Below are 127,823 nucleotides of genomic sequence, written 5' to 3'. Positions count from 1 at the left end.
CCGAGGCCCCGCCTCCTCGGGGTCCCGGCCCGCGCCTCCCGCCACGGTCGGATCGCCGCCGAAACAAACACCGACACAAAAGCCAGGCCTCTGCCGGCGTGGCGTGCACCCAGCCCGGACACCCACTGGATGATTCAAGCAGTGCTTTATCGGATGCCCGGAAAGGCGGCCGTCCGGAGCTCTCAGCGCGAGGACCAGGAGAAATCCCCATCCCGCTGGCTGGAGGTGCGAGGGCAGAGAAAATGAATGCAGAAGAGGCACAACAAAGGATCTGGCCGCCAGCGCCGAAAGAGGAAAAAAAAAAAAAAAAAAGCGAGGACCCAGGAAATGGCAACGGCGCATCTCAAGTCAGCCTTCCTGAAATCCAATAGGTAACAAAGACCAAGCCCAGCGCTTCTGAGATGAGAACAAATACAAGGATTGTATTTTAAACACTCTAAGTGTGTAAGGTCGATTGTATCTCTATACCTCTTGATTCTCAACTTTCCCTTAATTTGGAAAGGAAAAAAAAAAAAAAAGCATTCCTGCCAGCAAGGTTCCTATAGACAAACACTCTCAGAGATTCACTCCCTTTCCAGTTACTCGTTTCATTGAGTTAAACATTCAGCGCATGTTTCTCACATTTCATACTTTTTAAAACAGCAGCTCTCCTAGGAGGCTGCTGCTGAAATGGCCTCTCAATCTTCTCCCTGCTTCATTCATACCTGACAATCTTTGCTTCTCTTGAAAACTTGGCTGAACAAAGTCAGTCCTCGTCTATTACTTGCTCTAGGCAGTCTTATCTTTCTTGAAACGATGGAAAACAATAAGGGCTGGGGGTTTCCTTTAACAGCATCCACAAGCGATAATTACATTAGGCACAAATAGAAGATTTGCTACAAGAGTGAACCACTTTCCTTAAGCAGGTTGGCAGAGTTTGCCCTGGGCTCAGCATCAGTTGCAGGGTGGAATGTAGAAATGACCTAATTTGCAGGAGCACAGGAGTTTGCAGGCTTGATGACACAGGGGTTTTTCTTGTTTGCCTCTTCTAATTTCTCCTTTCTGGCCCAGAAGTCCAAAAGTATGTAACAATTTCTTTCTTTTTTCCCCCTATATACCTCTTCTTAAAGTTCCAATAATGTGGTTCCTTGACTGTTCTACCAGACCTTAGCTCTTCTTCAATGTGTTGCTTTCCTCTTTGCGTTGGGGGCTGATAGCCTATTAGAACAGAAAGCAAAAATTAATGTGCTGGGTGCTCATTGTTGGGGCTCAGTAGGAAGTAAGACAATCATGCTTCCTGCGTAGAAGCTGCTTATCCTTCTCAAGTTTGGTAAGACCTTGTATACGCTCATTGCTACAATAAGCAAAACTAGTAGAATTCAAAGAAAGTAGTATTCGTGAATAGATTTCTCCCTCATAGTATCAGCAATACGTGACAGATTGCCCAAAAGAGATATTGCTCTAAAAGTTTTTCATGCCAAGAATGGCTTCTAGCACTTGATAAATATTACAGTGTTAGGGCTGAACAACTCATCTTACGTCTGCTTTACAAGTAGGAAAGAGGCAAAGTATAGACAAAGGGGCCTACAAGTCAAATGTTTCCCCTAAAAACTTTCTCCCAAAGCCCATCCAATGACCTCCACTTGTGAGAACTGAGTCACGTGTCTACTCCTAACTGCAAGGAAGGCTGGGAAAGTGGTTATTTTACTCTAGGAACATTGATTGCCACTCTAAACAAAAATCAAGGATATGGTGTGAGACAGAGATTGGGTAGAAAACTGTTTCATTCAATTTCCTGAGTTTCATTTTTCTCTTCTGTAAAATGACTGATTTTGAACTAAATAGTGATCTAACTCTGCCTGCTCTTAATGTTAAGACCTCTAGGATCCCTTTGCCATCTGGCAACACTAACTTTTTCTTTGCCCTGAAAAGTTGCTATTATAAAAGGTCTGTCCACCTGATCACTTGCTACTAGAAAATATTCCAAGCAAAATATCCTTATCAGTTGCCTGGATTTCTAGCCAAGACCGCAATGGGAGGTGGGGATAAGGGCCTTAGTATCAGCTGCTGCAGTCGCAGGGAGTAGAACTGTCTGAGTCCAAATCATTGCCCAGAAGTTAGAATCTGGGCTGGGTCCTGAGCATTAATTAAATGCTTGGTGGCATGTATCCCTCTTTATGGTTGTCAGTATGTGAAGAGCACTATGGAGCAATAAAGACCTTTCAAAGATGACATGCATAGGAAATGAAGACCACTTTAAAATTTCCCCTGAAATTGTGTGGACTTCAAAGACACAGGGTCAGACAGACAGTCAACGGGTACCAAACAAAAGTTGCTCTATTATTTCTCTTCTAAGAACAAAATAAACTTAATCTCATACAGATTAATGTCAAATTTCATTCCCCAAAGGAACCAAAATTAAGAAAAAAGTTAATTCGTATTTCTTTAAAAATCATGAAATTAACATGACAGATGCTGCTTCACAGGGAATTTGCCCATCTGAGAGAAAGATGTTTAATAAAAGGATTATGTGATGTATAAATTTTTCACAGTGAGAAGGACAGTGACATTAAAGAGTTGCATGCTGGGAGAAATCTGCTATTTTCCAACTTCCATCTAATGGAGAGCTCTATTGCCATGCCAATTATTGTAACCTGATCCACAGCTTTTGATTTCATTTTCATCCACAACACTCTATTTTCTCCATCTAATGGTAATCAACATAACACATAGTAGTTTTAACGAGTAACACTGACAAAATACACTGTTTGAGCTTCTTTTTAAACTGTGAACACAGATAAATAATTGCATTTGTGAAGGTTTAGAAGTTGAAATCTATAATGATTAATGTTTGGCAGTTTAATTTAACAATTAAAGACTAGACTAAGGAACCTAAAAAGATCTTGGTTTTAATAAACCCTCCTACTTACTTCAACAGTTTTTGTTTCAAAAGTGCAAACATAAAATGCAGTTTTCTAACACAAATGCATCCTAAAGCATCTGTACCCAGAATGATCATTAAAAAATCAGTTTTTTTAAACTACTTTATTGAGGCATGATTTACATACCATAAAACCCAACAATTTTAAGTGTGGTTTAGTGATTTTCATCAATTTATGGAGTTGTGCAACCATCTCATAATCCAGTTTTAAAACATTGGAATATCTCTCCATTTATTGAGATTTTTCTTTAATCTTTTAGCTGTGCTCTATAGCATTTAGTGGTCAGATGTATTGCACTTCTTTTGTTAAATGTATTGCTAAGTATTTTATTATTGTGAATGAAATTGATTTCTTAATTTCATTTTTGAGTTTTCATTGCTTGTATATAGAAATACAACTAATAATTGCATAATGAGATGTATTTTACAGTGTTACAAAATTTATTTTATTGCAGTAGATTTTATTTGTAGATTCCTTATCATATTATAGATGTACCTCAACTTTTGATGGGGTTACATCCTGAGAAATTCATTGTAAGTTGAAAATATCATAAGTTGAAGATGCATATAATACTACAATGTAGAGTATGGGTTGTTTACCCTCATGATCAGGTGGCTGATGGGGGGCTGTGGCTCACTGCCACTGCCCGTCATTATACTACACATCATTAGCCCAGAAAAAGATCAAAATTCAAAGTCCAGTTTCTATTGAAAGCTTTCACACCATCGTAACTTGAATAATCGTAAGTTGGGGACCCTCTATACCTGTAACTAAAGAAAGTTTTAATTTTTCCTTTGCAATTTATATGCCTTTAATTTATTTTTCTTGCCTTATTGCTCTGGTTAGAACCTCCAGTACAACATTGAATAAAAGTGACAGAAATGGACATTTTTGCCTTATTCCCAATAATAGGTGAGAAACATTGTCTTTGATCATTAAGTATTGGTTTAATACAGTCCATAAACTTTGATATGCTGTGTTTTTGTTTTTATTCACTTAGAAATATTTTTAAATTTCACCTGGTGATTTTTCCTTTGATACACGGGTTATTTAGAAATATGTTGTTTAATTTCTAAGTTATTCCAAATTTCTAAATATTTTAGGTTTTCATTTTTCTTTGTTTTGATTTCTAATACAATGCTATTTTGAACAAGACCATCCTTTGAATGATTTCAATGTTTTTAAAATAATTTTGAGGCTTTTTTATGGTCTAACACGGGAGTCAGCAAACTTTTTCTTACCAAGTAAGATAGTAAACATCTTACACTTGCAGCCATACACTCTTTTTGACTACACAACTCTGCTCTTATGGGATGAAAGCAACCATCAACAATGGGTAATCAAACGGGTGAGACTATGTTCCAATAAACATTTATTTACAGAAACAACAACTAAATAAGCATGTAAAAAGATGCTCAACATCATTAGTCATTAGGGAAATGAAAATCAAAACCACAATTGGTATCAGTTCACATCTATTAGAATGGCTATACTTAAAAAACAAAACAAAAAATAAATGTTGGTGACAATGTGGAGAAATTGGAACCCTTGTACATGGGTGGTGGGAATATAAAATTGTGCAGCCACTTGTAGGAAACAGGTTAGTGATCCTTTAAAAGTTAAACATAAAATTACCATATGACTCAGCAATTCCATTTCTAGGTATAGACCCAAAAAAGCTTAAAATAGGGAAGCAAACAGATATTTGTACATGAATGTTCACTGCTGAGTTTTTCACAATAACCGAAAGATAGAAACTCAACAACTGTTGATCAACAGATGAATGAATAAACAAAATGTAGTATATACATATAATGGAATATTATTAGGTATAAAATGGAATGAACTTCTGATATGTTACAATATGTGCATGGACCTTGTAAACATTAAGTTAAGTGAAATAAGCCTGACACAAAAGAATAAATATTATATGACTTTACTTATATGAAATAACTAAAATAGGCAAATTTGTAGGGACAGAAAGTAGATTCAAGGGATAGGAGGGAATGGGGAATAAGGAGTTATTGTTTAATGGGTACAGAGTTTATGTTGGGGCTGATGAAGAAGTTTTGGGTATAGATAATGGTTGCACAACATTATTAATGTAATTAATGCCAGTGAATTGCACACTTAAAAATGGTTTTAAAAAATTAGTTGGCTAGTCCTTGGGCTGTAGTTTACTGACCCTGGCTTAAAATATCATTTATTTGGGGGTAATGTTCCCTGTGCTTAAAAAGAATATGTGTTCTGCTGTTGGGTGCAGTGTTCCATTCCATGAATATCAGTTTAGTAAAGTTGGTTTTCGATGTCTTATGCCTATTCTTCCTCTTTTCTTTCTTTCCTGTCTTCTTTTGTGTTAAATATTTCTTAGTATACCTATTTCATTCTTCTGTTGACTTTTAACAAAATTTTTATTTCTTAATAATTACTCTAGGAATGATATAAATCTTAACTGATCACCATCTACTTTAGATTAATACTGACTTAATTGTGGTAAAAATATAGCAACTTTACAATACCGTTCAGATTCTCCTCCCTCCATTGTCATATATATTACATCTACATGTTATAAACTTAACAATTATAATTATTGCTTTACACAATTTAACAAAAGAGTGCATGTTTTTAAAGAAATTAAGAGAAAAGGAAACGCCAGCCCTAAATCAAACATGAGTCCAAATGGACATAATTGACATTTGTAGAGCACTTCATCTTAGAACATAGACTATACATTCTTTTCTAGTGTACATGGAACATTCTCAAGAATAGACCATATGTTGGGACGTAAAACCAGCCTCAGCAAATTTAAGAAGATTGTAATCAGACCAAGCGTATTCTCTGATCAAAAGGCTCTGAAATTGGATATCAGCTGGAAGAAGAAAGCAGGTAAAACAAACATGTGAAGATTGAACAACATGCTTTTAAAGAATGACTGGGTCAAAGAAGAAATAAGAGGAGAGATCAAAAGATACATATAAACAAATGAGAATGAAAATACATCCTATCAAAATGATTGGGATGCAATGAAAGCAGTAATAAGAGGGAAACTTATATCATCACAGGCCTATCCCCAAAAAACAAGAAAAATCCCAGATAAACAACCTTACGTTATACTCTAAAGAACTAGAAAAAGAACAAATGAAAGCCAAAGTCAGCAGAAGGAAAGAAATAATAAAAATCAGAGCAGACCTAAAATGTAATAGAGAACAAAAAGACAATAGAAAAATTTAATGCAACAAAGAACTGGTTCTTTAAAAAGATTATTAAAATTGACAAATCCTTGGCTAGACTCACTAAGATAAAAAGAGAAAAGACACAAACAAAATTAGAAGTAAAACAGAAGTTACCGCATAGAACACAGAAATACAAAGGATCATACAAGAATACTATGAAGCATTATATGCCACCAAATTCAATAACCTAGAAGAAATGAACAAGTTCTTAGAAACATATACCCTTCCTAGACTGAACCACGAAGAACTGGAAAATCTAAACAGACTGATCATCAATAAGGAAATTGAATTAGTCATCCAAAATCTTCCCTAAAGCAAAAGTCCAAAACCAGATGGTTTCACTAGCGAATTCTACCAAACCTTCAAAGAGGATCTAATACCAATCCTGCTCAAACTCTCCCAAAAAATTGAAGAAGAGGCAATACTTCCTAACTCATTTTACGAGGCCAACAATAACCTGATACCAAAACCTGGTAAGGATAACACACAAAAAAGAAAATTACAGACCAGTATCTCTGATGAATACAGATGCAAAAATCCTAAACAAAATTCTAGCAAATCGAATACAACAATGCATTAACAAGATTATATATCATGATCAAGTGGGGTTCATCCCAGGGGCATAAGGATGGTTCAGCATATGTTAAACAGATCAATATGATACACCACATAAACAAAATAAAAGATAAAAATTATATGATCATATCAATAGATGCAGAAAAAGCTTTTGACAAGATATACAACATACTTAAGATTAAAACACTTAATAAACTGCATATAGAAGGAAAATACCTTAACATAATAAAGGCCACACATGACAAAGCCTCAGCTAATACCATAATTAATGGTGAAAAACTGAAGCCTTTTGCTGTACGTTCAGGAACACGACAGGGCTGTCACCTATCACCTCTGCTTTTCAACATAGTATTGGAAGTCCTAGCCAGAGTAATCAGGCAAGAGAAAGAACTAAAAGGCATCCGAATTGGGAATGAAGAAGTTAAATTGTCACTTTTTGCCAATGACATGATGCTATATATAGAAAAGCCTAAAGACTCCACCAAATAGCTATTAGAAACAATCAACGAATACAGTAAAGTTGCTGGCTACAAAATCAATGTACATAAATCCATTGCATTCCTATATACTAATAATGAAATCTCAGAAAAAGAAATAAGAAAACAATTCTTTTTGCAATTGCAACAAAAAGAATAAAATACCTAGAAATAAACTTAACAAAGGATGTGAAGGACCTATACACTGAAAATATAAAACATTTTTAAAAGAAACTGAAGAAGACACAAAGAAATGGAAAGACATTCCATGTTCATAGTTTGTAAGAATCAACATAGTTAAAATGGCCATATTACCCAAAGCAATATACAGATTTAAGGCAATCCCCATCAAAATCCCAATGGCATTTTTTAAAGAAATAGAACAAAAACCCGTGAGATTTGTTTAGAATCACGAAAGACCTCGAATAGCCACAGCAATCTTAAACAAAAAGATTAAAGCTGGAGGTATCACACTCCCTGACTTCAGCTTGTACTACAGAGCAACAATAATCAAAACAGCATGGTATTGGCAGAAAAACAGACATGCAGACCAACACAATAGAACTGAACACCCAGAAATAAACCCACATAAATGTAGACAGATAATTTTCGACAAAGGAGCCAAAAACAAAAAAGAAAGCGTCTTCAATAAATGGTGCTGGGAAAATTGGAAAGCCCTGTGGAAAAGAATGAAACTAGACTGCTATCTGTTACCATGTACCAAAATTAACTCAACATGGATCAAAGACCTAAACATAAGACCTGAAACAAACTGCATAGAAGAAAGCATAGGTGCTAAACTTACGGACCTTGGGTTCAAAGAGGATTTTATGAATTTGACCTCAAAGGCAAGGGAATTAAAAGCTCAAATAAATGAATGGGACTATATCAAACTAAGAAACTTCTGCACAGCAAAATAAACCTTAAACCATACAAAGAAGCAACCAACTGAACAGGAGAAGATATTTGCAAACAATGCTTCTGATATATCCAAAATATATAAGGAATTCAGACAACTCAGCAACAAAAAGACAAACAGTCCAATTAAAAAATGGGTAGAGGACATGAACAGAAACTTCTTCCAAGAAGACATACAAATGGCCAATAGATATACAAAAAAAAGCTCAAGTTCACTAGCTATTAGGGAAATGCTATTCAAAACCACAATGAAATATCACCTCACACCTGTTAGAATGGCTATCATCAACAAGACAATAACAACAAGTGTTGGAGAGGCTGTGGAGAAAAAGGAACCCTCATAAACTGTTGGTAAGAATGTAGATTGGTGCAGCCACTATGGAAGGCAGTGTGGAGGTTCTTCAAAAAATTAAGAATAGAATTACCATATGACCCAGCAATCCATCTCCCTGGGTATCTACCCCAAAACTCTGAAAACATTTACCTGTAAAGATATATATACTTCAATGTTCATTACAGCATTATTCAGAGTGGCCAAGACATGGAAACAACCAAAGTGTCCTGAGATAGATGATTGGATAAAGAAGAGGTGGTATAAATACACAATGGAATACTACTCTGCCATAAGAAAAGATGAAATACTGCCATTTGCAACAACGTGGATAGACACTGAGATTATTATGTTAAGCAAAATAAGTCAGACAGAAAAAGTCAAGAACCATATGATTTCACTCATATGTGGGATATAAAACTGACAGCAACAAAGGAACAAGACAAACAAATAAAGAAGCAAAAACTCACAGACACAGACAACAGTTTAGTGGTTACCAGAGGGTAAGGGGGAAGGAGGGATAAAGGTATAAAAGGGGTCAAATATATATATATATATATATATATATATATATACACATATATATATACATATGTATATATATGTATATATATATATATAAAAACAGAAAAAATATGCATATTTTTTTACCCACAAGTTTATCATTTCCAGTGCTCATCATTTCTTGCTATCTATAATCATTTCCTTTCATTCTGAAGACTTCCTTTAATGTATCTTGTAAGACAATCTGTTAGCAATAAATTTCTTCAATCTTTCGATTAACTTGTAAATCCAAAACAATTGCAATAAAACTCTCAGGGATTTTCCAGGAACTTGTCAAGTTAATTCTAAAATTAATTCAAAAGAGAAACGCACAAGAATGCCCAAGACAATTTATAAAAGAATAATATTCTAGCAAATACAAAAATGAAGCCATAATTAGAAAAAATGGTATAAAAGTAAAAAAATAGATAAATAGAACAGTAAAAAAATCTAGACAAAAATTCATGATTAGGTTTTACGTGATTTGTATTTATTTTCTAAATAATAAGGTGCCATTTGAAATCAGCAGTGGAAGTTTGGACAAATCAAATGGTGATGAGAAAACCTCTGTATAAAATCTCTGTACAAAAGTTCAAAGAAATGAAACTGGGAAAAAAACATTTGCAACATATACAACAGATAAAGGATACATTTAAGAATACGTAAAGAACCTTCTGTAAATCAAAAGACAAGAAAAAATAACCCATAGACAAACGGGTAAGGAATATGAACAAACTATTTCTAAATGAGGGAAAACAAATGACCAATAAACAAATGACCAATGAAAAGATGTACAACCACAATAGTAATAAGGGAAACAATCAGACACTATCATTCATTCATCAGTTTATTAGCAATTAAAAGAAATTGACAATACAAATTTTGGAAGAGTGTGAGGAAATGTGGTGTACCTTTAAGAACTTTTAATTATGAGTATTGATATAGCTGTTTTGGAGAGCAATTTGGCAGCAGTGATTAAAATGTTAAATGACTCAGCAATTTCACTTTTCAGTATCCAGAGAAGGAGGTGTATATAAATATGTTAATTGCAACACGGTTTACAATGGTAAAAAATTGGAAGAATTTAACTTTCACCAATAAAGGAGTGCTTGAATAATTTATGCTATATCCATATTTTGGACTCTATATAGCATATAAACTATACAGAGGGTGCCAAAAAATGTATACACATTTTAAGAAAGGAAAACTGTATTAAAATTGAATTAATGTATACTGATAACAAAAGATGAATACAAGTCACGTTTGACTTCTACAATTACAAGAGGTGCTCAAAATGGTTATGATCAGGGTCCAGACACTTCTGATTACAGCAAACTACTGCTTGAGCAATGTTGACCAGTGTCCGCTTGTATACATTTTGTTGACACCCCCGGTATATTTATAGTGTTGAGAAAGAGAATAAACACAGAAAGATAGAGAAAATATTTGGAGAAATGGCTAAAAACTTACCAAATTTGATGGAAAACATTAATGTACAGATTCAAGAACTCAACAAGCCTATAGAAAGATAAAGACAGAGGTTCACAACTAGAATCAAGAAAATGGCAGTGTCTTCTCACTGTTCCTCCCATGGCAGAAGGGGTGAGAAAATGATTTAATCACCTCCCAAAGGCCCCACCTTCTAATACCATTACACTGAAAGTTAGGATTACAAATATATGTCATGGGGGTCATGTATTCAAAAATACATGAATTGTTGTGGAGACACAAACATTTAGTCTATAGCGGGTATTGCTAGTAAGTTTGAAGGCGATAGGCTTTGTCTGTTGATCTTGTTTCTGGTCACTTTGTTGGACTCTCTTATTATTTCTAATAGTTTGTTAGTTGATGATCCTGGAATTTTTAAAAAAGATGTTATTATCTGAATATATTTTGGCCATTTTTTTACTCTTCTTTGCCAATATTTACAGATTATTTCATTTGCTGAACTGGATAGCAGAAGTGATAACAGTCATTCTTGCCTTATTTCTGACTTTAATGGAAGCCATCCTAAAATAGTTCACCTTTGTAGCTGAGGAGTTTTGGGAATAAGGATTTAGGCTTAATAATATCCTTTATTGAGGTTCTTTCCATTCCTAATATGCTAAAAAAGAATTTTTACATTAGATACATATGTTGAATTTTGTCATTTCTGAGGCATTTACAGGATTGTATAGTTTCCATTTTTAATCTAGTAATAGAGTGAATTACATTAATATATTTTCCAGTGTTGAAACTCTGGCATAAATCCTGCTTGGTTATGACATATAATTCTGTTAATACATTACTGAATCTGATGTACTAATATATTCTTCAGCATTTTTGCTTTAATGTCAACATTTGTCCCACCTGATCACTTTCTGGTTGCCTAGGGCTCTTCCTGTTCCCTGTAACTGCCCTTTCTGAGTCAGTAGCAAATTTGAAGTCACTGCCATTTTTAAGTTGTACCTTTTCTCTGTTAACATTATTTCATCTGCTCTGTATATTTCAGGATTCCTGATAATAATTTCTGGCTCATCCAGTGTTTCTCTTTCTGTATCGTAAGTACTGCTGTGAATTGAAAAAACAAAAACAGAAAACATCGGTCATTTTGAGAAATTTGGGATGAGAGGGACAGAAGCCTTTGCCTGGGCTCTACCTTGCATCTTGTCCAAAATCCAAGAGTGATGCCATTTTTTGGCTCTAACTAGAATCTGATTATTTCTAGTACTCTCTGATCAGTTTAAATATCACCAGAAAACTAGGCACATCTACCTAATATTTCTTTCTCTTTCAATGTGTTCTTTTATTTAATGCCATAAAATGTTAACTATTAAGAAGAAAGGTAGCACAATAACCAAAGTTGTCTGTAATGGAGATATGTCACAATACACCTTTCCTATAGCTTTTCAATACCCATTTGGGACAAATTCTTAGAATTTCTTCTTGGAATGAACCAGTTTGGTCATGAAGATTTCATCTCCATCGGAACAGAATTTTTTTTTTTTTCCAAGTGAAGTGCTGGTTACCTCAGTTGCATAAGAACAGTGTTTTCTTTTTGAGTCCCTTTTCCTTTTAGGCAAAAAGGACATTGTATCTTCTAACAGTTTCTTTTCTTCAGAAGTTTATCACACACAGTCTTTGGTGTAAAGAGGGTGACTTTGGGATTGCTTTGGGATTGCTTAAGCACACAGAATCATCCTTGTCTTAGAGTTTCCCAGATGGCAAAGTTGGAACTGTGTGCACGTATCCTAAATCCATCCTCAAGCTTGGAGGACAAGTTATTTCTCTAGCAAGCAAGACTTTACCCAGGAAGAAACCTAGGATGGCCAACTCAGGCTATCATAGAAGCCAGCAGCTCCTTAACACACATGGCTGAGCACATGGCCTTTCATGTCTGAATGCCAAATCTATTCACTGAATCCCAATATACCAACAACATTCATTCATTCATTCAGTCATTCATTCGTTCAATATGACTGACCACCTACTATGGGACTGGTAGTGTTCTGGTGGGACAGATTCAGCAGTGAACAAGATAAACGGGATTCTTAAAATATAAATGTCCTTTTACTACCATGCTGTGTTTTGAAAGCTTCAATTTTGTATCAGGCTTTTGATGCTAAGGTAATATGATCTTGGTAGGGAGGGCAGAACCTTTTATTCCTGCAGGGTACACTGTGAAATGATATACCATTTCTTTCCTAGGAAATGAGATATGCAAAGAGATCATCAGTTTGTTTGTCACTAGATATGGTAGAACTATATTAGATAACCAGTTTTTTCTTAACTAAGGTCCTGATCAGTAACACACCCCATACCCTTTCACATTGGGGCATGATTCTTTGGGGAGATGATAGCTTCTAAAGGCAAGGGAAAGTAGGGTTAAGAGAGAAACTCCCTCTGATCAATACAGCTGCAGCATCATGATAAATTATTTAACCACATACTCCGTTTTTAGTTTCTTTGATCTGCTTGTCTCATCATGCCTGGTTGTGTTACTGCCACCAAAGTTTGCTTTTTACGAGGCTGAAGAACCTCCCCTCAGTACTTCAGTCATCATTTTAGGGAAAGGTTCACTTTGTATTATTCTTCCTGCCTCATAGCTAAGCGTCAGTGTGTTTTACCACCCTGAAGGATTTTGAGTGCACTATTGCTTTGAGGTGTTATGAGCCAGTAGTGCTGGTAATGAGATGAATGGGGCGACTCTAAGAGCCATCTTCCTGTTTGCTCCTTATTTATTTTAGAAGGTTGTTTGCTTTGTAAGTGTTGGGGCAGGGAAGATATAGTGAAGAAGGAGGAAGCATAATTTACAGAATCTCGGATTGAGGTTTAAGTATTGCTCTTGGCAGCAGTGAGTAAGAAGAATGGGGTATATTAAGAGGTAGGAATTAGTATTAGATTGGCTGCTGTGTCATTATCAAACAAGGAGATGATTGGCTCTAGCAAAAATGCTTGTGTGTCTATTGTCCTCTTTTGTCACCAAGACATATTTTTAATTCTCCTTCTTGTTGTGTCAGCGTTCCTAAACAAAGGGCACAGCTTACATCTCCATTAATTTGAAATTAAGAATGTTAACACCACCAATAGGCTACTGATTTATTGATTCACCTAAGTATTTGCTAGGGCTCCAGCACTGTTGTTCTATTATAGAGGAGAAGTATTTCCGGGAATAAATTGGCAGAGTAGAAAAAAATGCTAAGAAAGAGATTCTAGAAGCATTATAGTATAAAAATAACATTGACTTTGAGGATCAGGAAGGACAAGCTTTAGGCCAAGAGGCAGGCACATTGTCACCTGTCCTCAAACTACAAACTGGCCAGCCAAGGCAAACAAAGGAGCTATGGCACATGTTTAAAATTTTAAAATCATCTTTTTCTAAATAAGACCAATGGCACAATGGGAAAAGCATGCTGAGAATTTTCTTTATTAACCTATTTGCTGCTTTTTTGTATTTACTCCCTTTCCACAGAACACTCCTTCCAAGTCTTCCTAGTCTTGCTGCTTCCCTTCTCCTCACTGACTCTGCTTTACTTCATTTGCTTCTTATTTGAATCCATAATTGAAATGGAGGGTTCTGTTGTCTTTTGCAATTTGAAGTAACTACACTCTATTTTAAGGACTCAAATCACTTGTGTGGCCCCTTTCTCTCAATGCCCACACATTAGACAGGTCTCCAGTTGGTGTGCGGAAGCTTCTAGGTGCTCTAAAGCTCTTCCACAGTCATTGTTGGCTGTGTATTCTGGCAAAGCAAACGTGAAGAATTCAGTAGTTTGAATGGCTTGTCTAGTGTCAGAAGGCAATCAGAATTCATAGCAAACTGAAATTAAACCACAACACCCCAGCCAGAGCCTTAGGCTCTGACTTAGAACCCATCTCTTTGTTTGCTGTGACACGCACAATTTTGAAATCTATCAGGGGAACTGTCATTATAATCTTTTTCATTGTAGAGGACTCATCTACTGTTATTTTCTTCCTAACACATTTATGGAACACAGGAGCAATATTTATGAATATTTCCTTAGAGAAGCAATATTGGTACATTAATATAAATGAGAAGGATATTTTCTGCAAATTCATCTATTTTTACAGTTTTATCAGCTTGCTGGGGACAGCACTGTATTTCACAAAAGCATTTCACAGTATATTGTTTCCTCTTAAAAGAAAAATTGTTAATATTTGTCTTTTGTAAAACTTCATAATATATGTTTCTATGTATAATGTGCACTTAGTTGAAATATTTGTATCTCATGATTCCAAAGGAGTTTTAAGTTTCTTTTGTCAATATACCTGATGAGGTAAAAAAGAGTTAATAAAAGTGAACCTGAAGGGGGACTGTGCAGGCCTGCATTCCTTTCCCAGGAACCGCCCAGGCTCATCCCCTAGAAATAAATCAAAGGTGTCCAAACACATCTAAAAGGAGGAAATAAGACACAACTGGTATTAACTGGTTCCTCACACATGCGCAAACTGTTAAAACCTGTCCATTACTTGAATTCTAGCCTCATTATAATACAATTAAAATAAAGTGAACATTAAGGCTTGTCGCTCCACCCCCAGGGGTTTTTTCTGTATGTATTCTGGGTAACAGCATGCACAGAAAGAAACTAGTTATATAACCAATATATGTCAATCAAATGACCTATACGTCACATCTTCTGCTGTAAGGAAATTTATCTACCCTTTGCTATGTAGGAAAAAGCTCACCTGAAGTTAGGTGCAATGTCGAGGAGGTGTCTTTCTTCTTGAATAAACTTCTCTGCTCTCTTCATTTTGGGATGAGTCTGTGAATTTCTTCACCTTTTGCAAACGACCAGGGGTTAATTCTAATGACACAACAATACCAAATTTGGTTTACCTGTATGAAAAGAAATACTTTCTATTTATTTAACTATAAAAGTACTCATTGAAGAACAAACTTTAAATAATTTGTTACGTGTTACCCAATTATTTTGTTAACGATGAGACAGAAATGACTTTCATATATAAAGCATCTAACACCTATTAAGCCCACAGGTATTTAGTGAATGAACGAATGAACAGATGAATGATAATATCTACTTTATAACTGGAGAAACTGAGATCAAAAGAAAGGTTTTAATCGAGTACAGTACAACCCAACTAAGAAATTCTCTAAACAGCTAATTCAAATATTCTTTTCCTTTCTTTCTTTAAAAAACAAAAGAAAGCTTTCATATTGGACATTTACTCTTTGAAAGGGAAATCTGAGAGTAATAATGTCTTGCAGAAAGAAAAACCCTTCAGATTAAAATATCAGAATAAAAACAAGGAAGAAAATTATTTCATCTAAATACTTCTTTTACTCTTAATTGTAAGAGTCTAAAATAATCATTTAAATACTATGAAATTATGGAATCTTATCAATTGGAATTCTAAATTTTAGACAAGGGGAAGCTGGAAGTCCAAGTTCTAACTTTTTAAAAAAATTGTATGCACCACCTTGTTTGTATTTTCCAAATGACTATTGCAAGGCAGTAACACAGCCTTACCTTCACCCACCAACAAAAACCACAGTTATTTTCTGAGACACTCTATTCTATGGTGCATGAGTCTAAAATTTATTTTCTTCCTTTTACAGGACCTTCAGAAATGTGCCCAACTTTAAAAGGAAGGAAGGAAGGAAGGGAGGGAGGGAGGGAGGGAGGGAGGGAGGGAGGGAGGGAGGGAGGAAGGAAGGAAGGAAGGAAGGAAGGAAGGAAGGAAGGAAGGAAGGAAGGGAAGGAAGGAGGGGAGAAAAAGCAAAGGAAAATACATTTCCCAGTCTTCTTTGCAGCTAGGGGTGGCCAGTGAGATATCAGTGGAAGTTGTTAGGTAGGGCTTCAGGGAAAGCCTGTTTTCCCTTTCCTTCCTCCTCTTCTAACTGAAACACAATTCTGATGCCTGGCATTCCAATCCCCATCTTGGACTACTGAGGAGAAACTGAAGATATTATAGAAGTCTTGCGCTAAGATGTCTAGAGAAGAAAGAAAGATGAGCCCAAGTCTCTAAGAATGGTGAGGCTGCCATTTTAGCCTTTGACTGCCTACCACCCATCTTTTTCTCAAGAGAAAATTAAACTCGAACATGTTTAAACCACGTTATTTGAGTTTTCTGTTATACAATCAAACCTAGTCCCTCATCTTAGCCACATTATAGCTATTTGACCTTTAGCAATTCATTTAACTCCTCTATCTCAGCTAACTCATCTGTAAAAAATGGGCACAATAACAGTACTGGTTCAGAGAGCTGTTATAAGGATTAAATTAATACACATGAAGAACTTAGAATTGTAACCAGTACAGACTGAGGGCTCAGTGAATCCTTTCTGTTATTATTCACTTGCACCATCTATAATACCTGGAGTATAAATGTGAAAGGGTGTAGGAAGAGGAGAACTCACTGCATTCGTTTCTTGTCACATTCTTCAGAGACAGAGACCTGGGCAAAGAGCTTAACAAAACCTAATAATACTTCTCAATTAAAAGCACCTTACAGATTACCAAGAGCTTTCAAATAGCTGAGTCCCTCGAGTCCTTACCAGAGTTCTAAAATGAGGGTGAATGTTGAAGCTTGTTTGTGTTGGCAGGTCATTAGCTGGCTGGCTCAGTAGCCAGAGTCCAAGTTCACTGTTCTCCCGTGAGGGCCAGCTGGCTTGGTTCAATTTCATGGCCCTAGAGAGCGCAGCGACTTGGCCCTGCATAAATGCCCTCTGAACTTGATTCTAAGTTTAAATTGTGTGGGAAAAGACACGAGGAAATATATAATTCAGCCACCCTCCTGAGAAACGCTAAGCGTCTGCCTTCTCCACCTACCAGCTGCTGCATGTGGGTGGTAACTAAGGATTTTTGTTTGTTTGTTTGTTTTTAAAAAGAGAGGTTTCCTGAATCTCTCCCAGAAATCTGACACTTTTTTTCAGCTAGCTTATTTAGAAGACGTCTGAGCCTTAGGGTTTTAAGTTTAGGATACCTCCCAGATTAGCTCCATTCCAATATAATAATGATGATAATGGCTAATAAGTACTGAGCACTCACTATGAGTCAGGCACTATTGTAAGTGCTTAATCACATCACCCCATTTGATCCCCACAAAGCTCTGTGAGGTAGGTACTATTCTATCCATTTCAGAGGTGGGCACACTGAAGCACAAACAGTGGAGTGACTTGCCCCGTCATCAGGAGAGGCAGTGGCAGAGCCAGGAGAGAGCCAGGCTCTTAGTCACCACCCCGTACATGACTTATAGTCATAAACTCTCCACTTGCTGCCTGTACTCAAGCCTCAGCCACTCCAGAGGGTGGAGAGGGCATCGGTGTGTTTCTCTGACCAGGTGCTTTCAATCTTAGCCATATTTTTATCACTTCTTATTCCACATCCCACTCTTTCATTACTCACAAAGGATTAGAAAATCCCTCAGGCAGTATATTCCACCAGGTCAACTACCAGGATTGTTCTGTCTTCTATGCAGGGGGCTTGTTGCCTTTGCTCGGTCCCTCTGCTCAGCTCATCATGAAAAGCTGATAAGATCTCAACTGATTCTGGGTGGTGAGCACACAATGTGACATACAGATGATGTGTGACAGAACTGTACACCTGAAACCTATGTAACTTTACTAACCATTGTGACCCCCAATAAACTTTAATTAAAAATAAAATAAAATAAAATAAAGCCATAAATGGGGGAAAAACAAAACAAAACTCATGAGGGCCTGTCGTCAGTGGCTCTAAGGCCTCTCCTCCTGGGAAATTCTCTCTAAAGAGTCTATTCCTGCTAGTGAAATCCAATCAGGTAAGAATGACTTAATGTAATACACCAGAATAAAGCCCCATTTCCTTGATACTAACAGGCACTATCAATATAATGTGGGGGGCGGGGAAGTGATAGGAATCGACACAGGATTTTTAAAAAGTAGAAAGGTATAAAAACGTGCTTTACTTCTGTTATCTTCCTCCCCACAACTCATAGCTCCAGTCTAATAATGAGGAAAACATCAAATGAATCCCAATTAAAAAACAGCCTACAATATAACTGGCTAGAGCTCCAAAACTGTCAGAGGCATCCAGAACCAGGAAAGTCTGAGAAACTGTCACAGCCGAAGGAGACATAATGACTGAAGGTTACGTGGTATCCTGGATGGGGTTCTAGAACCGAAAAAGGACACCAGGTCAAACCTAAGGAAATCAGAATATAGTCAGTAACAATGCATTAATATTGGTTAATTAATTTTAGCAAATGTACCATAGTAATGTAAGATGCTAATAATAGGGGAAGGAAACTGGGTGCTAAATATTTGGCAACTCTCTATACTCTCTTTGCAATTTCTCTGTAAATCTAAAACTTCTAAAATAAAAGTTTTATTTAAAAAAACAAACAAACATGGGTGATTAGTAAAGTTGTGTCCTATTTGTGAAATTCTATTGGGCTGGCTCTCAGTTCTAAGAAACAAAAACCAAACAGCCCTTCCTCTCCTCTGAAGATCTGGCTACTTTTCAGACAGGGACACGTCAATTGTTTTTGTTTCTACCAATCCAGGTGGCACATTTTATGATTCCTGTCTCATACAGTAATGAGATGGGGCACAGGGAATGGCTTGCTAAAGGTCACCAGAATGGGGACACAGCTGGGTGGGGAGCCCTGTGTGTTTACCTTTCCCATTGCCATTGCAGGCTGGACAGGAAAACTGGCTTAGACGATTCAATTCCATTCAATTCAACCAATGTTGACAAATATGTATTGTTAATACCTACTATGTATTGTAAGCTCTGGGAATCTGAAACTGAGTAAGGTTCAGTCCCCTGCTTAAGAGCTACCTGACGCAGTTGAGGAGAGACAAATGTATCAATAGGTAATTTTAATACAAGAAGCTAAGTGTCATGGCAGATGTGTAAAGAGCATTGAGGAACCTGGGAGGAAAGACACCTCCAGAGAGGAGGTGGCTATTTAGCTGTAGGAAAAAAAAATCTCAGCCTGAAGCACAGGCGAATACTGTAAGGAAAGAATGTGTTTCTTGGTTCTGTAGGGAGTCCGCTGCATCTGAATTCTTATAGCCTCAAGAGCTCTTCTCAACAGTTCACTGGTGGCAGCAGTGGGACTGCACTAGAGCCCATTTTCTGGCGGGGCATGAATCTCACACTCAGTGGCCTCGTTCTGTATACACGAGTAACAAAATCATGGCCCAGGTAACTTGGCCTACTCCTGTGTCTCTGAGGTATGAAGGGAGAAAGGAGATATATACAGCACTCCTAGGTGAGTGGGACAGTCCTGAATTTTCTGTTTATGCTTTTAGTAACTGATTAGCTAATCAGGACAATGGGGATTAGTGTTATTTTCTTACACCCTTTGATAGTAAGGCTTAGGCATTTCTTCTTTAGGCTGTGAACCAGATCTGGGAGACACTCCCTGGGCCCCTTTCTTTCCTGTCAGAGATGAAAGGAGCTGCATTAACTCTTTAGGCCTCAAGGCCTGAGTATGTGATGCACTGCATAAGCCCATTTTGCAAATGTGATTTTTTCTTTCTTTTCAATCGTCTCTGCGCTAAAGAAGCAATTTCCTAAAACTGGGGGTCCCAAATCAGTGGTCTGTGCTGCCAAGTTTCATTCTCTCTGTTTTGAAATTATTTGTTCCCTTTCCATGTTTTCTGAGGGATGGCAAGCAGCCAACTGTTGGGTCCTCCTGGAGTCTTTGCTGTCACCATCATGGCCCTTTCTCATGTCCTAGGAGTTCCTCCTCTCAAAGACAGGTGCCCACATCATATCCTGCTAGAGTTAACATCCTCCCCATTCATATCCACTTTCCTAAACTCAGAAGAGGAAAGAAATTCTATCTGTTTGGCTTTCTTCAGCACCTGGTATGGTCTCACAGGCTGCAATTCTCCGGGAAATTCACACCAGTAGTTGTTCAGCCGTAAGGGGGAACTTGGTCTTTTATTACACCATCCTTGTATGAGTGTCCCCAGCACAGTGGGATAGCCCCAGCATCCAGATAAGGACAGAAAGAGTGGTGCCTGGAGCACGCCAGCTGAGGATGTGTGTGGAGAAGAAAAAATACAAGAGAATCTGGTTTTTAAAGCGAATGCAGACCAGCTAGGAACTGCATTTTTAGTATCTTTAAGGGAAAGGCAGTGAGTGACCAATATTTAGTCTTACATTTTTGAAAAATAAGCACTGGAGAGTGATTCAGTAGACAGTAGTCATATCAGATGTTTCTCATCTATTACTTATTTTGATATGATTTACTTTCTCTTTGCAATAACTTTATTAGTTAAAATATATTAAATCTTTGAAAGATAGATCATAATTTCACATCTGGCCTAAGGCCTAAGAAATGGGTTTACAAGCTATCCAGTATTTTATGAAACTGCCCACAAATCAGAGGCATACAAACAGAATTATTTTGAAATGATTTATAAATATTATTTACACTATTGTCTTTAGAGGAAATAGTTTTCTGGCAGAAATGGCCAGCAAGAGTCCCCGATTGATTTATCCAATGAGCTTGAATTTCATACCTACCACGTGCTATGTTACCTGCTAGAAATTCAAAGATGAGTGCACTAAAGCTACTGACACCAAGAGCTCACGTCTGCTTGAGAAAATAGACAGTAAACAGATCGTTACTGTCCAATGTGATAAGTACTAGAACAGAGGCACAGCATCAGAATAGGGAGTGACAGGGTGGGAGACAGGCCAGTGTCTTGCTCTGCCTGATTCAGCGAGGCAGGGGAAGCTTGACTTTTCAATTGACAGTTGAAGGATAAGTAAAAGTTCAGGTAAAGGGCATTCTAGGCTGAGAGCCAGCCTATGCAAAGGAAAGACTAGCGAGACCAGAGTGCCTTCAGGTATTAGACTTCACTATGGTTGGGTTGGGAGAGGGAAATGACCACAGATGAGACTGGAGCAGTGGGTTGGGCTTAGCTCTCCACGGGCCTTACACAGCACATCACCTGCAGATCGACACTTCTCAAACTTTAATGTTCGTAAGATTCACTTGGGGAGCTTGTTAAAATATAGATGCTGATTTGATCGGCACAAGTGCAGCTTTTTAACAAGCTCTAGGCAAAGCTGCTGCTGCAATAAAGTGGTCTGCAGGCCTCGCGTAGGTAGCAAATGATGACAAATGTCAGTGCCTGGCATGGATTCGCTGTGTGCGAAGATATGATACCTTCAGCCCTTTGAGAGGAAGGGTGTGGGGTGAGACCTAGGCCAACAGAGCCTCCATAGCAGATTCTACCCGTAAGGTCTCCTGGGTTTACTGCGGGTGCCCTGCAAACCATGTTTTCTACATGTTCTATGTGAAGAAGGCAGGGAAGCAAAGCCGGTACAACCAACCAGGTCTGCACTGTAAGAACCACAATCTGGCTTTCTACTAAGAAGCCGCAATGTTGCAACAAACAGTCCCAGTTACCCAAAGCAGCTGAGGTTGGGGGTTGGCGTGGCCCAGGGTCTCCTCTCCAGCATTAAGCGTTTTGAGAGGAACCTTGGCTCCAGCTCACCTCTGCTGTGGGACTTAGTCTATATTAGCCTGCGGTGGTTTCTGCAGCAGCCCGACGCGATCATGCTCAGAGTTAAAAGATTCTGTTACGTCGGGGCAACTAAGGAGTGGTAGAACTAAAAAATAAGAATATTGTGCTATGATCTTCCAGTTATTATTGTTTAATTATCTGTATGAGTTTATAAGGTTTTTTGGTTAAGTCATTCCTTAGTCCTTTCAAAATATAAAAGATTATTAAGTTAGCCATTTTTCCTAATAACCGTTAATAGATATCTGGAATAGGAAAAAGTCCAGGCTATGTCAAATGAACGAAAATCTGAATTTTTGCTGAGTCAATTGGTCTTTGGGTCACCATTGTATGTAAGTATGTGAGTATGACCATATTCACACATATGTGGTTTTATCTGTAGATCCATTTTGAGAAAAGAAACTGGTCACACTTGTTGCCTCTGCAGAGGACTAAGGAATGGGGGGTTGGTTGTGGGAGACATGCCTTCTTATCAACAGCACCCCTTTCTTTCTGTTTAAAAATTTTCTATATGATCACTTACCATTAAAAAAATAAAAACAATAGAATAGACATTTGTGTCAATGGTTGAAAAGTATGATGATACTTGCAGCACTGGTTTGGGTGGTAACAATCACTTTCTTCCTGAGGCATCTAGTCTTGAAACGCTTCTTGTACTGTGTGTTGAAGAGGAAAAGATGAAAGTCATTAGGTCTGTGTTTAAAGCCAGGTGGCTAAATTACCCAGAATCTGTTAGGAAATAAAAATCTTTGAAATAAAAAATTCCCCATTAAGTCAACATTTTTTTCAGTTGTGTCCTCAGTTGACAATTTCTGCCCTATTTTCAGACAACAGTGAAATATAATAGAAATGAAATGTACTATTACAAAATAAAAAGGAACTGGAGGGGAAGACATTTCTTTTTAACACAGTCCAGCATCTTCACTGATGCCCCTCCCATCAACTTCTCTCTCCCCCCCCAAACACACCATCATAGAACTCTGGGGAAAAGCACATTCCAGATATATGCTATATTGACTATTAACATTTAATGGATAACTTCCATTATGTTATTATATATTTATAAGCAGAGAGGAAGCGTTATTGTGTCTCCCATAAATACTATGAGTATTAAACATTCAACAGTTACCACCCTGTTTGCAATCTCCTATGACTTACATGAAATCTCATTTTAATAAAGTAGAGTGAGCTCTATGAACTCATTTAGACACTAAAGTAATGGTAGTACATGCCTGTTGTAGAAATGAAAGCTGAAGTAATTTGCTTTGGAGCTCTACGTTCTGTAATTTATTTTTCCTCTCTTTCTAGAAGGCAGTACAATGTTGTTTGGGGAAAAAATGAAAGTACTGCTTCCTGAAATTCATTTGTCTACTTACATATTAATAGGCCTCACATTTAGAATTCTTTCCACATATTTAGGTTTCATCTATGAGGGATATAGAGATAAAATAGAAATGTTTTCAACATAAATAACATTGTCAACTTCCACTTCTTAAATGTTCTCAAGAAAAACATCTTTCTTCTCCAGTGTTGAATATAGCCCAGATCAGCTAGGCCTGACATAGAAAATTAAGAGCTGCTGGGCTACTTCCCCAACCCCCTGCTCTCCAAATCCTCCAGCTTCCTATTACTGATGAACCTCCCCGAAAAAGAAAAAACAACAAACAAAAAAACATTTTTGCTAGAAACTTAACTGCTTCCTAAGAACACTGTTCCCAACTACTATTTAAGAGACATAGATTTACCAACTGGAAGTCACCTTAAGATCATGTACAATCCATGTGAGAAAGGGACCTTTTTTGAGTTATTTAATATAGTGATCCCTAAACTGGGCTTCTCATCAGAAATACCCATGGAGCTTAAAACAACAAAAAGATTCCTATCTCTGCAGTAACCTTCTGAATAAAAAGCTTTGGAAGTGAGTGCCACTGTCATCTTTTTAAAGCAAAGCTCTAGAATTTGCCAATCCAAATTCTGAATGTATCTCTAAAATATGAGAAATATTTTTTATATAACACAAACCTTTGTCACAAAATTAAAAATAATTCTTTAATATTTAATTATCTAGTTCATAATGAAACTTCTCTAATTCTCTCAAAAATGTCTTTTAGAACTTAGTTCAAATTAGGACCCAAAGAAAGTCCGTGTGTTAGGTCTCATACATTTCTTTTTAATCTAGAGCAGTCTGCCTTATCCCTCCTGCGCCATGTTTTATGCCACTGATTTGTTGAAGAAACCAGCTTTATCTTTAGGGTGTCTACCTTCTGATATGGCCAACTGCTTCCTTGTGGTGCCATTATACTTGTTCCCATTTCACTTGTTAGACGTAGCAGATTGATTTTTGGCAAGTGTGCCTCATATGGCATTATATATGGAGGTCCGTAATGTCTGTTCCACTTCTAGGGACAGTAGGGTTGATCGGTAGGTTCTGGTGAGCCTTCCCTTTGAAAGTTCTCCAACAACTTATCTCCTAACACCGTGTTTCCCCGAAAATAAGACTGGGTCTTATATTAATTTTTGCTCCGAAAGACACATTAGGACTTATGTTCAGGGGATGTCATCCTGAAAAATCACGCTAGGACTTATTTTCCAGTTAGGTCTTATTTTTGGGGGGGAAAACACGGTCGTTTCAGTATCCACTGATGATTGTTTAAAATCTATCAGTCATGTGCAAAATAGTTCTTTTCTATTCCCATCATTCCTTCTACATTTCCTTCTATGTGAACTGAACACTTTTCTGAAAAAAGGGAACTTCCCTTCATCAACTAGGGTTATCTGTTTACTCTGAAAATGCAGTTTGTTCAGAACAGGCAATATAAATGCTTACCATTTTAGGGAAATGGGTTAATGCTCGAAAAGAATTGTCTGTTTTCCTGTTTAACACCTCCCTGTCCAAACTGAATGCCATCTGAAAGCGGGTCTGGCTACGCACGTCCAGCCTGCAGTCCTCGTGATTCACTCCTGCTTTCCAGCTGAGCCTTACCTCTTCCAGCAGCTACCTACCCAGGTTGGCCGTTCCGTTCCAGCCTCACGCAGCTAATGTTGCCAAGTCCTTTGTGTCTCACATAGTGATTAATTCCATTATTCAACAAATATTATTTGTTGTGCATGCCAATAGTTTTGAGCAGTCCAGTTACTGGTGGAGCCAGAGTGACTAAGGACGAGTATACTTGTTAAGATTAACCTGTAACGCTTATCGGCTCTCTCTAAAGCTAGCTCTTGTAAATGCACAGTAAATAGAGTACAGTGATACACAAATCACCTTCAAGGCAAGTCCTCTAGGCCTCTTTCTTATTGATGGCCACTCCTTAAGCCCCTCCTAAACAGAAATTCTGGATTTGCCACTGAATGTAAACCTTCCTCCACAGTATAGCTCTGTCTTTTAATATGATCAACACAGCTCATCTGTCCTTGGCCACCGAAAGCCTGATCTTCCTACCCCTGAGCTTTCCCAGGTGTGGCACCTTGAACCAGCTGGCATCCTGACAGCACACCACGTCTCACTTTGGTCACCCTACTTCTAGTAAAGCGATGTGGCAGGGACACTAACTTTGAAAACTTTTGGTGTGTTCTTTGCCTTTGTGTCTCCTATTTCCCCAGAGGCAATTATTTACCTTTAGAACATTACAGTGAGGAGGAGGAAGGAATTATGCAACTTTAGAGTTTGCAGTACAGAATCATAAAGCCAGGCTTTGTCACTTAAATTTTTCTAAATTTCACAAACTCCCATTAAGTAGGCAGTGGTGGGGAGAATTCAGGACGTGAAGACATGAAAACCCCTGCCACAAACGAAGGGGGGAGTGTCTCCCAGCCGCGGGAAAGTGTGCAAAGGATGAAAGAGATGGGCAGAGGAGAGGTGTGTGGAATGCCTAGTAGCCAAGTCTGGACAGGCTTGAAGAAACCTAAGAACACAGGGGCTGGTGGCCTGCCAGTACTGCCCTGAGAGCTGGGCAAGAGGGGGCCTTATATTCTAGAGGACCCCATTCCAGTGTTCCCCATCAGACGAGGAGCTTCTGAATCATGCCCATGGCGTTCCCACCTGAACCACCTGCAGGGCCTGCAAGGGCTTCTTCCCCGGCTCCTTTTTGGACTGTGCTACCAGAGTGTGTACAGGGGTACAGGTCCAATGTGTGATGATGGAACAGCTATTTGGGGGAGCAGGAGGTGCTCTCAAGCTTGTCTCAAGCATGAGGGAGCTCCTCGAGGTGTGGGAGGGTGCCTTGAGTGGGAAAAAGAGGACTGGCATTGGGCTGGGAACTGGAAGGAGGCCAAGATTTCTCAATTTGAAGCTGGCCTTTAGGCCTCAGGTTCCTTGGAGGCGCCTGAAAGGGTGTCAGTGGGAGAGGCTGGGCGTGTTGTGATGACTGCCTGACTCAGACTATGTGGAACAGAGGAAACCTGTGGTCTGATAGAGGGTGCAGGTGGGCAGAGAGAGACCAAGTGGGGATGAAAGAACCACCCGTACCCTCCCTCCAAGAAGACAAAGCGGACGTTTATTCTGTGGATAGCCCCAAAGACTGCAGGGAGCCAGGGCTGGCAAGCCAGCAAACCGGGAAGTCTTTCCCCTTTGTCCACTGCTCCAGCCCAGCAGCAGCCACTGCCAAATCACCACCTGGGAGGGAAAATTAATTATGGGTTTGTGCTATTTGCAGTTATTTGGTATGACCTGCTGTTTTTCTCAAACGTCATTATATTTGTCAACCTAGAACAGAACGACGTCCTAGTTTGACTTGTAACTTAAATATTTAGACATATGGCATGTGAGGTGGTCCTCTGACCTGCTCTCCAGGCATAGCCTAGGAGAGGCTGCAATCCCGGGTGAAACCGTTTTAGATTATGTCTACATCCAGGGTGGCTCGGTAGCCCTGAAATAGAAGAGAGGTAGCTTGATGCATGAATCGGGAGACAGTGCTTCGGGTGTAAGCCTCTAGGAATTTCTGCATATGCCAGAGGAGGGAAACAGGGAGGGAGTGTGTGTGTATGTAGTGGGCTAGAGGTGCAGATACGGAGTCACTAAGACCAGGTGAATTGGAAGCAGCCTGGGATTAAAGCAGAGGCCATTGTGCTGAATGTGCAACCAGAGCTGAATGGCAGGCAACCCACCTGGACAGGCTGAGACCAGCAGCAGACACCTCCGTACGCACCAGTCGAGGGACCAGACCAGAGCAGCAACCTGCAACACAGGCTCCACCAATACCCAGACAGTAGGGAGCAGGAGAAAAACAGGTCGTAGGAGCCACTCAGATTGTTAACTGACAAATGTTAAGTGGCCCAGCTCCCAGCCTCCCTACCCCTTGATAACCAAAAATATGGGCAAATGAAGATTGGGTCCATTTGAGAAAATAAATGTTAGATTTTCTTTGCATATCTGAGCACTATGTTTTCGACCCTACTACCACAGATTAATATATTAGCTTTCGGGGAGTGGGAGTCAAGATCGTTATCGTTGAATCATACCGAGCTTACTGCTAACTAAACCCCCCTTTTAAAGTTTAGATTTGCAAATAATTCTGGAGTTCTCACTTGTTTCTCCTGCCCAAGCTGTTTCTAAATCAGTGATTGGTCCTCAACTTTGAGTGTGCATCAAGGCCACTTGGAGGGCTTGTTAAAACAGATGGCTGGTCCCACCCTCAGAGCTTCAGATTCAGGTCTAGGGCCGGCCTGAGAGTTTGCATTTCTAAAAGTTCCCAGCTGATGGTCCTGTCTGCAGACCACACTTGGAAAACTACTGTAAGTCAGTCCTATGTTAATGAAAACATTATTCTGATTTCACTCACAGATATAGACCAATCAGCATTCACACAACACATATAAAGAATAAACTTATACTAAAACTTAGATTTGTTTTCTACATGGGAATATCTTTTCACACAGAATGGAAAAAATTTAAGATTGTTAACATCCAGTGTTGCTGAGGATATGAGGAAACTCATAACCTGTGGCTGAGTTCATGAAAGGCTACACTATTTTGGGATGGTGATTTATTTACCAATATTTTTAAAGTATACATTATTTAATCCAGAAATGTCATTCTAGGAATGCCATAGAAAAATATATCTTTAGTTCACAGCAACATTTGTGAGCTGGAAATAACCTTAATACAAGAAATATTAAAACTATCAGTCATAAAAGTAAAAAAAGGTATTGCCTGAACAATTATAGGTGTATTCTGTAGTTTAACCACTATTTTTCTACAGTACGTACTATGTAGAAAAAATATTCTGTAGCAGAATATAATTGGTGAATATTCTAGTATGGTATTCAATTGCTGAAATTCAAATGGCAACACAAAAACCTGTTAACATTCTATCAAGCTACTTATATATACTTTATCAAATCGATCATTTTCCATCACTCCTTAGAGACTTCCTAAGGCTCTACCAAACACCCTGACTTGCTCATCTAGGATTAAATGAGAGGGAAATTGGCTTTGAGCCTACACTCATAGCTTCTCCAGTGAATTTTAAGACTATTTTCTGATCCCATTAAAAATCCATGTCAAGGTTTAGATTGACAACCTTAGAAAGTACAATCTTAGAAAGCAGTGTGGCAAAAGCTATCATAATTTTATAATGTGCGCACTTTGCCCCAGCAACTCCACATATATAAATGTAGCTTAAAGAATCACATAAGTAAGGCAATGATACATTTTCAAGGATCTTACAGCAATGTTTTTGTAATTGTGAAAAGGCACTGATTATGACACATTTATTCAATACTAATACAATTGTTTAAAGCAAAGTATCGATAGTGAAATGCATTCATAACATTGTTGAATAAAAAAAGTTACAGTACAGAATGTATAGTATCTCATATTCATATGTATACTTACATATGTATATTTGTGTTAAGTACGTATGTGGTATTGGGAGGATGTAAGAATATGTTTTAATGTCTGGTAGGGCTAGTTCCCTATTTTTCTTTTTCAGTTTTCATAGTTATTCTTGTATAGTCTCTCAAATATAAACAAACGTGATAATTTTTATTGTGATAGCATTAAATTTATAAATTAACCTAAAGAGAAAAACATGTTTTGATGTTGAGTCTTATCTAAGAATATGGTATATCTTTTCATTTGTTCAAGACTTTTCTGTCTTTCAAGAGTTTTATTTTTCAAGTTTTCCTTCTACAGGTTTTGGACATGACTTAACATTTACACATAAGGTTCTTTTTTGAAATCATAAAAGAGATCGTCAAATATACCTTCTAACTAGTTTAGTTTAGGTTTGTGTACATATATAGTCTCTTATTCTTCCCAGTAAACGTTTTTATTTAACTATAATTATACACACAGAAAAGTGCCCAAATCATAAGTGTACAGTTTCATATTCATAAAGTGAATGCACCTGTGGAACCAGCACCATAGAAGCCACCTTGTACTCTTCCAGTCCTTGTTGAGCCAGATAGTTGAAAAAGAAGTACATATTATGACTCCATCTCTATGAAGTTCAAAACAGACAAAATTAATTGATGGTGATTTAAGTCATGATAGTGTTTACCTTTAGGGAGGGAGGTAGTGAGTGAAAGGGGATGACAATTTCTGACACCATAGGTAAGTTTTTCCTGTTTCAAACTTCATCAAAATGGAATCAGAGTATGCTCTTTTGCGTCTGGGGAAGGCTAGTGATATTTGCATGTTACTTGTGTGTAATTGCTACTTTACTAAGTTCTTTTAGAGTTTTTCAACAAATTCCTTGGGTTTTCCTGATACAAAAATCATAGCTGCAAACAGTTTTACCACTTCCCTTCCAATTCCTTTCTTTTGTCAAACTTTGTTGCCTAAAACCCCCAACACTGTTAAGTATCAATAGTAGACAGTTGGCCTTGTTCCTGACTCTGGTTGGAACGCCTCTTTTGATACTAAGATGCTGGCTTTCATGTAGAGGTACAATGAATTACTTGCCAATTACTACTTGTTGAGTATGTTTAACATGCATGACTGCTCAATTCTGTCTGGCATCTTTTCTGCCAAGATGGAAATAATCATGATTTTTCACCTTATCTCTTAATAATATGAATAATAGATTATCTAATATTGAAATGTCCTTGCATTCCTATAATAAGCCCAACTTAGTCGTGATTTACTTTTTGAAAGTGCTGTTGGATTGTTTGTTAATATATTGTTAAAATTTTTGCATTATATTCCTAAGTGAGAGTGGTCTATAATTTTCTCTGTTACAATCTTTGTCCGGTTTTGGAAACAATGCTAATATGCTCACATTACAAAATAAATTTTAAAGTCCTTTTTTGGGGGGCACTTTGAGGTTCAAGATTCTTTTTTAGCCTCTGGAATTGTTTAAACAACATTGGGATTATTTAATCTTATAGGTTTCACAGAAGTACCTTAAAACAATCTGGGCCTGATGCTTTTTTGGTAATGTCGTTTGTTTGTTTTTTCTATGGTAATTAGTTTGTTTGGAATTTTCTATCCACTAGGGTAAATTTTGGTAGTTTACATTTTTTCTAAAAAAGTTAGTTTTTTAAAAAATTTATCATATAAAATTATTCAAAGTAGTCTTAGAATTTTGAAAATTTTGCTGTTTTATGGTTATTTCTCCCTTGTCATTTAAATTTTTGTGTATTTTTGCTTTCTCCCTTTTCTTCTTCAGTAGGTTAGCTGGTGGTTTGCATATCTTCTTCTCCTCTCTCCCTCCACTTCCCACCCCCCACCCAATTACTCCCTTCTGCTTTCTTTTGGTTTGCTTTTTCCTCCAGTTTTTAAGATCTGGTAGTTTAATTTTCAGCTTTTCCCGTTTTTATTGATATAGTTTTAAACACTACAACTTTCCTGTCGTAACTGTTTTTTAATATTAGGTTTCCATCACTCTTTCTGGTGTGCTTTCATTGTCTGTGGGGGTGTTGGTCTGCTTATTCTCTTAGAATAACTTTGAATGGGATTTGACTATAATCCTTCTCAGTTTTTGTTAGGGTTGTTTTTTGTAAAATAAATTTTCCTGTACTGTTAGGAGGAAGGGGTGCTCTAGGATGACTTTTCTTAGCACCATGACCCTAAAGCTCCCTTTTCATTTTGACAAATTTAAAAGATGATATATATTTATATATAATGTCCCTGCATATTGATTGGCCTTCCTTCCCAACATTTGTCTGAAATTTCTTTTCTCTTTGTCCTATAGTATCTGTCCTGTCCAATTTGGTTTCTAATTCTAGGAGTTTCTCCTCAGTGCTAGGCTTTGTCTCCTTGAAGAGGTACACACGACAGGGCCTAGACTGCTCTAGCACATCCACCAGACCTTATTTTATTGCTGTAACTCTCACCTACAAATGGGAACCTGTAGAATCCCTCCCAGTTTCAGCTTCTGTTCTCAGATTGTCCCACTGGACTTTCTAGTGAGAAACTGTGGGCAATGGTATAGTTCTGCTATTCTCAAGGTTGTCAAAAACCAAGCTGCCTGCTTTCTACTTCCTCCCATACAGATGCTGAAACTACGTTGGTTAGTGGTTTATCCTCACCTACTTGGATACTGCTCAGTAGGTTTGTGGGGACAATTTGTCATCTCGTTTTGTAGAACAGGGTGGGTGGCTATCCTAGTTACTCTGTATTCTTATGTGGCGATTCAAAACTATACTGCTGCCATCATTTTCCCTGAGTTTACCTCTGTGAGATCTCTATTACATTAATAGAAAGGAGGTTTTAATAACAGTCATTTTATGGTAGTTATGAAATTATAAGTAGGAATTTACTGTGTTTCAGGTACAATGCTAAGTGCTTTATATATATTATCTCATTTAATCCCCAAACAACTTCATGAGTTAGATTCCTCACCCCTCTGCCTCATTTTATAAATAGGGAAGTTAGGGTCCAAGGTCACACTGCTGAGCACACTTAAATATGTCATCTGACTCCCGAGGACCTCCTTACTAAACTGACTCTCAAATATTATTAGGTCCAACAGTTTTCAAACGATGCACCACTGTCAGCAAAACTTCTATTAATATTTGAATTTACATTCAATGTTTATAAATATGTAAAGATCTAATAAAACACATATACTATAGGTCAAATCTAAACACACTGTAGATATAAACAGGTTGAACTGTTGTCTGACTGGTAAACCTTGTTTTCCCTCCAATGCTCGAAACAAAGCTTCTCCTACTATCTTCTAAGAAATACACACTGGGAGTGGGGTCAGAGCACAGGGAACAGTTGAAATTTTGGACTTCATATTTGCCTTCTCATTATATCACCACTGCTAAAAACCAAAGTGTATATGTATGTTATATATATATACACACATATACATGTGAAACAGTACTTATAACTTACTAACAATTTTTCTTGTAAATAACTGTTTAGAAAAAGTTGGGAAATTTCTCCACAATTAAAACTGTCCTGGTATTTTTTTGGTCAATATGCTGCTGTGGAATGTGACCAATCACTGATTCATCAAGTTTCGTAAGAAGGCCTCTCACAAGTCTATCACTTAGAATCATACTGTAACTTATAATCTTATGCTAGTCAATTACACAGAAAGTTAGAAAATATTTCTTAATAGTTTTAGGAAATAATTTTACCTTGGAATTCTCTTTCATTTATGAACAGTTACTGTTATGAACTTTACCTTCCGACTAATGGTGATTTAGAAAAACTAATGTGGACTTTATATACAGTTCTAAAGCCAACACATAGGTGGTATTTTAACTCCTGATGTCCCAGAGATGACTTAGTTTGAAATATGAATGTCTTGCTTTGCCTGGATTTAAACAGAAGCAACTGGAAAAACTCATGGAAGGATAACATCTGTTGTTAAGCTTATTTTTTCCCCACCATCAGAATACTGATTTTATTTCTAATTTAAAAAAAAAAAAAGCTGACTTTGCCTAACTGAAGTTTAAAACTAATCATGCCAATAATACATGAATCATTCCTCCCAGCTTTCCTTTGAGAAGGACCATTATTTAAAGGATTTAAAGGTATTTTTTCTACCAATTTAAGAAAGAAATTAAAATAAAAATTTAAATATTATAATACCTAAACAGTGATACTAATGATTTAATTTTTATACTGATACTTGGAGAACTAATACTTCAACATTTACTATTACCAAGACTTTAACTTACACCCAGCTCCGTTAGTGAAGCACTTTCCTTCTGCATTTCGGTAATAGTTTCATATCTTTGAATGTCATTGAGCAATAGTGACGGATGTGATTTACTGATAAACTGACTACTAGTAATGTTTTTACACTGTCTCCTTTACAATTAGCAAATTTACAGAATGAAGAAAACAAAAGAAAAAGAACAAAAGCAAAACCCCAGTTTTTAACCCTAAATAGTACATTTCCCTCCCACTTACCTGAAAATATAAAAATATAAACGACCATGTATGCAGCTACACCATTAAATTTACTTGAGTGGTCCTGCTTTTTAATTAAATTTTTACTGATTTAATTTGAAAAAAATTAGAAAATTATCAGTTTGAAATTAGAGCAGCTAAAACATGGGGCAAACAAATTTAAAAAAATCCAAATAGCTAAAAAATAACTCGGTTATAAAATTACAATTTATAGTATCACCTAACTCAGAAAAATAAACAAAACCATTAAATGTCTTTCCTCTATATAAGACTGTTTTCTTCCTATAAAGAGAAAAAAGCAACTAATGATCTGGGATTAAAATCAAACAAGACTGTTATTCACCGCAGCAACATCTAAATAAATAAGCTGCACAGCACAAGACCTTCCCATTCACAATCACACACAGTTAAATTACTTTTCCCTCTGTTACATAATAGTCTTCTTAAAACAATCTCCCTTTAGAAAATTATTGTATCGCCCTTTAGCAAGCCTAGTCATTCTTGCTATGAAGTTAATTTCATTTATATAGATCACACAGTATAATTGGCACACACTTTACTTAAGAATAAGACAAAATAAGTCATTCTTCTTTTTAAAAATTATGGGATCATTTGTTTTCAAAGAATAATCCCAGATACTTAATTCATTAAAGCAACTTTACACCATCAGCAGTGCAGCTTTTAAATGATCACCTAGTGTTCGCCCAAAGATTATCAGAGCTATGTGAACTGTAAACTTGTTTTGAAGATTTGTGTCCATTTTATAATATGATACAATGTATAGTTAAGAGATATTTTAAAAAAAAGATAACCTACATACATACAGTTAATTAGCCTCAAAGAACTTCTTAGAAATACAGTATAAACATTTAAGAACCACAACAGAGTCCTCTGTGGTTCAAACTTCAAAGAGTTTCTTGAAACTCAGTACAAAGGTTACTGGCTCAAGACCATATCCCAAAGTGACATCAGCACATGATTTGATTGTAAGACTCTACCTCTTATAAAAAGAGCACACTTGGTTATACATGGCTTTTAACCTTGAGCTACAGTTATGCTACATACAAATCCTTTCCCCACCCTCCCAATTTAAAGTAAGTCATGTGAAGATGTGTACATTCTCTGAACATTGTTTAGAGTCCTTGGTTTTCCAGCTCTGATGAAGATCTCGAAGGCGTTCAGAAGTCCGTGTGCTTACATTCAGGGCAGGATGAACTTTACGAATTCCATTTTCCTCCATTAGTGACAGGCCACAGATCCCAAAGTATGCATGCAAAGCGTCTGAAAACGAGGCATTTTTATCAGAATAGGCATTCTTATTTATACATGCTATGAAATATTTTAGCTACATATCAGCCTATCACTATATTAAAAATAAATTTAGGAACATTTAAAATAGTTTTTGAAATATTTGCCTTTTCAAGTCTCAAACACCAATTTTTAACAAACCAGATGATCAAAATCAGCTGATATTTTATTCAACAAAATAATATGAACAAAGGAGACAGTTGCTAGCTGAAGAGGTGACATTCCCAACATCCTCTGCAATTAAAGGACAAAAAGGAAGAGTAGCAGTAATATAAAAGAATTCTCATGTTAGTGGGGTTTTCCCACTTGCTTACTATAGAATATGGAAACAAGGAGCTTTAACTCTATTATAATAAAAGGAAATTGTTTTCTTAAAAATGAAAATAAAGAAACCTCTGAATCTAACTTGTAGTACCTCTTCCCCCTAAGTTTTAGCTCTGTCAGTTCCTAAATCATATACTATCCTATTATTGTGTTAAATGAAAGGAGCTTAAGCAAAACAATCCATTCTGGAATGCCCTACCATATTTAATTTTCCAATTCAGGGTAATGTCAGTCACTCTAAAAATATCTGACCTGACAATAAAAACAAACTCACAGTTCCATTTGGTTGTAATAATGTGAGCATTCCTCCCATAACAATCTTCTACACTGGCTTCACTACAGTTTCCCATCTTTCGGGGGCAGCAAACCTCTTCCATTAAAGTGGCCACTGAAATCACAGGGCTGTTGCTTGCCTGAGAGCCTTATATGGATTTCTGAAGCGCTCAGAGCTCTGCAGTTATGGAAACACTACAAAAAACAGATTTTGTAGCAGTAAAAATTTTTTTCTATTTTTGAATTGGCCATCATTTATGACCTCAAGAGCTAGCAAAGTGCAAAACATCTTACCATGTACGTCAAGCTCTGTCAAAAGAATTAAAGAAAAAGTTCAACTTACATGAGTATCATTTACTTTTCAAAACAGGAATGACAAATAGTCGTGCTTAATGTTATTTGTGAAAAAGTTATTTCACTAATGGAGTCTCATGTTAATCCCCTTCTTTGTCTTTTCAGAGACTGCTTAGGTTTCAGAATTCTGCCCCATTTTCCTCTAATTTTCAGACCACAAAAAATAAATTTGATTTTCTCTGTACTATTATATTTTCCTTGCAGTTATTCTAAAACTATAAAAGGCACAAAGCAACATTAAATTTTACTGCCTAGACATGAGGAAACTTTACTAGAAAAAATGCAACAGCAAGAGAAATAAAATACATCAAGAATAACATAAGATCTTACACTTTCCAGTTAATGTAAAAATAAAACTTATTTTTTAAAAAGGATTTTTTTAAAAGCCAGTGAACCAGAAGTTAATTGTTTCAAACCCAAATAGTTTTTAAAAATTAAAAAACCCTCATCTGTAGGTGGCAATGTATTCAAACACTTTAGATGTTGAATATATATATATATATATTCTCTTCATAAAAACTTCTTTTCATAAGTGTCTTCTATAAATGTACTAGGTTGGTGCAAAAGTAATTGTGGTTTAAAAGGTTAAAAAAATTGCAAAAACCACAATTGTTTTTGTACCAACCTAATACATACAATCTGTGTCAAATCTGCTACTAGACTTATTAGAACCAAAAATAAGCTAATTTTAAAGATTTGTTTAAATGATTTTTAAAGGATCTAAACAGGTCTTTCCACATAAATTCAACTTATACAAAAACCTTCTATGCTCTGGAGTGTATAGGCTCTGAAGTCATTGTAACATATCTGTAAAAAGGATTACATCCAAGTATTTACACAAATGTTAAAGTTAGCAACTAATCTCACTAGAAAAAAGTTATCAAGAACTTTCTTTTTAAAAAGCTATTGTAAATACTCAAATGTATTTCAGGTATCCAAGGAATTGTCATTTTCCTATTCCTATTATTTGCTAAAATAGTATTATGCACAGAGTGAAAACAATGGCATCGAGACCAAGATAACTGTTATCTTGAGGCACTTTTCTAACATTTATGGCTGTGTTATAGATACCAAAATTTTTTAATTATTTTGCTTTAGAAATTAAAAGCATTGTACATTTTTTCTAAAGAAGCATATTTTGCATGAAAATACAAGTATAGACGTGAGAAAATATCCCTGCTCATTTTATATACAAAAATATGATTTCATGAGCCCCTTGTTTATACTTTGATTCAAGTTCATATTCTGACAGTAGCAGAATATGATAGATGATTTGAATAGGTTCTAGACTAATAATAAAAACCATGATTCTACCGCAATGGTACAAAAACAATCATTCCTTGAATCCAGTTTCATATATTTATATGTAAAACTTTGTCAACTTGCTTATCAAAAATGTCAGTGCTCTGAATCATGTTTAACAAACTCTGAAATTGATTTTTTGGAAGCTATAAATAGATTTTGTTGGAGATGAAAGCATAAGGGGAGGGGAAGGTAGCACAGAGAACGATGCTAGAGGTGAGAGAGGAGCCAAATCGTGAGGTGGCCTTGTGTGTTATGCCAAAGAACTGACTACGAGTGCTGAGAAAAATCTTTGAATGATTTTAATACATTTAATGAAGAGTTTAGAGGTTCTCACCCTTTTTTTTCATTAGAGATCCCCTTTGAGAGTCCAAAAAAAGCTTTGGCCCCTCTCCTCTCATTTAAGGACACGTACATACACACATACAAAGTGTCAATAGGAGGGGGATTAGACTAGACGCAGGGAGACTAGTAAGACTTCTGCAGAATCCTATGCCTGAACTTGGCCAAGTGCCACTAACATTTTGGGGGCTGGGGAGAACATGGAGTTAATGAGTCTACTTGGTAGGCTAGATTTGAGGGGCCTGTAGATGGCACCCATGTAGTTACTGAGCAGGCAGATCTAAGTTGGGGAAATAGCAAAACTACCTATACATTTTGAAGAAAGTACTTATTAATACAAATCTCCCATTATTTCTAAAGAATTCATTTAAAAGTACTTGTGAAATACAAGACTCTTTTGTTCTTCACATGTACCGTATACCACTCTTGAGTTTGGAAAGCATGGAATGTCACATTGTCTGAATCTGCTTGGTTCCTGAGTTTTAGATAGTAAATGGTGAGAGTTCAGATAGCAAAGAATTCATCTAAAAAAATAACCTAAATCTGCAGAAACTCAGAGAACAAAAATCTGGACAGTAAGGGATACCTATATTCAGGATTTGAGATTTTTGATTCAATGACTCCTGAAAAGAGGAAGAACAGGTTCCTTTTTGGATTAAGAGTAATTTATTCTATGTAGCTCAAGTAATAGTGAATAATCCTAAAGACTTTGCATGGACCAAACGATTCTTTAATTTGGACAGGGCTTATTCAGACCATCTGCCTTGCTGCCGCAAATGAAATAAAACACTGCTAAGGGAAACATCTGGGAAAAAATGCAAACTATACCAATACATCTTGATAATCAAACCCTTCCTTTATACCCACAATACCCTAAATTTATCCTAAACAATTTACTTTTTATTTTATTTTTTTAACAATTTACTTTTTAAAAAACATATTATTTAATGTAAGTTTACAACTATGGCTACATTTTCTATCATGTGCCCTTTCTGATAAAGATACCTGTAGGTCTAGTCAAGAAATAAACAAAATAAAAGTTGTTCTGCATTCACACAAAAAATAAATTACCTGGATGACTATCTGGCCACTTGGCAAATCCCCCTACGAGGCGATCTTGTGTTGATAAGATGTAATTTCTATTTTTCTCAAAGTTAGTGTATTGAAAAATTTTCAGAAGCTGAAATGACAAAACAAATATAAATTTACTGACATAAAACTTTCATATCGACCATGGGCTCAATTTTCAGATATCCATCATCATTTAAATGTGCTTGTCTCTAGCTAAAATTCTCAGAGCAACCCTCCGGGGACTTGAGCACTTAAAATTAGTCAACCACATTATTATCTTTTTTATTATCAAATCTACTCTACTTTTTTTGACCCACTCACTGTTTCCTTCTTTGGAACCATACCCAACTAACCTCTGTGCATCACACTTAGCTAGGTTTAAGACACAACTTCCTCAATCTGTTGAACTTATTCAGTCATTTAGAAAAGTACAATTTTATCTACCCATATTTTAACTCTTACGATAAGTTTTTGAGCTATTAGTTATAAACTAATAGTAACTAGAACTCAAAATATTTTAAAAAGAGCAAAAAAAATTATTAACCAGGTGCTAGAGACAGTCTTGTTTGGGAATAGTAAAAAGAATATAGCTCTTTAATTAGAAAAGATAAAAGGTGTGACAAATATGATTTTAGCATAAAATTCGTGTAGCTTAAAGATTTAGGACATGTGTTTGTTATCTAAGATCCCATTAAATAGAAAAAAAATAAAGAGTAAATCAAACTGTGAAGAGAAGCAGGTTGAGCAGTAGGCAATAGTTCAAGAAATTTCTGTAAGACACAAAGCAGATGAAAGGATGTTAATGAGCCATGGAAGATAGCAGTAATTAATGGAAAGGCATTATTCCTCAAAAAGAAAAACAAAACCAATAAAAAAGTTATGGTACAAACAAGAAACAAACTTATTCATTCATTTTTATTTAATTAATAGAATATAAGGAGACTCTTTAGAATCCTGAGACTGGAAACATTTTCCATCAAGTGACACATGGGTCATTACATAAAAGGAAACTATAATCTTAACACTGTACTTGTTTTAGCAATAAACAATATTTACATGCTCATAAGTGATTGTTGGTTTTTAAATTTTAGATCAACCAACAGGCGAAGCATATTTTACTATTGTCACCGAACTTCACATTGTAAAGGTAAACTGACCGAATTAGAATGTAAAGGTAAACTGACCAAATTAGAAGGTAATAAAGGTTTAGAACTAAAACACACACACACACACACACACACAGAGTAACGATTTCCTGGAAAAAAGGTGGCTAAATTTCCATTTTTCAGTTGGGAATCAAAGATAATGTCTAAAGGTGATAAGTCCAGAAATCAGCATATTATTATTCAAAACTATTCACAGAATTAAAGTTTTGAAAAATGTTGAAAAGTGGTTGCCTTTAGAAAGTTGTCAAAGACTACCAAGGGCATATCAGAAAGACTCAAGAGTCAACTTAAAGGGACTCCTACTGGCTGAAGATAGGACAATCTGAGCATTGAAAAGAACAAGATAATGGATTGAAACATGAAATATGTGATACTCAAAGAAAAAAAACAACAACCTAAAATGCAATTTTCTTATTGGGAAACTTTAGAGGATGCTAGGGAACGAACTCACTGTACTGAATGAACATTATTAAGAGAAAGAATTAAGTATTTATCTGCCTTTCTCTGTACCAAATATACCTTAGGGTAAAGTAATTCTTCTTTATAAAAAATCTGAGCTAAGAAATTTAGAAGGAATGATAGAATATCACCATTCTGCAACCCCCAATAACATAATACATCTAAGCAATGATCCTCAATGACTGCTAAAACCTTTCTGTTAAAAAGTGATCAGTGATAGAGCTAACCCTTATCTGTTAAGTTTTGAATTTATATTGTTTCTTCCCATGTACAAAAATACATTTTTTCCTACAATTATTATTATTTTTTTGAGTTGGGGGGGGTTGTAAAGGAAAGCAGAATGTTTTATCATGATTTTGCTTCAGCAACTTTGGGACAAATTAAAAATCCTAAACTGGGGGGGAGGGGGAAGTGATGAGGTTTTTAGACAATGCCAACAAACAATTCAAAAGGAAATTAAGAAAGCAATTCCATTTACAATGGTATTTAAACGAATTAAAACTTCAGGACTAAATATAACCGAGGAAGTGAAAGATTTGTACGCTGAAAACTGCAGAACACTGCTGAAAGAAATTAAAAATCTAAATAAATGGAAAGACATCCCATGCTCATGAATAAGAAGACTTAACATTGTTAAGATACCATGCAAAGTGATCTACAGATTGGAAACAATCTCTATCAAAATTTCAACAGCCTTTTTCATAAGAAATGGGAAAGCCAACTCTCAAATTCATATGCAAGGGGCCCTGAATAGTAATAACAATAACAATATTGGAAAAAAATATAGCTGAAAGATGTAAACTTCCCAATTTTGAAACTTACTACAGTAATTAAAGTAGTATGGTACTGGCATAGGGACGAAATACACGGACCAATGAAATAGAGAGCCCAGAAATAAAGTCTCACATATATGGCCAGGTGATTTTCAACAAGGGTGTCAAGACCATTTAATGGGTAAAAAAACCTAGTCTTTTCAATAAATGGTACTGAGAAAACTGAACATCCACATGGAAAAGAATGAAGCTAGACCCTTACTTTATATTAATACCATATACAAAAATTTATTCAAACTGGATCAAAGACCTAGACTCGAGCAAAAACTGTAAAACCGTCGGAAGAAAACACTGAGGTACATCTTCACGACACTGGACTTGGCAATGATTTTATGGATATGACAACCAAAAGTACAGGTTAACGAAAGAAAAAATAGTACATTAGACTTGATCAAAATTAAAAACTAAAATGCATCAAAGGATATTATCAATAGACTGACAAAGCAATCATGAAATGGGAGAAAATATCTGCAAATCATATATCTTGATAAGGGATCAATATCTAGAATACATGAAGAACCTGTACAACCCAACAAGAAAACAAACAACCTTGAACAGACATTTCTCCAGAGAAGATATACAGATGTTCTATAAGCACATCAAAAGATGCTTGATATCACTAATCATTAGGGAAATGCAAAGCAAAATCACAATGAGACACGACTTCACACCCATTAGGATGATTAGTGTGTGTGTGTGTGTGTGTGTGTGTATGTGTGTGAAAAATAAGTGTTTTTATTTTTGAGGACATAGAGAAACTGGAGCCCTTATACATTGTTAGTGGGAATGTAAAATGATACAGGTGCTGTGGAAAAGTTTGGTGGTACCTCAAAAAGTTAAACATTGAACAACCATATGATCCAGCAATTCCATTCTGAGGTAAATATCCAGAAGAAATGAAAGCAAGGATTTGAACAGATACTTGTACATCAATGTTCACAGTCAGCTTTTTTTAAAAATTATTTTTCAATTACAATTGACATACAATATTATATTAGTTTCAGATATACAACACAGTGATTAGACATTTATATACCTTATGAAGTGGTCACCCTGATGTCTAATACCCATCTGATACCATACGTAGTTACTATATTATTGACTATATAGTCACCTTATTCACAACAGCCAAAAGGTGAAAACGATCCAAGTACCCATCAACAGATAAATGGATAAACAAAATGTGGTATATACATACACAGAATATTACTCAGCCATAAAAAAGAATGAAATTTGGTACATGCTACAACATTGATGGACTTTGAGAACATTATGCTAAGTGAAATAAGCCAGATACAAAAGGACACATATAATTCCACTTATATGACACACCAAAAATAGGCAAATTCATAGAGACACAAAGTAGAGCACAGGTTATCAGGGGCTAGAAGGAAGAAAGAATGGGGAGTTATTCTTTAATGAGTGCAGACAGAGTTTATGTTGAGAGTGATGAAAAACTTTTGGGTATAGATAGTGGTTAACAGTTACATAACATTGTGAATATAATTAATGCCACTGAATTGTACACTTTAAACAGTTAAACTGATAAATATTACATTACATATATTTTACCACCATAAAAAAAAGAAAATAAAAAGCTGATGTCTTTATAATGGATTAAATCAGGAGCCCTTTGGTCAAAAGGAGAGACAACCAGAGATTGTGCTTTTGAAGTGATGCAATAGGAAATATACATCACCACTGACTGGCTATTTCATAATAAGGAATTATGGTTGATTTTTTTACATGTGATAATGATACACTTCTGTTTTTTAAAGTGTATCTGGGATTTGCCTTAAAATAACACAGTGACAGGGAGCGAGTGGATAGGAGTATGGATGAAGGAACGCTAGACTGGGATGAAAACTGTTGAGACTGGTTGATGGAGATATAGGGTTTCATTATACAAGGTAAAACAATTAAGTTTGTGAACTTGTTGCAATGATATTGCTAACCTTTTCTGATAGCAGAGGGATTATTCATTACGAATTTGTACCAACTGGACAAACAGTTAACCAAGTTTACTATTTGGAAGTGCTGACAAGGCTGCGTGAAAAAGTTAGACGACCTGAACTTTACGCCAACAATTCATGGCTCCTGTATCACGACAATGCACCAGCTCACACGGCACTGTCTGTGAGGGAGTTTTTAGCCAGTAAACAAATAGCTGTATTGGAACACCCTCCCTACTCACCTAATCTAGCCCCCAATGACTTCTTTCTTTACCCGAAGATAAAGGAAATATTGAAAGGAAGACATTTTGATGATATTCAGGATATTGAGGGTAATACAACGACAGCTCTGATGGCCATTCCAGAAAGAGTTCCATAATTGCTTTGAAGGGTGGACTAGGCGCTGGTGTCGGTGCATAGCTTCCCAAGGGGAGTACTTCGAAGGTGACTGAAGTGATATTCAGTAATGAGGCATGTAGCACTTTTTCTAGGATGAGTTCGTGAACTTAGTTGTACGACCTCGTATACTAGTCCCTTTACTTTGAATGTTTGAAATTTTCCATAATTAAAAAATTTAAAATGGTACAAGAAAAGGGGGGAGGTTCTTTCCTATATTTTAAATCATTCTGTTTTCTGATTTTATTTCAACCAATGTATGAGTTTTGTTTAAGAGAAAAAAATTAGGTATAAGATTAATATAGACTTCTGTTAGATTCCAGAATATCAGAACTAAGTGATACTTTTTAAAGGTTAAAAGGCAATTTTAAGAAAAAGAAAACTTGTAATATTTAGTGGCAACCTTATGGAATTAGGTATATCAAAAGGTAGTAGATTGTGAAAAATGTATGACTATATCCATATATTTCAGGTTTACACAAATAAATTATAAATAGAAAATATTAAATGATTTTTAAAGGAATGACCCATAGTTTATCTTTTAAGATTAATATTTTCCATAAAAATACTGGTATGTTCAGACAGAGCGCTGCTCTAGATCGCCTACTGGTCAGTTTCAGTGGCAAGATTTTTATGACCTCATAGCTATTTTCTCATCTAGGTTCTGGGACACTTGAGTTTTACAAAAATGGACATTTTCAAGTAATACAACAGATAACTGAATTCTATGGAAAAACCATATAGGGACTAGCTTTGCCAGAGCTACAGGAAAAACTTAGTAGCCTAAACCTAACAAAATTGAATGAATATTACAAAGACCAAACCCTTTAAACGGTTTATATTAACAGAGAGTGCAGGTATCTCATTTTTATTATTTATCTTACCTTTAGAGTTGCTCCCACCCAAAAAGAATAACAGGTGTCTACAGGCTTATTTGGTCTTCCATGATAACCATTTTGTTGCCTCATTATACACCACCTCTTTATCCTGTTCAATTCTTTTTCTGAAAAAACTTCTTCTAGTTTACCCATGAGGCACAGTGATGCAATGCCACAAAAAGTTGATCCTCCTGTTAATCAAAACAAGCAATACTTTATAAACTTCAAATCACATGCCTAGGAAAATAATATAAAATGGTTGGAGGAAAAAATATGGTACAATAATTCTGCAACAATGAATTAAAAGTAATTTAAATTTAAAAGACAATTATAATTTTTAAATAGCCACCAAGCACTAAAGTCTTCAACATTAATTTGATGAAACAAACAAATAAAAAAACATAAACTAATTTAAAGCTGTAAGAAACATTTTACTAATGAAAATAAGTAAGGCTTGGGGAGAATAAGGAACTTGTTCAAAAATTATATGGTTAATAGCAGAGTTGAAACTACTAAACTACTAAAATGTTGGACTACTATTCCCTGTCTAGGACTCTACCAGCTGAGTCTGATTTTAATTCCCTTACAAACAGTATACTGTTTATGAATTGAGGTTCCAATGCCGGAAGCCACAGACTAATTTTCACATATAACATAAATAAGCAAGAAGCTGGTATGCAGATTATGATACCTAGTCAGCTTAAGAAATTTAAGGAAGAAAAGTTTGAAGGGGGACAGAGTTTGGGTGGGGAAGAAGAAAACTAGCTGGAAGTAGATGCACAGTATCTATACTCACTAAGGTAGACTGAATAATGCCACCCAAGGACATCCAGGTCCTAATCCCTGGAATATGTGCATGTTACCCTATATGGCAAAAGGGACTGCAAATGTGATTAAATTAAGGATCTTGAGATGAGGAGATTATCTCCGATCATCTAAGTGGCCCCTATGTGTAACCATAAGTGTCCTTATAAAAGGCGGGCAGAGGGAGATTAAACTACAGAAAGAGGAGGCAATGTGACTACAGAAGTAGAGTGGAGTGATGTGGCAACATGTCAAGGAATGTTGGCAGCCACCAGAAGCTGAAAGGGATAAAAACGCAGAATCTCCCCCAGAGACTCCAGAAGGAACCAGTCCTGTCGACATCTTCATCTGAGCCCTATAAGATGCAGTTCAGACTTCTGGCCTCCAAAACTGTAAGATAATAAATTTGTGCTGTTTTATACTCCCAAGTTTGCAATATAATGTTACAGTAGCCATAGGAAAACAATATGCTCACAAAGGTAATTACTTTTCTCAGGAAATGAAAACTAGTATTTTTCCATAAAAAAAGAAACAACACTTTCCATTGGCACTCTTTATTGTTAACTCCAAACAATTTGAAAATATTTGTATTTCCAATTTATTGAAATCAATCACTTAGTGATTTTTACTAATTTCAACTATTTAAATGGATAGTTCCTAATATTCCTCATATGTAATTTTCCTTTTGGTGTTACAAATCTTGGATGTATTCTTTGGAAAAGGAAAAGGGAGCATTCACTGTAGAAAATTCGAGGTAGGTATCACATCCTAAAAACTATCATTAAGAACTATTCAATTTTTAGAATTTTTCCCAATTAGTTGGGAGATCCATGTTAATCATGAGTGAATTAAAACAGAGTAAAAAAATTATAATAACTTTTCGGAATAATTTCTATTAAGCAACTATCAACCTTATTTCCTCCTTAATATCAATCTATTTACTCTTTAATAACACAGTACTTTCAATTTCTTTTTCATGATAATCTGGTAATGACTTCAGGTATTATAACACCATTAAATATAAAGCCTCTAATATGTTACCTTTAAAACTAACTGCTGAAAAGTAAATGAGGCATTTCATTGTAACTCGCCAAATTACTTGTTAGGATTTTTTAAAGCAAACAGGCATAATTCAAAGTAAAAATGCTCTTTGCCCAAATCACCAGATTCTAAAAATAATATGTGAAGTTTGGACTCTGAGTAGTCAAAAGCAGTTACTACAAAGTTTGTGCTTTAAGCTAAAATTCATTCACCAACATTTACCCCTACGAGTTTCTTGTTTTACATAGTATTCTAAAAAACTAGTTCCAAAAACCTGTATTAAGAGCAGTATGTTAGAAGAGTGTTAGTGGCAGATATAAAAACAGCAAGAAAAGATAGGTAACATCTTGACAATCAGTAAATTAAGAAATACTATAAAACAGCAGGAAAAAGAACTCAAATAAAATATCCTTTGGGGGCTAAATAGGATTAGGTCAACGATTCCTACAAGCTTCAAAAAACTTCAAGAATATTACATCATTATATTAAAGTACAATACAAAAATTGCTTCTCATAGTAATGATCTGAATTCATTGAGAAAAGGTTAAATTGTATTCATTATACCCTCGTTGAAGAAGGTATGACAATAACCTTTCCTATCAAAGGTATGTAAAAGTAAAAATATGAAGGCACATACAAATAAGAGAGATATTTCCATCTGAAATTGCTAAAAGTTTGCCACCTAAAGTGATATGTTACAGTGATATGAATAATTAATGTATACAGAATATTTCAGTCATCAAACAGCACATTAGGGAGAAACCATAGAGGTTCTCTCTCCCCACTTCTTCCACGTGCAGGCTAAAGGAGGTGTTCTTGACTAGTTCTGTATGCTATGACTGACATATTTTACAGTTATTAACTTATTGCTCCCATAAGGTTCTACAGCTCAAATTTAAGCATTTTCTTAGTATTAATTTGTACATACCAAATTATCTGAAAGAATCTATGTTCTCTGAATTGTATTTAAGATGGCCAACAAACATAGCTATAGATAAAGTAGAAAGCTAAATAATGAGGTACATAAATAAGTACACCATTTTACAGCTGAACATCACATTAAAAAACGTAAAGTGAGGTAAATTTAAAGAAGTTGAATGCTTAGAGAAAATGCTTAGACCAAAGAGATTTTGCTATTTCTCTTCTGGATTAAAGATGACAGCTATTTTATAAGAATCGTGAGTCAAATTAATTTATCTGAACTTTCATGTTACGCATTCTGAGAGAAAAAATAGTTTTAATCCTAGCAAAGCAGGAAAATCCAATTCTTCCAAAACATAACTGTACTGTCATAAGAGAATCACTACAATAAACAGAATCATCACATGACCATGACCTGGAATGGTACAATGTGCCTGCTTAGTTTTCAAGACAAATGGGCTCCAGGTTATGCAGTAGTTAGAGAAGAGCAGATGAATTAAAAAGAAAACAACAACAACAATATATTAAATAACATTTGGCTGCAAAATGAGGAAGAAAAGCACATGAAGATTATTATCAAACTGTAGAAGTATACACTGCAACTTCCGCCTTCTAAGCTTTGGGATGCACAGAGGGATACAGGATAACCAATGCGTCCAATACTTACTGAACAAATACAATGTACAAGGGCACATGGAGTTGACATGAATAAGACATAATCAGCTTACAATCTAGCAGAGAAGATAAGATAAACTGAGATAAGTACCATGAAAATGGAATGAACCAAGTAATACGGGAATAAAGAAAAGGAAAAAATTACTCAGGGCTAGAGGACAAAAGATGATGAAAGAAAATGTGACACTGGAACCAGGCATAGAAAGATGGGTAAAACTCTGAAGGTTAAGAAAAGGGAAACAAGGAAAAGCAGGTGGAGGGGAAGCATTTCAGGCAAAGAAAAAAGAATACGAGCAAAATCCATAGGTGAAAAGGCATGTAAGAACACGTGGAGAATACACTTTCTCTACAGTCTAAAATGAATGGAAGGATCACTCACATGTTTGTCTACAGAGCTAGGTTGGAACTGGATCATTGAGAACTAAACTAAGGGAATTAAACGTGGGCAGAATGGTACTGCTGTGCAAGCACAGGGTTTCAAGTAGGTTATGACACCTAGTATGTGAGCCTTCTAGGTAAGTTCAATTCTGTGAGTAAAATGACAATAATTATTGTGGTAGTTTTGTACTGTAATAACTTGGCTAAGCTAGAACTCTCTACATGGCCTCAAGATAGAGAAATCTGTGTAAGGTGGAAGTAAAGCAGCAGCCACTGACCTGGCTGCTTTTAGGACAGGTAAGAGACAAAGGCAGAGGTACTGGGAGATTTCAGCTTGACCTTATTCTCCCACTTACTGGAATCCAAGTTCTTCTTACTTTTTGCCCTAGTGACACCAGGCCCAGAAGGGATGCAGGGGCCACTCACAGACTCCCCCCACCACAGTCACACGCTGGGAGCTGGACGGGCCTGGCTCTCCAGATTCCCCTGCAAGGTCCCACTTGTCCACCTATGCCAGTGCTTCAGAAGGACTTGTCAGTGACTCCCCCCCCATCCACCACTCCCCCTTTTAGGCCCTTACTCCTCCTCCATCTTCTACAATGGTATAAAATCTTATTCCTATGATAAATCCTTATTCTTTAATATTCACAGTGGTTTTGCTTCTCTGATTGAATCTGACTAATGCAAAGATACCTCCTCTCAGAGGGCTGGTATGAGGATTAAATGAGACTAAACAGTAGCTGGCACAGAGCAGCTGTTTAATAAATGGATCGTTTTCCTTTTAGTCTGTAGATCAAACATTATAAACTGGTAACCTATAGGGGACAAGTGGTGTGACAGGTAAATTAAACAAAAACAAAAGAGATTAACCACCCAAAATTCTGGATTTCTGGCTTCTCTGAAAAATCAGTAGATCTGGTAGCAGTAGTTACACATTCCTGACCAACAAGAACAGGCTTGGGAGGAAGAAAAGAGGAGAGCAAGGTTTTAAACATGTGTAGCTTGAGCTGCTGAAGTGATACCAAGGTAGACATACCTGGCAGGCAGATGGAAAGGGAGCTGTGCAGCTCAGAAGCAACAATACATATGTGGAAACACAGCTTGGGTGCCATCAACACAGGGATGATTGATAAAGAACCAGCTGTTGGTTCATTCACTGTGTGCCATACGTGTTATAGGCATGGGGGATACAACAGTGAATGAAACTGGCCCAATCTCTGTTCTCATGAGGCTTACTATATGTGAGAAGAGACGGACAATACATAAATAGCTAAAATAGAAGTGATATGGACAAAAATAAAGCCAGAAAGGGGGATAGGGAAGAGTGTGTGTTATGTTATGTGGTTGGTTTGCGATTCTATTTTAAATAGGGTGTGTGTATGTGGGTGGTTTGCAATTTTAACTAGGAGGCTTATACAACAATATCATTTGAGCCAAAATCTAAAGGATGTGAAACAAAGCCAGGTGTGTGCTCGGGTTGGGGGGTGGAAGATTCTACACAAAGAACAGCAAGTACAAGAGCCCTGAGGTTTAGAAAGATGAACTATCCAAAGTAAAGAAGAAAGTTGGGCTAAGGTAAAGGGGTCAGAGGAAGAAACAAAAATGGTGATGAAGCCAGAAAAACTTGTCAGGAAGCAGGATAAGAGGAATGTCATATTTCAAGAAAGAAGGGGGAGACGTTACCAGCTTCAAATGCTTCACTAAATAGAAGATAAGAAATAAAGAGACATTGGATTTGAAATACAGATCATTCAGACTTTAAAAGAGAAACTTTCCTAAGTTGCTGAAGGCTTATATAGAAAATTAAAGAACAAGCCATTTGTGTAGAAAGGCAAATAGTATATTTGGACGATTATTCTAAAAAAGATTAACAACAGAAGAAAAAAGGATGACACAACGACTTCACAGGGTGGCCAAACTGTAGGGCTACTTTTTAGCAAGAGGTTTTACTTGAGTGTAGATAGTGATAAAATAAAATAAAAGGAAGCAAGGCTACATCCAAGTCCTCTAGAGTAGTACTTCTCAGCCTATCTAACCTCACAGCACACAAAGAACAAGACTATCTGGTATCTGCAGGGTGTGCTAGGATGCCCAGAGGAGGGTGCTCCCGGCCACAGGATACCTTACCAGGGGCTCCAGACACCCAAGTCCTGCTTGGCTGCCCCAGAGGCTCAGGGAGCGACAGCCTGGCACACCTAGAACCCATTTGCGGTACATGAATACACGGCAGTACCCTGATTAGAAATCCCTCCTCTAAGGCTTTAGGCCTCAAACCTACCAAGCCAAATACAGAGATGAAAGGAGGATGTAATAAGCTTTTTGGCACGAACCACACTGTATCACTGATGATCTTGATGGGAACAATTCTGCTTAAGTCATACTGACTCAAAAATCACTACTTGTGTAACTCAGCAAGATTTTTTTTCTGGACAGGATCCCTCAGAGGGTATTGTGTTTGAGCAGCCCGCTATATTCCACATCCCAGAGAACGTAATCCCAATTTCTTGGGGAACAAGTGTCTGTCCCACAGGTCTACTATACTGGTAACGTGTCTTCTCAGCCAGAGTGCTCATTAACACCCTGTGTAATTGTGAGCAATAGGCCCTGTCTTCTCAGAAATAATTATAGATGCCAGATTTCCTCTTTGTGCAACTACAAGTAGTGATGACCAGTGACATAACTGCTATTGCCTGCTTGCTCCACCTCCAATCTCACACAGACTCAGGCAGACACAAGAATTACGGTGTCTTAATTACAGTATGGCCTCAGAGGAAAATCCAAGACAGTCTCCTATACACTCGTTAGGACACATACTCTACAAATACCTACATTGAAGGGGGGAGTCCAGATGTGACAGAGGAAGGAGATACCTGATAGGACAGGTTACAGCGGAAGTACAAGGATATGGGGTTGAGGAATATATGTTAAAAGTATATTTTTATACATGTTTAATAGTTTATAAACCACTTCATTCCATATCTCTTATAATCCTAACAATCTTAAATTAAAAAAGACACAGTTATTTCTACTCTGTTGATGAGGAAATGCTCGGAGAGATTAAATGAGGAGCCAAGGTCACACAGCTAGTGTCAGAGATGAGACCTGAATCCTGATCTGTTCTTTCCACTTTGTCACACTGGCAGAAGGATGGACACAATAGGTGAATGCAAAAAACCTGCTGTGATGAAGAGGAAACAAGTTCACTCAGAAAGCCTCCTTGATTTGGCCTCTTTCTTTTTAAAAAAGGAGTATGGAAGCTTCTCCATGGAAATAATCAATCTGAAAGAGTTAAGGCGATTGATGTGCTGACAAGCTGACTATTCTCTCTCTATTCTGGTTCTGCCAAGAGTGGGGAAAACCGTGAAAGGAGAGATTGTACCAATGTATGTACTGAACATATGCTATGCAACAAAATGTTTTATGACTAGGACTTAGAACGATTACTAAGGAAGGTAAAGAAAAAATTTTAATTTCTTTACAAATTCATTGATTCATGTGTAATATTCTGCATCTAGCCTTTTAGTGTTATGCCAAAGAAGAAAACTTGCTGTTTTCTAAAAACATCTTAAGAAATCATCCCAAGGTATTTTCATGTAGCTACCGCTTGAAAAGATTACTAGAAAATATTATATGAATGTTCTGGTCTAAATAATCTATGAATGATTACTGACCTAGAAGAGGTTCAAATTGGCACAACAGTGTCAAAAGAGAGAAGTAAGCAAGAAGATTATCAGATTGCACCAAGGGCTGAGACAAATTTCTGAGGTCCTCTCCGTGTTGAAGACACCATGATGATATTTAAAGGAACAAAAGAAACTACGTGTTCATTTATTTTCAGATGCCTTACCATGAGATTCAAGTCCAGCTCCCTGTGCCAACCCATTGTCATAGGACTGAAAAAGAAAAACATTGTTTGGTTTAATACGGAAATAATAATAAATAAGTTGTCATTATGCTAATTTTTAATCTCTTGAACTAATTTTACTTCTCTTTTATATCTTCCAAAATATACACTCTTTCCCAAAAAGAAGTAGATGTAGGCATTTTCAAGTACCTGATCTAGCCTTATTCATGACACCAAATTACTGAACTCACACACCAGGCACATTCTGAGAATAAATTGTTCAAAGATGGTGCATCTACATATTCAATTTCTACCCACTGAAAAGCCCCAACCCTTATTCCTCTCCCACTTGCAAGTATACATGTGTTTAAGGAAAATGTAAGAATTTTATACTCATAAAACATTATAAACATGAAACAATTTTGAGGCTTTTGGGTAGCTGAGGATAACGGTGCCTGCCTAAATTTGCATCTCCCCACTATCTACAAAATCAAAACAGAGTAAGAACAATACAACTATCTAAAAATGAAACCTTAGCAAAGATGGAAGACATGCTCAAGCTTCCATAGAAAAAGAAACTATAGAAAAAGAAACATCGAATCCCAGCAAGCCATCTCTCCCTCTCTTAACATACTTTTTCAGAGAGCAAGGGCAATCTGAAAAATCATGAGGAAGAGATAGGAGGGGAGCTAATGGCTGGTCTGAGACGGATCTAAAACCACTGCCTGAAAGAGAAAGTCCACCCTAAATGTGAAATACAGGCAATCCTTGCTTTGCACAGTTCCAACATGCACATTCCAGGTGCCATCTCTTAAACAACACAATATGGTTCAAATTTCAATAACCACAATACATTAACCTTAAGCAAGTGCATAAAACACAAACTTGCTGCTAGCTTCTCAGTCCACAAATCGCCACATAAACAATAGATCATCATGACAAGTGACCAATCACATCACCTTCTTCAATGTCTGTTAATTTGTCACTGCATGTTATTCAGTTCATGCAGAGACAGCATAGTAGGTGGTTGTGTTCTCTCTTTCTCTTAGTGATAAACCTACATGACAATTTACAAAAAGGCATATAACCAAAAGAGGTTATGAAAGTGGCCACCAAATATGAAAGTGCAGTAAAGAAATGAAAAGCAATAATACTGGAAGTGAAATTGAGATCAAACACAGAGTTACAGAAGAAATAGCTGATCATGGGAATGCTGACGGTGCTGCTGTTTGAACTACACATGCAGTCAGAAGACCTCCGTGAAGGCAAGTATCTTCATAGGTGAGGAAAGTGGTTGTGATGAAAAGAATGAAGATATTCTAGAGAAGTGATGCTGGCAAAAAACTTCACATAAAAGGAACTCTGAGAGATACTGCACAACAATGAAAATGCAAAGGGTAAAATGTTGGAAGCTGAAACAAACTTAGAAAGAGTATAATAATCACATTTACCAAGACAGAAAAGCTGCTTGCTCCATATTGTAAGTTATATAATGAGAAGAAGCAAAGCACTATTCAAATTACTCTTGATAAATTTTTTACGAAGAAAACACTTTAATTCTCAATATGGTTAATGATTTAAATTACAGTGTACTAAATATTGTACTAAATTACAGTGTACTAAATATGTACTAAATTTTACCATTTAAAAATTCTCTATACATTTGCATCTGACAATAAAGAGTTTTTAATGTTTTGGCAAAAAATTGTCAAGCTTTCTTCTTTTTTTTTTTTTCTTTAAATATTTCTTTGGGGGAGGGGACGCCACACTCCTCAATTAAGAGAAATATTTTTACAGAGGTCTTTTATTTTTTTACACTTATGCCATGAATTCATAGGGAATGGGTTCCAGCAGCTCAGGCTCCTTTCCATTGGTTCTCACAAAGTGTGCTTCTCTGGGTGGGGCAGGCTGGCGTTTCAGTTGAACCCAGGTACCTTTCTCTTTGGCTTCCTTCTTTTTCTGATCATTTTCCTTTACCCGTTTCAGGAAGCTATCTCGGCTCTTAGAGTGCTTAATATGCTCAATACGAACATTAATTCTCTTGGCAAGAATCTTGCCCTTGACTTGTTTGTTTACAACAATGCCAACTGCATGCTGAGTAACATTGTAGACCCTTCCCGTTTTGCCATGGTAACATTTGTGGGGCATTCCTTTTTGAACAGTGCCCATTCCCTTGATGTCTACAATATCACCTTTCTTGTAGATTCGCATATATGTGGCCAAAGGAACAACTCCATGTTTTCTAAAAGGCCTAGAGAACATATAGCGGGTGCCTCTCCTCTTTCCCTTTGTGTTGGTCATTTTGACGAATTACTGGAAGATGGCGGTCCCGGCCGAAAAGCAAGCTTTCTTGATGATTAAGATCACTCTGCATCCTTTCAGCTTGTTTGATCATTAAGGTCTGGCACTAACTACCATGCAAAGCGAGGACTCACGGAAAGAGTTCTGATAAAACTGAACACAGCCTATAAGGAAGGGACTTCAGAGAGCGCAAGTCAAGGTGGCAGAGGCCATAACTCTGGTGAAGACAGTTAAAAGGGAAAGAAGAAGGGCCCTTGGAAGATCAGATAATAAAGGAAAACTCAAAAGAGCAAAATTTAGAGACCTGGGAAACAAAGGAAAACCTCTCTCCTATCAGAAAAATCATAGAACTCTTAACCCTTCCCCCATCACTAACCACTACCCTCCCCGCACGCCCCAAACACCCAACAGTCATTAAAGAAATCAAATTTTTGTTTCTTTGCTTTCAAAAGACAGCACTCAAACTAGGAATTTTCGCAAGAAAAAAATAATCCACTAAAGGACTAAACAGAAAAAGATAAATCTATACAAAATAACCGAAATGGAAACACAGCAATCAGACATTTATTTTAGTGTATGAAAATCTGCCTCAACCTTCAAAGTGATAAAACGGAAGAAAACTGTAATACAGCACCCCAATCTCAATTATTAGGTTGGTGCAAAAGTAATTGCGGTTTTTGCATTGTTGAAATTTGCCATTAGATACTAGAATACATTCTGAAATAAATGTGGTTATGTCATACGTCATTTTAATGCACATTTCTTGCTTTATGATTTTTTGCTAATGACTTATTACTTGCTGTTTTATATTTATTTTAGACTATGGACATGTTAGACAAAAAGCAAATTAGAGTAATTTTCTTACTCGAGTTTAAAACGAGTCGTAAAGCAGCAGAGACAACTCTCAACATCAACAACGCATTTGGCCCAGGAACTGCTAACAAATGTACAGTGCAGTGGTGGTTCAAGAAGTTTTGCAAAGGAGACAAGAGCCTTGAAGTTGAGGAGCGTAATGGCGGGACACTGGAAGTTGACAAAGACCAACTGAGAGCACTCTCGAAGCTGATCCTCTTACAACTACACGAGAAGTTGCCGAAGAACTCAACGTCAACCATTCTACGGGTCGTTCAGCATTTGAAGCAACCTGTTTCCCTGAAAATAAGACCTAGCTGGAAAATCAGCTCTAATGCATCTTTTGGAGCAAAAATTAACATAAGACCCAGTCTTACTTTACTATAAGACCAGGTATAATATAATATGACATAATATAACATAAAATACCGGGTCTTATATTAATTTTTACTCCAAAAGACACATTAGAGCTGATTATCTGGCTAGGTCTTATTTTCGGGGAAAGAGGGAAATTGGATAGGTGAAAAAGTTTGATAAGTGGGTGCCTTATGAGCTGACTGAAAATAAAAACAAACCGTTGTCCTGACGTGTCGTCGTCTTCTCTTATTCTACACAACAATGAACCACTTCTTGATTGGATTGTGCGACGAAAACTGGATTTTATACGACAACCGGTGACGACCAGCTCAGTGTTTGGACCTAAAAGCTCCAAAGCACTTCCTAAAGCCAAACTTGCACCAAAAAAAGGTCAGGGCCATTGTTTGGTGGTCTGCTCTTGGTCTCAGCCACTACAGCTTTCTGAATCCCAGCGCAACCATTACATCTGAGAAGAATGCTCAGCAAATCGATGAGATGCACCAAAAACTGCAACGCCTGCCGCCGGCATTGGTCAACAGAAAGGTCCCAATTCTTCTCTACAATGCTCGATCGCATGTCACACAACCAACACTTCAAAAGTTGAACAAATTGGGCTACAAAGTTTTGCATCATCCGCCATATTCACCTGACCTCTCACCAAACGACTACCACTTCTTCAAGCATCTCGACAACTTTTTGCAGGGAAAATGCTTCCACAACCAGCAGGATGCAGAAAATACTTTCCAAGAGTTCGTCGAATCCAGAAGCATGGATTTTTACACTATAGGAATAAACAAACTTATTTCTTGTTGGCAAAAATGTGTTGATTATAATGGTCCCTATTTTGATTAATAAAGATGTGTTTGAGCCTAGTTATAATGATTCAAAATTCACAGTCTGAAACCACCAATTACTTTTGCACCAATCAATAAGAATGTAACCTGAAGATACACCTGGAACAATACATAAACACATATGCAGAAGATTATTAATTTCAACATAGTTTGTATTTGGAAAGTATGTATCCTATACATAGAACAGTTGAAAAAACTATGACATTTGCACATAATGGAATACCATTACTGTTAAAAAAAAAAAAAAAAAGAATGAGGAAAATCCCTATGACCTGATATGGAATGATTTTCAAGCTATACTATTAAGTGAAAAATGCAAGCTGCAAAAAATATTTATGGTATACTACCTTTTGAGTAAGAAATTGAAGGAGTAACAAAAATATACATATCAGCTGATCAAAAAACGTAGAGGAAAGACAAACCAAAAACTAATGAGAATGGCTACCTCAGAGTGAATGAGAATAACGTGGTTAGGAAGGGGGTTTGTAGAAAGAACAGGCAACACCTCAGGAGTTACACATCTTTGAATATACCTTTTTGTATAGTTCTCACTTTCAGAACCAGGTGAATATTTCCCATATTAAGTATATATAATCAAAGTGTGTGTGGGGGGAATCCTAAAATGGAATCCAAACAGAAACACACTTAATTGTATTTCAAATGAGTAGCAAACATACCAAAGGGGGTAAAATGAAAGAAGTAAACCAAATATTTCTTAAGTATAGTATTTTGAATATATACCCCCAGGCTCTAAACAAAAAGAATCATTCTGGATAATGGAGCCATATTTATCACTGTGGGAGAAGGGAGTTACAAATGAAAAGAGGAAGGTTAAAACGAACCTTGAGATGCTGGATTGCAATTTGAGGTATTAGAAAAAAAAGAAATTTGAGGTATTAGTATGAACTCATGGTTTTTAATATATGGACAAACAGATACAGAAATAGATATGTGTATGGGTATAAGGGGGTGGTGTCTGTGTATACATGCATACACATGCATACATTTCCTAGCTCTGCCTGCTGAGAGGAGCTAGAAACAACAATATCCCAATCCCAATGAGCACAAAACACCACCTTCCAATAAGAACCAGAGCTCCTTGAAGAAATGACTGATTCCAGAGCTGAAGCTGGGAAAGTAAAAGATGAACCTGGAAATATCTTGTGCCAGAAAGCAAGGAGATGTGCAAAGGATGAAGGGGATATATTGTCAAAAGGGCACAAGAGCCTACTTGAAGGGGTTAGCACTGGCCAAATCTGGGACAACCTAAGCATCAAAATACATAATAACAGATAATAACCTTGACTAAAACAAGAATCTAGAGTCCATAGTGAAACAATACATTAGACAGATACTGTGTTTCCCTGCAAGTAAGACCTAGCCGGACCATCAGCTCTAATACGTCTTTTGGGGCAAAAATTAATATAAGACCCGGTATTATATTATATTATACCTGGTATTATATTATATGTTATATTATATTATATTACATTACCTTATATTATACCTGGTATACTGTATTGTATTGTATTGTATGATATGTGGTCTTATGTTAAAGACTGGGTTATATTAATTATATTACTACTATAATATAATTAATTTTTTATCCAAAAGACGCATTAGAGCTGATGATCCGGCTAGGTCTTCTTTTTCGGGAAAAAAGGTAGATAGATAAGATAGACTGATTGACTGACAGAGGCAAAGAGGAAGCTTTTTTCTAACAGCAGAATTTCAATTGATAATTATAGAAGAAATGACAGAGCTGGAAAATTATCAATGCATACTAACACCAGTGGATAAAAGTTTGATGAGGGACAGGATAGTTACATAGTCTCCAAATACCTCACAATGAGATAATGAATAATAACTAAGGGGAAAACGCTAACTTTACAGAGAAAAATCTGGCACACGCTAATTTAACCAAGTGATAAAAGTTAACATCACCAGTATCTGTATCATCTGTATCATCACTGATACATTGTACAGTATCAATCAACATCTGTACCTCCAAATACAATGCACAGAGAACACAGTACCATGTTTCCCCGAAAATAAGATCTAACTGGAAAATAAGCCCTAGCATGATTTTTCAGGATGACATCCCCTAAACATAAGCCCTGATGCGTCTTTTGTAGCAAACGTTAATATAAGACCCGGTCTTATTTTCGGGGAAACACGGTATTACTTCTATAGTATTCATGCCAAAATGTGTATCGCCCACTCTATTTATAACATAACCCTCCTTTCCCGTTAAAAATCCTTTAAAGGTTTGTTCTTCTTGATGCCTCCCTAGCATAAAATTTATGCTGCTGTAGATTCTACAAATTCTGATTCACATGCGCACATTTAGTTAAAAACAATTTTGTTTTTCTAAGAACTTACATTTTCATTTTGAAATACTGACTAGTTCAATTAACAGCCTAAACTATTCTGATGTTATAAAAATTAAAACTTCACATTTGGAAAGTGATAAACCTAGGAAGCAGCACTTTTATTTCTCTAGTTTTATACAGAAGACTAAAAAGTAGAGCTAAAATAATTCTGGCTGAGATTAAGCTTTCCTTATAGATGCCAATAAAAAGATTCAATTGTATTGTGTGAAAGAATAACATCATATGTACTTGATATTCTCCTTCAAATAAACCTTAGATTTAAAAAAAATGATTAAGGAACCAAAAGTGACCCAAATATCTACTGTCAGCCCACTTAACCTTGTTACATTTGGGTCTTGTTAGTCATTGTTTCTTTTCATAGAATCAGACAGATTACATTTAAATTTTAATGGTCAAGAAGTCAATCTGTCTTTGAAGATTATTTCTATATGGACATTCTAATACATGATGTACCCCAAAGCAATCTTATTGGCCTTATTTCCAAATTCTAGCTGGAAGAAATGAGGCATGCATGATACTGAAGCCCCGATATACCAGCAATAATAACCTAAAACAAACAGTCAACTTATCAACATAACTCACCATGCTTCTTCTAATATAGCTGATGGCTTTTTTCATATCCATGCCGGACCAGTTGTTGAGCATATAGCAAATACAAGAAGCACAGTATACAAATCGCATGTCATTTTCACTGCCTTCAGGTACTGCACAAAAACTGAAAATAATAATATGACTTACTATTAACACTATTATTTGTTATTGTTATTATTATTACTATTATTATTATTTTTTGCGGGGGGTTAGAAACACTTACTCCATGTCTTTACTCACAGAAAAATCTATCACAAATATGGATTTAAAAATCTAAATATGGATTTAAAAACCACATACTACTTTTATTATTCAATAAAGAATAGGACTATTAACTTGAATGATATAAAACTATCACTAAATCATTGCTTCACTCCAAAGTTCTGGTTTCTGGGCAGCTTTATATGCTACCACAGTTACTCCTCCCAGAAGCCCACTAAGAGTATGTTTGCTCTCTGCCAGGGACAGCTGTGGCATACTGGCTTGAGAATTAATGGCAAAAAAAAAGTAGCAAGTAAAACCTGGGACCTACTGCGTAGTTATAAATTCCAAAGCCCAATGTTTGCTATGTGAAATTTCTTCTGACTATATCTATAGATAACCCACTAATTGATCAGACTGCTTTAACTTTTACCTATTTAATTATTTTTAGAGACTTAAAAGTCTGTGTCTCTTATCTAGTCCTTTATCTACAAACAAGGATAAGGTAGCAGTAAACAAAGACTGTACTGAAGTATTGAGAAATTATATGTACCTGCTGAGGTAAATATTTAGTTTTAGAGTATTTTCAACTACTGTCAATTTATCTTATATGTCAACATTAATTTTCCCATCATGAGTAGTGTTGTTAAAATACTGACAGAAAAATAGAGATATTAGTAGATGGAACACAGAAGTAGCAACATAGCAGGGTTGGCTTGCAAAGTCTTTTCTTTAGAACACCATTATGACTGTCTTACCACTTCCTAGACTTAAAAGTTTCACTTTAAAAGTCTAGGGAGATTCTTCTTTATACGCATCACACGAACCATCAAATATTAATGAACTCACCAACTTTTTTATTCCTTTAAAAAACGTCAAGAAAACTACCTACATTGGAATATTCAATGTTCATCCCTTTCTGCCCCATTACCATGTCTTAAGGAAGACAAGTTCAGACTAATAAGAGTTTATGATAAACTCTGAAGTTCTAGCATAATATTATATCCACTTTTTTAGTTCCAAAAGATTTCTCTTTAAAAAAAAAAAATAAAGTAATACAGAATGACCCATACCTTCCATCTTCCAGCTGAAGTGCTCTCAAGCCTGCTAAACAAGCTTCTTTGTTTACACGGCTCAGGTCATCTCCAAGAATAACTAAGCACGAAAGGCCAGTGTAGGTCATTGCTATGTGGCCACTGTCATAAGGATGAGCTGTTCCAGGACTCTGAATTCAAAATTAATGTTAGTTAGTAAAATGAAAATTTATTTCATTAATTTGACACGAGGTTTCAATAAACAGAACAATTAAATGGTGTTTATACTGATTGATATAGACATCTGATTGAGAAAAACAAACCTCAATTTTATATATATGTGTATTCAAAGTTTATGAAACCTTTGTTTTTAGATTCCCTGCTAAAAGCAATGGATGATTGGAGACACCTTGGCAAATTCATATGGCTGTGACATACATAAGTTGGTCTATAGCTTAAGGCAGAAGAAGAAAATTGAAGCAGTGACTCTATGAAATCATGTCACCTTCTCCAAAATCACTATTTATTCCAAAAATTTGAAGCAGATTAATGGAAAAACTGGCAGCATGCCATCTGCCTTCAGATTGCAACTAGTTACAAACCTTGATGTACTCTCAATGTACTCACGTACAATGCCTTGTAACCATTATATTATATAAGCAGACTGACTTCATCAAGGAAAAAGTTTCAATTTTGTGAGGCCTGTTCAACATAATGATATAGTTTTTCTATGCTTCTACTGTAGAAAAATATTGGTATTTTGTGCATAGATGAAACACTTACAAAGCCTTTTCTGGGTCTGCTTCTTTGAAGAAGAAAAATGCTCCTCACTTTGATAGGACTCACAGCTTTCTATACCTGTCCGTGCTGGTACCAAAGCCCCTTGTTATAACCCTGAAGATATTCTGTCTATTGCTGTAAAGGTCATCAAATTCATCACTACTCGGGACTTCAGTCACTGCCTTGGCAAGAGTTTTTCTTCTATTTCTAAGAAATGAGAACCAAATGCAAAGTCCTTCTCTAACACAAGTTCACTGGCTACTTAGAGAGCAAGTATCAAGCATCTAAATGCTTAATTTCCATTTTCTCCAGGAAATCACCAGTAATTTTTTACACACATACACATGACAGTAAAGGAGACATAATTTTTGTAACAGGAATTTTGCAGTGTATATGTATTGTGTATTCTCCCAGAAAGTAAGATGAGTATAGCTTTCCCTCAAAGAGTTCCAGTTCATAATACACATAACTGGACAGTAATTAGCTATATTGAAACTTAGAAGCCTGGTTCTTTTGATATCTTTTCTTACTTTTCTTTCTCACTAAAATCTCCCCACCTCCCTTTTCCTTCCGCCTGACCCAACAAAAACTAACCTTTGATGGGTTGAATGGAATACCCAGGTATGAAGAGCCTCGGAAACCACAACGATTTAGATTTGATCCTAGAAAATAAAAGATGTACTTATTTAAAGTATCCCTTATTTTTGCACAGATGCTAAAGCAGTTCAATTACACAGTCTTTCAGAAACTGAGTATTTTAGTAGCAAAGCTTTCTTCCTGTCTGTTTTTTTTTAATTTTATTAAATTTATTGAGCTTCCTGTCTGTTTTAATGCTAGCTAATGTTGAATGCTTATTATGTGCCAGGTCTGCTCCAGGCGTTTTATGGAAATCTCATTTCATTTCCAAGCAAGGAAGAGACAAAATAATGATTTTCTACTAGCTACCTTTCCATAGCCCACCTTATGGTGTACCAAATGCTTTTATACTTTTCCTATCTGACCATTTTTCATGTGATCAACATATTCAACTCCTCATTCTCCAGAACAGAAAGCAGACATATTCAAGGTAACACAAAAGGATCTAGAATCCTAATTTCCCATTCAGTGTCTTTTTTACCTTACCGGTTGCTTCTTTATAGGGGAACAAGTTAAAGATATAAACTACTCTATAGTCATAGAAAATATATGTACTTTGTATTTTAGTATTAGACAGAACTTCATTCTGAGTCCAATAACCCACTTAGCTTTGAAGTACCTATAACATTATAAGTTAGCACTTAGTCTCTGCTCATTCAAACTATGTTTACTCACACAATTTTTTTTCTATCTAAAAACTTTTATTTTTCAAGATATCAGTGGAATATAACTGGGAACTAAAGAAAGAATATAGTTATATCCTTGAAAAGGAAACTCTTGCACACTGTTGGTGGGAGTGTAAACTGGTATAGCCACTATGGAAAATACAGAGATTCCTCAAAAAAATTAAAAAGAGAACTACCATACGATCCCACAATCTCACTTCTGGGTATTTATCCAAAGAAAATTACATCACTATCTCAAAGAGATAGCTATACTCCATGTTCACTGCAGCATTATTCACAATAGCCAAGACCTGGAAAAACCTAAGTATCCATCAACACATGAATGGATAAAGAAAATGTGACACAGACACACACACACACACACACACACACACACAGGAATATTATTTAGCCACCAAATAGAAGAAAATCCTGCTTTTTGGGACAATATGGATGGGTCTTGAGGGCATTATGCTAAGTGAAATAAGTCAGACAGAGAAAGACAAATACTGTATGTTCCCACTTATATTTGAAACCTAAAAAACCAGAAATCATACAAATAGTAGGGGGCCGGCCCGGTGGCTCAGGCGGTAAGAGCTCCATGCTCCTAACTCCGAAGGCTGACGGTTCGATTCCCACATGCGCCAGTGGGCTCTCAACCACAAGGGTGCCAGTTCAATTCCTCGAGTCCCGCAAAGGATGGTGGGCAGCACCCCCTGTAACTAAAATTGAACATGGCACCTTGAGCTGAACTCCCAGATGGCTCAGTTGGTTGGAGGGAGTCCTCTCAACCACAAGGTTGCCGGTTTGACTCCAACAAGGGATGGTGGGCTGCGACCCCTGCAACTAGTAACGGCAACTGGACCTGGAGCTGAGCTGCACCCTCCATAACTAAGACTGAAAGGACAACTTGACTTGAAAAAAAGTCCGGGGAAGTACACATTGTTCCCCAATAAAGTCCTGTTCCCCTTCCCCACTAAAATCTTAAAAAAAAAAAAAAATTAGAATAGTGGTTTTCAGGGGGTGTGGGTGGGGCAGGGGAAAAGCGGGGAGATGTTGGCCAAAGGGTACACACTTCTAAGATGAGTAAGTTCTGGGGATCTAACGTATAGCATGGTGACTACAGTTAACAATACTGTATTGTATATTTGAAAGTTGTTAAAGACAGTAGATCTTAAATGTTATTACCACAGACACCAAAAAAGGTAATTAAGTGAGGGGATAGAGGTGTTAACTAACCTTATTGTAGTAATCATTTTGCAACATATACATGTATCAAATCAGCATGCTGTATACCTTAAACTCATATATGTATGTCAATGATATCTCAGAAAGCTGGAAAGCTGGAAAAAAAAGAAATTTAAAATATAAAATAAAAAAGGTCACACCCATAATAAGAAAAAAATTATGGTTTTGATAGCTATCAGAAAATCAGCATGATAGAAGTATAAAGTAGGAATGTATATTATCAACAGAGTGTATCTGTATAGCAAATAAAAAAATCAAGTTGATTTAAAAATAGGCTCTGATGTGATGAGGAACTAGCTTCATATCTCTTATGACAGATACATGACTAATTCATAATAACTTTTTTCACTATTCTTCAAATCAGATACTATATTCTATTCGGCTTTATATCCCCTGAAATATTTAGAATAGTAGCTTATACATTAAATCTTTGAACAATTTAGGAAACTTTACCCGCCACATTTAAAACTCTCCACCAACCACCTACCCATTAATTTAAAAATTATTTAGCGGTAGCCGGTTAGCTGGGGTGGCCAGTTAACTTAGTTGCTTAACGCGTGGTGCTAATAACACCAAGGTTGCCAGTTCGATCCCCACATGGGGCACTGTGAGCAGAGCCCTCTTTAAAAAAAAAAAAAACTTAAAAAAGGATACTATATAATGGCGATAATAATTTTGATGAACGTGGTTCTCTTATCCTTGCTAAAGATCTTTAAATTGGTAAGCCATTTAAGACTTGCCAATATATAAGGAGACATAAAAATGTTCATACCCTACGACCCAGGAATGATACATCTGTGGATCTACTCCAGTAACTTCAAATATGGGAAAGTCATAGCACAGAAACACTGGCTCCGGTTTATAATGATGGAAATGTAGAATAAACAAAACTTTATAACCTCTCTTTAAAGTTTTACATTCTACAAGTTAGTCACCATTTTCTTAGATTATTTTTTAAAGAATCTAAATGCACTGCCTTTATAATGCTTGACATATAGCTGGTGTTTATTATGAGCTTAGTAGTAAAACTTTAAGTTTTAAAGTGAGACATGACCCAATCAATCATCAGGTAGGAGTTAGATTTGTAGCTTAGTAATTGCTTATCATGTACAGGCATGCAAAGAAAGGGATTGTTTTTCCTAATAATTGATAGCTAAACACATTATATTCTCTAATAACACGTCCCTCTAACGTACTCATGCGTAAACACACATATACATATTATACCCGTACACCTATTTCTATTTTTGCTGCGTCTTCCCATCTGCCTAATTTCACTTTTCTGAAGTAATCCGGCTTTTTATGATATATTGCTATCTAAACTACTTCCATGTAACATGATAAACTAGTTTGAGTTTATGATCTACCATGGTGGAGGATGCTTTTTCCCAATCAATGGTTCTCGATTCTGTTATCACACTGGTATTGTCGGACAGGTTAAATATAACATATTGTATCTATTCAAAGGAACATTATACTTTTATTAAAAGTAATAGGGAAAACTATATAGCAATATGGAGAAAAATATACAATCAAGAGAAAAAGAAAATACAAAAATATATGTGCAGTATGTTTATAATTTAGCAAAGGGTACTTACCATCAAAGTGAGGAAGAGAATAAACAAAATAGACACTGGTTCGAAAGTTAGGATTCTAAATCTTTTTGTGCTACTAACCAACTGTTAAGTACAAACATGCCATTCATTCCAAATTTACAACTGGAGGAACACTCCATACGCCTGAAATTTCTTTTGAGGTTCTCAGATGGCACCATTTAGCGTTCCCATTCAGTAGAAGCAAAACAAACTAAAATGGTCTGGCTGCTCAACAATCAATTGCATAGCTTGAAAAAAATATAGATGCCTCAGAAGTCCTAACTCAGTCCCACATCAAAACCCTGAGAGTGAGGCCTGGACAATCATATATAAAAAAAGAAAATCCCTGTGTGATATACAGATGTGTATGGATGTAATATGTATATGTGTGTTTACGCATGAGTGTGTAGAGGGACGTGTTATTAGAGAATATAATGTTTAGCTATCAATTATTAGGAAAAACAATCCCTTTGATTGCATGCCTGCACATGAAAGGCAATTATTAAGCTATAAAGCTAACTCCTGCCTGATGACTGGATCGTATCTTACTTTAAAATGTTTTACTATTAAGCTCATAAGAAACACCAATTATATGTCAAGTATTATAAAGGCAGTGTGTTTAGATTCTTTAAAAAAGAATCTAAGAAAAGTTATAAACCTACAGAATGTGAAACTTTAATGAGAGTTTAAAAAGATTTACTTTAATTAGCAGAGTTGCTTTTCATAGGAAAAATGTGCGTTTTCCCTCTTTTAAGAGAAAATTTTATTGTGAAAGGTAAAACAAAAATACATTAGAAATTATATTTAGGTGCTTCTAATAAAGAACAACTCTTCAGCTAAAAATATCACCACACTATTAATGGTGGTCATGTTACTTACATATAATTCAAAGTCTGATTTGATCATGTTCTTAATTTCCTAATAACCATTTAAAAGTTAGGTTTTTGCACTAAGCAACCAGAATTCAAGTGAAGAATGCGGCAATTTTTAAAATATAAACATAGACATTAAGATTTAATGACTATAGAAATAATTCTTCCTAGCTACCAAGAAACACAAAGTTTCCTAGTAAAAGGACATACCTTAAGCAACCTCGTTTCAAAATGTCAATAGAGACCCAAACAAGGCAAATATAAAATTCTATAGCTTAGAAATGGTTTTTTATGTATTTTCCAAATTTCACAGATCAGTTTTAGAATTGGACCTAGACCGATTAAAGAAAAGGCAGGCAGAAGACTTTCTTTTATGAGATTAGAGCTTTAACAGTGTTTTATGCAACGAAATAGTAAACTGAGAACTCAGAATTACAGCTGAACTAGACTGTGATCAGATGTGTGGTGTGGCCTCCCAGACACGACTAGAGACATAAACCAACCACTGTGGGATCTTTGCAAAAAATTCTTGATCCACAATGCTTCCAAAACAGGTGCTCTACAATTTTTTTTAATTTGCAACATGCTTAATTTAGCCACATGAAACTATACTTACATTTTAAGCATATTATTTTAAAAAGGCAGCAATCTAACTGAAAAATCTAAAAAATAAAAGCATTACACATTTTACCTTATAACAGTAAAACACCTTACCTACACTCTCAAACAATTAATCTTAACATTTTATGAAATCTATTAAGGAACAGATACCACATTTATTCTCCTTTAGAGCCATAAGACAGCCTCAGCGTTCTCATGAAAAAAATCCATAAATCACAGAAAAACATATCTAATAAATAGAATACCTATTGCAATGACTCAGTACTGGAAATACCCAGTAATGGAAATATCAAAGGACTAGACAACAGAAAACTGGATTCTAATTTTGCCTTTAGCATTAACTAGCTATATTATTGTGGACAAATGATTACTCTCTCAGGACCTTAATATCCTCATTTGCAAACGATGGACTATAATGGTCCTTGCTCTATTCTAGCTCTAAAATTCTCTGGTTGTGCCCTTGATCAGAGAAAGGAACACAATTCCCACCCTGATCCCTTGTGTTTCCTAAATACTTCCTGAGGTTGAGGTGAAAGGCTCCAACCATCCAATGATCTGATCACACACTTATTACTAGACTACCACTAGGGTCTTCACAACCCTGAAGTTAAGTCGAAGGCCAGAGGTAACTTTGAGTATCACATGTATCAGTGCCATACGTGACAGTCTCCACGAGGGACCTATATACTCTACCAGTAAAGCAGCACTGGGACTTGGAGTCACAAATCTAGGATTGCAGTCTGGCTCGACCACTTAACATGTATGTGGACTCAGGGCAGGTCTCTTAATCACTCTGCCTCTCAGTTACCTCTTCTGGGGAAGGCAGATCAGGGCAAGAACAAATTCAATGGTATATTTGACAGCGCTTTTGAAAATTATAAAATATTAAATATATAGCATTATTTCTGCAATTAGCAAAATTCTCAATATATTTGTGTTCATTTAAGTTTAGTTTTCAATTGTTTACTTTTGTTCTGTTTTGAAGAGGTTAAGCTAAGATTTTTCTCACTTGAATTTTTAAATACAGAAACATATTTATTGTAAACGTTCAACAATAGAGATATATAGAATAAAATTAAAGTATCTTATCTTGCATCCTCTACCTCTGTTTCCATCTGCTTCTCCCTTCACAAAGATTTTTCTATGTATCTTTTCAGAGTTTTTCCTATACATTTATATTCATAAATTATCAAAACAAAACACCTTTATACTATGGTACATATCATTTAACCATATATGATGAACAATTTCATGTCAGTATATACATAGATTTGCCTCACTCACTTTATGACTGCATAGGTTTAATTAACTTTTTCACTTTTGGTGAACATTTATTTTGCTTCTAATTTGTTACTGTAATAAACAACGTCAAAGCATTCTTCTACATATATTTTGGTGCACATGCATTAGTTCCCTAAGGCTAGAAACAAATTACCACAAACCTGATGGCTTTAAACAATAGATATTTATTCTCTCATAGTCTGGAGCCCAGAAGTCTAAAACCAAGGTGTTGGCAGAGTTGGGTCCTTCTGGAGCTCTGTGGGAGAATCGTTCCATGCCTCTCTTAGCTTCTGGTGTCTGTGGGCAACCTGGCATTCCTTAACCTGTTAACCCATCATTCATATCTTTGCCTCTGTATTCACATTGCCTTCCTTTCTGCGCCTCCAATCTCCCTCTCCTGTCTTATAAAGGCACCAGTCATCGATCTTAAGATCCTTAACCTTAACTACATCTGCAAAGACCCTTGTGCCAAATAAGGTCATATTCTGAGGTTCTGGGTGGAACTGTCTTTTTGGGGCAATTATTCAACCCACTATAACATGCATGAGAAGATGTCAGAGGGGAAAAAAATTATACGTACTGCTAAAATGCTCTTCAATATGTTGTAATTTTCACTTCCATCAAAAGAATATTAAAGTGCTCTTTCCCCCCATGTTCTTGCCAACTTTTAAAAACTTTTTGCTAAACTGATGTGTTAGGTAAAAAATAATGTAACATCATTGTTTTTATTGTATCTCCCTGATTTCTAGTAAGATTAATCCTCTTTTCATGTATTTACCGACTACCTGTACTTCTTTTGTGAACTACCTATTGATACATTTTTATCATTTCTTAAACAGCGATGTGTCACTTTCTCTCAATCTTTACAAATTCCTCAGTCTGGATATTAATATTTTGTCTATTATATAATATATATTGCTACAATTTAATCCAAGTCTGTTACTTATCTAACTTTATCTTTCACTACATAACATTTAAAATATCTATTTAGTCAAATCTATCAATGGTCTTTTATGGTCTTTGGGTTTAACATTTTTAGATTTTTAAATTCCCTAAGATTTTATATACTATCCATAAAGTAGGACAAATATAGATCTATGAGTTACAGAAAACATGTTCTACTGAGTTTACAAATGCCTTATGGATGAGAAAATATTGGAGGAGCCAGAGGATGATCTAGACTACATGCGAAAACACAGAAAAGAGGAACAGAAAATAAAAGCTGGAGAAGATACGAGCGATTTAGAAGTTTAACATCTGCAGGGCGGCCGGATGGCTCAGTTGGTTAGAGCAGGAGCTCTGAACAACAGGGTTGCTAGTTCGATTCCCACATGGGCCACTGAGCTGTGCCCTCCACAACTAGATTGAAGACAACGTGCTACCACTGAGCTTCCAGAAGGGAGGCCGGATGGCTTACTTGGTTAGAGCACGAGCTCTCAACAATAAGTTTGCCAGTTCAATGCCCACATGGGATAGTGGGCTGTGCTCTCTGCAACTTAAGATTGAAAATGGCAGCTGAACTTGGAACTGAGCTGCACCCTCCACAACTAGACTGAAGGACAACTTGGAGCTGACAGGTCCTAGAGAAACACACCGTTCCCCAATATTCTCCAATAAAATTTATTAAAAAACACACATTTAACATCTGCTGATACACAACAATGCTTTAGGCACTGAGAGGGAAAAGAAATATAAGAGACCATTCTCTGTCCTCCAGAAGTTTACAATTCAAATGTAAGCAAGAATATTTTAAGCAACAGTTAAGCAGCAATGAAAAAAAAAATTAGCAATGGGCTTTAAACCAGTGAAGTTCATGGAGAGGACAGTACAATTTGAAAGAGAATTCTGATGGGTCTTAAAAGATATAGTTTCAAACCTAATTTTATATTTTCACCAAAGTATAATAAACATAAGAAAAGCACACTTATCATAATTAAATAGCTCAATGAACTTCTGCAAAGTAAACTCACCTATAAAATCAGCACTCAGGTCAACAAGTATACGACAGTACCTCAAAAGCCCCCTCTTATTCCCCAAAAGCTCAGATTGGTTTTGCTAATTTTGGACTTGACGTAAATGGAGTAATATGCTATGCACTTCTTTCTCTCAAAACATATCTGTGACATTCACCCAAACTTTTGCACGTAATTGTAAATTCTGCTTTCCTGTTACTGTATAGTAACTGCATTATATGAATATTCTAATTCATCACTTATCCGTTACACCAGTGATGAGTAGTTTGTATAGTTCCTACTTCTGGGCTCTTGTGAAAAATACTGCTATGAAATTCTAATACCTTCTAGTATCTTTTGGTGAACATATGTTTTCATTTCTGTTGGGTATGCATGTACTAGGGAGAATTGCTGGATGATAGAAAATGTTCAGCTTTAGTAAATACTGCCATACAGTAGTCATAAATGGTGGCTGTAAAACTCCTTCAGCATTGTATGAGAGTTCCAGTTGTGCTACAGTCTCATCAACCCTTGTTCTTTTTCACCTTTTTCATTTTAGTCATTCTAGTGAGTATGTAGCAAACACAACTACTATGGATAGTATGAAAGCTTAGGTAATAATCAGCAAATCTCTCACAACAAAAGATCAACTAAGGAGAAAAGTATCAAATAATGAAAAGATCAAATAATGAAAAAGAATATGGGGATTAAAGTGCGGTAAAAAAACTCATTTCACTAATAAATGGTAGGGGAAAGTAAACACATTATTAAAGAGCAGACAAAAACACAGCTCAATCATGGAGCCAGCAGACAGTCCTTAAAAGTGGGGAAAAATATAAGACAAGACAAAAGGAAGGAAGCATGGTGAATAAGTGATCAATGTTCTGATAACTGTAACCTATATTATGAATTCTGTCACTAAAATATTACAGTCCACACTCTTTTATAGAGACAACGGCTATTTTATTCTAGAGGAATAAAAATCAATAAATTTTTTCTAAAAATAATGTAAAATATATTTTAGCAAAAACTTAAGAATAGCTTTTGTATGTACCACAGTGTATAATTTCTAATCTGTACTATGTGAGATATATTTAAAAAACTATATTTAAAAAACTACAGTGTATAATTTGATCAGAACATGAAATTTTAGTAAACAAACAAAAGTCAGAGTCTGTAATACTACTTTACATGTATCTAACACACAACTTTTTAAAAAATCTCAGACTTTCATTTAAGCTAGTAAAAAACCAAAACAACAAAAAAACCCACAATCCTGGTACAAACGGAAAGTACAAATTACTTCCATTTTGCAGGTGACCAGAATCATGACCTCACCTCAGTCACAAGCTCCCAGAGGATGAGGATCATACCTTATAATTTATCAAAGTCCTTCTCCATAGGTTTAGCAGAGTACTCTTAGAAGAACATTCAAATAATCCTACTCACCAACCTGTTAGAATCTATTACTACTGACCAAATATATCATATATGCTGTTACACATAGCTGGTGAAAAATAAGTATTTATGTATTAATGTATTAAGTTCTGATAGGCCTAATTCAAGATGCTTAGTTCAAGATGGTTAACCATTTTTAACAAGAATTCATTTACAAACACAGATTTTTAAAATTGTACAAAAACAAACACTAGAAACTTAAAGAACAATAAAGTAGAAAGCCCAAACTATGTCCAACAGCATGTGCTCATAGATCAACCTCTTTCTTCCTAAATAAAGCTTTAGCTAATTTTCCCAAAGTTCATCTGGGTGAGATTTCTACATGATTACTCCAACCATTGAACAACACTGTTAATTTATTAATGCTGACTCTCAAAAGACAGGTAAGTGGTAACCACTGACAAAAACTGATTTTTATGGGAACTTATTTGCTTGATCTTTTCTAGGTTAGAATTTCTAACATTTATAAATGCAATTAATGTTAGGCATTTTACACTTAACAGAGTGAACAACAGAGTTTATAAAACATGTGTGTATTTAGTTGATCAGGGAATTTCTGAATTTTGAGGATTTATTTAATTGATCAAAGTTTATAAAGTTTTATAAAAATGGCTGAAGTATAAAAGCTCTAAGAAACCATTAAAGAAACGATAATGAAATATTAGCGGGAAAGTGACCAGGAGATTGAAATGAAACCTTTTGATGGCAAAGAGTTTTTCACTGAAGAGACATAAAAGAATGGTTGGGAATGAAAAATAGAATGAATGCTACAAGACTAATCAAACATAAATATGAAATACAAATAATCAATAATTACCAGTGTGGAAGTATGCGACAAAGGATGGCGTTACAACTATGAATCCGTTTAACCCCAGGCAACTCTAAATTGCTCTCGCAAGAGAACAAAGATTAGACTAGTTAAATGTTATATTTGAACAGAATGGGAGTGTTGCAGTGTAAGAAAAATATAGATGAATAAAATATATTAATAGTTTATGAATAAATATTAAGTACTAGAATAAAATATATTAATAGTTTATGAATAAATACTAAGTGCTAGTCTAACGTGTTATACCAAGTACAACTAGTCACACTAAAAATAAAATGCTAAAAACTCACTCACTGTCTTCTGTGGGAAGGACCTGCAGAGAGTAAATCCACTCTATTATATCATCTTTGTTCACCACATCTAAGGAATCCAACATATCCAGCCCAGAGAGTGCAAAAAATGCGATTGTCAACCTGAAAGAAAAAGAAAAAAAAGAAAACCACGTAAAATTCCAGCTTTGCTATCAAACCACTCAAGTCTTTCTGGCTCAGAAAAATAACAAACTAATTCTAATTTTACAATAATTTAAACAATACTACCATCTTGTAAAAGCCAAAAAAACCCCGATTTATTTTTATAATTTAATAACATCAGTCAAACCTTTGTTTCATTTTGTTAAAAAGGGATACTGAGGGGTTAAGAAACCAATTCTACTCATCTGAATTTACTGAAACTAGTATATCAGCAACCTGAAGGCTAAAAGTAGATTTAAAAAAGAGAATTTCCTGCACCTGTTCAATACAAATAAAGTCAAAAGCCTGGAAAAATTATATAAAAATATCAATCTTCACCCATTTGCCAAGTGTAATTATACTTATGGCTGGGGCTTAATTCTTAAGGAATGTCAGAATAAATCTATCTTTATTGAAATTTGTTTACAAATAACGTGATCCCTTGGGAAAAAAACATAATAAATTCTGGGAAATAAAAAATACAAATGCATTTCAACTACATTCTTCCAGAGAGGATCATTCTTTGAAGGAATGAAAAAAATGGAAGACAACACCCACCCCTTCCAAGATTGTGCACTAAAGCAGAAATCAACTTTTCGTTTTCATATAAAAACTAGTACCTTAGTGATTGCTTTTCACATAGTTTGTTAAACATAATTGCTTTCATGTTGAGATGCATTCTACCATATTGTTTGATTGAACCATCGTTCAATGCATTGAGATGCATTCTACCATTGTTGTTTGATGGTTATCTCATTTCCATATTCTATAATAGTAATTCCTATGTCTAATATGGATAAATTAATATTTTAAATTGATCTAAATCTTATAGCAGAGCCACTTGACACATCTGTAACCTTTTTAACAAAGTCCAAAAGAGAATTAAGCCTTAAGGCCCTAAGGCATCCATTACATATATTAACTTATTTTCTCTGCATCTAGAATGGTATTATCTAGAATGGTATTAGAAACTTGAAAAATGAGAAAATAGTCATTCATTTTTTTCAGGGTGTAATTAAAATTAGGATATAATTGTCTCTCTGATCCCTGGTTGAAAAAGGCTGGCATCCATTAGATAACAGGAGGAGAAACCACAGAGTAATTTAATCCCATCCAAAGCTCAAGGGCAAACACTAAAACTAATGACATATTGGTACACTTAAGAAAAATAAATTTTTAGGAAACTTACATTATTGAGAAACTATTAGTACTACATACTAGACACTAAGCTAGAAATTTCTCATGTTATCGTAATTTAATTCTAACAACCCAGAGATCCACGTGTATTAGGGAAGTGATTTATCTGGATAAGATCAGGATGAAATTAAGGGTAGTGGAACCCCGTTAGGTGGCAGCTGTAGTTCAGAGCTCAGACTCTGAAGTCATATGTGCTAGCTAGGTTCAAACCTTAGGTGGACCAAGATATAAACTATTAAAAGTTTACCTTTACATGGATGAAAAAGTAACATTTCTCTCCCTACATCAAATTGCTTCACCAGTGGATCAATTCACAGATAGGAAAGGTAAACTAAATGATGTCTCCAGAAGATCTCAAAATGTTCAGGCCTAAGAAAAATTGTTCAGGGTTTAAAAACAGCACGAAAGAAACAAGGATTAAACAGAACTCCCCCCCAAAAAAGAAAAATAGCCTGCACAGTGGAAAAAAGAATTTCGCCATACCAATATGATTTTCCTATGCCTCTAAATGAGTAGTATACTGTCAGGCAAGAGCAGGTGTGTGATTTCCGAGTATATGATTTATGGAAACACTGATTTATGGGAGTTAACTAGATTTCCAAACTTTGGATCAGTTGCTCTGCCCCTTTCTAGTGCAATCTCTTTAATGGCATCTCCAAGTGTCTTTAACGGTGAACTGCATTCCTGCCTAGATGTCAGGTACGGCTATAGCTAAATCATATTACAAAGAGTTCTAGAATGGTAAACAAACAGCTACATTAGGAATGCAAACACAGATACTTGATAAAATTGGTATCAGTGGAAATGAAGACAGCCTTAGAGAACACATTAGAATTAATCGTGAAGTTAAAACGCAGAGGACATGGAGGCCCAATAAATACTTTGGAACGAATGATGAAAGATTATATGAATTCTAGAATTTAAGCCTTACGCTTCATCTGTAATATTTTTAAATAGCTGACTCATCTGGTAAATACAGAGGGCCAAAGAAAAATGTATACACATTTTAAGAAAGGAAAACACTGTATTAATTGTAACACTCAATATATACCGATAACAAAAGATGAACGAATACAAGTCACATTTGACTTCTGCAATTACAAGAGGTGCTCAAGGTGGTTACCATCAGCGTCCAGACACTTCTGATTACGGCGAACTACTGCCTGAGCATAGATAACATCTCTTAAAATGTGTAAACATTTATTTGGCACCCTCAGTAGTTTTAAGTTCAGTCACTCATCTTTGGAATTATTTAACATGCAAAATAATTTTTCAATAAAAAACATTTACTACAGACTAGATGTTGTGAGAAAAAGGAACAAGCCTAACTGTAAGAAGGTTAAATTATGGGGGGAAATAACTATAAGTGCCATTATAGACATCATCTTCTTTCTTTCTAAACCTGCTCCTTTTGCCTCTTGCTCTAGACCAGATGGCAGTTTCAATCCTAGAATCCTGGGACTCGTCCTTCTTCCTTCATTCCTCCTTTCTAGCCCTACCTTCCACTGCCGCAACACCTGGCTCCTGCACTACTGCACCAGCTTCCTAACTGGTCTTCCTGCTTGCACCACTTAATACAATGACCAACTGCAAATCCAATGATTACTCTGAAATGCCTATCTAACCAGGAAGAGCCACTGCTTGGTGACTTCCCATCACTTACATTCACAAATTCAAGTTTCTTTACACGAAACACAAAGCCCTCTGTAATCTGGCCCATGCTGACTCCTCCAGACTAAATTCCTACCACACCTGTCTTATATTTTGAACCACTTGTAGAGAATTGAAGTTTTTCTGCTCAACACTCACTTATCTGTTCTGTCTTTTATTTGTTGTTATTTGCCTATAATACTCCCACATACACACATACGAAAAATTGAATACATTCTTTAATTAATATTTAGCTCCTGCGTTACTTCTATAAAGCCTTCTCTGAGTCCTTAGGGGCTTCCAGAATGCCCCGTGAATACCATGATTACTGTGCAAACAAGTTCAAAGTGCAGTCAGGGGAGCAGTAGCATTAGCACCACTTGGAAGCACAGCAGACCTGCAGTATCTCAGATCCCGCCCAGACCTGCTCAATCAGAACCTTCACTTTTAAAAGATTCACACGCACATTAGAGTCGGGAAGCACTGTTGTTAACAATCTTTCACTCTTGTTTTTCCTATCCGCAAACAGTCTCAGACTTTAGAGTGCATCAGGACCACCGGGGACGCTTGTGATAATGCAGAATCCCACATCCACAGAGTTCGATATAGATCTGGGGAGGGGCTCAGGTATGTGCATTTTTATAATCACCCCAACGTCACCTCCCACCATCACCATCACATTTTGAGACATACTGCTAGACTGTGATATACTTCAGAAAATGGAGGGAAAGAAAGATCAGAGTAGTTTGAGGACGGTTGACAGCCATGGTTACACACAGGATACATACGGGAACATGGAAGGACATGAGAATAGAAAGACTCAGTAGTTTGTAAATATCTTGTAAAATAATAACTGTCTAAACCCTTCTCCTGGAAGCAGTTGAACCTATAAAAATAATGTAACAGAAAATGGTCAATATTTTGTCCCTCAATTTAAAAAAAGCCTACTCTAATTCCCTTTACCCAAATACAAATAGCAACAAAACAACCAAAATACTTCTCTAAGCCACTCCTAAAAAAGAAAGACATTGACAGAGGTTTAATATTCACAACCTAAGATTTAATATTGACTTGAGTTAACTAGTAACTACCACTTTTCAGAAGGTAATATAAAAGAAAAACCTCGGGTGAAACAACAAACAATATACATTTGCATTTTCATAAAGCCATTGTAATTAGAAAAATAAAAATTATTTATTCCAATACTTGTCAGGCTAAAGGAAACGGAAATGAAATAATTTTGCTAAAATGGCGGGTCAGTATCTCAATGTCAAGCCCACTATTAGCATTCTTAAGAGCCAACTGTTTCATATCCATCATATCTATGTTTCATATCTAAAGAAATGAACATAGGAACACCCGAATCATTGGTTTAGTACCGTATCCACATACGGAGGCACATAGTAGGCTCTCTATATATGCTTGTGGAATTGAACTGCAATATTGGATAAGAATTACATCTTAATCAACACATTGTTTTATCTTAAAACTCTAGTATTAGTAGCAATTTTGTGACCAATCACCAAGTTGGAGCTTCTTCACAAGTATCTTAAAGTCAACTATGAATCACAAACACCACAAAAGGACTTAATGCGAAACTAAGGAAAGTCAAGACTGTGGATCAGGAAAGAGAAAAACTGAAAAACTTTTAAAAATCACTACAAAAACTGATATGTACATATTATCTTAAATGTGGTTATTATTAATTGAGCCATAAGAAATGAAAACTGATTCACAAAATTCACTCAAGTGACAAATACGAGGCATAAAACGGATATAATATCTTAACGCATCACATTATGTTTATTATTTAATATATAATGCCTGGTATAGATCCTAGGATTATCCTAATATTATTAAGTCAATTGTTAGTTGTTCAATCATACAATTTTTGCTGTTTTACTTATGCTATGAAGAGGACTACACAGTTTACTGCCAACATGCATTAGTCTATGTGGTTTTGTCCATGCTGAAATTTTAAACAGACCAATCAAACACACCAGCATTTTGAAAATGCAACCACAGAACTATAACAATAGCTACAAGCAAAGTTCAACTGTTTAACAATCATAATAGGATGGAAGATATTTTCTATTGAAATGCTTTGAATTCATACAAGTTTTGGAAATCTTTTTTTAATTACATTTATTGAAGTAACATTGGTTAATGACATTATATAAATGACAATCTTAATTTAGATCTAGGCATGCACTCTGCTAGTCAGTCAATACCTATGGATGGAGGAAGGCATATAAATAATGCTTCACTCTTTCTTTAAAAAGAATCTGTTCATCCTTCAGGCTCAGCTCACATTATTCCACAAATATTAACTTAATGCTTCTCATAGGCCACATACTATTCAAGTTCCCAATGCAATGCTGTCCAGTAGGACTTCCTGAGATAACTTCCTGATATTCATTACACTGCCAATGTGGTGACTGAGCACTTGAAATGTGGTGCCTACTGCAAACATAAGAGCTACATTTTTTATTTGATTTAATTTTCTTTAATTTTTTAATTTTTCCATTAGTTGACATTCAATATATTAGTTTCAGGTGTAATCTGATTTAATTTTAATCAATTCAAATTTAAATAGCCAAATGTGGTTAATGGCCACCATACTGGACAGGGCAATGCTAGTGCAATGGAAGTAAACAAGATAAAGAGCCTGCCTTCATGAAGCTTACAATCCAGTGTGAAATAAAGATATTAAACAAATAAATACATCATTTCAGGTGGCGATTGGAAGTAGTCTGTTTTTTAATATATATATTTTTAATTTTATTGGGGAATATTGGGGAATGGTGTGTTTCTCCAGGGCCCATCAGCTCCAAGTCTAGTTGCTGTTTTCAATCTTTAGTTGCAGGGAGCGCAGCCCACCATCTCATGCGGGAATTGAACCAGCAGCCTTGTTGTTGAGATCTCTAACCAACTGAGCCATCCAGCTGCCCCGGGACATGGCCTCTTTTGGAGTGAGGAAGGTGTCTATAAAGAAATCTGGATTAGGTAGGTACCTGGCCTTCCTACATGCTTCCATGAACCCTCCACTGATAAAGCACAGAATTCTATCGAAATTGCTTGTCTTGTTTAGCTGTACGCCAGTATTTCTTGAACAAGCATGCAGAAGTAAATCTATAAAACTTCCCAAACTGACCCAGTCATGTAGTGTTCAAAACACACCAGGGACTCAGAGTTCAGAAAATATGGAGCGACCTCAGAGCAGGACCAATCTGCCCTCTCTGCCCATCCAGGCCCATGCAGCTTTGGAACCTCACTTGAAAACACAGCAACGCAGAGCGACCATCGCCTCCTCCTTTCCTTCTTCTCATCCCCAGATGTTCACTCCTGACTAATTCAGAGTTTCTTAGCTTCTGCCAGATCACACACCTACGCCAATTCCAACTTACAAGGTTACAGTGCAAATACACTTTAACAGGCTGCTTCACACCACACTGCACCCATCATCAAACTGACAGTTTCTGGAGAGTCAGTTTCTACCCAAACGTCAGAGGATCTCTGCCGCTCCACACATCAAACATCCTATACACATTCAATTACGAGTTGATGACTCACAACCTGAAACTAATATTGTATGTCAATTGCACTTTAATAAAAAAATATTTTTAAAAAAACAGTGAATGGAAAAAAAAACAACAGTGAATGAATCAAACACGGTAACGTTAGACTTTCGGTAGTAAGCGCGCAATGGCGTATACAGAGACTGAATTTCTGATGTTGTACACCGGAAATTTGTACGTTAATCAATGGTACCTCAAGTTTTAAAGTTACTGCATTAGGAACGGGAAGCACAGAAGAGACTATTTATCGAAAACACGACGGCAAACGCCTTGTCCTTTTCCTTTTATACTCGGAAAGTAAGGCAGCCAAGTGACTCACAGTTTTTGGCAGAGGGAATAAAAAGGAAGCTCCGAGTTGACAGGAAATACGGTGGGGAAGTGAAAAAGGCGGTAACTGGCGATTCCAGAAGCTCTAGACTTACGGTTCCCTCACACCCTTGCGCCGTAATTCGGTGGAATGAGGGTGACCCGTGGCCGGCGGAGAGGGGAGGTATCGGGCAGTGAGTGGCAAGTGGGCGGCGGCGCAGCGCCCTGTGGGCGCCCCGTTCGCTGTCAGGCTCCGCGGCGCCTTCCGCCGGGGCCCGGACTCCGGGCCGGTCCTGTTGACTGTGGCCACAAGTTACCTGCTGGTCTCGAGCGAGGAATAGCGCTCGGGCAAGACCTGGAGGCAGCGCTGGAAGAACCGTACGTGCCGGTCCCGCAGAAAATCCAGCCGCTCTCCCTCACCGCTCCCCGCCTGCCGCTCGTCCTCCACGGCCGCCATGCTGGTACGGAAACGACGTCGGCTGCGACCCGGAAGCAATTGGCGAGCGGCGGGGAAGAACCTTCCCGGGCGACACTGAAAGGCGAGGGCGGAGGGCGTGTGCGCCCAGCGCGGATCCGAACCGCGACTGCAGTTACTGTACACCCCACTGGAAATCGTACCCAGCACTTTATCTCTGGTAGCGCACAACCCAACCTTTCCCATTCTAACTAAGCACCAAACATTTGGAAACCCCTCGCAAGCCTTGTAAAATCCATCCTAGAAATCCACACATCTCTAGAACTTTTATCCTTGTTCGCTGTTTGGAAAGCAGGAAGCGCAAGGTCAACTGCTTCAAGTTCACGTTGAGAAAATCAATGCCCTAAACAGTGTGAGGATGGTATATATGAAAACAGGTATGGGTCTGTATAAATTTGCCAACAGACTCATTTTCGGAAGGCCACAACTGAAAGCCGAATGTGTAAGGAAAACTAAACCTACAAATCAACCTATGTAGACAAACGTTTATTAAATAATTATTGACACGAATACAAGTTAAGAGATTTTCCTAGTCCTCTCTAGATGATCAGAAATCACTTTAAAAATAAACATCAATGCAATATACACACACAACATATATTCATACGTGTGTGACTGAATCCTTGCATCATTTTCTTTTACAAGTCTTAAAAGATTTTCCTCTTTGCTTGAGTCAGCCGGTCATCTAACATCACTATTGCATCAATTTGCAACAGCAAATAAGCTCAGCATGTCCAACTACCCACACACTAGAAAACGAAACAGGTTTCCAGCTATGTTTCCAAACAGGGCTATCAGTTGCTTCAGCCGTATACTTACTGTTCCTTTTAAAACTTCATGAGGAAGTCTTGGGGGTAAAACAATCCACCTAAGGAGCAGGCCTGAACTAGGTTCTTTATAATCAACTGAGCTAATAGAAGTTTGGGTATCATTTTAATTCACAGCTTCCTTATAAAATGCATTTCTTAAAAAATGTACCGTGTGGGTTGCAGTTATACTTATTCAACAATCCAAAGTGCCTTGCATAATTTAGGTGCTAGTAACTACTTATTCACAGGTTTTCCTGCATGTCTTTTAACAAATACCACATTCGCACATGGTGGGTGCTTCCTTACAAATATGGAAGCCACAATCCTTGCCCTTCAGGTATGTCCAGTCTAGAGAAGTTTTCACTACATTATTACAATTAAGATCCCCCCCCCATCCCATTATCTCTCTCTCTCTCTCTTTCACACACACACACACACACACACACACACACACACACACACAGTCAAATGTCTGAAGATGTTCAAAGTGGAGTCATATCACATATATTTAACTTACTAGAATCAGTTATGTGCACTGCATATATGCTCAAAAGGACAGTCCTAATCAACCTGGCCCTTAAAGGGAAACCAAGTATTCCCAAATATTTCATCAGATTCTCAGCTCAAGAACCACCAGCAATCTGATCCAAATCTGGAGGAAATAATTTTATGGTGGGCTCATTAAGAGATAATATACTCCTAGGTAAGTAAAAGCCTTTTCCTGAGTGATTTTGACCATACAAGGTTTTTGACATATGCATGACAGAATCCAATCCCACAAAAAATGCCACTCTACATTATTTGCTAAAAAGTGTAAACAGATCAAATATTCAAAGTATGGGAATGAAGAGCATCCATATCACTGAATATTATTTAGCTATTAAATGATGTTTGAGTTATACAGAAAAATAGGAAAATATGTGTAATGTAATGTTAAGTGATTATAGCATAATAACTAAAATGTACTCTATGAGTGTAGCTATTTTAAAATATGTAAGTATATTTTCAGAAAAAGTTACCCTGGGGTGGTGAAATTATGAGTGCCTTATAACAGTTTTTAGTGTTTCTTCCTAAATTTCTTATTAATATACTTTTAAACCAGTAAAGAGATGTTTATTTGGTATCTCTTTTATGAGCTTATAACTGAAGACATTTATATTGTTTATCTACATACTTTATAAAAAGGATCTATACAATAAATTCATTTATTTTAGATTTAGTTAGAAGGACTAGTTTCTTCAAAGAAACGTCCATACTTTCATTAAAAAACAAACAAACAAAAAAACAACAAAAAAAGCCATAAGAATCACATTGCCCAGTATGCTTACCTTAGATGCAGGAAATTGAAAGCTGCATTTGTGTGCAAAAAAAGAGCAACATGTTAGTAAGCAATACGTAAGAAACCTTTACTTTTCTGTATCTTGTAGCTGTTCAGTTCTGTTTTCTAAAATTCCCCTGTCCTTTTCTATTAGGTTGGTGCAAAAGTAATTGTGGTTTAAAAGGTAATTGCAAATACCGCAAAAACCGCAATTACTTTCGCACCAACCTATTTTATTTTTAAATTGCCGCACTCATTTAAAAAAATTATGGAGAATGAGTACTACAAATAAAATGGGCATTCTTTATTAAGGAAGTTTTATGTTAATTCTCCTATTTTGCACCAATAGTTGTATAATTAGAATTCAGTTTCCTTTGGGAGTTATCTACATTGAATATTAACTGAAATAAGAGGTTTTGACCACTACTCATAGTAAATTTTAACAGTCATTTGACCTAAATGTATCAAGTTACAATTAAACATATTCTTAAGATAAAAGTCACAAGAAACAAGTTTCCTATATTTAATATGTATACAGTAACTTTCCTATAAGATGGGAACTTATTAAAGTTAGGAACTTTATAATATGAAAAGTTGAGTCAAATTAAGTTACATTGTGCTTTCATGTACAAAAGATTGTAAATTTTAAAATTAACTCTTTTGACCAAATATTTTGAGGTAAACAGAAGCAGAAAAAACTGCACCAGCCAGGAAGATGTGAAAGACAAAGATTTTATAAATGTGTAAAGTCCAGAAAGGCTGAAGGGAAATTTGGAAAATCTAAAGGAAACCAAGAAGATTATATCAATAATACAAATAATAGGGAATGTATGAGGTGTAAGGCATATTTTTAAATTAAATATTCTTTATATAAAACAAAGCATGCTTCAAAGAAATAGAAAATATTTATTACACAAAAATGTAGTAACTGACAAATTACCAATTTGTTAAACTTAGAAAAAGTACTTATTTCATAACCAAAAAAAAAACTGTACACTTTTGTTACTCAAGCTAATTTACCTCCAAGATATAAATGTTATAAAATTTTGGTTTGAAAAATGTCCTTCTGTGATTGTACCAATTTATTTTGCAATGCCATGACAAAAACAAAATATCTTTGAAATGTTCTGAGTATTTAAATGAAATACTGTTTGTAACATAAACATATTCATCAATAAACTTTTATATCAATAATAGGCCAGCATACACATTAAATACCTTCTTAGTAAATACTAACAGGAAATACTAATGACAATACCGAATGGAACTTGATACCTGTCAATTCACATAACACAATCAATCTGACTAGACTAGTGATATTTAAAGAACATGGTTAAGCACTCTGTCCTATTATAACCGAATATGCTAACATTCTCATCATTGAATACCAATTTCATTATCTCATATTCTTTTCTAAACTCCTTGTCTCCAGGTTGGAATAGCCCTAAGAAGAAAAAGAGAAGAGCAATTATAAATACATGGGAAATTTTTTTTAAATCCTAACTGATTAAATGTTAACTTTAAAAAATGTCTATAGATTTGCTTTATCAGCTTTTTACTGTAAAGTATACATACAGAAATTGATAAAATATAAACATACTCATTCAATTATTATAAAGTGAACACCCATTCCAACTCTTCTTTACCTATGTGGGATATGTAGAAGTGGCCCAGAGCCTGTTGGTCCTATCTTTTTGGTTCGTTCTTCCCAACCTTTGGTAGGTTTGTAAAGTCTAGAGGGATCTCTGCTAACATTGTTTTCAACCTATAATCAGAAGTAAAATGAGTGCCAGTTAATTTATATGACCTATTAAGTTTGTACTTATGAGTAAGATCCTTAGTAACAAAGAGCAGTTTTAAGAAAAATACTTAATATTAAATAAAAAATAACTGTTAATAACCTCTTTAGTAAATTTCTAATTGTTCTCCTATAGCTAAAATAAATTGGGACTACAGCAATCTATTAATAAACCGTTAATTTAGTTTCTTTTTTCTAGTTCAGTTATTCTATTTCTATTGTCCTATTTTTTTCTACTCTTATTATGAGGGAAATGTAATGCAGCAAAGTATAATAATATTGGCATAGCCAGACAATAAATTTAGGATAAACACCCACCAGTAAGTTCTTTGTTTTATCCATTAGAGTCAACAACATCTTTAGCTATGAGTATCACCACTGACATTAAGCAATGCTCATAGCTGTCATCGGTCTAAAAGTAGAGGTTTATATAAAAAGAATGAAGAAAAGAACAGAGTAGGTATAGAGAATTTAGGGGGAAAACATGAGATGCTTATAATGTGAAATGGTAGAATTCAAATAGTTGATTAAATTGTACTAAGTTAGGCTACATAATATGTAAGTGAAAATGAAATTTAAAGGAAATGATACAGAAATGAAACAATATAAAAAATGGATTTTGTTTGTATCCTTACAAATAAAGGAATTAGGATAATAACAATAAAAATGAATTAATCCCAGTACAGAATACCTTTTCTTTTAATTTTGCCAGTCTTCTTTGTTTTTCTGCCTTTTCATTCTCCTTTGACTGTCTATCAAGAATTTTCAATTCAAGTTTATATAAATCCTAAAAAAAACATATAGCAACAAAAAAAAATCATAACATTGAGAAAGTAAAATTAGAAAATAATAAAAGAACAAGATAAATAAATGAAGAAACAAAAACGCATAGACACAGACAATAGTTTAGTGGTTACCAGAGGGTAAGGGGGAGAGTAAGGGGTAAATGAGGGTTTAAGGGATCAAATATGTGGTGATGGAAGGAGAACTGACTCTGGGTGGTGAACACACAATGCGATATATAGATGATGTATTACAGAATTGTACACCTGAAACCTATGTAACTCTACTAACAATTGTCACCCCAATAAACTTTAATTTTTTAAAAAAGGAAAAATTAACTAGAATTTGTTGCAAAGTTTAGTTGCTTATAAGTAAAATTACTTGCAATATCAATACTCTTTTAATATTCACCTTTTCCAACAAATTAGAGCCAAAATTTTCTCTGAATGTGAATGTAATACATGCACATCCTTTCTGAATCACTTGCTTTTAGGTATCTCTTATAGTTCAGTCTAAAACTCCTTTTAATAGGAGTTAAGCCCATTTTCACTTATCAATACAGGTATGTCTAGTTTTAGATCTGTCATACTATAATTTTTGTTTTACAGATTAACATTTTTTATGATGTGGCCTGCTGGCCTTTTTAGGGAGCAGGGAGGCATTTTGTTATTTAGGGAGGTATATATTTTTTTTAGAGTGACTAAAAGAAATTCCACTATTAATGTGTTTTTGTCTATTTTTTTGCACTTCCCTTGTTTTTTGCTTTACAAAGGTTATTGCTATGTATTTTGATGCATACAACATTCCATAATGCTTATATTCATAACAGTTATATCTCATTTGTACCCTTTTTCATTTTAAAGTACACTTCTTTGTCTTTTTTAATACTCTTTGGACTGAATTCCACTTTGTTGTTAAGATTGCAATCTCTTTGATTAGCATTTTTCTTGTACATATTTGTTTAAAATAAATTATAATTCCACCTCTTAGCAATAACATGGATTCAAGTATACACTGAGTATCTACAATGTACAGGTACAGGTATAAACAAAAGGGCCAAACCTCTGCCCTCATGGAGCTTATATTATGGTGGGGAGATGAACAGTGAAGAAGTAAGCAAATCACCTATGGGGAAAAGGGATTTTGGCAGAGAAGACAAGACATTCATGACCAGGCCTGTGGCTACCTTTCCAGCCGTCTCCTGCTGGTTCCCATCTTCCACTTGATGCCCTATACTGAAGTATTTTAACTTACCCCACAAACCACACTGCTACCCTTTTCCAAGCTGCCATTCACGCTGTTCTCTCTGCTAGGAAGGCTCTCCCCTTTCCTTCCCTTTCTTCTTCAAGACTCAAATCAGGTATCACCTTCTCTCTGATATTCATAACTATGATAACCTTCCCTCACTGCATATCCACCTCCTAAAGTTCTCTGTCCATACCTCAATCACCACACTACTTACCACGTTATACTGAAATCTCATACCTGTACATCTATCTTTGGCTTACTCATTTTGGTAGGTGCAAGCCCAACACATAAGCAGCAATCAGTTTTTGCTGGACTGAATCTGGAAGTTATACCTCGGTGTAGCACTGACAAACTGCCTAGCAAACATATTTACTCACTCTTTCTTGAAATCTGGAAATTTCATCAGCAGCAGTTTTCCTTTTTTCTGCCTTTTCTGCCTTTTCCTTTATCTCCTTTTCAAGTCTTAAAAATTCTTCCTGTTCTTTCTTCTGCTGGGTATAGTTTTCTAGTAGTAATTTTAGTTTAAATTGACGTTGGCGCTCTTTTTGCTGCTTTTTCTCTTTCTCTTCCTCTTCTTTTAACTGGGAAGCATATTTCATTGACATTTCTATACTTTTCTGTTTTTTCCAAGCTTCAACTGCCAATTTCTGCTTCTTTCTTTGTTCTTCTTTTTGTTTTTGATTATCTTGTTGTTTATTATGAAAAAGCATAGGTATGTTTTCTGCCTTCTCCTTTAACTTGAAAATTTCCTTTTTTTTTTGCTGTTTTTTAATTTTCCAAGTCTGAATAGACTAAATAATTTAAAAAGACAGGAAGAAAAAAATATTTTTAATAACCAAAAGCACTTTAAAATACAACCCTCAAATCCATCTTTCTAGAAAGAAGATTGATTGCAGGATATTGATTGCTTAGGTTTTCAAGTGTTTTTGTTTGTTTGTTTGTTTGGTTGGTTAAACCAATGCGATGTTTTCTACTTCCATTTAAAAAAGTTAATATGTCTTTTAAAACACTGAATAATGGTGTATTCTTTTGGTCTATCTCTTCCTCTCTTAATCCCCAGGTTCACAAGGACCACATCTCATTCGTGTGTGAGAAGAAACATCCTTTTCCTCTGATATCTCACTTCTGTTTCCAAATCCTCTTTCTAGGCTCAGAATTCTTTCTGAGTGACTTTTGTCTGGTCAAATATCAGAAGAGGAATTAAAAGTGAGGTGGTTTTAGAGCATGGGCTCTGAAACCAGGCTACTTAACACCAAATCATGGCTTTGCCATTTACTAGGTGTGACTTTGGATGAGTCACTAAAGTTCTCTGTCTTCATTTTGCCCATCTGTAAAAATGATGGGTAATACCTCTCAAACAGGGTTGCTGTGAAGATTAAATGAGTCAGTGCCCGGCATGTACTGCTTTATAAGTGTTAAAAAAAAAAAGCAAAACAACTTCATAGTTTTACATAGAGTATATAAAGATTATTTAAAATTCTATTAGGTTGGTGCAAAAGTAATTGCAGTTTTTGCAATTATTTTTAACCTTTTACACTGCAATTACTTTTGCACCAACCTAATAGTAGCCTTCTCTGTCATAAAGGGTACTTCTACTGAATTCCTTTCCCCTCAAGTCAGGAAACTGTTTCTTCATCTTTCTTCATGGTGTATCTCACTCATTCATTCAATAAATCTTTATGGAATGTGCACTATATGAAAGGCAATGTGATAGGAACCACAGATGAGTAAAATAGTACCACATGGCATCTAGGACAGTGCTACTCAATATGCCAGTCCGCAAGAATATCAGAGATTCAGGCCAGAACATAAATCAATGCACTGCTTTCTTCAATGAAAAAGCTTCCTAGGAAAAAAAAGTCAACTGAACTAAACAGCATGCTTACTGGGTAGCTGATTTTGGTGTAATCACTTTATCTCACTGAAGATCAATAACAATTTGCAAACTAGCATCCAGTCCATGGACCAAATTTGAGTAGCACTGTTCTAGGTGAGATAAGATACATGCATAAACACCAGAATACATGTTAGTGTATGGATCTAGAATATATTTTAGAATATAAACAAAGTGTTAGTGAAATTCTGAGGGGTTACTTATGGGTGAGGGCAAGAAGGAAGCAGCATCTGATTTGGGCAGATTTTGATAGGTTGGTAGTTGAGGGGGAAAGAAAGAATGGAGGTTCCTTCCAGAAAGTGAGAGGAAGATAAGCAAGGGTACTCGGGCCACAAATTTCAGGGCATGTATGAAAATATCTGCCTTCATTTAGGCAAACACAGAACATATTCGAGGAAGTAGGAGATAAAAATGATGTTTCCTACTTAGCATTTAAACTCAGTAGATATAAAACTACATTCCTGATGTTTCCCCTCAAATTTCCTTCTTTTCCTCTAACATGTCCTATTTCAATAAATGGCACCTCCACTTTCATACTCTTTCTTACCACATCCCTACATTCAATCAATTATCAAGTATCAGGAAACAGTGGTTGGGAACAAAAAGAGGAAGCTAGAATCAAGGTGCTTCACCTTTATTACAAGAGGCACTGTGTGTTCTTTTTCCCGAGAGAGGTGTTTCTCAAACTAACTTGTAACAGAATAACCTAGAGGACTTGTTAAAACACAGATTCCTGAGCCCCATCCCCAAAGTTCGGAATAGGTCTGGGATTGGGGCGTGGAAAATTCTATCAAGCTCCCCGGTGATGCTAATTTTGCTGGTCCAAGGACCCCTTTGATGGTCTAGGGACCCCACGTTTTCAGTATCCTGGGAAACAGCCCCCAAAATTCCTAATAGCTTGTTATTTTGAATTTTTAAAAATGACTTAATGTTTCAAAAAATTTCTATCTTCCTACATTTAAATAATTTTGGAGAGATAAAACAATAAACTCCAGCTATTTCCTCTAAAAATTAGACTAAATGTGGAATGGAATTCATATTTCTTTAATGCTCCTTAGGTAGGTCACCTGTTGAACAGTCATATTTTTGTTGTTAAATAAGCAAGTTGAAGTTTAATATAGCTGAAGTCTACAAAACAAGTGACTCAGATTATATAAACCCATGGTTCTCAACCAGGGGTGAGTTTTGCCCTCCAGGGGACATCTGGCAATGTCTGGAGACGTTTGTGATATTCACAACTAAGGGGGTGTTACTAGCATCTAGCGGGTGGCCTCGAGGCCAGGAATGCTGCTACATCCTACAATGCACATGACACCCCTCATAGCAAAGCACTAGCCAGGCCAAACAGTCAACTGTGCCAAGGTTAAAGAGTCCTCATCTAAACCACAGCCGGAAGAACACTTTTTTTTTTAAGTTTTATTGGGGAATATTGGGGAACAGTGTGTTTTTCTAGGGCCCATCAGCTCCAAGTTGTTGTCCTTCAGTCTAGTTGTGAAGGGCGCAGCTCTCTGGCCCATGTGGGAATTGAACCAGCAACCCTGTTGTTCAGAGTTCAAACTCTAACCAACTGAGCCATCTGGCCACCCCAGAACACTTTTGTTAAAATGGAACTTTTTAGATATTTGCTATACTTAAGTTACTCTTTTCTCTGGGGTAGCCTAAATTGTGACTCTTTCAAAATAAGCAACCGAGGCTGAAGTTCCAAATCTCAATGGAACTTTTAAGAGTCAAAGAATTTTTTCTACTGCCTCTTATTTTCTACTGAAAACAATGTGGCCTTTGCTGGTTAAGATGCCTTTTATCAAAATCCTGTTAGATGTGAACATCCCACATTTCTGGTGGACACAGAGGGTTTTGCCCAGAATCAGAAATTTTCTGGCCCAAATTGGGGTAGAAATGTTTGGCCTTGAGAAAGTCCAACTGTAGTTCCATTCGTTAAGTAAAGTTATTTAACTTCTCAATGCCTGTTTCACCTTCCATAAGATGGGGGGGAAAAAACTACACTATACCTCAAGGAATTGTTGTAAAGTTAATAATACATATTAAAGAATTTAGCACAGTGCCTAGAACACAGAAATATATAACAAATAATAGCTATTATAATTATTATTACCTCTTTTTTTCTTTCTTCTAGGGCCAGAAATTTTTGATACCATTTCTCATGCTGTTGAACTTCATCCTGTGTTCTTCCAGGAAGGTGTTCTAGAACTTCTCCCATAAATGTTGACTTCCCTTTGTGTTTGTTTCTCACCTTTACAAAGTTCTGGTGATCATAATCATCCCAGCCCCCTTGTCGCCCTCCTGTTTGCTGAAGGAAGTTTTCAAAATCTACTACTTCTTCTGGAAGAGTACTTGCAGTTACTTTGTCTATAGGAACTTTGCTTGACATTGCTCTGAAAGCTTTCTCTGTTTCTGAATTACTCAAAGCCCATGTGTCAATTTTTCTTGATATGGCACTCAACTCATTATTAGTTGTTTTCTCTTCTTTAATAAGCTCTGCATATCTAAAATTTCAAAAATAAAGTTTGAAAAAGATACAAACCAATCTATATCAATCCTTTATTTTTTCCTCAAATTTAATTATTGCTCTTTCCATGTCATCTTCTCCACTTACCATTATTAACATTTATAAATCTATAAGGAGTGATCAAACAATACGGTGAATGTTTAAATAAAAAAGTATTTATTACAGTAAAAGACACATTGCCTTTAATTATTTATTACAGTAAAAGACATACTGCCATTAATCTCCCTCAAAACACTCCCCCTCACTTCAAATATACTTATCCCATTGTTCTTGCCACTTTCTGAAGCAGTTCTGGAAGTCTTCTTTTGTGAATGTCTTTATTCGTGCTGTCGCGGCTGCCTCAATGTCCTGAATCGATTCAAAATGTTTACCTTTCATGGTCATTTTTACTTTAGGGAAGAGCCAGAAGTCACAGTGAGGACACACCATAATGCTTTTATTTGACAGAAGTTGCTGTACCAGAAGCGATGTGTGACAGGGAGACTTACTGTTGTGATCAAGAAATACGGTGAATGCTGCTACCAAGTGCCATCAAACGGAAAGGCAGGGATCTTCAATATGGGAAGCTGCGCATCAAACCTTAGTAATAGTGTGTGACAGGTTTCTATTTATTCAGTGCAGTCAGTTGGGTGTGAGCTACAGTTGAGAGAAGGTGTGTATTAAATTGTCCTGTAAATCATCCTCCATCATGACATAGCTCTGTGTCACACATTGCTTCTGATATATGGAAATTTCTGTCAAATAAAACCATTGTGGTGTGTCCTCATCCACCTTATTCACTGGATCTGGCACATGTGACTTCTGGCTCTTCCACAAAGTCAAAATGATTCAGGACATCGAGGCAGCCATGACAGCATGACTAAAGACACTCACAAAAGAGGACTTCCAGAACTGCTTCAGAACGTGGCAAGAAGGATGGGATAAGTGTGTTCAAAGAAAGGGAGAGTATTTTGAGGGGGACTAATGCCAATGTGTCTTTTACTGTAATAAATTTTTTATTTAAACATTCATTGTATTGTTTGGTCATACCTCGTATGTCTTAAAAGTGTTTCCTCAGAGAATAAAACAATCTTTCAAATTCTTATTTGAGATTTTATAGTGTCCAAATACAAATGAAAATTCACTTTAAACCTGAAAAGCAATCTAAAACTTAAGAGAGGTGTTTATTACTTTTGTGTAAGACTAACATGAAATATATAACAATAAAATGGTTTGTATATAATAACCTAGTGGAGTTATTAATAAAGTACTCAGGCTTATTGATAAATAAAGGTCAATAATTTTACATTAAAGTACATTTAAAACATACATCAACTTCTGCTCTTCCTTAAAAGTGTTAATTGCATTTTCAATTTCTTCCATCATTTCTCTGAGCTTTTCAACAACTGTAAAAAAAATGGAGAAAAATTATGTCATATTTCAGTATGACTAAGAATTAAATATTGGGGGGAAAAATGGAATGTTCCCTTAATTTAAAAACATTTCTTTGACTAAACGATAAGAAAAATGTGCTTTTAAAAGCTAATTTTTATGATTACAATTTTTTTTCTGATTAGGGATTTTTCCTTATGCACACATATCATTAAATATTATTTACAAAAGTTTCCATACTACACATACTGTTTTGTGACTTGAGGTTCTTATTTAACAAAATGTTGTGGTTAACTTTCTTTTATGTGTACACACACACACACACACACACACACACACACACACACACACACACGAGGTCTGACAATTAAGTTCATGAACTCGTTGCAAAGATGTTGCTAACATTTTTTGATATCAGAGGGATTATTCATTATGAATTCATATCAACTGGACAAACAGTTAATCAAGTTTACTATTTGGAAGTGCTGAAAAGGCTGCATGAAAACGTTAGACGACCTAAACTTGTTGCCAACAATTCATGGCTATTGCATCACGACAATGCACATGGCACTGTCTGTGAGGGAGTTTTTAGCCAGTAAACAAATAACTGTATTGGAACACCCTCCCTACTCACCTGATCTGGCCCCCAATGACTTCTTTCTTTACCTGAAGATAAAGTAAATACTGAAAGGAAGACATTTTGATGACATTCAGGACATCAAGGGTAATACGACGACAACTCTGAAGGCCATTCCAGAAAAAGAGTTCCAAAATTGCTTTGAAGGGTGGACTAGGTACTGGCGTCAGTTCCAAGGGGAGTACTTTGAAGGTGACGGTAGTCATATTCAGCATTGAGGTATGTAGCACTTTTTCTAGGATGAGTTTGTGAACTTAATTGTCTGACCTCGTTGTACAATTCTCCAATGTATCCTTATCAATTGCTAACCAAGAAAGTAGGGCTTATCTCCATTAATACCAAATAGAAACATTCTTACTAGAAAAGTATAAATTTTTCTAATGAACAATAGAAAATACTAATACATAAGAAAGAATATAAAACTGAAATTTACTTACAATCAGGTGTAGGCTTCACATTTTTTAACTGATGCTGAAGTTTCTTTACATTATTCTGTATTTTGGCCAACTGTTGCTGGATTTTTGCTCCTATAAGGAAGAAGTATGTACTTTAAAATAATTCTATGATAAATGTGTTTATAATTCAGGATTCTATACATAAGACTGATCACCATCACAGGCAAACAATAACCAAGAGCAATTAAATAATAAACAAAAGATGATTATTTATAAGTGTCAAACAGCCTGAACATTTTAAGTACCCTTGCTCTAAATAAAGCATCTCTCAATTTCCTTCAGTATTTTAAAGTACAATGGGTTAAATATTAATCTAACTTCTGCTAAGGAAATGTCTCTCTCTTTTTTTGACTGTGGAGACTGAGTTATTGGACACTGTTTTAAATACATGGATCAGCAGCTCAGGCTTAGTCATGTTTTGTTCTCCAAAAGTTTTTTCTTTTCAATTTGTTATAATTTATGGAAATAGAATTTGAAATAGATCTCAGCTCTGTTGTTGGAATATTAAAACTGTCTAGCCAGTATTAATTCTATGAATACTGATCAACTTCCTAATGAGAATTAATTTTATCTAACCACCTCCTCTAAGATGGGGGCCAGTAATACCCACTGCTGTCAGCATCGTGGCCTTGATGAGGTGCCTTAGCTGCCATTTAGCGGTATATATGCTATATAGAGAGAGGTTGCCAAGCTCTTCTAAAGGACCAGCCAGAAATGTTAGGCCCATAATAAAAGCATGAAAAACAGAGGAGGGGCTCAAAGACATTTTCAGCTGTTCTGTATCAGCAGGAGAAAGACTGGATTCTTCTTTCATGTTTTCTTTCTGAAGGAATAATCTTATTTTAATATCTATTTAAATTATTAGGCTAACATATATGCGCATTTACATTCACACATATGTATATATTTGTATTATATATATATATATATATATATAATAGCAATATTATTTTAACATCTTTGGTTACTTTATGCCCTTCCTTTTTTTTTTTTTTTTTGCAACTTTTTTACAAATGATCACAAAGCACCGAACAGCTGTGCCCCAAAGTCCTTAAAAGCAATTTTTTTTTTTTAAAGTTTATCTATAGGCCTGGAGCCAGTGCTAATATCCAAGACACATCTCAAAAACGTATGTGTGAGGTTTGTTCTTTTTGACTTGTTCTTTTTTTAATTAAAATTCAAGAGATCCATAAAAGCAGAAACTTTACCTAACGTATTTTATAGGGTCTTAAACACTGTTGGAACTTTAGGTCAAGAAACTTCTCCAGTAAAGTTAAATAACTAGAAAAGTGTTTTTTGTTGTTTTGTTTCTGCCATAGTTTGATCAGCCACAAGTGATACCTCTATAGGGCAAATGATCCTTTAGTTATTCATTTGGAACCACCCTGTACAGGCAAACCATGGAAGTACATTATTACACAAACACAGGCTAAAATTCAAGTTGTGTCATGATACTTGGGGTAAGGAAAAGGTATTTACTACTTCTAGCTATAATATGGGAAGGGGAAACTTCTATATCGTTCCACTAAGACAGTGCACTCCTTCCTCTCTTATATAAGACAAATACAAAGGTGAACAAAGAGAGGCAAAAGTGCAGAACAAAAAGAAAAATGTAAAAAAAAAAAAAAGAGTTGCCTTAAAAAAGAAAAAATCAAGTGACTTAAAATGCAGAGAATGGAGACACTCTACTTAATGGCGTGATGGAGAGATAACAAGACCAGCCTCCAGTTGTCTACAAAAGAACTGAGGGAAACTAAGAAGTATTAACCTAGAGATGTTTAGATTTCTTTATCAATCAAAGAAGAGAAAACTGAAAATTTGGTTTTTATATTAGGTCCAGTTGTCATTCAAACAGAAGAGGGAGAATGATTTTTGCCACTACCTGACAAAAGACGACTTTTTAAAACAGTGTAAACTTATGTTCTGAAAGAAAAAAACTTATCAAGAATTGCTTTTATTTGGCTATACAGGATTACATAAGCAGTATAATCTCTATGTAAGACAATATTTTATAAAGCTTAGTTAGTTTGTAACTATTACTTTTCCTTTAAGCAATGCTATGCAGTTTTTTTATTATAAGTATTGTTCAACATATATACTTTACAATGAAAACAAGGTATTCTTGTAGACTTCTTTTTTAGAATTCCAACATTTAGTACACTATTAACGAGTGACAGTCATAGTAAACAATAAAAAATTTTTTGTACAATCTATAAAGCACTTTTTCATATAGTATCTCATGGGATACACAGGACAGCTCCCGTGAGGTAGAAATGGTAGGTTTTATGTCACGGACAAGTAAACTCAGACTTAAGCAATTACGTGATCTGATCACTTCGAACAATACTATCAAGTACAGGTTCTGAATCTGTTGATGTTTATTCAGTCCAGGTCTCAGTCAACAATACCAGGGTGATGAGCTAAGATCAGATAGTCCAGGAATCAATTTCCCTTTATGTTAAGAAATTTTAATAACATTAACTGGTTTCTCAACCCAAACCCAAAATCCTCTTTTTCCTACTAAATTGACAAACCAGTTCAAATCACTAAACAGTGACCTGAAAAAATTCATATCTCTAAATGACACTCATTACTTTACTAGAAAGTAACTTGATAGAAGTTTAACACAGTCAATGCACAAATACAAAGCACAGGGCAAAACTACAACTTTGTATCACTTGATAGTTTTTGTTCATCATGCACTCAACTTACTTTCTGTTTTCCTGCTGTTTATCAATTTATTTTCCAATTCTTCCAGCATACTATACTCAATTCTGAAGTCACTTTTTTGGTTGTAGAAATGACTGTGTTTATCTTTTTCTATGTTAATAACTCTTTAGGAAAAGAAACAAATGATAGAAATATGATTTAAATATTTTAAATTGTTTAACATATGAAGACACTCATAATAACCAGTACTTTATACTTGGATTAATTCATCTAAGAAGTCAAAATATAATTACTTGAATAATAAGGATAAGAAGTCAAAATAGTAGTTAGAAAAGAGTTAAGTTCAACTAAACTCACAAATAATTTGAATGGTTAAATTATAAAATGTTAATTTAAGAACACGCAGTCATACACTTGCTTTGAAAATACATAAGCCTTTGGCTATTATTTCCAACTCAATCTCACTGTGGCCTGAAAATGGCCGGCACCACTGCTGATGGCTGCTTTTTTTTTTTTTTTTTTTTTAATTTTTTTGTTTTTTGTTGAGAGCCCACTGGCCCATGTGGGAATCGAACCCGCAGCCTTTGGAGTCAGGAGCACGGAGCTCCAACCGCCTGCGCCACCGGGCCGGCCCTGATGGCTGCTTTTAACAGGAGATATTAACTTTGTAACCTGAACCAGGACATTTAACCTTTCCTGGTATGAACCTCGTCATCACTCACATGTGAATAATAACAGCTCTCCACTATCCAACCCAAGAGGGCTGTGATTAACATTTTATGAGATAATATATGTGAGGGAGCTTTATACAGTAAAAATGTACTATGGAAATGTAAGTTATTAATATTATTTAATGAAACTAAAACTTCAAGAGGCAAACAATCTATGAAGACAGAAAGTTTAGTATATTTAAGGGATATTGTGTACATTTACTTCAAAGCTTCTTTGGATTTAGTCCATCTACCAGTAAGAAGTTCTAATGTTAGTTTGAATCTGTGGTAAAACAAAACAAATATTGTACTATCAAGAAACTTATTTTGGTTGGACAAAGACATCTATTTTCTCAATACCTGTTTTCTTTCTCCCAGAATGGAAATTAATATGAATACTTCACTAATCCTGTAGAAAAGGAGTGGTGGGTTGGCTCTGGCCATTGGCTTAATTTCATACAACCTGAGAGGTTACTATGGTAGAGCTCCTACTCCTTTTCACTCTGGCACACAGAGAGAAAAAATTGATATTTATGAGGCAGACCAGGGAAAACAGAGGAGACTGCTCCAAAGGCTGCCCCAAAGGCTGAGGGAAATCATAACTTAGCGCTTGTGCTTGGGAGCCAAAGCATCGGGTAGGACAGAGATGTCAAACAGATTTCAGTCTGCAGGTCAAGTCGAATGGATAGAGGGAAGCTACTGGAGTCCTGCGCTGAGGCCTGGGAAACCCATGGCTATGGTTGGTGGGGGAAATTACTTTGATCAAATAGAAATTTCTAGTATTGACACATTTTGCCATTCCTGGATTAGAACTATTAACCTATAAAAGCATTCAAAACATATAATGGAGACAAACTGCCAAACATACGAAAAGATGCTCAACTATTCACAATAAGAGAAATGGAAATTTAAACTAGATCATAGTAAAACTGTACTGTAACAATCAGACTGGGAAAACCCCGTCAAGTTTAAATAATATATACTAATGATAAAACTGGGGAAACAAGTCCTCTCATTGCTGGTGAAACTGTAAATTGCTCATGGAGGACAATTTAGCAGTATTTACCACATTTGCAAATTCATATACCTTTGACTCAGCATTTCTACCTTTAGGAATTTTTCCTAAAGATACACTCACACATTACAAAATGATGTGGGCCTATGTGGATACTACAATTAATTGCAGCATTGTTTATTATAACAAAAGATTGAATTAACCTAAATGTCCATCACTAAGGGGCAAGTTAAATAAATTACGGTACATTCATACACTGGAATACAATGCAGGGGCCCCATGTTCTATGTACTGATACGGAAAGATCTCCAAGATATACTCGTTTTATAACAAAGATTTTATATGAAAATGTTAGTCATACCCAAAAGTAGAGAATGGTAAATTGACCCCTCAGTACGATGAGGATATATCCCTCATACCACCCTGATTCAACAACTATGCCTCTCTTTTTCATCTTTCTTTTTCCTTCCCCACCCCTTTTTTTTTGCTTAAGTATTCGAAAATAAATCCATTACATTATGTAATTTCACTCCAGCATACTTCAATGTGCATCTCTAGAGATTATGGATATTTGATTTAAATAACAACAGTGCCATTATCATGCCTGAGAAGACCAACAATTCCTTGGTATCTAAGGTATACTCTTAAGTTAAAACAAACAAACAACAAACAAACCAAAAACACAAGATCCAGAACAGATGCAAGTACTTATATAAAGAAGGGAAAATTTGAGTATGTATTTTCATTTCCTTATAAACACAGATTATAAAGTAACTCTGGTAGGATACATAAGAAACTAAAAATCATGGTTGTCTGAGGGGAGGGGAAGAGGGTGGCGGGGGTCATAGGTGAAAGAGGCCTTCCATTATGTACTCTTTGATATGTATTGTTTTTCTGAGCCATGCAAATGTAAAATAAAACAGAATTATATTACAAATTGTGTTCTTTTTTCTTTGTATTCAATGAGAATTATTGGATAGAAACACTGTTACAATGAATTTTTCTAATATTCTTTCAATGAGTTTTTCCAAAACCTTGTAACAGATGCAGAAACCCTATTCAAAACTGTAAAACCAACACATACTGGTAGACAAGTTATCTATACTGGCATATTCTACTGGTTTGCTATATATGAACATTAACCGCTTGGTGGATTACCATAAATTAAAACCCCTAACCTAGAGTCTGATTCTATCTAAAGTAATGCATTTTAGAAATCAAAGAAAATAAATTTGTATTCTCTCAAATTCTGAGTATTAAAAATACTGTATAAGTATTATACAAATTCAGTGTGATTTCAGTCTCCCAAAGCTACGATACGGTATAACTTTTCAAAATTCAAACAGTATACATTTTTATTGGTAGAATTTCTAGACAACTGCCACTAATTCTGGTCCAGAAACCATTTCTTACAAAAGGCTCCTTTTCTCTTGGTTCCTTAGCAAATTGATACTGTATATATTCAAAGCAGTGTTTTGATAAAGCTCTCTATAGGATAGGGTTGGGTGCTCTCAAGTTCTTCTCTTGTGTCATTCTTCACGATATTTATATCATGGTGCTGTTGACAATATTCAATAAAAATCACTGGTTCTTTAAAGAAAAAACTACATATACACTACAAATTAAAATTTCTCAATTAATCTTGTTATAGTTTGCAGGATGGATGTGAAAGGAGCAGAGACCAAGGGAGGGAGACCAATTCAAAAGCCATTTCCAAAAAAAAAAAACCCCCAAAAAAAAAACTCAAGGGTATAGACTTTTCATTAGAATTAATCACTCACTCAAAAATATTTACCAAGGGCTTACCTTGCTAAGTGAAAATGTATTCAATATTTGATATATGAGATCTCAAGAAATAACTGTTTTGTTTCCCTTGAAATATACTGCTTCAAAATGGTAAAAATAAAATTTAAATAACTCTACTTAAAATTATATTAAATAGTGTACTATCATTTGCATCACAGTTCCCGCCTTTCTCTTGTGTTATATTTGAAACGCTAGTGACTAAAATGCTATAACTTAATGTGGACTTGGATAGGGTGATGTGAAATTAGCTTTACAATGTTCAGAATAAAATGGCTAGTAATGTTATATGAAGATAGTATTATTATACTTACTGATTTTTGAATTTTTCTGCTGTGCGTATAAAATCTGCTTTCCTAGTCCGATTAACTTTCTGCTTCCAGTTCTGAAGTTGAAAAGCACGAATTCCACCTGAAGTACCAAAACAGCCATCATTCTGCATAAAAAAACAAAAATAAATTTATCTTCAATAATAAAAATGGTAAGAAAGTGGATTTGTTTTTCCAGAGATAAAAACATCAATAATGGAGTTTCTCAAGGGATAATTTTATCCATTCATCCATCGATGGACACCTAGGTTACTTCCGTATCTTGGGTATTGCAAATAATGCTACAATGAACATTGGGGTGTATATATCTTTTCAAGTTAGTGTTTTCATTTCCTTTGGATAAAAACCCAGAAGTGGAACTGCTGAATCATATGGTAGTTCTTTTTATTTTTTGAGGAAACTCCATACTATTTTCCATAGTGGATGCACCAATTTACATTCACACCATTAGTGCACAAGGGTTCCCTTTCCTCCACATCCTTGCCAACATTTATTATTTCTCGTCTATTTGATAATAGCCATTCTCACTGGTGTGAGATAGCATCTCACTTCTCACTGAAGTTTTGATTTGCGTTCCCTGATTAGTGACATTGAGCAACTTTTCACACACTTGTTGGCCATATGTATGGCTTCTTTGAAAAAATGCCTACTTTGGTATTTTGGTATTGGTACTCAGCCCATTTTGCAATTGTTTTTTTTTTTTTTTTGGCTATTGAATTGTATGACTTCTTTATATTTTTTGATATTAACCCCTTATCAGAAATATGATTTGCAAATATTTTCTCCCATTCAATAGGTTGCTTTTTCATTTTGATGGTTTCCTTTGTTGTACAGGAGCTTTTTAGTTTGACATAGTCTCCTTCATTTTTAGAGAATAATTTTGCTGGACTTGGATCCACGGTTCAGTTCTTTCCTTTCAGCATTTTGACTATGTCACCCCACTGCCTTCTGGAGTCCAAGATTTCTGATGAGAAATTAGCTCTTGATCTTATTGAGGGTCACTTGTATCTGTTGAGTTGCTTCTCTGTTGGTGATCTCAAGATTTTTAGTTTTTGTCTTTCTATAATTTGATCATGATGAGTCTAGGTATGGATGTCTTTGGATTTATTCCACTTGGAGTTTGTTGAGTTCCAACAACATATACATTAATATTTTTTCATCTAATTTGGGGAGTTTTCAGCCATTACTTCTTCAAATATTCTTCCCTTTCCCCCTTTCTGTCTCCTCTCCTTCTGGGACTCTCATTATACATAATGTTTAATGGTGTCTCACAGGTTCATTTTACTTCATTCTTTTTTTCTTTCTGTTCCTCAGTCTGGATAATCTGAATTGACCTATCTTCAAGTTTACTGATTCTTTCTTCCACCAGTTCAAATTTATTGCTGAGTCCCTCTAGTAAAATTTCCCCCCCTTCTTCCATCTCCCCCCAACCCCGACTCCGGTTCAAGCTGTTGTTTCTCAGTCTAGTTGTCTAGGACGCAGCTCCCTGGTCCAAAATGGTATTATGAGCCTTGCGCTCCCCCCCCTCACCCCGCTGAGGCAGTCGGTCTCTGGTCATTGGTCGGACACTCACAGCAGTTCACAGCAGCTCTTACCGGCTGCCAGCCACTCACAATGGCTGCCAGCCACTCATGGCAGCACACGGCAGCACACAGCAGCCCATGGCAGCTGCTGGCTACTCACGCTGGCCACCAGCAGCTCACAGCAGCACACGGTAGCCAGCGGCAGCTCACGGCAGCTTATGCCAATCTCTGGCTGCTCACGGCAGCCCAGCACCTAGGAGAGCCGTTGTTCACAATTTTAGTTACAGAGGGCGCAGCTTACTGGCCCATGTGGGAATCAAACCAGCAACCTCGGCATTAGGAGCACAGTGCTCCAACCACCTGAACCACCAGGCCGGCCCCCTCTGGTAAATTTTTCATTAAGAGTTATTGTACTTTTTAACTCCAGAATTTCTATTTAATTGTTTTTGTTATAATTTTTATCTCTTTATAGATATTTTCTAGTTGGTAAGACATAATTCCCACACTTTTAGTTCTCTAGAAATGGTTTCCTTTACTTTTTGAACCTACTAAAAACAGGTGATTTAAAGTCTTTGTCTAGTATGTCCAACATCTAGTCTTCCTTAGGGAAGACATTAAAAAAAAATTCTCCTGTGTGGGAAACCATACTTTGTTTCTTTGCATATCTCATATATTTTTTTTTGTTAAAAACTGGACAATTTAGATAATATAGTGTGGCAACTCTGAAAATGAGCTTCTCTCCTCCCAAGTTTATTGCTGTTGCTGTTTGTTTAGTCACTTTCCTGAACTAATTCAATAAAGTCTATTTTCTTTGTTTGAGGGCACTGAAATCTTTTTGTGAGCTTAGTTGTCAGCTAACGATTGGTTAGTCAGAGATTTTCTTAGATATCTTTAACCAATAATCCTTCCAGCCTTTGCTAAGGGGGCCTGTGTGTGTATTGGGGCCTACCTTCAACACTCAGGCAAGCAGTTTACAACTCTACAATAGCCTTCACTTCCTACTTGCACAGAGTCTCTAGGTCAGCCAAAGATAAGATCTTAGGATTTTTCAGGTCTTCTCTGATGTATTAGTTTCCTGTTACTACTATAGCAAACCTACCACAAATCAGTTTACAACAAACTTAATGGCTTAAACAACACAAATTTATTTTTTTACAGTTCTGGAGGTTAAGTCTAAAATTAAAATGTTGTCAGGACTGCATTCTTTTTGGAGGCTTCGGGGCAGAACTCCCTTACTTTTTTTTTCAGCTTTTAGAGGCCATCTTCATTCCTTGGCTTATGACCTCTTCCTAACATCACTTCATCCTCTTGCTTCCATCATCAAATCTCCTACCACTGTCTCTAATATTCCTGCCTTCCTCTTCTAAGGACTTTTGTGAATACACTGGCCCACCCAGATAATCCAGGATAATCTCCCCATCTCAAGATCCTTAATTTAATCACACCTGCAAAGCCCCTTTTATCATGTAAGGTCAAATATTCACAAGTGGTGGGGGTTAGGGTGTGATTATCCTTGGTGTGTGTGTATGTGGGGGGTGAGGGGTGCACATTCTTCAGCCTACTACACCTGTACAAGCACACAGCCCTATGCATGTGTGATCTTCTAGAGGAAATTCATTTTGAGTAATCATTTAAAGGCACAGAAGGCATGTAGTTATTGAAGGACTAACTCCAGACAGCCAAGTAACACTCACACTGGCTGCCAGCCACTCGTGGCAGCACATGGCAGCATACAACAGCCCACAGCAGCTGTCGGCCACTCACGCTGGCCACCGGCCGCTCATGGCTGCACACAGTAGCCCACAGCAGCACTCAGCAGCCCATGGCAGCTCACGGCAGACAACCGCTGGCTGCTTACAGCAGCCCAGCTCCAGGGAGAGCTGTTGTTCACCATTCACAATCTTAGCTGTAGAGGGCACAGCTCACTGGCCCCTGTGGGAATCGAACCAGCAATCACAGGAAGGTCACTATAAACAAAACAAAGAGAAGACACAGCCCTATCCTGGTACAAAACCAGGACACACACTAATGTGATACCATTAGAGATACTTCAAAAAAAGTCATAATTCAACAGCTAAAATGATCAAGAAGGGAATGGCATTTGAGAGGAGGGCCGAGATTTGCAGTCTTCAGTCTTGAAAGGCAATGGCTAACAGGGATTACAAACATATAACCTACAAATATTAAAAAGTATAAATAGGGTATATTATTACTTTTCATAACAGGTGAGAATTTTATAAGATTCCACACCCTATGGAGCCTGTAGGATAAAACACAATATAAAATAATTCTAAAACTTCAAAGATAATTACTTCAAAATAATTTAAGGGAACTATTATGGATTGAATTATGTCACCCCCTCCCCAAATTCTCATGTTGAAGCCCTAATTTCCTTTGTGACTATATTTGGTGATAAGGCCTTTACGGAAGTAATTAAGGTTAAATGAGGTCGTAAGGATGGGATCCTAAACCAATAGGACTGGTGTCCTAATAAGAGGAGGAGACACCAGTGATATCCTCCCTGCTGGCCTGTCTGTCTGTCTGTCTCTCTCTCTCTCTTCTTCTCTCTTTCTGTCTCTCTCTCTGCACAGACTTCAATAAATATGCACAGAGGAAAGGCCATGTAAGGATACAGCAAGAAGGTGGCTGTCCACAAGCAAGAAAGAGAGGTCTTCCCAGAAACCAACCCTGAAAGCACTTGATCTTGAACTTCCCAGACTCCAAAACTGTAAAAAAAAATAAAATTTCTGTTATTTAAGCCACATAGTCTGGTATTTGTTACGGAAGCCCTAGAAGACTAAAACAGGAACTTTAGATATTTTGGCAGACATCTCTAATATCATGAGGTTGTCATCAGGAAAACTACTTCTTTTCAAGAACACAGTTTGTTTTACTGTTAGTCAATAGGAATATTCATTCACGCAATCATATGACAAACATTCAAGTTCGGTACTGGGGTATAGAATTTTAGTGTATAGGTGTGTGTGGACGTGTGTGTGTGTGTTATAAGTTGGAAAGAGTACAAAGATAGATATCACATAGTTAAACTCCTCAAGAATCACAATATGGTACAGCAAAGATTCTGATTACTTTTTTTAAAAATCCAAACACCCTTGAGTAATTCTACTCCATTATTGCTGAGATTGTCAACCATGAGGCTTTGCCCTCCCTAAAGTGGTGAAAGGGTAAAAAGCAGGTTGTCTCAACCTCAGCACTATTAGTATTTTGGACCAGATAATTTTTGTTGTGGGAATCTACTCTTTGGCCTCTACCCACCAGATGCTAGCGGCACACACAAACTATCCCCCATCCCTGCACAGTTGTGACAACTAAAAACGTCTCCAGACATTGCTAAATGCCAGAGACTAATATAATATTTGGAACAGGTGATTCTGATCCAACCCTGGAAGGCAAACCTCTGAAAATCACCACAGTGCAGTGATAAAAGTGTGCATCAATAACAATATTAGGCAACTTGTGAGAAATGCAAATCAGGAAGTCAAACATGGTTAGAAGCATCTAGAAAAGAAATCACTTTCAACTAGAGCGACCTTGAAAGGTGTCCTGGAGAAAGCCAGCAAGATGGCTAAACCACTTGGGTCAGACATTAAAAACATTTTACATATTATGTATTTTTACATATTTTATATATTTTTCCTGAAACATTTGGGCCAGAATTAGAATAAAGAGAATTACAGAGGATGTGTGAGAAAATTTGTGTGAGGAGGAATTTCTTGAATTTATATAAGACACTGTATTTCCTTAAAGGAAGAAAAATAATGAAACTGTCCTCAGCTCACAACGGCCTTCCTTCCAGTTTGGACTCATCCACAAATATTTAGTGACCACCTACTATGTCCCAGGACTACACAGGCACAATTCTGGGAGCTGGGAATACAATACTGAATAAAACTTCCAAAAGTTTCTGCCCTCATGGAGTTTACATTCCCACGTGTGGGCGGTGCATAGAGAAAGACAATTTAAAAATAAGTATGAAGGGGCCAGGCCGGTGGCTCAGGCAGTTGGAGCTCCATGCTCCTAACTCCAAAGGCTGCCAGTTAGATTCCCACATGGGCCAGGGGGCTCTCAACCACCAGGTTGCCGGATCGACTCCCACAAGGGATGGTGGGCTGCGCCCCCTGCAACTAACAATGGGCAACTGGACCTGGAGCTGAGCTGTGCCCTCCACATCCAAGATTGAAAGGACAACAAGTTGACTTGGCAAAAGTCCTAGAAGTACACACTGTTCCCCAATAAAGTCCTGTTCCCCTTCCCCAATAAAATCTTTTTTAAAAAAAGGTATGAAATATGTAATATATGATACGGTAGTAAATGTTATGGAGAAAAGGAAAACCAGAAAGAGGGGTGTGCTGGGTAAGGGGATTCAGTTTGGAGAGGTCATGGAAAGAATTATTGAGCTGATGGCATTTGAACACAGATATCTGAAGGCAGTGACAGTGGTAACCATGGGAAAGAGCATTCCCAGCAGAGGGAACAGCAGTTACAAAGTTCCTGAGGCAGGAGAGTGCTTGGCTTGTCTGAGGGACAACCAAGAAGGCAGAATGGCTGCACCAGACTCAGAGCCGGGCACTGGAAATGCGGTGACAGGGGGGTGCGGGGTCAGCTCACAGGCTCTGGAGACCAAGGAAAGGATGCTGGCTTTCCGTCTTGAGTGAGATAAAAACCACTTGGAGGCTTCTAAGCATGAGTGCCATTACTGGACTGAATCACCCTGGCTACTGAGAATACTTATTAGGAAGGCAAGACTGGAAGAATAGAAACCAATTAGGCGAGTATTTCAGCCAAGGGAGAAATGATGGTGTGGACAAAGGTCGTAGCACTGGGAGTGATGAGAAGAGGGGGACTCTGGATTTATTCCCAAGGAAGAACAGAGAGGAATCGCCCATGCTTTAGGCGTCGGCTGTGAGAGAGTAAGAGGAGTCAAGCTCATTGTCCTAAACAACGGGATGCAACAATTCTCCTCGAGGGCTCTTCTGGTCTTCACCGTGGAGAAAGGAGTCCCAAAAGGATCTCTGGAGACACATCTGCCCCACCCCACCCACATTTGGTTCCTCCTCGTGTTCCCAGAGCAGGCACAATAGAGCGGCCGCCAACCAAGCTTTGCACCGGGGACTTCCGAGACATAACGTCCACGGCTCGGGAAGGTGCATATTTCAGTTCCAGTCTTTTTACGGAAAACACGGAGTCACCGAGAGGTTAAGTGTGTTTGTTCCTATCACACACTCTGAGGAGGTAGGGCCAGGATTGCCACCCGGGTCGTCCTCGACTCCAAAACTACACGGAGGCGGCTTTGTATTATGAAAGCAGTGCAGGGCGCGCACCAACAGAGCGCAGCGCCGGGCGTGTGCCAGGCCCCGAGCCAGGACGGGCAGCACCGCCTCCCGCTCCCGCTCCCACGGCCGCGCCGCGAAGGACACCTGCTCAGCGAGGGCCGCGGGCCTCGTTCCGCCTCCGGGGCCGGCTGCCCCTCGGGCCACACCGGCCGCCAGACGCTCCGGCCCTGCTCCGTTTACCTGTTGAGGCACCGGCGCTGCTCCCACGCCGGTCCCGGTGGCGGCGCCCGCCCCCGCCACAGCCCCGGCTACAGCGGTGGCTGCCGCCGCCACCACGACTGTCGTTAGCGCGGCCATCTTTCCTTGTCCAGCCGCTGCGACCCCCCTGGCCTGGGGGTTCGGGCGCCCGGAGCTCCTGCCTCTGCAGACGGTTCTCCGCGGGGCCAGGCTCCCACGGGGACTCAGGGCCCGGCGTGGATGCGGGGCGGGGCCGGGGGCGGGGCGGGGCCGGGGGCGGGGCCGGGGGCGGGGCTGCTTGGGCTGCGGCGCCCGCACGCTGGTTGCCGGGTTGGCTTTGGGCTGCCCTGGGTTTGCCTACTTTTTTCTGTGCAAGTATCCTTATGCGTCAAAATCTTTCTACACCTCACTCCTCTCGTCCCCTAACCGCCAAGAAAATTCATTGTTTTTCATTCTCATACTTAAACATATTCGTGTCATATAAATAGCTATATCATATCTATCTTTATCTATATATATATTTTATATGCTAGAACTTCTTTCCAGATTTCTACTAAGTGCTGGTGAAACTGAGTCTAAATGAAAAGGCATTATTGACAGGCTTGAACAATAAACTGTATTTCACTTTTCAAAGAAACAAAACAGCATGCCCCACAGTATCAGACATCAGAGGCAGGAATGCCACAGTTGCACTCCTAGAACCTGAGGTCTGTCTTTGCTTAACTTACATATTTGCATTTCTTATCCCTTATAATGAAAGTCTTGGTTCCTGTCAACTGTAATTGGAAAAAAAATTTTTTTTTTCTAAAGATTTTATTGGGGAAGGGGAACAGGATTTTATTGGGGAACAGTGTGTACTTCCAGGACTTTTTTCCAAGTCAAGTTGTTGTCCTTTCAATCTTAGTTGTGGAGGGCGCAGCTTAGCTCCAGGTCCAGTTGCCGGTTGCTAGTTGCAGGGAGCACAGCCCACCATCCCTTGCTGGACTTGAGGAGTTCCACCGGCAACCTTGTGGTTGAGAGCCCACTGGCCCATGTGGGAATCTAACTGGCAGCCTTCGGAGTTAGGAGCACGGAGCTCTAACTGCCTGAGCCACCGGGCCAGCCCAAGAAATTTTTTAAATATATTTTTTTAAAGTCTTGGTTCTGTTTTTGTCCTTAGACTATGTCCTGGACAGAATATTCAATCTGTGTGTTGTCAAATTTTCTGAAATCTGTCTTTTCTTTGAGTAGTTATAGAATCAATTTGTATATAGTAGTTGAGTTCTTTTGATTGTGTTTGTGTTCAATTTCAGTTTTTCCTCTTTTTTTAAATTTTGGTTTACTTTTTAAAAAATATGTAAAACGTGTAATGTAGATAAAATCGAAAAAATATGACAAGATACATTTAAAGAAGTTTTGCTTTTCAACCTATCCTCTATGTGTAACCATTTTTGTGAAGTTCTGGCTTTTTATTTTATGTTCTTTACCTTTCCTTTTTTCTTACAAAAACATGTAGCATATTGTATTAGCTTCCTAGGGATGCCATAACAAAAAGTATCACAAACTGAGTGGTTAATAACAACAGAAATTTGTTCTCTCACAGTTCAGGAGGCTGGAGGAAGTCCAAACTCAGGGTGATGGCAGGGTTGGTTCCTTCTTGGGGACTCAGAGGGATTATCTGTTCCATGCCTCTCTCCTAGCTTCTTGTATTTGCTGGCAATGTTCTTTGGCTTCTGAAAGCATTACTCCAGTCTGTCTCCATCTTTGCATGGCCTACTCCCCTGTGTGTCTATGTCTCTGTGTCCAAATTTTCCTCTTCTTATAAAGACACCAGTCATTGGATTAGGGTTGTATGACCTTACCTTAACTTCATTACATCTGCAAAGACCTTATTTACAAATAAGATCACATTCACAGGTACTGGGCAATAGAACTTCAGCGTTATCTCTTTGGAGGACACAATTCAACTCCTAACACATTATATATAAACTCTATACCTCATACATTTTTCATTTAATATATGCTGGAACTCACTGAAATCTTTTATTTTTTATAAGTGAATGTATAATACTCCATTGATTTATTCAACCAGCAGTCATCTACTGTTAGATGTTTGGTGGGCTGTCTCCAATCTTTTTCTGTTACAAGTAATGATTCATTAGTATTTCATATTTGGAGAAGTATATCTTCAGTAGAATTGCTGAGTCAAAGGCTAAATGAAAACACAATGTAATTATATATTGCTAAATTCCTATCCACAGGAGTCGTACCATTTTGCACTCCCACTAGCAATGCCTGAGAGTACCTATTTCTTTATTACTTGCCATCATGGTATTTTTTGAAGTTTTTGGATTTTTGACAATCTGAATAGGTGAAAAATGCTATCTCCCATAATTTTATTTTCCTTTCTCTTATTATGAGTGAAAGACAGCCTTTTTTTATAAATTAGAGGACATCTGCTTTTTCTTTGAACTTTCTGTTCACATCTTTTCCCCATTGGTATTTGGTATTTCTCTTTCCAGTTTTTAAGAGCTCTTTATCAATTAGGTGATTGTGACATACATTGCAAATATGTTCTTCTAAGTTTTTAATTTGTTTTGTGACTTTTGCTTTTTTTCGCTTTGAAAAAGTTTTTTTAGTTTTTTTTATTTTTATTTCGTCAAATTTGTCAATATTTTAGTATTTCCTTTGATGCTTCTGGATTTCTTATCATAGTTGGAAAGGCTTTTCTCACTCCCAGTTTATAAAGAGATGAACCCTTGCTTTGTTGTGGTTTCACTTTTTTACATTTAGATATCTGGATTATTCGGATTTCATTCTGGTATCCAGAATGTGAGATATGGACCCAATTTTACTTTTTCCCAAATGGCTATCTAGTTATGTTAACTATCTAGTTATGTTAACTATCTAGTTACAGTAAGCCCTCACTTAACATTGTCAATAGGTTCTGAGAATTTAAGTAAAATGACCTGTAACAAAACCAATTTTACCATAGGCTAAGAATACAAGCAGCTTATCAATGTAATAGCGAAACAAAGTTGAATGAAACAATGCTCTCTGAGGACCTGCTGTATATTTTCACCAGTGATTTTAGGTGTCACTTAACTTTTCACGTATAATTGCTCTATTTTGAATTTTCTATCCTATCATTTTGTTTGTCTATTTATATATCAATGAATATACACTTTTTAAATTATGGGGGCTTTATAAAAACGTTTAAATATCTTTTAGGGCTAATTCCTATCATTGTTCTTTTTTCTCATGGTTTTCCTACCTTTCTCTACTCATTCACTTCCAAAAGAACTTTAGAATCTCATAGAACATTCCTTGCTCCACTAAGGAATGGGGAAGCTGAAGTATCTATCTACCACATCCCAAACCTTACTGGTTGAGGGTTGCTCTGGGGGACATTACACACCAGCATTTATAGGCTGCCCCACGCAATAACTAAATAAGCTCTCAGAGAAAGCCATTAAGCCAAGAAGCAGAGACACCTGGGCCAAGTGAGAAGCTGTCAAGGTGGATGGGTAAACTCAAGAGGTGGGACACCTACCCTGTCTGCTGCAGAGGCAAAGAGCAAAAGGAGCATTACAGCTAATCGGGCCTCCTTTAACAATCTTTTCAAAGAAACTTACCCAATGCCTTCCACTTGTATATCACTAACTATAACTGAATCACATGGCCACCCCTACGAGTACTTGCAAAGCATCCTGAAAAGGCACTTTATCTGGACTGTTATGAGCTGTTATTTGCTAGAACTGCCTACTATACCTGCCTATCTTTTTAAATTGCTCTTAGTTCTTGGTTCAGTCTTTGTGAGCAAACCTGTTTTTCCTCTGATTAAGTGTGCTTATTACTAAGAAACTATTTTAGTAATAATATATTAGTAAGTAATAAAAATAATAGTTTATTTTAATCACTTTAAAACTACTTCTAATGTTAAGGCAGTTTGAAGGCAGGTCTAGGTAAAAGGAAAAAATGTGAACATTTGTTTAAAAAAAATAATCCTTACTTTGCTTATTGTATGCCAAACACTCTTATTAACTCTCCTAACCACGCTTTGGTGTAAATACATAAATAAATGAAGTTTGAGAACCTTAGTTAATAAACTTTTAAAGATAATACAGCTAGAATATGGCAGAGCCAATCATCAAGCCTGGGTCTGACTTTATGCATAGTTAATACTTATTTTCCAAAACTACAAAAACATCCAAGTCCATTTTTCTTCTTTGAAAATATTTTTTTTTCCTGGAGGCCAGTAGAAAATAAAGAAGACAATCAGTTGTGTTTGAATGGCTGTTGATTAGTCATTTGCAGGCCATCTGAGGTTTACATCACTTAGATCAGCCTCAGGAAAAAAAAAAAATCTTCAATATGGTTGATAGTTTTATGACTACACCACTTAGTCCCAATAGGGCACTTTTCTCTGAGAATTCCAACCCATGTGATGAACACGAACCTATCATTTAAAACTTAATTTCAGGAAAAGTTATCATAAGGTCATTCTTTTGCAGTTAGATAGAAAATTAAATTCATATATCACTGTATACTCCCTTGTATATATAGGAAAATTTACAGAAACTTCTAGTTTATAGGAACAAAATGACTTTTCAATTAAGAATTGAATTTTAAATGCTTAAGAATTTTAAATCAACAACAGATCCATAGTATTTACTCTTGTTTGAGAATTTTAAATCAAAAACACATCCCTATACATAAATGTATAAGTTAAGAAATTGTACATCAAGAAAATGATAAAGAAAACACTAATGAATGATTGGGACTTCTGGAATGTTGGAAACTTTTTACAATTGTCATGTATTAATTGAAGCAGCTATACTGGCTACTTCTTGGTTTCTTTTTATTTGAGAAAAACAATCAACTATTTTTAAAACCACTGCTTTTTGAATTTTTGTTAAACATAGGCTGAGATAATCTTGATACTGTCATCTTGACATTAGCTGGTATCTATAAAATATAACAAAAAGTAAACATCTAAGTGATGGACATAATTTGGAGCACAGAAACATTTTATGGCTGGCTCACGTTGCCAAGAAAATCAACACGCATTAGGGCCATTATCAAGGAAAGACTGTAGATAACGAAACCTGGTTGCCAGGAACAGGGAAATACACACAGTGGACATCCCACCTTGATTTGAGCTTGGAAGTAGGCAGTATTGAGAGACTGATCAGAGGGTGTTACAGAGCAGTCTGAAAGAAGTAAGCACCTGGTGGAAACCTTCATGGCATCAAAAAATAAAGGAAGAAAAAAGAAAGGTTCTGGTTTTGTGTAAATATGCAAATCCAAGTGTGTGCTTGATGTGGCTGCTGGTCAGTGTAAATGATTGAGAGATAATGATTGGTTCTTATAGGTTTGTTTCCTCTGCCTATCAATATTTCTGCAAGGACTGGTTCTTAGCTTGGGAGTCAGGATGTTCGCTCTCTTGGCAGAGCTTAGGACTGTAGTTGTCAGACACAGAATTGCTTTTTCTCTTCAAGGCTGCCAAGCCATGGGGCGACTACCTGGAGGGGGGCTTTCTAAATAGAACAGACTAAGTGATATATTTTATAACGTACATCTAAATGACATACATGTATTGAACTTTGTTCACTGAAATGGACTAAATTTTTTATTTTAACACTCATGGAACATTTACAAAAATTGACTATATATTTAGCCCACAAAAACCTCAATAAGTGCCAAAGAGCAGAGATAATACAGATGTAATTATCTGATCACAAAGCAAATCAACTGAAAAGCAAAAAACCCCTATTATCTGGAATTTTAAAATTCTTGTAAAACTCTATAGAGTCAAAGAGGATATCAAAACTAAAATTGCAATTTAATTAAAAAACATTGGTAACACTGTATGCTAGTATCAATGGAATACAGCTAAAGCCATCCTCAGAAGAAAATTGGCAGTTTCAATAATCATATTAATAAATAAGAAAAAAGATGTATTAATTAACCACCCAGCTCAAGAGGATAGGGAAATAAATAATAACAAAAAAAGAAGGAAAAATGGATTAAGAAATGTAAAAGCAGAAAAGAAGAAAATAGAAACAGAGAAATGATCATCCCAATGAATAAATTTAACAAATTTAGATAAACGACTAGCTAACCTGATCAAAAGTTAAAATTAAGAAAGCACAAATAAACATGATAAAAATACAAAGGAAAAGAAAATAATCATAGGAGATCATTTTGCTCAACCGTCTGCAAATTTGAAAATCCAGATGAAATGAATCATTTTTCTACAAATATCATTTATTAAAATTGATAAGTTAAAAATCTAAACAGTTAATATTAAAAACCTAAGAAAAAAGTGTCAAAATGGTAAGCTCCCAAAGTCCAGGCCCAGAGAGCTTTACAGGCTATCTTACCAAATTTAACAGAATAAATAGGCTTTAATGCTTTTTAAATTGTTTCAGAGCAGAGACAAAAAGAGGAAAATTTCCAAATTCTAATAATAAAAGTAGCATATTCTTGTTTACAAAAACTGCCAGCAATTGCACAAAAAAAGAAAACGACAAAAATGAATTATGAAAATGATGCAAATACCAAAGTTTTAGCAAACTGAATCCAGCAGTACCTTAGAAGAATGAAAAGAAAAATGGTTTTCCCCCTATGATCACAAGAATTAAATATTATTCAGTATGTTAGGAAGTGGTTGGGTATAGTTAGTTGGCTCACTTAGCACTTATTTCAATCTCTTTTTAGTATGCCATCCTATACTGCAGAGATTGGAAAACTCAGAATTCTCATTTCCCACGCTCCCTTGCAGCTAGTGTCCTCAATGTAAATTATGTTTTGTCAAATAGATGTACTTGTGGGAAACTTGATTTCAGAACTCAATAAAATAGGGAAAGAAGTGCTGCCTGAAGTATAGATTTTGCTGAGTAGGCCGTAACAGACATAGTGAAATTCTGGAACTGACAGTTCTAGCATCAGTTTCCTGATCCAGAGGTGACAGATAGAAAGTGTGTTCCTGGGACTAAGAATTCTGGTGACAATTTGTTATTCCCGGATCACATTAAGATGGTGTGCTCCTGGGGCTAACGATGGGAGTGTGACTTCCTGACTGTGGCAGAGGGAGCAGGTCTGTTGGTGGACCAGTTCTGCAGTGTGATTCTGGGAGTTATTCCTAGAGAGCCTGCCTGTCCAGCTCTCCACTAATTTATAAGCAGTTCATCCCCTGTATTAAATCCCTTTCTGTTTTCTGCAACTGAACTCTGGCTGATAAAATAGATTAAAAGAAAAACAAACTGTATGATTTTTCTCCAAATATTCTAGAAAGGCATTTGATAAATTTCAACATCCATACTTGATTTTTTAAAATCTTCATAAAATAGGAAAGATGGATATTTCTTAAAAGCCAGCATTATGTTCAATGAAGAAATACTAGAAGCATTCGTGTTAAAGTCTATAGCAAGACAATTATATCTACAATCACCATGATTATTATTATGGTTCTGAAGGTCTAACCAATGCAATTAGAAGAGAAAGACATAAGAGATATACACATTGGAAGAAAGTTACATTTATTACTATTTACAGATAATTGTATACCTGGAAAACCCAATAAACTCAATTATAAGTCTATGGCAAACAATATGAGAATTTATGAGATGGATGGGTACAAAACTAGTGTGTACAAACCAACTGCCTTCATCTATACAAACAACAACCAGTTAGAAAACATATATCTCAATAATAATAATAATAATAATAATAATAATAAAACAGAAATAAAGACCCACATTACAATAGCAAAAAAGAAAATAGCTAAAATTAAACTAAAACCTAGCATTTGATAAAGATAATGTTTTAAATTAGCAACCTAGAGAGGACTCACAAAAGGATAACTTTCATGCATGTCTAAAAATGCTTTTATTCTGTTCACACCAGGAGAGTTTGGCTTAGTAGAGAACTCCAGATAGAAAGAAAATTTCCCTCAGAATGCTGAAGATATTGTTCTGTTGTCTCTTATGTCCAGTATCACCTCTGAGAAGTCTAATACCAATCTGATTCTTATCTGTCTGTAGCTAATTTGTTTCTTTAATTTGGAAGTTCTTTAAAAAGCAAAACAAAATCAAATCATTTAACTCTTTTCTGCCAGAGGTTTGAGCAGAACTCAAATCCAGTAGAGCACTGGAGTGTTCTCTCCATCACGTTGATACCATAATGCCTACTTACTGTGGATAATATAATGCCAAAATATAAGTAAAATTAATCTTCAGCCAATTCAGCTCATATTGTTTAATGATTTTCTACCAATGGAATTTGAGAACCTCGCCTTTCGTAAACTATATAAAACTGCATTTCAGTTTTTATCCACCAGATGTCACCTGAGAAACAATAAATAACTGTACAGAGTTTATTTGATTCTTTGCAAAAGAAACATATTTTCATCTTTTATGCATGAAAATTAGAATGTTCTTGTTATGATATACCAGTAATAGGGGTAGGAAGGCGCATTAACAGTTGAAACCCTGGCAGGTAAATAAAAACATTTACTCTCATATTTAGACTTTCAAATATAGTCAACTGATATTGAGTCTCTTAAATATAGTTTCCCAAATTTTCTATTAAATCTAAGAGTTCTTTTAAGTGAAAGTTGTTAGAAGAGTTTTTAATACTACCAATTTCTACATGATATAAACAGTTTAAAAACCAAAAACAAATATCAACTACTTACACCAGAATGTAAACCGAAAGAACAGACGAGAAGCTTTGAAGTTCATGAACTAATTTTTACTAACAACCTCATTCAGTCTTCTGTAATCTATTATTCCTTAATTTGTGTGACCAGACTCCTTAACTAACATACAAACCCTGCATGATCTGGCCCCAACCACCTTTCCTGATTCCCCATCTCTCTCTCCTGGTTCTCCAGCTACCCTGGGCTTCTTTCAGATCCCCGAAGTGCTAGTATCCCTTTGCATATGTTAGCAGCCCTGTGTGGAGTGGGCCTCTAACCTTTTGTTTATCTTATTAGTCATGATTCTTCTGGACACAGTTTGAATGTCAGTTTTTTGTTACCTCCATCCCCATCCAGACTGGGATCCCCTCTATCTGTTTTTCCTTCATAATAGTTGTCACCATTTGTTCTTATCTATTTGTGTAATGATTGGATTTAGAGAGTAAGCACCATGGGGCACCCCTGTATCTTTGCCATCTAATCCTTAGTAGCGCTTAACAACTATAAGTAAATTTATATTTACTTAGTTTTATTTATTTATGATATACAGTGCTTAATAAATGGAAATACATTTATCTTTACTTATGTTGTTTATTTATCAATAAAGTGCTTAATAAGTATAAATACATAAATAGCACTTAACAAATATCTGTGGAAAGAAAGAATTATTGAATGCAACTCACAATGTTTGTAGCCCCTCCTATTAGAATGCAAGCTCCGTGAGAGGTGATACATGTTCTGTTCACTGTCGCATCCGTAGCCTGACAGAGGCCCATTGTAGGCATCAATAAATACTTGTTAAATGGGTCCATGGATAAATGAAGGAGTATATATATATTTTAAACCCCAAATAAAAAAAATAGGACGTATGTGGACATGTATATGAAATGAAGACTAACTTTAGACATATGGGATAGAGTGTTGCCAAATATGGGAGCAATTAAATGTCTTTTTTTAACAACTATTTTTGTCCATTAGTGAAGTGGTATGTGGATGATGTAAACACTGGTCATCTACGAGGCACAGGCTAGGTGAAACTACTTATTTTTTTTTAGTAGACATTTTGTTTCTAATCACTATCACTCACTTAGGAACCAACCAAAAACATGACACAACCTTTTCACCGGGTTTCCCTCCTTCCTAGAGAAATTGCAGAAAATTTTCAACTGGCATGGTGCAGTGCCATTGCCATCTCATGGGTTAAGTGCAGGAGCACTTCCACCCAGGGAAGGGCTTGGACTGGGGATTTTTCTAGGCACTGCCACAACATGGCACAGGGAGTCTCGTTGGAATTATTCAGTCAGTTATTCCATAAATGTTATTCATTCAGTAATTGTTATGTATGTACCAGTTAACATTGCTTGAAGCTAGGGCTGTAAAACCAAATGAGACATGGTTCTTGCCCTCAAGCAGTTTACCATCTTTTAGGGAAGACTGGCTCCCAGACTAATAGCTGAAGTCCAGTATGGCCCACATAAATATACCAGGCGTAGGGTATTATAGGAATACACAGATTGATATTAATTAGAGCTATGGTTGGGGGTCCTCAGGAGAGCTTCCTTTAAGAGGAGACACCCAAGCTTGGTTTTCAAGGACAAGAAGCATTAATTGCATTAATAAGGGAAGGGCAAACAGATTCTTAACAGAGAAAATAAACTGGGGGAGGTCACAGAGAAACAAGCCACAAAGGCTTGTTTGGGGAACTAGAAGAAAGGTACCATGCTAGAACAAAGCATGAAGCACTTTCAACTAGAAGCTACACTGCGTCCTCGAAAATAAGACCTAGCTGGACAATCAGCTCTAATACATCTTTTGGAGCAAAAATTAATATAAGACCCAGTTTTATTTTACTATAAGACTGGGTCTTATATAATATAATGTAATATAATATAATATAATATAATATAATATAATATACATAATATAATAGATGTAATTGATGTAATTAATATAATTAATATAGTATAATATAATCAGCATTAGAGCTGATTGTCCAGCTAGGTTTTATTTTTGGGGAAACGTGGTAGGAGACTCAGTGAATCTGAGAGTTGACAAGTTAATTCCTCCACCCCCACTCTCACAGCTCAATCCCCTGATGAATATATATTTTTTTGCACATAAGGCAAAAATAAGTTAGAGATAATAGAAAAGAAGTTTTCAACATGAGTGACAATCATGGAAAGTTCAGGTTTACAAAGCATGAGCTTCTATGACTGGTTTTCTAGGGAAACTAATTGAAGCTGGCCATAGAGATCAGGCAAAGATCTAGTAAGAACATGTTGCATCTGCAATAACATGCGCTTGTCGCCCAGGTTCTATTAGAAACCAGAGCCTAGGAGGAAAGCTTCTGAGCTGCCACTTTTTAGGAAGGTGCAAAGAAGCAAGAGAAAGAGAAAAGAAAGGGAGACAGGGGCCCACATGAGGGACGCTTGAGTCAGCCTGTTACCGGTAGCCGGTAGAGTTAATACTCCTTCTCATGGGGTGTGTTCAGTCAGACCAAATAAAGCACTGCACTCCCAAGGCAGCCTGTCAGGAGAGAGGAAGGGCAAGGGATTGATCTGCCAGCTCTTTCCCACTCCCCATATCCCACTGGTTAGATTCGGCTCCGTGGAACATTAACCCCTCTGGAAAGGCATCACTCAGTCATTTGTCAGGTGTTTTGGCCACCCATTACCTTTGGGCACCTTTTACACTTGGAGAATGTCCTAATTTTAGAGAGTTGGCTCTCCAAAGTAGTCAGGAACTCTCTTAACAGCTTAGATTGGAGAACCTGGGGTCCGGGTTCTGCCAATCACCGACCTGACTGAGATCTCCATGAGGAAGTGAATGATGTCCCTCAAGGAATCTATCATGGCAGGTAAAGGGAGAGGCAGCATGTGCCGGAAACCAATTGCCAGAGGTTTAACAGTAGCCTCTAGAGTCCCCCGCTGGGGATAAAAGCTGAGCTGTCTTTGCCTAGTGACAGTGGGGTGTCGCTTGGAGCCATCCTGCTGTGTCAGTTGCTTGTGGCTCCTGGTCTCAGAGCACCCATGTTGCTTCTCTCACTGAAATTCTTAGAACTACTTAAAATCTTTAATAAAATTCACTTTTCGCTTAAACTAGCTAGAGTGAGTTTTGTTTCTGAAATCAAGAACCTTGAAAGATTCATGTAGCCTAAAAATAAAGTTTGGATGATCTTCAAGTTACGACATACTCCTGATCCTAGATCTGCTCATTTATGTGGAACACATCTCATTAAAATTCTGTTCCATACCCTACAATCATAGAATTCTAGAATCTTAGACATAGAAGGATCCTTTTAAAGATTATTTTATCACTCACCTTTGGCTTTGAGCAAATTTTCATATGACACTCATTTGAGGGAGCCCAGTTCCTCCTGAAACAAACAAAAAGGTAATTTGTACTGGCTGAAATGTCTTTGTACTAGTCACCCAATGAGTAGGGTTGAGGGGGCACTCTTGGGAAATTTTATTTATGTGAGACACAGGTGAAGAACTGCAGGCTGTAACCTAATTTAGTCAGATACTTCTGGTAGAAAAAAAATAGTGACCTATAAATCAGCAATTTTCCTGCCATATCTAGTGAAACCAGGTCACTATTTCCAGCCCTAATTTTGTTCCCTGGTCTCTTAGCATTTAGCCATGTCACGAATTCCTTTTGATAAGGTTGATTAGTAAATTTGTAGGAAAAATAAAAATTTAATGCAAAATCCATAGGGATTATTGGAAAGTGTCACTTCATATGGTATCATCTATGTCTCGGGTATGTCTCAGCTTTATTATACTATGATCATAAATTATAAGAATTGTTATGGCAATTTTCTTCCGTTCAGCACATTAAGAAAAATCTGGTGAAACTTTCTTTTGATTTGGTTTAATTTCCCTCTTGAGTGGAAGGTTATAATGGCCAATGGGCAATGAGTTTGATCTTCAATTTAGAACTATCTACTACCCAAGGATGGCTTAGTGAGTGAGTGTGGGTGTTGGGTTGGGGTGGGTCTCAGAATCACCAGAGGACACTGTCACCACTCTTCTACCCGTGGTTCTCATCACTGCCCTTTAGGTTAGGATGGCAAAGAAACAGGGTTTAGGTCCAGCTGATTACAAATATTTTAATGCAAAATGCATTAGCTGGCAAGATGGGCCCTATGCAGTCCAGAGAACTCTGCCCTAAACAGAACACCTAGAACTATTTTTTAAAATAATCTACCCTAGTCACAAAAGGAGATATAAACAAACCATGGTTGCAAAAACACGTCTAATAGTTTTATAAGGAAGTGTTTCTCTAAAGTAAACCATTCTGTGATCCTGTGTCTGGGGATATTCTGCTCCTCCTGTTGTTCCTCCATTCCTCTTGCTTATGGCCCCTTAAACAAATTCAAGGCTAATTGTCCTGGTCCTACAGGGTATGTGGCCCCCAACTGAGAATAACATTCAGGAGAAGTGGCTGCTCTTTAACAGAGTGGATTATATACTGTGTTGAGCCAAAACCAGATTGAGAAGCATTAATTTAGAAAAAAATAGAGAACAGGTCTTGTAATATCTTGCATCCCCTTGATTTCAAATGATAGTTACTAAGTCTACTTTCACCGGATTTAGTCCTTAATTACAAACCCCATTCTCAGTAGGCAGTGGGACTTCCCCTTTCTCACATTGAAACACACACACACACACACACACACACACACAGAGCAAATTCAAACATAAAAGAGTACATAGTGACAAGTTATCTCTCACCTCTGACACCCATTCACCTGATCCCTCATTCCCCTTTTGTAGAAGCTATTATTGTTACCTGTTTCTTATTTATAATCCCTAGAGATAATCTTTCTTGTACGAGCAAATACATAATGTGCATTTCTATTTTTTCTCCTATTTTTATGCAAATATTTATGTTACATATACTGTTGACCTATGCTTTTTTGTTTAAAAAATATTTCGAGATAATTCTATGTAAATATATGTGATTATTCTTTTTGATGGCTGCAGAATATTTGAGTGTAATTGAGAATCCGATAATCTCTCAACCAAACTCTAATTACTCTACTTTCTCCTAGTCTCGTATCATTGTCAACTCTAAAGTAATTACAGAATGTAGCAGCATTTGATATTAGCCAAATAGTTTCACTTTTCTATAGGAAATGCCATTTAGGCGATTCAGGGTACTTTGCTAAAAGTGAGATATTTTTGTTGTTTTCTTCTGTATTTCTAAAGGCTGTTTTTAAATGAAAGACTATAAGCTCTAATTTTATAGTCATCCTCTACTCTTGGCACTGATCCTTTACTTACTCACCCTAAATATGTGCAAAGTTGGTTTTGTGTTATTCCCAAGTATCTTTGATAGAATTCTATTTCCTATTTTCAGTCAGGGTTAGGTGACCAGAGGACACAAGGTCTGAAAGTAGCCTGGAATTTTTGAAGGATGGGGTGGAAGCCAAGTTCCATCTCTGTCCTGCCCCCAAGGACTTCTCTAGCTGTCTTGACCTCAGAAAACCTGCCCTTGGAATTTCTGTTGGCCTAACATTTGGGAAAAAACAAATGATCTTCTGGTCCATTCCTTTAGACTTGAGAAGATTTTTTTTTCCTGATGGGGTCACAGGGCATTGCCATAATCAAGGGATCTCTCAAAGTCTCAAAGTCCATGACAGTGACAGTGAATGAAATCTGCTGTGTTGCCTGCCCCAGACACCCGACCAATAATTTCCAACTAACAATGGTTCTCTTTCATCCTGCGACCAAATACGATGGCAAGAGAGAGAAGCTAACAACAATTCTGCGTATTTCTGCTGCTACCAGGACTCACAATCCTGTAACACAATCCTTAGTACAAGGAACAGTCCAGAGAATAAAAGCCTTAGGGCAAATAACTCTTTTTTGAAAGAACAAGCAACACCACCTCTGGATGTTGTGGCAGAGATGGTCAGCTATCCTACAAAAAATGTATGGTCCCCTTCCAAAGGTAGAGTAGTTTAGAGAATGAGTCTGCCTACCCAGGGGCAACATTTTCTAGCCAGCTTGCGTTTAGACACACTGGTTCTCACCAATGGAAAACGAGCGGAAGTAATGTGTGTAATTTCTGGGTCAAAGGGGTTAAAAAGCTAGTATACCTTCTCCACTCTGTCTGTCTCCATCCTTTGGCTGGATGTTGACAAAAAGGCTGACCTTGACAGGGGAGAGAATCTCCTTCAGCCTGGGTCTCTGAGTGATTCTGTGGAACAGAGCTGTCTCCCCTCTTCCTCACCCCTACCTCACACTTCTACTTGGACTCTACATAGCAAGAACTAAACTTTCATTAAGTTAAGCTATTGAGGTTTCAAGATATATCTGAACCCAGGGTCACATATGTCAGCTAGCATATGTTAACTCATATAGATATCAACCATAAAAAAACTCTTGCACAAAGAAACATATACATGAATATCAATTGTAGCATTGCTCATTCTGTAGAATAAAAAATGGAAAAAATAACTTTAGTTTATTCATATAGTGAAATACTACACAACAGTTAAAAATGAATAGGTCTACATACACATATATCAATACAGAAAAAAATCGCAAAAACAATATTAATTGGAAAACGCAAGTTACAAAAGAATGTGTATAGGATGATATCATTTTATAAAATTTTAAAACACATAAAATAATACAATATTGTTTATGGATATATATCTGTATGGTAAAAATACCAAAACATGTATAGGAAGGATACAGTCAGGTTAGTGGTAAGCACTGGGGAAGGAAGAAGGAAATGTGGTTGTGGTGGTGGGGGTGTGGTGGGGGGGAACTTGAGCTATAATTGTAACTTTCATTCATTTTAAGAAGGGGGGGCTCTTAGTATGGTTAAATTTTAATGTTGGGGTTTGAGGACTCCCTCACAACAGTACCCCTCTTCCCACCTAAGTTCTGAACCAAATAAAGAATGTCAGAGTCAGACAGATCAACAATGAAAGATCACACTTATTACTAGGCAAGTAAATGATGACAATGTGGCTCAGATCTCAAATTCTCAATATTGGACCCCAGAATAAAAGTGCTGATCCAGTCACCAAAAGGACTGGAGTCTCCAACGGCCTCCCACATGGGTACCTTCGAAACTTAGTGTCTTACCTGGCAGAAAGCAACCAAGAGTTTCTGCTCCCTCTGGGCAAGTACGCTCTCAAGAGGAAGAAGACAGCAAGGAACAGCCCTAAGCATGAGTAATTCCTCTTCCCAAACTTAGGGTAGACCCTTCACCTCTCATAAGCTGACATCACCAAGAGACCAAGAGTCTATCAATAGTTGAACGCCCTTCACAGACGTGGAAATCTTAGGAGTGAATAAAAATGTACCACTACCCTCTCCCCCAAAATTAGCGTCTCCTTAATTCTGGAGATGGGCTACATAGGCAGCTGTTACATTATATTCGAAACTATTGTGTTTATTTTAAATAGTATATAATTAAAATTTTAAGTTAGATAAACCCTCAATGTAAATACCTTATAACTCTGCCCAGAAGCTCTCCTCTGACACTGAAAGCATTCTTCAGTGGCAATATTTCATTTGTATTAAGATCCATAGTGAAAAACAAAAGCACTAAGGACAAATATTTTTGCCTGGCATTGTCAAAATGAGCCTTTCAAATGTCCTGGAGTTTGTCTAGAGCACCTGTGCACTTCACTTTAGGGAAGCAGCCAAAGGGACCATAACACTGGCTTGATTCAGGTTCAAGTCTAAAATGACATTTCTCACCTGAGAGAGAGGTCCCAGCGAAGTGGTTCCCTGTTTATGAACTCTAGAGTTGGACCTAAATTCGAATCTAGGTTCTCCCACTGACCTACTAGCTGAGTAAACGTTGGATAAATTACTCAACTCTCTCTTTCCATCTATTTCCTTACCTGCCTGGTCAGGTTACTTGTAAGGTTTAAATTAGGTCGGGTGTCTAAAGTCCCCGCAGCTGGCTGACCAAGTCAGCAAACAGGGCCCGGGTTTCCCGGTGCACGTGTACTCTCCTTCAGAGATCCATTTCAGGGCATGCTCGCTGTGGAGAACAACAAAATGCGTCGCTCCATGAAAGACAAATCTTTCTAATCCACCTAATAGATAAAAGCTATTGTATTTTATAAACTTCATTTAGAAAATACATTTTGTTATGTGATTAGAACAAATGTCTTTTCACTTTCTTACTATATGCACATGTTGACTTTCAAAAAAATAAATGTTATTTCCAAAACCTAAAAAAAAAAAAAAAAAAAAAAAAGAACAAATGTTCAATATTTAACTTGCTTCAATAAAATTTGGGCCAATCCTCTTTCAGTTTCATAAAAATATATTCCTACCAGAAGCCAAGTTTCTCACCTGTCCTTGGAAATTCTCACTCAAATATGTGTCTGTGTGAAATGCTGAATTCTTGCTAGAATTAACGTTCCCTAGTTCTGTCCAGATCAATGTTAAATAATTTGCATGAGGAATATTAAACCTTGGTCAAGATTATGATTCTTTCAGATATTTTACTTGACCTTTAGAACTTCCAGATTTAATTCTGGAATTAAATTTATTTTCTTATTTGATAATTGTCTGTCTCCTTTCACTTGTATGTAAGTTCTGTGAGAACCTGGAATTTCACTTGGTATATATCGTGTTTCCCTGAAAATAAGACCAGGTTTTATATTAATTTTTGCTCCAAAAGATACATTAGGGCTTATGTTCAGGGGATGTCATATTTTTTCATGTACAACAATCTACATTTATTCAAATAGAACAGTCATGTCATCTTCTTCTGGAACATCATCATAACGTACTAAATGCGCCCATCTGGCTGACGATCTTAACTGGGGCTTATTTTTGGGGTTGGTCTTATTTTCGGGGAAACACAATAATAGGAACTTAAGTCACCGTTGAATGAATGAATGAATGAATGAATGAATGCGCCACCAAGGTTTTTAGTACACAACTAAAAAAATTAATGTCCGAGCTAGAAAATAAGATTTGTATTTAGGCTAAGCTTCTTTCATCTAAATGCATGGATTAGTACCTATAGTTTTTCTTTAAACCCAATAAATTACTTTTAACTCTTCCCTTTTTCATTTATAAAGTTAATCTAGAATCTCTCAAATGCATGAACTGTGTACATGTTACACTGTATGAAATTTAAATACATTTTCAATGATATCTATGTGCTAACGACAAATAAATTAGACATGTTTGGTCCTAGGAGAGATTCCTGAAGAACTGGATGCCTGCTTCTCAGTGGCTTAGTTCACCACTATAGGTAATTTAAAGGGTTGTTTAAATCTCTCATTCTGTGTGGAGTGTTTGTCTAATTTTAGTACTAGTACAAAAGAATTTATATTAGAGGTCTTTCCAAGAGTTAATGACATAATTTCTTCCATATGACACGTCTATTTTTACTTTTTGTGAAAATATTGGCGAACTCCTTTCAGGTACAAGGCTATTTTCCTTAATGGGCTTTTATATGTTAACTTTTCACGTTATTTTTTAAAACTAGATATGTAACCATAAACAAAAAGGAGTGCTTAGAAGTGATTTTTATTCACTTCTGAAAGAGGGACTTGACTTTTGACCATGATCCCAGAGACACTGAGGGAAAAATTCCCAGCAGGCGTTTAGGTGAATTCAGCATTCAGGGGAATTCCATTTGTTTGCTGGCCTTAAAGATCTTTGATGAAGATTAATAAGGAGGGATAATTGCTAGTTAAAACACACTTCCATATACTTTCCAAGTAGGAAAGTCCAGCCTAAATGGCAGGAAATAGGATTCGTATATTAGAATACATTTCGAAAGCATATTCTAAATCATTCTATTTGACAGTCTTTCAGTCTCCAAGGACATGTTGCTCCTTGACCTAAATTAATTTTCCCTAAAGAGTTCTTATTTTCTACCTAGATTTTTTTTTCAAGTTGTGGGATAAAATCCTTGCCAGTTCATTCATTCATTCATTGAACAACTATTTATTAACTACAGACATGTACAGGGGAAACTCCAGGCTCTCATAGAGCTTATGTACTAGTGGAAGAAGACAGATATTGTCAACTAGGCAAATAATAAACAAGATAATTTCAGTTAGTGACAAGGACTAAAACAGGAAGATGCGATGGAGGATGTGGGTGGGTGATTGAGATAAAGTTGGTTGGGGAAGTGCCATCTGAGCTGAGACCCAACCATGAGCAGGAATTAGCTCTGTGCAGATGTGAGGAAACAGTGTTCCAGGCAGAGAGGAGAGAGAGGAGAATCAGGTGCAAACACCTAAGATAGGAGCATGCTTGGCATGTGCTTGGAAGGAAGGAAGGCTTATGTGGTGGTAAATGGAGATCACAGAATTGAGTAGGGTCATGGAATTTGGATTTTATGCTAAAATGAGAAGTTGGCAGGAGATTTTGGTCAAGGGAAGGGCATAATCTGGTTTGTTTTCCAAGATCGCTCTGCATGCTGTGTGAAGAATGGATCTATTTTAGGTTTGTTATTTGGGCTGATACCAATTTATTGAGTTCTGCCTGTGTCAGTGAAAGAATTATCTTTATATTCCTTTTTTTTTTTTTTTTTGCAAATCTAGATTTGTTTTTGATCCCTCCCCTTATTCTTCCTCATTTTTATATGTGACCTCCAGAAACAGCAGGGCCTTTTAGGTAACAACCTTTCCTATCCCCAGGGAACATGACCATAATGACCTAGTATAGGGGGACAATCAGTTTATTGCCTCATGCTTTCCTAGAAAATACACTTGTTTGTCTGACCTGGAAAACCATGCTGCAACTACGCCAAAAAACAAGACTTTTTGACAGGTCAGCTATACTTGATTCATGAAAGTGACGGTAGTTTTCTCTGAAAGTATTAAAGAAACCTGTCCTAACAGATTATTGCCCTCACGACACAGGCCTAACACATGGCCAATTGTATAGATTTTCTAAGGGAGAGACTTCAGAATTACGACGGAAGGATAAACCATTTGAAGTACGCACTGCATCAGGCCCTTGATGGACGGTGCAAGTCTATTCTCCATGACCTCACTGTGACCTTGAACAATAACAGTGACAATAGTCAACATTTACTGAGCACTCAGATTTTGCCAAACACTCACCTAAACCAGGAGCTGCCAAACTTCTTCTGTAAAGGACTAGACAATAAATGTTTTCAGCTTGTGGGATATCTGGTCTTGTTGCAAATACTCAACTTTGCTGTGATAGTAAGAAAGCCACAGGTAATATGTAAGGAAAGAATGTGGCTGTGTTCCAATGAAACTTTATTTTCCAAAACAAGCAGCAGGCTGGATGTAGCCCACATGACCTGTCTTGTATCTTACACGCATTAATGTATTTGATCTAAATGACTTACATGTATTAACTTATTTAATCCTCAAAACACCCTGTTTAATTTACGGATGAGAGCTGAAGGCCCAGAGAGGTCACGTAACTGGCCCAGATGGCACAGCTCATAATTATAAAGCTGAGGTGCCTGCCCACGCAGGGCGGCTCCAGAAGCTGAGCACAGAATCACTGTGCAGAATCATGCTTAGTCATCTGGAGACCTCCTTGACAAATGAGTTACCTGGTTTTTTTATAACGTGTCTATCTCGTAGGATTGTTAGAGAATAAAATGCTGGGGAATGGAATGAACCAGACAGTACAATGCTTGCATCAGCACAGAGCTTTGTGGGGAGTTATCCAGTCACTCCACATTTTTGTGTCCTTTTGGGATAATATTTGAGGGCTATCTGGGGTCTCTGGGTTACTGGGGACACCTGTGTCTGGCTATGTGGGATTGTCTTGGCAGTTCATTGAAGGTGGTACTATTAGCAGCCTAAGATTTTTCTGCTTCTGTCTTTTCCGTTATGCACTTATTATGACTACTGTAAGGATCAAATAGAAGGGAAAGAAACACAGAGAATTATGGAGAGTAAAGAATTTCTGGGACAACCAAAGTTTTGTAACACAGAGTGTGCATACAGTGAGAAACTTTATGTTTCATTTTATTTCTCTGAAATATGGATAGATATGTGTGTTCGTGCTGGGGAACCCTCTTAGATTTTTAAAAGATTAATAAAAATATTTGGAGTTAAAGTTTAATTATTAATTTGGAGAGCAAAGTTTTTATGATACAAATGTATACCATCTGTGTTAATAAGCTAAGTGAAAGAGAAAGTTTGTTGGGCTACAGTTTTGAACTCCACAAGTCACTCTCTGTATATCATTTGTAAGGCTATAGGTCTCCCTTTTCATACGTCTATTGAAAAAACGAATGTGTGCAACAGAAGTTTATTTTATGTAGAACTTCTATTTATTATTTTTATATTTTTGTTGTAAATTTTATTTTGAAATAATTATAGATTTACAATAAGTTGCAAATACATATATGCATATATGTGTATACATATATATGTATATATATGTACCGTGTTTCCCAGAAAATAAGACCTAGCCAGACAATCAGCTCTGATGCATCTTTTGGAGCAAAAATTAATATGAGACCCAATCTTATATAAGACCCGGTCTTATAGCAAAATAAGACCGGGTTTTATATTAATTTTTGCTCCAAAAGATGCATCAGAGCTGATTGTCCAGCTAGGTCTTATTTTGAGGGAAACATTATATATATATATATATATATATATATATATATATATATATATGCACACACACATATAAATATATGTATATATAATAATATAATATATATAATAATAATACATATAATAATATATATATATTAGCTTGGATGTCTTCACCTAGTTTACTCCAATTGTATCATCTGCATATTTATAGTTCAATATCAAAACCAAGGAATTAATGTTGGTAGAATACACAGAGCTTATTTAGATTTTATCAGTTTCCCAGTTTCACATGCCCGTGTGTGTGTGTGTGTGTGTGTGTGTGTGTGTGTGTGTGTAGTTCTATGCCATTCTGTCACATGTGCAGATGAGTATA

General features: G+C 36.5%; 3 protein-coding genes across 7 annotated transcripts; all 3 read right to left on the bottom strand.

Moving 5' to 3' along the window:
* Window positions 1-30,575: 30,575 nt before the first annotated feature.
* PGGT1B (protein geranylgeranyltransferase type I subunit beta) lies at window positions 30,576-82,058 on the bottom strand. Of its 4 annotated transcripts, none has more exons than XM_081054405.1 (9): window positions 79,645-79,809; window positions 72,439-72,557; window positions 61,582-61,649; window positions 60,247-60,398; window positions 58,964-59,096; window positions 51,628-51,673; window positions 43,968-44,152; window positions 38,278-38,386; window positions 30,576-34,584 (listed from the first exon to the last, which is right to left on the bottom strand). In XM_081054405.1, the coding sequence occupies exons 1-9, from the start codon at window positions 79,782-79,784 to the stop codon at window positions 34,403-34,405; spliced, it is 1,134 nt and encodes a 377-aa protein (XP_080910531.1). In that variant the 5' UTR covers window positions 79,785-79,809; the 3' UTR covers window positions 30,576-34,402. The 4 variants fall into 4 exon arrangements, with proteins under 4 accessions (XP_080910531.1, XP_080910533.1, XP_080910532.1 ...); XM_081054407.1 differs by lacking the exon at window positions 79,645-79,809 and adding an exon at window positions 81,940-82,058 and having other exon boundaries at window positions 30,751-34,584; XM_081054406.1 differs by having other exon boundaries at window positions 30,751-34,584; window positions 79,341-79,792.
* Window positions 53,419-53,925, bottom strand: LOC308499828 (large ribosomal subunit protein eL21; the record flags this gene model as incomplete). The annotated part of the gene is made up of 1 exon (XM_081053690.1): window positions 53,419-53,925. One exon carries the CDS (start codon window positions 53,923-53,925, stop codon window positions 53,443-53,445), a length of 483 nt encoding a protein of 160 aa, XP_080909816.1. The 3' UTR covers window positions 53,419-53,442.
* A 152-nt stretch (window positions 82,059-82,210) lies between the features above and the next one.
* CCDC112 (coiled-coil domain containing 112) lies at window positions 82,211-106,443 on the bottom strand. 2 transcript variants are annotated; one of them, XM_081054403.1, is made up of 10 exons: window positions 106,227-106,443; window positions 99,155-99,276; window positions 95,355-95,476; window positions 92,625-92,714; window positions 91,489-91,564; window positions 89,766-90,156; window positions 86,136-86,549; window positions 84,419-84,514; window positions 83,576-83,694; window positions 82,211-83,373 (listed from the first exon to the last, which is right to left on the bottom strand). In XM_081054403.1, the coding sequence occupies exons 1-10, from the start codon at window positions 106,341-106,343 to the stop codon at window positions 83,343-83,345; spliced, it is 1,578 nt and encodes a 525-aa protein (XP_080910529.1). In that variant the 5' UTR covers window positions 106,344-106,443; the 3' UTR covers window positions 82,211-83,342. The 2 variants fall into 2 exon arrangements, with proteins under 2 accessions (XP_080910529.1, XP_080910530.1); XM_081054404.1 differs by lacking the exon at window positions 84,419-84,514 and having other exon boundaries at window positions 83,201-83,373.
* Window positions 106,444-127,823: the final 21,380 nt, after the last annotated feature.

The sequence above is a fragment of the Rhinolophus hipposideros genome, assembly GCF_964194185.1.
Source record: "Rhinolophus hipposideros genome assembly, chromosome: 7".
In the NCBI taxonomy this organism is placed as follows: Eukaryota; Metazoa; Chordata; class Mammalia; order Chiroptera; family Rhinolophidae; genus Rhinolophus; species Rhinolophus hipposideros.
The sequence above is the reverse complement of the archived record's forward strand: the minus strand, read 5'-3'. Positions and strand labels throughout refer to the sequence as shown.

Coding starts and splice junctions, on each gene's coding strand:
- CCDC112 (XM_081054403.1), bottom strand. CDS start 106,343: ATGGCCGCGCTAACGACAGTCGTGGTGGCGGCGGCAGCCACCGCTGTA. Junction 90,157..91,488: donor AAGGAAGAGCAGAAGTTGAT/GTATGTTTTAAA, acceptor TTGAAATTTTAG/ATATGCAGAGCTTATTAAAG. Junction 84,515..86,135: donor TTTCCAGATTTCAAGAAAGA/GTGAGTAAATAT, acceptor TGTTTTTTTTAG/GATTTATATAAACTTGAATT.
- PGGT1B (XM_081054405.1), bottom strand. CDS start 79,784: ATGGCGGCCGTGGAGGACGAGCGGCAGGCGGGGAGCGGTGAGGGAGAG. Junction 61,650..72,438: donor GGTCCTTCCCACAGAAGACA/GTGAGTGAGTTT, acceptor TTTATTTTCTAG/GATCAAATCTAAATCGTTGT. Junction 34,585..38,277: donor GTGGCCAGATAGTCATCCAG/GTAATTTATTTT, acceptor CCTCGTTTTCAG/ACGCTTTGCATGCATACTTT.